This window comes from Loxodonta africana, chromosome 3 (assembly GCF_030014295.1).
Source record: "Loxodonta africana isolate mLoxAfr1 chromosome 3, mLoxAfr1.hap2, whole genome shotgun sequence".
NCBI lineage: Eukaryota > Metazoa > Chordata > Mammalia > Proboscidea > Elephantidae > Loxodonta > Loxodonta africana.
This window is the reverse complement of record NC_087344.1, coordinates 84683009-84788864: the sequence shown is the minus strand read 5'-3', so window position 1 is coordinate 84788864 and position 105856 is coordinate 84683009. Positions and strand designations below refer to the sequence as shown.

At 39.0% G+C, this 105856-nt stretch overlaps 1 protein-coding gene across 3 annotated transcripts; it reads left to right on the top strand.

Moving 5' to 3' along the window:
• The first annotated feature begins 11143 nt into the window (after window positions 1-11143).
• STIL (STIL centriolar assembly protein) lies at window positions 11144-84868 on the top strand. Of its 3 annotated transcripts, none has more exons than XM_010591304.3 (17): window positions 11144-11682; window positions 14371-14455; window positions 22862-22966; window positions 29580-29692; window positions 30002-30189; window positions 31546-31793; window positions 34245-34328; window positions 35765-35851; window positions 40469-40619; window positions 41992-42101; window positions 50534-50648; window positions 54209-55177; window positions 63216-63375; window positions 67328-67559; window positions 76510-76660; window positions 78111-78361; window positions 82332-84276. In XM_010591304.3, the coding sequence occupies exons 2-17, from the start codon at window positions 14412-14414 to the stop codon at window positions 83119-83121; spliced, it is 3798 nt and encodes a 1265-aa protein (XP_010589606.1). In that variant the 5' UTR covers window positions 11144-11682; window positions 14371-14411; the 3' UTR covers window positions 83122-84276. The 3 variants fall into 3 exon arrangements, with proteins under 3 accessions (XP_010589606.1, XP_003411143.1, XP_010589607.1); XM_003411095.4 differs by having other exon boundaries at window positions 76510-76720; window positions 82332-84274; XM_010591305.3 differs by lacking the exons at window positions 11144-11682; window positions 14371-14455; window positions 22862-22966; window positions 29580-29692 and having other exon boundaries at window positions 30047-30189; window positions 31626-31793; window positions 76510-76720; window positions 82332-84868.
• The last annotated feature ends 20988 nt before the right edge of the window (window positions 84869-105856 follow it).

The following is a 105856-nucleotide window of genomic DNA, read 5'->3' as shown; positions in this document are numbered from 1 at the left end:
AGTAAGTGCTTCAATCCTCTTCACTTTCAGAAAGCAAGGTTGTGTCATCTGCATAACGCAGGGTGTTAATGAGTCTTACTCCAACCTTGATGCCCCATTCTTCTACATATAGTCTGGTTTCTCAGATTATTTGCTCAGCATATGGACTGAATAGGTGTGGTGAAAGAATTTAACCCTGACACACACCTTTCCTGACTTTAAACCACCAATATCCCCTTGTTCTCTTCGAGGACTGCCTCTTGATCTCTGTACAGGCTCCTCGTGAGCACAATTAAGTGTTCTGGAATTCCCATTCTTCCCAATGTTATCCATAATTTGTTATGATCCATACAGTTGAATGCTTTTGCCTAGTCAATAAAACACAGGTAAACATCTTTCTGGTATTTTCTGCTTTCAGCCAGAATCATCTTACATCAGCAGTGATATCCCTCATTCCATGTCCTCTTCTGAATCTGACTTGAATTTCTGGCAGTTCCCTGTCGATATACTGCTGCAGCCATCTTTGATCTTCAGCAAAATTTTACTTGTGTGTGATATTAATGATTTTGTTTGATAATTTCTACTTTTGGTTGGATCACCTTTCTTGGGAATAGGCATAAATGTGGATCTCTAATACTATGAATTAGTACTATCATTTTATAGATGGAGAAAAAGAGCCAGAAAGTGGAAGTATTTTGTTCCAAGCCACAAAGGCAGAAAATTGCAAAATCAAATTCAAACTCAGTGCCTATCGTTTTGAAATTTGTGACCTTTCTATGTCACAAATGACTACCTATGAGATAAAATATTCCATACTCGCAGAATCCCTTACAAGTAAGTTATATTCCAGAGAGCAGACAGATCTCAGAGAGATGTATAACAAGAACTTGCCTCAAAAACCCACCCCTACCCACATGTGTTTATCATCAAGCGCCTTAGGACTTTTGGCATATATTGCATGCATAACTACTATTTTCAGGGTGTAGCTTTGTTCCTAGTGCACCCTCTAGGGACTTGAGAAATTGGGCCTTGTCACTATTCATCTGCCCTATTCACCTTAATTGGCCTTTAGAGATAGATCATCTGTTCCCATATTCCCGTTTTCCATTCTTGACAACTCCTGTTTGCTATCTATCTTCTATTCATTTTTTCAGGATTCAGCTCAGATTTTACCTCCTCCTGGAAGCCCTCTCTGAATTCCCAAGACTGGGTTAGGTGCACCTCTTTTGTGCTTCTACAGCACCCCCTCCCCCCATCCTGTTGTAGCACTAAGTATGTTGTATTATGGTCATTTATTTATCTCCACACTAGACTTTGAGCTCCTTGAAGGACGGGACTAACTATTGTCTGATTACTTTGTCTTTAAAAGAAAGTCATGACTATGTGTTATTGTTATAACATGGTTCACTCTCTTAAGAGTATTTCAAGTTTCTTAGAAGATTTAGGCTACATAACTTTGTTGCTGCCACTCAGGTTTTCTCTATAATGGTCGTTGGCAGTTACTCTCCTGTAATTTCAGAGACACCTTTCTTGAGTATACCTAGGAACTGGCTTTAAGATCAGCCTGGGTGATGAAGCAAAGACATGGCATGTGGATGGCATAGGTTGGTGGATGGCTGGCTGCATACATTACATTCAAGCTGTGATGCCCGTCTATTATATTGTGATTTATTTCCTGGAGGGATGCCTAGGCCATTGCCTAACTTGATACTTAGCGGAGTTTCTAAAATGAAGGTTCCTATCATTCAGATTTACATGGTTATTGTACTAACGTGTCATCAAAGGATATTTTATCAAAGAATCTGAGACAATTGGTTTAGAAAAATATAGTTTTTAACAAGCTGATGTGCCAAATCTGGCTGCAGACAATATGCCCACCTCACAGGAGTGACTGTGTCCACTGAGCTCAGTTCAGTCCATACTGCAGAATGGTAGGCAGTGAATCTCCCAGTGAAGGGAGATTCTTGTTGACCAGTAACTGAAATTTTTACGGCACCTTTGCTCATTAACTTCACCAGTTTATGGAGCTTGGCTCTACCTACATTTCCTTGTCTGCAAAATCAGGATGATGGCGTGATAACTCAGTTGAGCAGATATTTTCAGAAAATTTACCATTATGTGATTTTTGTTTAATTTAGTTTCTATTCTACATAATCCACGTTAAAAATAAATAAATAAAAAGTCTGAAAGAAATTTTTCATGAATTGACAGACTACTAATCCCTCTTAAAAATATGCTTTCTTAAAAAGGAAAATGTTGTTGTTAGGTGATTTTGAGTCAGCTCTGACCATTAGCGACACTATGAACCACAGAATGAAACACTGCCTGGTCCTGCACCATCCTCAAAATCGTTGTTACACTTGAGCCCATGGTTGCAGCCACTGTGTCAGTCCACCTCATTGAGGGTCTTCCTCTTTTTCACTGACCCTCTACTTTACTGAGCATGATGTCCTTCTCTAGGTACTGGTTCATCCTGATAACATGTCCAAAGTGTGTGAGACAAAGCCTCGCCATCCTTGCTTCTAAGGAGTATTCTGGCTGTACTTCTTCCGAAAAGGAAACCATAGTTGTTTTTTAAAAAGCAGTAGTTCAGCTTAGCTCAGAGGTGTAAATCGAGAGAGGGAAAGTTGGGTACTTGGAGAAACTTAGTAAAGTGGCAGAACCAGGAGGAGGAAAGTAGGTAACTGATCCCAACTTCTCTGTTCCTGGTGACAATAGCTCTGTAATCCCCACAGCCAGCCCATTAGTAGGCACAGTCAAGTTTTATAACAGTGAATATTTACCTGGTCTAATCAAAAAGATCGTATTATGTGAATAGGGACTGAAACAGAAGAGAGAAAATGAAAACAATTGATGTGTTAGGATGTAGAATTTTGGAAGAATTCTTCCATTTAAAATTTCCTTTTCTTGTTATAACATTATGCAATTCAGTCATACTTTTTTTTTAAGTATGACACACTGGAAACACTTCTGTCTGAAGCAAATTAAAACCCTTGGAAATCCTAAAAATAAGACCGGTAGCTTTCTTCTGTGGGGCCAACAGCCACAGCAATGTCACAGTGTTCTGAAATAACACGTAAATATGTATAAACAGAAATCAAAGAGTGAGCATAATATGTGCACAGCCCTTTTAATTAACTTTCATACACATTATGCATATTATCTTTTTTATGATAATGTATAATATAGAAATAAGAAAAATCAATCTCAGATTAAATTGGGGCCAGATTCCCAAAGCCAGTGCTTGTTGTATTACCCTATAATTCCAAAAGAATATTTTAAAATCTCTAGAGAAGCTCTTAGGCACCCCAACCTGTCCTAAATATAAAGCTGAGTCATTCTAATCTTGAAATGATAACCTCAATAATTACCTTTTTCTTGATTCAGTTTAAAAAGTATTGACTCTATGCATAACATTAAATATATATCCTATGAAAAAATAACTAGGCCAGTGGTAATAAAATGTTTGATTGAAGCCGTATTGGTATTTGAATTATTATTTACATTTCAACTCTCTCTCATTCCTTCCTTTTTTTTTTTCTTTTTAATAGGATTTTCTGGAATAGTTTTAGACCTACAGAAAAATTGAGATAGTAGAGTTCTATTATTAGCATCTTATATTAGTTTGATACATTGGTTACAATTAATGAACCAATATTGATACATTATCATTAACTAGCCCCCATGTGTCTGTCAGTTTGTCATACTGTGGGGGCTTGTGTGTTGCTGTGATGCTGGAAGCTATGCCACCGGTGTTCAGATAGCAGGGTTACCCATGGAGGACAGGTTTCAGCTGAGCTTCCAGACTAAGACAGACTAGGAAGAAGGACCCGGCAGTCTACTTCTGAAAGGCATTAGCCAGTGAAAACCTTATGAATAGCAGTGGAACATTGTCTGATATAGTGCTGGAAGATGAGCCCCTCAGGTTGGAAGGCACTCAAAAGATGACGGGACTAGCTGCCTCCTCGAAGTAGAGTCGACCTTAATGACGTGGATGGAGTAAAGCTTTCAGGACCTTCATTTGCTGATGTGGCACAACTCAAAATGAGAAGAAACAGCTGCAAACATCCATTAATAATTGGAACCTGGAATGTACCAAGTACAAATCTAGGAAAATTAGAAATCGTCAAAAATGAAATGGAACGCATAAACATCGATATCCTAGGCATTAGTGAGCTGAAATGGACTGGTATTGGCCATTTTGAATCGGACAATCATATAGCCTACTATGCTGGGAATGACAACTCGAAGAGGAATGGCGTTACATTCATCATCAAAAAGAACATTTCAAGATCTATCCTGAAGTACAGCGCTGTCAATGATAGGATAATATCCGTACGCCTACAAGGAAGACCAGTTAATACAACCGTTATTCAAATTTACGCACCAACCACTAGGGCCAAAGGGGAAGAAATAAAAGATTTTTATTAGCTGTTGCAGTCTGAAATTGATCAAACATGCAATCAAGATGCATTGGTAATTACTGGCGATTGGAATACAAAAGTTGGAAACAAAGAAGGACCAGTAGTTGGAAAATATGGCCTTGGTGACAAAAACAATGCCGGAGATCAAATGATAGAATTTTGCAAGACTAACGACTTCTTCATTGCAAATACCTTCTTTCACCAACATAAACGGCAACTATACACATGGACCTTGCCAGATGGAACACACAGAAATCAAATTGATTATATCTGTGGAAAAAAGAGGCGATGGAAAAGCTCAATATCATCAGTCAGAACAAGGCCAGGGGCCAACTGTGGAAAAGACCATCAATTGCTTATATGCAAGTTCAAGCTGAAACTGAAGAAAATCAGAGCAAGTCCATGAGAGCCAAAATATGACCTTGAGTATATCCCACCTGAATTTAGAGACCATCTCAAGAATAGATTTGACGCATTGAACACTAGTGACCGAAGACCAAACGAGTTCTGGAATGATATCAAGGACATCATCCGTGAAGAAAGCAAGAGGTCACTGAAAAGACAGGAGAGAAAGAAAAAAACCTAGATGGATGTCAGAGGAGACTCTGAAACTTGCTCTTGTGCATCGAGCAGCTAAAGCAAAAGGAAGAATTGATGAAGTATAAGAACTGAACAGAAGATTTCAAAGGGCATCTCGAGAAGACAAAGTAAAGTATTATAATGACATGTGCAAAGAGCTGGAAATGGAAAGCCAAAAGGGAAGAACACACTTGGCATTTCTCAAGCTGAAAGAACTGAAGAAAAAAATTTAAGCTTCAAGTTGCAATAGTGAAGGATTCCATGGGGAAAATAGTAAACAACACAGGAAGCAACAAAAGATGGAAGGAATATACACAGAGCCATTACACCAAAAAGAATTGGTCGATATTCAACCATTTCAAGAGGTGGCATATGATCAGGAACCGATGGTACTGAAGGAAGAAGTCCAAGCTACTCTGAAGGCATTGGCAAAAAACAAGGCTCCAGGAATTGATGGAATATCAATTGGGATGTTTCAACAAACAGATGCAGTGCTGGAGGTGCTCACTCGTCTATGCCAAGAAATATGGAAGAGAGTTTCCTGGCCAACTGACTGGAAGAGATCTGTATTTATGCCTATTTCCAAGAAAGGTGATCCAACTGAATGTGGAAATTATAGAACAATATCATTAATATCACATGCAAGCAAAATTTTGCTGAAGATCATTCAAAAACGGCTGCGACAGTGTTATCGACAGGGAACTGCCAGAAATTCAGGCCGGTTTCAGAAGAGGACGTGGAACCAGGGATATCACTGCTGATGTCAGATGGATCTTGGCTGAAAGCAGAGAATACCAGAAGGATGTTTCTCTGTGTTTTATTGACTATGCAAAGACATTCGACTGTGTGGATCATAACAAGCTATGGATAACACTGAGAAGAATGGGAATTCCAGAACACTTAATTGTGTTTATTAGGAACCCTTACATAGATCAAGAGGCAGTTGTTTGGACAGAACAAGGGGATACTGATTGGTTAAAGTCAGGAAAGGTGTGCGTCAGGGCTGTGTTCTTTCACCATACCTATTTAATCTGTATGCTGAACAAATAATCTGAGAAGTTGGACTATATTAGAAGAACGGTGCATTAGGATTGGAGGAAGAGTCATTAACAACCTGCATTATGCAGATGACACAACCTTGCTTGCTGAAAGTGAAGAGTACTTGAAGCACTTACTAATGAGGATCAAAGACCACAGCCTTCAGTATGGATTACACCTCAACATAAAGAAAACAAAAATCCTCACGACCGGACCAATGAGCAACATCATGATAGAAAAGATTGAAGTTGTCAAGGATTTCTTTTTACTTGGATCCACAATCAACAGCCATGGAAGCAGCAGTCAAGAAATCAAAAGATGCATTCCATTGGATAAATCTGCTGCAAAGGACCTCTTCAAAGTATTGAAGAGCAAAGACATCACCCTGAAGACTAAAGTGCGCCTGACCCAAGCCATGGTATTTCCAATCGTATCATATGCAAGTGAAAGCTGGACAATGAATAAGGAAGACCGAAGAAGAGTTTACACCACTGAATTGTGGTGTTGGCAAAGAATGTTGAATATACCATGGACTGCCAAAAGAACAAAGAAATCTGTCTTGGAAGAAGTGTGGCCAGAATGCTCCTTAGAGGCAATGATGGCGAGACTGTGTCTTACATCATTTGGACATGTTGTCAGGAGGGTTCAGTCCCTGGAGAAGGACAACATGCTAGGCAGAGTACAGGGTCGTCGGAAAAGAGGAAGACCCTCAACAAGGTGGACTGACACAGTGGCTGCAACAATGAGCTCAAGCATAACAGCAATTCTAAGGATGGCTCAGGACAGGGCAGTGTTTCGTTTTGTTGTGCGTAGGTTCGCTATGAGTTGGAACCGACTGGACGGCACCTAACAACAACAACAAATCATTAACTAGAGTCCATATTTTATTTAGATTTCCTTAGTTTTTACCTAATGTTCTTTTCCTGTTCCAGAATCCATCTAGGATACCACGTTGTATTTAGTTGTCATCTCTTTAGGCTCTTCTGGGCTGTGGCAATTTCTCAGACTTTCTTTTTGATGATTTCAACAATTTTGAGGAGCACTGGTCAGGTATTTTGTAGGATGCCTCAATACTGGAACTTTTCTGATGATTTTCTCATGGTAACACTGGGGCTATGGGTTATTGGGAGGAAGACTTCAGAGGTAAAGTAACATTTTCAGCATATCATATCAAGTGTATATACCATCAACAGCATTCATGAGTACAGCATTGCTGTCGGTCTCAATCAACTGGCTGAGGCAGTGTTTCACCACTATAATGTTATTGTTTTCCCCCCATTTTCCATACTGTGCCCTTCAGAAGGAAGTCACTCTGTGTAGCCCACACCTGAGTGGGGAGAGTTGTGTGTTACGCTCGCTCTTTCCTTTTTGTCTAACTCATATCGCTTTACATTTCTCTTTCAGATATCTTAGTTTTAAAGAAAATCATAAATCCTGAGGAACCCACAAAAGGTCCCTTTCTTCCACATTCTATACTCTGTCATCAAATCTTACTGATTCTACTTCAAAATATACCCAGAATCCAACATCTTTTGCCACCTCCGTGGCTATCGTTTTGGTCCAAGCCACCATTGATCTCTCCCCCAGGTTACTGAAGCAGCCTTCTAACTGGTCTCCTTGCTTCTGCCCTTGGCCCCTACAGTTTATTCTCAACAGAGCAACCATAGTGGTCCTTTTAAAGCCTAAAAGTCAGATCATGTCAGCCCTCTATTTAGAATCTTTCAATGGTTTCCTATCTAACTAAAAGGCCCTGCATGGTCTCCCAGCCTTCTATCCCCTACCTCAAATACTCTTCCCCTCACTCACTCTGCTCAAGATGTACTAGCCTCCTTGTTCTTCCTTGAAGATGCCAGAAGCTCCTACCCCAGGACCTTTGCACTTAATGTACCCTTGGCAATCATGGAGGTGTACCTCTTGGATTTCCCTCCAGAAAGAACTTGCTATTCAGCTGTAAGCAGTACAGTTAACTGACAGCCTCTCCCTGCGGCCTTCAAGATCTGTCTTAGCTTTGGTGCCTGCTCTTTCTGGGAATCTCCAAGCAATGACTGAGCACAGCAAGAGTTCTAGGACCTACCCATTTCCGCCTAATATAGAACTCCTCTAATAGGCAATCTTTGTTCCAGAGCTCCCCTGGGTTGGCCAACAGTTTGTCAGACATGCATCACTGTCTGAGGCTCTCCCTACACAGTTCTGTTTCCTTCCCCTTTTATCTTTCACAAATATTCCCTCCACCAAATCCCTCAATAAACCTCTTGTACTCCTAACTCTGAAAACTTTTACCCAGATATTCCCATGGCTCACTCCTTCATTTCCTTCAGGTATTTGCTCAAATGTCACTTCAGTAAGGCCTTCCCTGACTTCCCTGCTTAAGATGGTGAGCCACCTTTCTCCATCCACTCCCATTCATATCCTCCTCTGCCTTATTTATCTCCACGGTACTTAACCACCATCTGACTTACTATATATTTCACTTATTTGTCTCCACAAAAGTACCCCCTATAAACTCCACAAGAGCAGAGACTTGTTTTATTCACTTTCAGTGTGTGGCACTTAATAAGCACTCAATAAGTATTTGTGGAGAATTTTTTAATGAATCTTACAGATTTCAGTTTTGATTTTTTTGCCCAAATCCATAATATTCCAAAAATGTCTCTGTTCTGCAAAATTTTCCGCACCCTATTCACATCTGTTAATGTTATTTCAACCCAATTCAATTGCACAAACACATAAAAAGGCATATGTGTTACAGATACTGTTTGTCTTAGTCATCTAGTGCTGCTATGACAGAAATACCACAAGTGGATGGCTTTAACAAAGAGAAGTTTATTCTCTCACTGTCCAGTAGGCTTAAAGTCAGAATTCGGACGCCGGCTCCAGGGGAAGGCTTTCTCTTTGTGTCGGCTCTGAAGGTCCTTGTGATGCATCAGTCATCCCTTGGTCTGGGGACATCTCAGCACAGGAACCTCAGGTCCAAAGGACACGCTCTGCTCCTGGTGCTGCTTTTTTGGTGGTATGAGGTCCCCATGTCTTTGTGGTCGCTTCTCTTTTTTATATCTCAAAAGAGATTGGCTTAAGACACTGATCTTGTAGATCTCATCAATATAACTGCCACTAATCCATCTTATTACATCATAGTGATAGAATTTACAACATATAGAGAAATCACATCAGAAGATAAAATGGTAGCAATCTACAATCATACATGGGAATCATGACCCAGCCAAGTTGACAGATTTTTTGGGGGACACAGTTCAATCCACAACACTGTTCAATTAAAAGTTAATGCCACAAGGTTTTTGTTTATTTCTTCCTTCTACCAGCTCACTACTCCCTATTCTAGTCTTAATGTTTCTTTTTTTTATAGTAAAAACAAGACAGTGATTGGGATATAGAGAGACAAACCTAGGTTCAGTGATCACACAGATCTAAGTTTGAACTAGTTGCACAACCTTAGATAAACTATTTAATCTCTCTGATTCTCAGTTACTTCATCTATAATATGCCAATTGAAAAAACAAAAATGCTGTTGAGTTGAATCTGACTCATAGCAATCCTATAGGACAAAATAGAACTGCCCCATGGGGTTTCCAAGTGTGTAACTTTAAGGAAGCCGACTGCCACATCTTTCTCCCATGGAGGGGCTGGTGGGTTTGAACTGGGGAACTTTCGTTAGCACCTGAGAGCTAAAACACTGCACCACCAGGGCTCCCCACCTGTAATATAAAACCAAAAATTAAAACCCATTGCTGTCAAGTCAATTCTGACTCATAGCGACCACTAATTTCATCTTATTCAACTGCTGTAAGGGACTTAAAGAGAGAACATGTGTAAAGCACTTAGCACGGTATATGGGAAGTACCAAGCACTCAGTAAATGTTAGTTCCCTTAGCCCTTTACAAATGCAGAGACACTTTTGGAGAAGAGGTGTTTCATATCAACTAACCCACAAATACTTCTACAGAAAAAATATTGATTTATTCTTTTTTCACTTACTCAGCAAAAATTTCTCACATACTTTCTTAAATATAAATGCCATATTTGTCAGACATTCCTTAGGTATTTTCTTAATTCTCTCACTTGGATTGAATCTTGGCTCCTCTATTTAGCTGTGTGGCCTCTTCTCATTTAACAAATATTTACTGAGTGCCTACCATGTGCAAGGCACTCTTCTGGGGATAGACGGTGAACAAAACTTTATGCTTTTGAGTTTACAGATAGCACATATGACCTAAGGAAAGTTCTTTGTCCTCTCCAAGCCTCTCGATCCCAAGAAAAAGAATGTCAACATCCACGGCTCATGTAAAATACACAGCACAGTGCTTGGCACACAGCTGGCACTTGATAGCTGTTGCTCTTTATTATTATTATTATTAGAATTAGCTATACTTAGTGGCAACCCCATGTGTTACAGAGTAGAACTACTCCATAGGGTTTTCTTGGCTGTTGCCAGGTCTTTTCTTGGGCAGAGCCACTAGGCGGTTTCCAAACCACCAACCTTTAAGTTTGCGGTTGAGCGGAACAGTAACTAAAAACAACAAATACTACTTCAGAGTGAATTTGGGCCAGGTGGGACCCTAGGGGATTAGTTGGCGACACTTCGGACGCTCCTCCACACCACTTCCTATTAAGTTTTCCTATTCAAGCTCTCACACTAGCCATAATTTTCAAGATATGTGCCCTAGATTACAAGAATTTTTCCAGGACAGAGTATGACATTCCATGGAGCATATATATTTATTGACTGGTTTGATACACTTCTAAGGATAGTATTTGCACTCTCAAAAGGATAGATACTTATTCGGAACAGAACAGCCTACAAACGCAGCTCAGACTTTTTAAAACCTTTCATATTGCGCAGGAGACTAATAAAAGTGGAGTCTGTGTGATTTTTTCCTATTGTTCAATAGGGATAACAACGCGTGTCTACTCTGGTAGAATAAAATAAGATTACGGCGGAGAAAGCCCAATACCAACGTTAGTCGGCGGAGATAAGCATAATGGTTTATATTCTTTTCCACTTAACAGGATATCTTTTTTTTTTTTCCTTACTTTTATGTTACTGAGAGGAGCGGATGCTTCTAAGAAAAGACAGTGGACGAAAGCCGCTTTTCCTTGTCCACTCAGGCAGAGTTTCGGAACCGTTTCTAAGCCGCCCGCTTCCAGTCGTCTCAAACCGCCAATCCTAGACCGATGACCCCGGCTACGAGCACTTCCGGGTTCCTCCCCTACCCTCTTGTCAGCTCTCCAGCTGGCGTTTTCACTGCGGGTGCGCAAGACCCACCCCACTCCGGAACTCAAAACCGTTGGCCAAAATGCAGCATTTAAATTCTCCGGACCCGATCCTGGAGCGTCAGTGGCTCTCTCTGTTCTCCTTAGAGACTTAGGATTGGCCCAGCTCGAGACAGTGCGGGGCGTTGATTGGCTGGTCGGCCGGCTCGTTGCGGCGACAGTGCGTGTCGCCACCGCCTCCGCTCCTGATGGGTCGCATTTCTGGCCACTCAGCACGCGTGGCGCGAGCTACGCGTTTAGCGAGGTTGTGTTTGCCGCCTCTGTTCCCGCGACCCCAACGTCCCAGAGGAGGGGCGGGAGCGGTGGAGGCGCTCCTTGGCGCTGCCGTCTGTTCCGGCCTAACGAACAGACCTCGGCCTCGGCGGGGATTGCGGTGAGTGGGATTTCGTCCTCCTGGTTCTCCCTGAGGGGTGGCAGCAAGAATGGACGACGTTCTTTCCCGGGAGTCTCTCCGTAGGGCCTGGGGAAGGACGGTGGGTAACTAACATTCAGGGCCCTGTGGTGGGTTCCTAGTAACCCTGGTGGTGTAGTGGTTAAGAGTTAGTGTGCTAACCAAAAGGTCGGAAATTCGAATCCACCAGGTGCTCTTTGGAAACCCTATGAGTTGGAATCGACTCAACGGCAACGGGTTTTTGGTTTGGTGGTGGGGTCAGCCTGAGGCCGAGGACCAGAAGGGGAACTAACGGGGGGAGCTAAGTGGACCACAGATTCCTTGGGAATCATCCGAAATAAGGTGTATGAAAAGTTTACAGTCGATTACGTGCCACTTAAAGTTGTTTTTATTGAGGAAATTTCTTGAGGACTGAGATCCTGTATTGTTCGTCCTTGCATTTCTCTCAGTGGCTGCCTAGAATCTGCCACATAGTAAGGCGTCATTCAGTTTTCGACGTTCGTTATCTAGTGAAAGTAATAGGGAAACACAGAGATAGAAACTCCGCCATAGAGTTTAGGAGAAGGTTTCAGAGGACGTGACTCTCGAGTTGGATTGTGAAAGACGATGGTTTACCAGTGCATTTCAAGTAAAGAGAACAACCTGTGCAGACACTAAAATGGAGTGGGTGGGTAGTGTGAGGGAAGGGAGGTTGACTGCAAGTATTTCAGTTTGGGATGTAGGATGAGTGGATAAGGAGATATAAGGTTGGAATAATAGGATGGGGCCAGATTGTGAAGTTTCTTTATTCTGTATATGAAGAAAAGCCATCAGAACTTTTTAACTAGGTGGAATTACTAGATCAAATTAGTATAGAAATATCCTAGCAGCACTGGGAGGACTTTCAGGTAAACCTGGTGAGAATTGATGAGGTTAGAAACTAAGGCAGTGGGCACGGAAAGACAGAATTTACATGGCAGGAGAAAGGAGAGGTAAGGACGACTTCATGGTTTCCATTTGCTAGACAATAATGCCATTATCTGAGAATATGTTTTGCTAGGTATAGGTAGTGTTTGGTTTTAGTTTCCTTAGCTTTAATTGCTTGTGTGATATTGTCAAAGTAAAATGCTATACATGTATTGCTTTGAGGTGAAAAATGAATCAGTATTATCCTATTTTTTTTTTACCCTAATACAAAAAGAAAGAAGATACAAATATGGAGTTTAAGACTATTTTGTTTAATGAAGAAAAATGACATTTTATTACCTTGTAAAATTACAGTTATTAATATGTTTTTTTTTAATATGTATACTGTTATCCATAATAACCGTATGGCATAAAAGGGCTTTGGAAATTAAAGGCTACATTCCGTAGAAGCTACATTAAACCTGACCTTTGAAGTCCAGATGTCTCCAAAAGGGACTTTTTAGGCTACCTTACAGGGTACTTTCAGTAGGATTTTGTTCTTGTAAATATTTCCAGCCTCTGACTTTATGTAAAAACTGTCTGCTAAATGACTCCTATACTGGCATTAATAACCCTTTTTTCCCTTATCTTGCTTCAGACGATTCCTTTTTTTCTCGAATCGAAATAGCAAGCAGGGCCTAAAGAAATATAAGGCTTAATATAGGAAAAGTATAAAGAAAGAAAGGATTTATTAAGTCTATGTTTTGATAATATTTAGATGGTTATATCTAGTGAGCAATTAGAAATATGGATTTGAAACTCAGAAGAGAGGTGAGAGCTGAAGGTGCTTACATAGATAGATGTGGAAACAATGGGAGTAGATGAGTTTACTCAGAGAGGACATATGGAGAAAAAAAAAAGACCACTGATTTAACACTGATAAATATCAGTTTGTGGGAATGCAATAGTTTGTCTTTCATCTCTACAAGACTGAAGATTCCTTGGTAACTGCATTATAGGTCCGATAAATACCTAGCTATAATTGTTCCTGTCTGCTGTTTTGTGATTTCCCGAACAGTTTGAGGCTTTTGTTAAAAAATCTCTTATATTAATTTGACAATTTGGTATTACTGCATTTGATTAATAAAAGAAATGCTAACTGATTTCTTTAAATCTTTCATACGAGTTCTCTCAGGAGTAAAGGGGAATAGCTAGGTACAATACAGTTTTTAAAATAAATCATTGTTTGCGTATCAACATAAATAAAGATCTCTTGTGATTTTTTGTAAGGTTTGCCACATGCAAAGAAGGTCATGTTCTAGATCCTTTCCTTAGCCTATAAGGATCCTCTTAACTACAAAGTAGCAACACATAATGCGTAAAAATACTACAACAGTTCCCTACCTAGATGTGATGACAAGCATAGTGGGCTTGGGAGATCTGAAGACCTCCAATTCCAGTTATAAATCTCATCAAAAGGTGCATGACGTTGGCAAAGTCATGTAACATGCATCCTCTGTGTACAGGTGAACATGAGGGAGAGAAATGTGGTTAAAATATGGCCTGCCTTACTGCTCATTAAGTTGATCTTGGGGCAGAATTAATTTATAGGGAGAATGGCTGTAAACTACGAAAATGACTTACAGAATCCATAAGCATTTTATCTTATTAATCTATAACATAATTCAAATAAGTATCCTAGATATTTTTGCCTATACTTTTGTTAATAAGTGGTTAAATCTTTGTTTTTGTTACCCATTCGTAATATTCTCTTTTATTTTTTAGGTTACTAAGCATTTGAAATTGGATGAATCATTCACCAAATTATGGAGCCTGTATATCCTCTTGCAGGACCCCAGATGAATAGCAGGTATAGAAATATTGTTACAAAATATTTTTTTCATAGCTGCTCACATAACTTGGGAAAGTAGGATTGAAATAGAAGAAGGAACGTAAGCATTAGAATCAGGAAAACCTGGTTCCATATCCTAGCTCTGCTAATTAGCTGGGTGACCTTGGTTAAGTTAATTACCATCTCTAAGCCTCAGATTCCTCATCTATAAAATTAAGGTGGTAATTTCTCCCTGGGTGGTGAAGTTGGTTAACACATTTGGCTGCTAACCAGAAGGTTGGAGGTTCAAACTCATGCAGAGGCACCTCAGAAGAAAGACCTGGTGATGTACTTCTGAACTATTGGACGCTGGAGACCCTGTGGAGCACATTTCTACTCCGACACATGTGGTTGCCATGAGTCACAATCAACTCAATGGCAATTTTTTTTTTTTAATCTCTAACAGAAGATTATTATGAAGAGTTAAATAAAATTCCTAAAAGACCCTAGTACGTAGTAGACACTGAGTAAATATTAGTCCTAATTCCTTCTTCCCTTATTTTAGTTATACAGAGGATCTTTTTTATTGTGGGAACTCTTGAGGATAAAAACCCTATATCCTAGACAAGTGGGAAAGTGATTGGGTTCCTTCTCTATTTTAACAAATACTAATTTCTTTTTTTTTTTTTTTTTTTAATTCTATCAAGTTTTTGTTTTCATTTCTTTTTTTTTTTTATTGTACTTTAGATGAAGGTTTACAGAACAAACTAGTTTCTCATCACACAGTTAGTATACACATTGTCCTATGACATTGGGTTACCAACCCCACGACATGTCAACACTGTCCCTTTCCAAGCCTGGGTTCCCTAATACCAGCTTAGAAATATTAGTTTCTTGATGAGGAAAAATTCACATTGGGTTACTCACAAGTTCCCAAGCCTTTTCCCACTCATATGAAATAGGACCGAGGAGCTTGCCACCTGTCTCCTAATTTTCTCAGTCTGTCATTAATATGGGCACCAAGCAAATGGGCTTGTTTTATTTGGCTCCTTGGATCATTTATTGTTCTTTTCCCCCTAGGGAAGAGCAATTCGTGCTGATACGTGGATTTTTTTTTTTTTTTTTTTCCAAATTAGAAGTGAATCCTTAGGGTGCCTTTATTCTCTGTATTGATTTTCTTTGTGCCAGATGTTCTTGATAAAGACAATAGGAAACAAAACCCAAGGAGGCTATCATATTCCTTTTTGCTTTAACTTTGGCCGTTCTGTTCTACCCCACTGCAGGCCCTAGTAGTGTAGTGGTTAAGCATTTGGCTGCTAACCAAAAGGTGGGCAGCTCATATCTACCAGCTGCTCCTTGGAAGCCTTATGGAGCAGTTATACTCTGTCCTATAGGGTCTCTATGAGTCTGAATCGACTCAATGGCAACAGGGTTTTTACTTGGTTCTACCCCACTATCACCTCTTAGATTAAACCAACGGCCAACTGTAAATATTCACTGAGAATGTGTCAACTTCTTTTAAGTTCTTTTACAGGTCCAGTTACGTAACAAGTTAGATACATTCTTTCGTTTTTATTTCATTATCAGGTTGACTGTAGTATCAAATTCATTCCTTACATTTTAGGTACGATAATATACTCATAGGGGAGCCCTGGTGGTGCAGTGGGTAAAGAGATGGACTGCTAATTGAAAGGTGGACAGTTTGAAACCACCAGTGGCTTCACAAGAGAAATCTGCTTCTGTAAAAATTTACTGCCTGGGAAACCCTGCGGGGTCACTATGAGTCAAAATTGACCAGATGGCAGTAGGTTTGGGTTTTGGGTTTTTTTAGTAATATACTGATGCACTTTAAACTAATTATTTCTTATCTATCCAACTCTAGTTTCTTTTACTCATTTAGTGACCTCTTGGTTTTCAATAATTTCTGGGTTCTAAGGCACAGTTTGGAATTTTTTTAGGTTACAGATCCCTTTGAATCCCATTAACAGGGAAAAACACACATATACATGCAAAATTTTATAGCCGATTTCAGGGGATTTGTGTCTCCTATGATTCCAAAGGCTTTGTACCCCAGATTAAGAAAAAGGCCAAAAATAATAATAGGCTAATAATAACTTTTATTGACATTTTATGTGTCTAGTGCCATGCTAAACACTTTACGTGCATTATTTTTATTTAATCCCCACGACAGACCTATGAGGTGTAGGTACTGATATTATCCACTTTTTTTTTAAGTGAGGTAACTGTGGCATAGATTAACCATTCCAAGTATATATGGTTGGTAAGTGGGATAACCAGGATTTAAACCTGACGACTTCTACTCTATACAGCCTGGGAAGTAAATCTGAAGTAGTGCAGGTTGAGCTTTAAAGGCACTGTGAACTACTGAAAGTGAAAAAGAAATAACTAACATTGAGCACTTATCATGAGCCAGGAATTATTCTAAGCCCTTTATATATATTGCCTCATTTATTATTCACTGTAACACTTCAAGGAGGTACTAATATTCCACAGAAGTTAAGTAACTTGATCAAGGTCACAGCTAGCAAATTTGAAGCCAGTTTTTTTATCAGACTCAAGCAGTTGATTTCCATTTAGGCTCTTTGCTCTTAACTACTAAGTCATACTGCTTCTCATGGATAGGTAAATTTTAAATATATTAGACAGACAGGAAGGATATATTATTTACTAGCTTTGTGACCTTAAACCTGTTTTTAAATCTCAGACTGTGTCTTCACCTTTTAAAAAGGGGATTAGAAATCCTTCATATAGATATTACGAGCTCAAGTTAGGCAAGAGTTTGAAAGTACACAGCTAGGAGTGTGGGAAGCCAGTGTTTGAACCAAGAACATAGTATATGATCAGTAAACTGGGGCTTATATTTTAGATGCGATGTTTCATCAGATGATACATGAAAGTAAGATCTAGAAAAAGGTATTTTTTTTTTTTTTGATGCTTTAGGTGAAAGTTTATTGAGCAAGTTAGTTTCTCATTGAACAATTAATACGCAAATTGTTTTGTGACATTGGTTGCCAACTCTATTATGTATCAACACATTCTCTTTCCCCGCCTTTGATTCCCTGTTTCCATTTATCTAGTTTTCCTGTCCCTTCCTGCCTTCTCATCTTTGCTTTTGGGCTGCTGTGCCCATTTAGTCTTATATACGTGATTGAACTACGAAGCATGTTCCTCGAGTGTGTTATTGTTTGCCCTATAGATCTGTCTAATCTTTGGCTGAAGGGTGAGCCTTCAAAATGACTTCAGTAATGAGTTAGAAGGGTGTCTGGGGGCCATTCTCTTGGGGTTTCTTGTGAATTTGAATTTTGTTCTATATTCTTCTCCCGTTCTGCCCAGGACCCTGTATTATGATCCCTGTTAGAGCAGTCAGTGTTGGTAGCCAGGCACCATCTTGTTATTCTGGGCTCAGTTTGGTGGAGGTTGTGGTAGTTGGTGTCCATTAGTCCTTTGGACTAATCTTTTCCTTGTGTCTTTGGTTTTCTTCATTCTCCTTTGCTGCAGCTGGGCTAGGACCAGTAGATATAAGTGGCCACTGGCAGGCTTATACCCCGACAGTTTGTCAGTTTGTTGTACTGTGGGGTCTTGTGTGTTGCTGTGATACTGGAAGCTGTGCCACTGCTATTCAAATACCAGCAGGGTCACTCATGGTGGACAGATTTCAGCTGAGCTTCCAGACAAAGACAGACTAAGAAGAAGGACCCAGGGGTCTACTTCTGAAAAGAATTAGCCAGTGAAAACCTTATGAATAGCAGTAGAACATTGTCTGATATAATGCTGGAAGATGAACCCCTCAGGTTGGAAGGCACTTAGATATGACTGGGGAAGAGCTGCCTCCTCAAAGTAGAGTTGTTGACTTTAATGATGTGGATGGAGTCAAGCTTTGGGGACCTTCATTTGCTGATGTGGCACCATTCAAAATGAGAAGAAACAGCTGCAAACATCCATTAATAATTGGAACGTGAAATGTGCGCAGTATGAATCTAGGAAAATTAGAAATTGTCAAAAATGAAATGGAACTCATAAACATTGATAGCCTAGGTGTTAGTGAGCTGAAATGGATTGGTATTGACCATTTTGAATTGGACAACCATGTGGTCTACTATGCCAGGAATGACAACTTGAAAAGGAATAGTGTTGCATATATTGTCAAAAAGAACATTTCAAGATCTATCCTGAAGTACAACACTGTTGACAGTGATAGGATAATATCCATATGCCTACAAGAAGACCAGTTAGTACTATTATTCTAATTTACACACCAACCACTAAGGCCAAAAATGAAAAAATTGAAGATTTTTACCAGTTTCCTCAGTCTGAAGTTGATCAAACATGCAGTGTGGATGCATTGATAATTACTTGTGATTGGAATACAAAAGGTGGAAACAAGAAGGATCGGTAGTTGGAAAATATGGCCTTCGTGATAGAAATGATGCTGGAGATTGCATGGTAGAATTTTGCAAGACCAACGACTTCTTCACTGCAAATACCTTTTTTCACCAATGTAAGCGACAACTATACACATGGACCTCATGAGATGGAAACACAGGAATCAAATCGACTACATTTGTGAAAAGAGATGATGGAAAACCTCAGTGTCATCAGCCAGAACAAGGCCAGGGTTTGGTTGCGGAACAGACCATCAATTACTCATGCAAGTTCAAGTTGAAACTGAAGAAAATTAGAACAAGTCAATGAGAGCCAAAGTGCAACCTTGAGTATATCCCACCTGAATTTAGAGACCATCTCAGGAATAGATTTCATTCGCTGAACACTAATAACTGAAGACCAGACAAGTTGTAGAATGACATCAAGAACATACATGAAGAAAGTAAGAGGTCATAAAAAGAAAGAAAACACCTAAATGGACATCAGAAGAGACTCTGAAACTTGCTCTTGAACGTCGAGTAGCTAAAGCAAAAGGAAGAAATGATGAAGTAAAAGAGCTGAACAGAAGATTTCAAAGGGTAGCTCCAGAAGACAAAGTATTACAATGACATGTGAGAAGACCTGGAGATAGAAAACCAAACGGGAAGAACATGCTCAGTATTTCTCTAGCCGAGAGAATGGAAGAAAAAATTCAAGCCTCAAGTGCAATAGTGAAAAATTCTACAGGAAAAATATTAAACAACACAGAAAGTGTCAAAATAAGATAGAAGGAATACACAGAGTCACTATACCTAGAAGAATTGATTGACAGTACAGGGTGGCGAGACTGTGTCTTACATACTTTGGACATGTTGTCGGGAGGGATCAGTCCCTGGAGAAGGACATCTTGCTTGGCAGAGTACAGGGTCAGCAGAAAAAAGGAAGACCCTCAGTGAGGTGGATTGACACAGTGGCTGCAACAATGTGCTCAAGCATAACAACGATTGTAAGGATGGTGCAGGACCGGGCAGTGTTTCGTTCTGTTGTGCATAGGGTCACTATGAGTGAGAACTGACTCGACGGCACCTAACAACAACAACAACAGCCATTTCAGGAGGTAGCATATGATTAAGAACAGATGGTACTGAAGGAAGAAGTTCAAGCTGCATGGAAGGCACTGGCAAAAAACAAGGCTCCAGGAATTGACGGAATACTAATTGAGATGTTTCAGCAAATGGATGCAGCGCTGGCAGTGCTCGCTCGCCTATGCCAAGAAGTTTGGAAGACTGCTACCTAGCCAACAAACTGGAAGAGATCCATATTTATGCCTGTCCCCAAGAAAAGTAATCCAACCGAATGCAGAAATTATCAAGCAATATCAATATCACACGCAAGTAAAATTTTGCTGAGAATCTTTCAGAAGCGGCTGTAGCAGTATATTGACATGGAGCTACCAGAAGTTCAGGCCGGATTTAGAAGAGGATGTGGAACCAGGGATATCATCGGTGATGTCAGATAGATCCTGGCTGAAAGCAGAGAATACCAGAGAGATATTTACCTGTGTTCTGTTGACTATGCAGAGGCATTCGACTGTGTGGATCATAACAAATTATGGATAACATTGTGAAGAATGGGAATTCCAGAACACTTCATTGTGCTCATGAGGAGCCTGTACATACATCAAGAGTCAAACATTTGAAGAGAAAAAGGGAATACTGTGTGGTTTAAAGTCAGGAAAGGTGTGCGTCAGGGTTGTATCATTTCACCATATCTATTCAATCTACATGCTAAGCAAATAATCTGAGAAGCTGGCTTATATGAAGAAGAATGGGGCATCAGTATTGGAGGAAGACTCATTAACAACCTGCATTATGCAGATGAAACAACCTTATTTTCTGAAAGTGAAGAGGACTTCAAGCACTTATGAAGATCAAAGACCACAGCCTTCAGTATGGATTACACCTCAACATAAAGAAAAAAAAATTCCCACAACTGGACCAATAAGCAACATGATAAACAGAAAAGATTGAAGTCGTCAAGGATTTCATTTTACTTGGATGCATAATCCATACCCATGGAAACAGCAGTCAAGAAATCAAAGGACAGATTGCACTGGGCAATTCTGCTGCAGAAGTGTTGAAAAGCAAAAACATCGCCTTGAAGACTAAGGTAGTGTTTTAATCGTCACATACGCATGTGAAAGCTGGACTATGACTAAGGAAGACTGGAGAAGAATTGATGCCTTTAAATTATGGTGTTGGTGAAGAGTATTGAATGTACCATGGACTGGCAAAATAACTTCTTCTGTCTTGGAAGAAGTACAACCAGAATGCTCCTTAGAAGCAAGGATGGCAGAACTACTTCTTACATACTTTGGACGTGTTGTCAGGAGGGATCAGTCCCTGGAGAAGGTCATCATGCTTGGTAAAGTAGAGGGTCAGCGAAAAAGAGGAAGACCCTCAACAAGATGGATTGACACAGTGGCTGCAACAATGGGCTCAAGCATAACGATTGTGAGGATGGCGCAGGACCGGGCAGTGTTTCGTTTTCTTGTACATAGAGTTACTTTGAGACGGAACCGACTCAATGGCACCTAACAACAACAACAAAGGCTTTTAAGAACCCAGACACTACTCACCGCAGTCGGATATAGAATGTCTTCTTTATAAACTATGTTATGCCAGTTAAGCTAGATGTCCCTCGAGAGCATGGTCCCCAACCCTCAGCCCAGTAACTGGGTTCCTCAGTGAGTTTGGATATGTCTGTGAGCCTTCTATGACTTTGCCTTGGTCAAGTTGTGCTGACTTCCCCAGTATTAGAATAAGGTATTCTTAGTGCAGTATACGATGATCTTTCAGTTCAACTATTTAATGGCTTAGATAGATAGCTGCTGTTGAGTCAGCTCTGACTCTTGGCAACCCTGTGTACAACAGAATGAAATGTTACTCTGTCCTTCATCATCTTTATGATTGCTGACATGTTGGAGTCCATAGTTGGTGTTACTGTGTCAGTCCATCTCACTGAAGGTTTCTCTCACCTTCAGTGGCCCTCTACTTCACTGAACACAATGCCTTCCTCTAGTGATTGGTCCCTCCTGATGATGTCTCCAAAGCAAGCAAGTCAGACAGTGTTCAGTTGTGATCCATTAAGGTTTTCATTGGCTAATTTTTAAAAGATTGCTAGGCCTTTCTTCCTAGTCTTAGTCTGGAGACTCCGCTAAAACTTGTCTGCAATGGGTGACCCTGCTGATACTGAAATACCAGTGGGGTAGCATCCAGCATCGCAGCAAAACACAAGCTACCACAGAATGACAAAACTGACAGATGGGGAGTGGGCGGGGGCTATCACTGCAAATGTATTGTTGTGGGCAGCTCACTGCCAGAGCTTTCTTGCTTTAATTACATGTGACATTAGGCCGTTTTTCTCCCCGTTCCTTTTCCATTGACTTTTTTGTGTGATTTTTTTCATGTTATTCTTTTATGTAAAATAAAACTTAATAATGATACCCTCTAAGATTTAACACTGAAATCTTGTTTTACACTGCCCGTAGAATCTTTGTTGAGGAATTGTTTTAATGTCCTTTTGATGCTTTGATAATTAAACTTGTGTGATAGAACCTAAGATACCAAGTTTGGAAATAATTAAAAATCCAGGAAGTTTTTGTGCTTTTCATAATTTTATTAGGTATCATCTAGCCAGTCAAGGAATTAGGATAGAAAGACAAATTTTAAATTTAAATGTAAATTCATGGTTTATACTCATTTTTCATGGATTTTATGTGATTGATACAAGAAAAAAAATTTTTTTTATAAAAGCTTGTGTGTATATAGAAAAAGGCAGAAAAGGGTATAGCCAAATTTTGAGTGCTTTTTCTCCTGGTAGTAGAATTATGAGTATTCTTCTCTTTTTTTCTTTTACTTTATAAATATTTTTCAACTCTTCTAAAATTATAAATATAACCTGATAAAGTCCCATCATTTAAAGATTGTTCATTGGTTCTTAGAAAATTTCTGTGAAGTTTGATTTTCCTTGTGCTTTGATTTTTAATTTTTTTTTTTAAAGGCTTCCCTCAAGGATGGTACCTTTCTACTTTCCTCCATCAAAATGTGCACTTTGGAACCAAACACCAATTGGAGATTTCAGCTACTTACATCTTAATTACTACAGGTATGTTTCTCTTTTCACATCAAACCAGTATAAGCAGGAATAAAATGAATGTGTAACAGATAAAATTACATACTATGATCAATTATTCATTTTTCTTTACTTTTCTATTTAGAAGAGCCTCTCAGACAAAATCATACTTCTGCTTCCTCTTAAATCTGTTGCTAATTCTTTTGAGAAATAATATTAATTCACATTTAAAATATTCCACAAATCTAAAGTCTGAATATTGTAGGAATTCAGAAACAAAGAAATATGATAAAAACTGGATTTTTCAAAGATAGCATGATGTCTTTGTAGAACAATGAGAAGATTGAATTGATTTTGACTGGATACGCCATATTAGAAAGAATATAAAATATTGTGGCTAGGGCCAGGACCTTGAAAGAAAGACATAGAAGTTTAGACTTAAAGCAGCAGTAAGTAGAGCTCCATTGAGACTTTGTATATAAGAAAGTTACTTGTTAAAAGCAATTCTAAGGAGAGTGGATTATAGTGGGAAGAGCCTAGAGTCCACCTAGCTGTGAGATGGTTTTCCATAAGCAAAGCAACAAGGTTTTATGTCATAACGGCTTAAGGTGCTATCACTGGGGTCAGACTACCTAGAGGGTTAAATCTTGATTCTACCTCGTATTATTTATGTTACCTAGGTAAAGTGGCTAAGATTCAGTTTTCTTTTTTATAAAATGGGGATCAGAATACCTGTTTCATAACACTCTTGTAAGTATTAAATGAGACAGGCTCTGTGAAGCAGTTGGCATAGTGCCCAGAACTTAGAAAGCATTTGATAAGTGATATCGCTATGAGTCGGAATCGACTCGACGGCACTGGGTCTGGGTTACGTATTACAAGGATTTGGAGCCGGTGGTGCAATGGTTAAGAGCTCAGCTGCTAACCAAAGGGTCAGTAGTTCGAATCCACCAGCTGCTCCTTGGAAACCCTATGGGGCAGTTCTACTCTGTTCTATAGGGTCACTGTGAGTTGCAATTGACTCTACAGCAATAGGTTTGGTTTTGGTATTATAAGGATTTAGAGCAGTGTAACAGTATTGAGATGAAGAGGGAAGAATGAAACAAGGCATTTTGAAGAAACAGTTTAGAGGATTTGATAATTGACTGAAATAGACGAACTGATGGAAAGATACAGGTTAGAAAGTACTTGCGTTTAGATCATTAGGTCGAGAAGAGTGATGTCGTTGACAAAAACAGGGAGATTCTTATGGAAGTTCAATTATATGTGTGTTAGACCTGTTGATTCTTCATGTTATTTAACCTGTCTTTCATATTTTCTATTGCTGTCTTTCTGTGCTAAATCTTAAGTAATTTCTTTTGTTCTTTCACTGAATTTCTACTGTGTTTAATTGCTGTCTAACCTGTTTAGTTTTTTAAATGTAAAGTACAAAAAAAAAAGTATACTCTATATAAAATCATTTATTTTATATATATGTATGTGTATATATATATATATGTGTGTGTATGTGTGTGTGTGTGTGTGTTGTTAGATGCCGTTGAGTCAGTTCCGACTCATAGTGACCCTATGCACAGCAGAAGGAAACACTGCCCGGTCCTCTGCCATCCTCACAGTTGTTGCTGTGCTTGAGCCTATTGTTGCAGCCACAGTGTAAATCCATCTCGTTGAGGGTCTTCTTCTTTTCGCTGACCCTCTACCAAGCATGATGTCCTTCTCCAGGGACTGATCCCTTCTGATAACATGCCCAAAGTATGTGAGATGTAGTCTCTCCATCCTTGCTTCTAAGGAGCATTCTGGTTGTACTTCTTCCAAGACAGATTTGTTTGTTTTTTTGGCACTCTATTTTTTTTATGGTATATTCAGTATTCTTCACCGTCACCACAATTCAGAGGCGTCAGTTCTCCTTGGGTCTTCCTTATTCGTTGTCCACTTTTCGCATGCATATGAGGCAGTTGAAAACACTATGGGCACTGTAGTCCTCAAGGTGACATCTTTGCTTTTCAGCACTTGAAAGAGGTCTTTTGCGATAGATTTGCCCAATGCAATGTGTCTTTTGATTTTTTGACTGCAGCTTCGAAGGGTATTGATTGTGGATCCAAGTAAAATGAAATCCTTGACAACCTTAGTCTTTTCTTCGTTCGTCATGACATTGCTTATTGGTCCAGTTGTGAGGATTTTTGTTTTCTTTATGTTGAGGTGCAATCCATACTGAAGCCTGTGGTCTTTGATCTTCATCAGGAAGTGCTTCAAGTCCTCTTCACTTTCAACAAATGAGGTTGTGTCATCTGTATAACGCAGGTTGTTAATGAGTCTTCCTCCAATCCTGATGCCCCGTTCTTCTTCACATGGTCTTTTTCTCAGATTATTTGCTCAGCATACAGATTGAATAGGTATAGTGAAATGATACAACCCTGATGCACACCCTTCCTGATTTTAAACCACACAGTATCCTCTTGTTCTGTTCAAACGACTGCCTCTTGATCCATGTACGGATTCCTCCTGAGCACAATTGTTTCGGAATTCCCATTCTTTGCAATGTTATCCATGGTTTGTTATGATCCACACAGTCGAATGCCTTTCCATAGTCAATAAAACATAAGTAAACATCTATCTGGTATCCTCTGCTTTCAGCCAGGATCCATCTGACATCAGCAATGATATCCCTGGTTCTACATCCTCTTCTAAATCCAGCTTGAATTTCTGGCAGTTCTCTGTGGATATACTGCTGCAGCTGCTTTTGAATGATCTTCAAAATTTTGCTTGCTTAGGATATTAATGATATTGTTTAGTAATGTCCACATTCGGTTGGATCACCTTTCTTGGGAATAGGCATAAATACAGATCTCTTCTAGTTGGTTGGTTGGGTAGCTGTCTTCCAAATTTCTTGGTATAGATAAGTGGGCACTTCCAGTGCAGCATCTGTTGAAACATCTCGATTGCTATCCTGTCAATTCCTGGGGCCTTGTTTTTCACCAATGCTTTCCATGTGGCTTGGACTTCTTCCATCAGTACCATCAGTTCCTGATCGTATGTTACCTCCTGAAATGGTTGGACATTGATCAATTCTTCTAGGTATAGTGACTCTGTATATTCCTTCCATCTTCTTTTGATGCTTCTTGCGTCGTTTAGTATTTTCCCCATAGAATTCTTCAGTATTGGAACTTGAGTCTTTAATTTTTTCTTCCATTCTCTCAGCTTGAGAAATGCTGAGCGTGTTCTTTCCTTTTGGTTTTCTATCTCCAGGTCTTTGCACATGTCATCATAATACTTTACTTTGTCTTCTCCAGCCACCCTTTGAAATCTTCTGTTCAGCTCTTTTGCTTCATCATTTCTTACTTTTGCTTTAGATGCTTGATGTTCAAGAGCAAGTTTCAGAGTCTCTTCTGACATCCATTTAGGTCTTTTCTTTCTCTCTTGTCTTTTTAATGACCTCTTGCTTTCTTCATGTGTGGAGTCCTTGATGTCATTCCCAGACTTGTCTGGTCTTCGGTCATGCGTGTTCAGCACATCAAATCTGTTCTTCAGATGGTCTCTAAATTCAGGTGGGATATACTCAAGGTTGTACTTTGGCTCTCGTTGACTTGTTCTAATTTTCTTCACTTTCAACTTGAACTGGCATATGAGTAATTGATGGTCTGATCTGCAGTTGGCTCCTGGCCTTGTTCTGACTCATGATATTGAGCTTTTCCATTGTCTCTTTCCACAGACGTACTCTGTTTGATACCTGTGTTTCCATCTGCCATTTACTTTGGTGAAAAAAGGTATTTGCAACGAAGGAGTTGTTAGTTTTGTAAAATTCTATCATGTGATCTCTGGCAGCGTTTCTGTCACCAAGGTCGTATTTTCCAACTACCGATCTTTCCTTGTTACCGGTTTCCAAATTCCAATCACCAGTAATTAACAGTTCATCCTGATCGCATGTTCGATCAATTTTAGACCACAGAAGTTGGTAAAAATCTTCAATTTTTAAATCTTTGGCCTTAGTGGTTGTTGCGTAAGTTAGAATAATAGTCATATTAACTGGTCTTCCTTGTAGAGGTGTGGATATTATCCTATCACTGACAACAGTGTTGTACTTCAGGATAGATCTTGAAATGTTCTTTTTGACAATGAATGCAATACCATTCCTCTTCAGTTTGTCATTTCTGACATAGTAGACCTTAATGATTGTCCGATTCAAAATGACCAATGATTAGTCCGTTTCAGCTCACTAATGCCAAGGATATCAATCTTTATGCGTTCTGTTTCATCTTTGACGATTTCCCATTTTCCTCAGTTCATACTTTGTACATTTCAGGTTCTGATTGTTAATGGATGTTTGCATCTGTTTCTTCTCCTTCTGAATGGTGCCACATCAGCAAATGAAGGTCCCAAAAGTTTGACTCCATCTATGTCATTAAGGTTAACTCTGATATGAGGAGGAAGCTCTTCCCGAGTTGTATTTTGAGTGCTTTCCAACCTGAGGGGTTCATCTTCCAGCACTGTAGCAGACAGTGTTCCATCACTGTTCATAAGGTTTTCACTGAATGATTGTTTTCAGAAGTAGACTGTCAGGTCCTTCTTCCTAATGTCTCTTAGTCTGGAAGCTCAGCTGAAACCTGTCTGCCATGGGTGACCCTGCTGGTGTTTGAATACTGGTGGCATAGCTTCCAACATCACAGCAACACACAAGCCCCCAGAGTACGACAGAATGACAAATGTGTGGGGGATGTGTGTGTACATATTTACAGTTTATATAATAATAAACAGATCCCTTTTATCTTGACTCCAAATCTCTCATACCCTCTTGGGATGGGGGACAAGAATCCAAAGGTGAGCCCAGTTCTGTTTAGGAGGCCAAATGATGAGCTGAGTCTTTTGGACCTCAATCTAAAATCTGACAGGAATCGGGCAATGTTGTGTTCAGCCAAGTATCCTTCTGGTGTTCAGAACTCCAGTAAGTTCTATATGGTTCTTTTTCAAATTTGCCTGGTCTTTTTTTTTTTTTTAATGTACATTTATTATCTTATATACCTGAACATCAGAAGTTTGAAATGGGTCTCCTGGGGCTAATATCAAGGTGCTGAGAGAGCTACATTCCTTCTGGAAGCTCTAGGGGAGTCTCTTTTATTGTCTTTTCCAGCTTTAAGAGCTTAGCTGCCTGCGTTCCTTAGCTTGTGGCCCCTTCCTCCATCTTCAAAACCAGCAGTGTAGCATCTTCACACCTCTCTCTGAGCCTCTGCTTCTGTCATCATATCTCCTTTTTCTTACTCTGACCCTTCGACTTCCTCCTCCCTTTTTTTTAAGTATTATCGTGGTGAAAATATATATAACAAAGCATTTGCCCATTTTTTACATGTACAATTCAGTGACATTGGTTATATTCATCATGATATACAACCATCACCAGTATTTGTTTCTAAATTATTCCATTAACAGAAACGCAGTGCCACTTAAGCTAAACCCCCCCCCATTTTCCCATCCCGCCCTCCTCTGGTAACCACTAATAAACTTTAGTCGGTATACATTTGCCTTTTTTATGCACTTGTAATTATACAGCATTTGTCCTTTTGTGGTTGACTTATTTTACTCAGCATAATTTTTTTTTATGCTTTTTAAATTGTGAAATATTTCAAACACACGGAAAAATGTAGACAATAGTATAATAAACACTTGCATACCCCCCTTCTAGCTATGTTGTTCAGCAGTAACATCAGCATGTTTTCAAGATTCATCCATGTTGTTGCATGTATGGGAATTTCATCTCTCTCTATGGCAGAGTAATATTCCATTATTTGATTTTGTTTATCAGTTCATCTATTGATGAACATTTTGGTTGTTTCTACCTTTTGGCTATTGTGAAAAGTGCTACAGTGAATATTGGTGTACAGGTATCTGTTTGAACCCCTGCTTTCAAGTCTCTTGGATATATACTTAGGAGTGAGAGTGCTGGGTTCTATGGTAATTTTGTAGTTTTTGAGGAATTGCCAAACTGTTTTCCCCCTGGTCTTCTTCGATAGTATCTTGTTTCTTGCTCATATTTTAGATTCCTTCATTTATTTCTTTATATATTTTAATCATATTTTACCTTCTGCATTCAATAATGCTGTAGACAATATGTAAATATATGGATATGGCTGTGTTCTAACAAAACTTTATTTACAAAAACGGGAGGCTCGTTTCGTAATTTGCGAATCCCTGCTCTTGTTCATAAAGTTAAGCAAGTGTCTAGAGAAAAACTATAGCTTAAATGCCTGCTTAATGCCACTCCGATTTCTCGACACTTCTCCCTCTCCATCCGTGGGATTTCTCGATGGTAACCTTTCTGTAGATTTTTTAAGATATATTTTAAAAATATATATATTTTAGGCAGTGTTTCATGGCAGGAAGGTTTTTTAGGATATCTAAACCCAACCCAAACCCTTGCTATCAAGTCAATTTCGACTCTTAGTGACCCTGTAGGACAGAGTGGAACTGACCCATAGGATTTCCAAGGCTGTAAGTCTTTACAGAAGCAGACTGCCACATCTTTCTCCCACAGAGCAGCTGCTCCATTTGAACTGCTGTCTTTTGGGTTAGCAGCCAAATACTTAAACACTGTGCCAACCAGAGCTCCCTTAACATATCAGATCCAACATACTCATCAGTGACTTTTGTTCTCTTTCAGAAACCTAAAGCTTGTGGTGGCTGAAAAGACCATCCGACTTGCCTATCGTCATGCTAAGCAGAATAAAAAAAATTTGCAATGCCTTTTACTTGGTTCTCTCACTGTGGATGAAGGTAGTATACATAAAAAAATGGTTTGTATGATTATAATAGAATTTTTTCAGCAAACAATTATAATATACTTTGCTGGTTTTTTTTTTTTTTTTCCTGTATACCAAGGAAATGAAGTCGAGTAAAACTTGACACTCCCCGTCACAGACTTTGCAGTCTAGTCAGGTAGAAGAATATATATGCAAGTGATTTTTTAAAATAAGAGTTGGGTGTACTATTAGTGTGGCCAAAGTACTTTGCTACAATGTCGCTTTGCTTGATTGATCTCACATTTTCGATGAGCGTGCAATATAATATCTACTTATTCTTTAGATGAAGAAGGTGTGACGTTGACTATAGATCGCTTTGATCCTGGTCGAGAAGTACCTGAACATTTAGAAAGAACCCCAACAGCTTCTCTTCCTGGGGACTTTTTGATTCCATGTAAAGTTGATACTGAAGGACTTTGTTCAAGAGAAATGGTAGTTCACAAAGCAGATGACTTCAGTTCAGCTTTTAAGGTGAGATCTACTCAATAACGTCATTATTCTTAATGAAACATGTCGATCAAACTATGTATAAAGCCTGTTGTTTTCAAGTCGATTCTGACTCATAGTGACCCTATAGGACAGAGTAGAACTGCCCCATAGGGTTTCCAAGGAGCTCCTGGTGGATTCGAACTGCTGACCATAGCTGAGAAGTATTCATAGTAATATGATTTAATTATTATGGACCTAAAATTCAATTAATTGTTTCTGAGGGTAGACATGCTAGGTAGGTGATATAGGTAGCATTCCAGAAGAGGAAACAGTATGAGCAAGATAGGAAGGAGGCAAGATGTGCTCAGGGTGACAATAAGTGTATAGTGCTTTCCTGGATTTGTGGGTGTTGAGACTGGAGTAAAAGTTTGGCCAGATTATGGAGGACCTTGCATGGATGTATAGTGTCATTGGAAGTTTCTGAAAAGAAGAAATACTATCAAAGCATGAATGGTTTATCTGATAGGGCAGGCAGACTGAAGTCAGACCCCTCAGGCCACTGCAGTAGCCGGGTAGAACAAGCAATCACAGAGAAGGAACTAACTTGACAGTAGGGGTACAGAGAAGCGATCAGAGAAGAAAGGACTTTAGATTCTCTGATAGTGAACCTGTTGCTTTATGTGCATTTCCTCCCAGATAACAAATATTTATTATGTGTAACATTCTTCCATAAAAATTTGAAGTGCTGCTAGACATCCCGGCTGAAAATGTGTGATAATGCTTGAGGGAGTAAATTTTATTTGCTTTGAAATAATTATATATATAACCTTTTTGGTTACAGGGAAGAAATAAGGGGATTGAAATGTTACAAATCAGAATTCATTTAATTTTTGTGAGTTCAAGGTACACATTGTTGTTAGTTGCCATTGAGTTGGCACTGACTCATGACAAACTCATATACAAAAGAATGAATCATTGCCTGGTAGTGCACCATCTTCACAATCGCTGGTATGCTTGAGTCCATTGTTGGTGGCCGCTAAGTATTTTGAATGCCTTCCAACCTAGGGAGCTCATCTTCCAGGACTATACAGGACAATACTCTGTTGCGATCCATAGCGTTTTCATTGGCTAATTTTCAGAAGTAGATATCCAGTTTTCTTACTAGTCTGTCTTAGTGTGGAAGTGCTGCTGAAGCCTGTTCACCAGGGGTGATCCTGTTGGTATTTGAAATACCAGTGACATAGCTTCCAGTGTCATGGCACACTGGACCCTCTACAGTGTGACAAACTTAAAGCTGGGTGGTGGACATATACATACATACTGTATAAGACAAAAAACTGTAGAAGATATGGGCACGCTTCAGAGTTTTAAAATAATTGTACATTATCAATTCCTCAGGCACTGCAGTACCATGTATGTAGCAAAGATTCCTTGGACTGTGGTAAGCTGCTTTCCCTAAGAGCTCATATAACTTCCAGGGAGAGTTTGGACAACGTGGATTTTGGCTTTGACTGGGCAGCAGTGACTCTAGCAAATACCTTTAAATGCATACCTGTGAAGCCCATCCCCATAATTCCAACAGCCTTGGCAAGAAACCTGAGCAGTAATCTGAGTATTTCTCAAGTTCAAGGGACCTATAAACATGGGTAAGTGGAACATATATTAATCCAAAGCTTTAAATGTTGGTTGCCATAGTATATTTTCAGGATACCTATATAACATTTTTTTTTTTTTTTATATAACATGAAATAATTGTACAGTCACTTTACATGCTGGAGATCTGTGGTAGCATGGTAAATAACCAAGGAAAGTAAAAAGCGAAGTTAATTTTTGCTGAATATGGAATTTCTTTCTAAGACATGTACCTACTACCCCCAAAAAAATTGGTGGGAAAATTATATTAAAATTGCTTATATTTCATGACTTGAAAACATGAGGAGAAATTATCCATATCTTTTTACCCTTTATATGTTGCCTAGATTTGATCCCTTTTCTGTTTGCATTACTATAACCTAACTAACTATGAACCTAAGAGAGGCTGGAGAATTTATTTATATTATGGAGTTTTGTGAATAATGAGCATGGTAGATAGAGAAAGGAGATAATTAAATAAAAATTTGCAGAACTCTTGCTTACCCAATTGTTAGCTACTTGAGGGTGGAGTTTCCTCACGTAGCTAAAGCAGTGTCCTCTCCTGCTTCCTGTTAATACTCTTAGGTTTTTTAGGAAACACGAGCCAAAATGCATGCTTTCTAATCCTCAGATGGGCTGCTTCCCTGAAACCTCATCTGCTTTCTTTGCCTATTGTCTACTGAACTAGTTTAGAGGATATAGGCACTCTTCTGCCCTAAAATCTGACCAGAGGCAGCCCTAAGCAGTTCACTTCTGGCTTCCTTTACCATCGACTCCACCCTAGTTTCTGTTAGGTCTCTAGAGCAAAGATGCTTGTTACACTACATTCAACTCCAAATCTTATCCTCTAAAAATGCCTCTTTAAGAGAGGGTGAGAAAAAGAAAGGACTTTGTTTTCTTCAGAGGGTTCCTGGAATAGCAAGGAAGGTCCCATTTTGAGTCTCAGATGCTGACCAGAGCCTTTCTGTTTGGAGTGCTGCAAAGGAAAAAATGTTGGTATATTCCAAAATAATGGATATAGTTTGTGGCCAAAATATGTTAGAATTAAATGGGACATTTATTTCTCTTGGAATAGTAAAGTACTTCCCAACTGGGACATGAAAATTTTTGGTGTAATTAAGCAGAAAGTAATTTTTTCTTGGTACCAGTGCCTACCTGTAAGTGAAGCATGAATCTACCTTTCTGTTAATTATCTATCCTTGGCATACTGGCAGTAACCCAGACCATTCAGTATTCTATCCAGTCTTCTATGTGCCTTGCCCCTTCCTACCTAAATTTGTCTTTTGAGTTTGTGACATTTGCTCTTGCCCCTGACCACAGTCACTTACTCACTCTAACACTTATTATGCTCCATTGTGGGCTTGGTATTGTGTTAGGCACTAGAAATAAATAAATTTAAAAACAAACAAACATACTTAACTGTCTGTTAACTATACTAACGTGTGAACATGATGTGCTGTCATGGAGCTTATCTACAGTGCAGGAAACTCATGAAGGTATATCCAAGCTGCCTGGGTAAATCATGGAGAGCCTGAGCTGACTCTTTTTAAAGAGTAGGTATTTATCAGGTGGGCAAAGCACAGGGAGGGCTTTCAAAGCAGGTGTGTCATTGTTAATACATAAACCTCCTGCCAGCTCAGGCTTAATCTTATTACATGGCCTGATAAATTCATTATTGCTGTGTTTTAGGGTTATTATAGCAGTGAAATATATCCTCAGTGGTACTGTCAAGATGTTATATCACTAATGTGTTGTTTTTATTTTTGTGTTTTAAAGCCATAGCAATAAAATTGGCTCTCAACAATTCTACTGCAATTTTTCTTCATATATTTGAAATTTACTGTCAATAATAAATACAGTAACAAAGTATAAATGTGATATAATACATTTTAGGGAAGAGTGAGCTTTTGGGTTCTATCATGATGGTTCCAAATTTCTTTGATAGTTAGTGATTGAAGGGACATACTCTTTGAAAAGTTGAAGATTACCTGAAGTAAGTCAGCTTCCTTCAGTGAGAAGTCACATCTGTTGCAGCCTTCTCAAGTCACCTGGCAGTTTGAACACTTCTAGTAAAGGGGAGTTCATTTCTCCCAGGGAAACCTATTTGGTTCAGAAAATGTCTGCTTTGATTTTAATACTTTGCATTAAAGTTAGTTATGTTAGTACTTTCCGAGGAAAACTTTTTATTTTAAGTTGTTTAATTCTCAATGACCATTTTAGTAGATAGATAGATAGATGTTTCAGGATAGTAAACCACTTTAATCTCCTTCTCTCACCAGAGTCTTTCTAACTTTGAAGTGTTTTCTCTGTTCACGCACGTGTGCGTGTCTGAGTGCGACAGTGTCCATTTGAGCCCTCTCCCTTACCTAAAATTTGCTTCTTCAGCGCTTAGACAATCTCTTTTAGGTAAGAAGTACATAATGTGATACTTTCAATTATTTTTTACAAGAATGTCTTCTATTTAGATATCTTACCATGGATGAAACACGCAAATTGTTGCTTTTGCTGGAATCCGATCCCAAGGTTTATTCCTTACCATTAGTGGGAATGTAAGTTTTGCATTATTTATGGAAATCTTTTCAGTTAAATATGTATTAAAATATGTATAACAAGCATATAAATGAATTATACTATAAATATATAATTAATATTTAGATCACCTTAAGGCCAGTTCTTTAATGTTCTTATTTTAATAGTAGAATAATCTAAAAAACAAGATTTTGCTCAATTTTAAAAGAACTACAATATTTAAGAGATAAAAATTGAAGCCTTCTGGTTGACGTTGAAGCCTTAGAGCCCTGTTCCTTCAACCTTGTTTCTACCCCCTGCCCTTGAGGCACCTTGATAAACTCTAGGGCTCAGAATAAAATTCACTGCTAGGCTGTTTTGCAGAAATTCCATTTAGTGTTCGTGGCTTTTTCTTTATAAGTAATGGCTAATGACATTTAGACAAATTACTTAGAAATTTATATTCTTTCAGTATTTATTGAGTGCTTACAAAATGCACTGTGATGTTTGATATTATGTTAGGTTTTAAAACTTTTTCTCAAGGAGTTTGTAGTCAAAGCAAGCAGATTGTCAAGTCGATTCTGACTCAGCAAAGTATGTTATTAACTTAAAGGAGCAGTATAGACCTGAGCACTATTAGCATTTATGAGAGAGGAATATTAGTCATGCAGACTTGAGCTGGACCTTTAAGGGTTTGGATGGTAGAAAGGAGGGTTGATGGGAAAGGGTGTCTATGTGAGCAAATGGTATGTGCAGAGTTAAAAGATGAGAATGCACAAATGTTCTGTAGACCATGAAGTCCACTTACAGTCCATTTGTTTTGGTCCCCATATTGGCTATGGGTTATTGATGCCTGGGTGAATATTCATTAAGAGTCTGTGCTTCAGGCTACTTATATAAGTTAGGTAGCGCAATTGGTTAAGCTATTAGCTGCTGACCAAAAGGTTGGCGGTTCGACCCCACTAAGTGGCTCCATGGGAGAAAGACCTGGCAATCTGTTTCCTTAAAGATTATAGCCAAGAAAGCCCTGTGAAGCAGTTCTACTCTGTCACACGAGGCCGCTATGAGTCAGAGTCACTTTGACGGTACCTAACAACAACAGCACATAAATTGCAGCATTTAATTCTCTGAACTGTATAAAATAGTTTTATGCAGAAAAATTCATTACCCCTAACTCAGCCCATTCTCTTTAGTCCAGGTAAATTTATTCTAGCCTCCTGCTTTTATATTTGTTTCCTATTTTTCTCTCACACATTTCAAGTGAAGGAGAACAGAAAGAAGATAAATAGTATTTATTTTCTCCTTCTAATAATCATCATGATCTCATATTTATAGATTTCTTGTTTATGAAACCTTTTAATGTTTTGCTGGTGAATGCCAAGGATCTGCCATATTACTTTGAGAAGAACATAATCTAAAGCATATTAAGTATTAATTTGTGAATGGTTATAGTTTTGAATTTTTATTTTTCTTTTAGTTGGCTGTCTGGGATTATTCATATCTATAGTCCTCAGGTATGGGCTTGTTGCCTACGATATGTGTTCAGTTCTTCTATTCAAGAAAGGCAAGTGATATTTTATTCCATATATTTTATTTTGCTCTTTTCATCCATTTATATTTTACTGGTTTCATTTAAAATTAGTGCAGTGTCTTAACTTTCTGTAATACTTATGAGCCAGGAGAACAAACTCATTAAGAAAAATGAATCTTTTATTAAATGGGAATAAAACCAGACAGTAAAGATGAGGTTGCACCATACCTGCAAATATGAAGAAATTCACTTGTCTAACCACAGAATTATAACACAGAAGATACGCTTTTTAGAGGTGGAAAAAACCATGATCATCTATGCCAGTGTCGTAGTTACCTAATGCTGACGTAATATAAATACCACCTGTGGGCTGCTTTAAAGAACAGATATATTTTTTCACCATTCTGGAGGCTGAAAGTCCAAATCAGAGCTATGTTGACTCCTTCCTTGTCTGTAGCCAGGACCATCCTTGGTTCCATGGTGATTGATCCTCAAATGACATCTGTGTTTCCACATGTGTTAGTGCCTCTGTGTCTCATCTGCTCTTTTTAAACCTCAGAAGTGATTAGATTTAGAGTCCATCCTACTCTGGAATGGCCTAATTAACATAACAAAGGAAACCCTATTTCTAAACAGGATTACAGCACAGGTATAGAGGTTTGGATTCCAGCACATAGTTGGGGCGGGGGAAGGGCACTCAATTTAATCCACAATATTTAGCATTCTATTTTATAAATAAGGAGACTAATTTTCAGTGACATAACTGCAATTGAGTTTAAATTTGTTACCCTGCAAGTGCTTTATCAGGTTATACAACGCTGCTACTAGTACACTAAGAGACGTTTGAAAAGAGATGTTTAGTTTTCATCCTGAAACTAAAGCATAAGCATTGGAACTAGTAGTTAAACTATTACTAACCTCAACTTCACATTTAACTGATACTTTGTAAGTTGTTGGGTTACCACTGTTTGCCCCTTATTGTCTTCATCTATTAATTGAGAATTTCAAGGTACCTTTCTGCCCATCTTAGGTAGCTATAATAGACTTTTTAAAAAAATGCTTTTTATTGAAAGGCAATGCAAGTGCATGGTAGTAAATCAGACATACGTAAAGATAAAAAAATAAAACAATAAAAATAAGCCTCTCTTCCACTATACTCCCCAGACCCTATTCCTAGGGGCAATAACTTTTAAATACTATCTTGTGTTTCCTTCCTGGAATATTCAGTGCATAGACAAGTATCACCCTCCCTCAGCCTGTAAAAAAATATGGTCACAAATGGGAGCATACCATTCTTCCTTTTCTATATGTTGCTTTTTTTTCTCTATAGCAATATATTTTTGGAGATCATTGTACAGATTTATTACACATTTTTTACAACTGTATAGTATACAATATATGCTATATTTTTTATACAGGTACTTTTGCTCTTATAGTGCTGGATTGAACATTGTGTACATATAACTTTGTGTATTTCTGCTAGTATATTTGTAGGATAGATTCCTAAAACTGTTCGTTCAGGGTCAAAAGTTATGTAATTTACCTTTTTGGTAGATACTGTCAAGTTGCCCTCCAAAAAGACTGTATCCTATCCTATTGCTGTTGAGTTGATTCCAACCCCTAGTGACCCTATAGGGCAGAGTAGAACTGTCCCATAGGGTTTTCGAGACTGTGATGTTACGAAAACAGACTGCCATGTCCTCCCGCAGCCAGTGCTTAACCACTGCACCATCAGGGCTCCTTGCAAAAAGACTGTACAAATTTATAATTCTTCCCACAGTATATGAGATTACCTGTTTTCTCTATCCTCTCACTGACATTGTGTTTATTCATTCAGCAAATATTAATTGCACACTTACTATGTACCAAGCAGTGTTCACAATATTGGGGGTAAGCAGTATGCAAGATAAAGACCCTATAGAGACAGACAGTAAATAGAGCAAATAAGTAAAATAGTATTTTAGAAAGTGATGGCTGCTATAGAGAAAAATTAAGCAGGGCAGGTTGAAGTCATGTGTCTGGATGGTAGCTGCAGATGAAGAGCTGTAATTTTAAATAGGATGGTCAGAGAGGCAAAGACTTGAGATGAGGGAGTAAGCCATGTGTCTGGCTAGGGCAGTGTTCGAGTCAGAGGATACATTAAGTGCAAAGGCCCTGTGTGGAAGCTAACCTGGCATCTTTAGGGAACAGCAAAAACAACAGTGTAGCTGGAGAGGAGTGAGGAAAGGGGAGAAGTAGTAGGAGATGAACTCAGAGAGGTAATGGGATGGCCATTATTAAACTTTTAATCTCTGCAAATCTGATTGGTATGAATTGAATTGTGTCCCCCCAAATAGTGTGTCAAATGGGTAGGCCATGTTTCCCAGTATTGTGTGATGTCCCACCATTTTGTCACCTGATATGATTTTCCTATGTGTTGTAAATCCTGCCTCTGCCTCTGTGATGTTAATGACACAAAGTTAAAAGCAGTTATGTTAATGAGGCAAGACCCAATCTACAAGAACTGGTTGTGTCTTAAGTCAATTTCTTAAGATATAAAAGAGAGAAGCAAGCAGAGAAACACAGTACCTCCTACCACCAAGAATGTAAAACCAGGAGAGGAGCGCGTCCTTTGGACCTGAGGTTCCTGCTCTGAGAAGCTCTTAGAACACAGGAAGGTTGATGACAAGGACCTTCCTCCAGAACCGCCAGAGACAGAAAGCTTTTGCCTAGAGCTGGCACCATGAATTTGGACTTCTAGCCTCCAAAATAGGAGCCCTGATGGCAAAGTGTTGACGAGTTCAGGCTGCTAACCAAAAGGCTGGCAGTTTGAATCCACTAGCTGCTCCTTGGAAACCCACGGGGCAGTTCTACAATGTCCTGTAGGGTTGCTATGAGTCGGAATCCACTCCAGAGCATACAACAACCGTAGCCTTCCAGAAGTGTGAGAGAATGAACTTCAGTTTGTTAAAGCCACCCACTGGTGGCATTTCTGTTATAGCAGCACTAGATAACCAAGATAAGTAAAAAATGCCTTTTTCCATGTTTTATAACTCATCTTTTGGGAACTGCCTATTTGTTTTTTTTTGTTTTTTTTTTTTTTCCTGTTTTTCTCTTTGTTTGTGTTTTTTTTTTTTTTTTTACTGCTTTGTAAACGTGCTTCCTTTCGGTGTGTGTATTTTTTTTTTATATGATAAACTTTGGTTTTCATATGTGTTGCTAAGATTTTTTCCCCTAGATTGTCATTTCAGATAGCTTTGATTAATGATATTTTTCCCAAACAGACTTTTTTTTTCCTTTTTGGTTCCTTTTTTTATTCTATATCTTGCTTAGAATGAATTTTCCCATTCCAGGAACATTTATTGAAATAAAAATCTCTTGCTTTCTTCAAATGCTTTTATAGTTCTGCTTTTTACATTTTATTTCCACTTTGCAAGAAAATTAGTTTTATTTTCAGTAAAGCAAATGTTCATTTTTGATCTAGTATGATTGTGTAGTATTTTAGTACAGTTAAGTTTTATTTTCAATTACTGATCTTGCTTTAACTTCTTATGGACAGTAAATGTTCAGTATGATTAATTTTGAAGAATTCTCTGTTACCCTGGGTTCAGTCTGAAGCATTAGGCAATTTCTCTGATGCCAGAACTCTTAATTAGTAGTACTGCCAGTCCTTTCAAGGGAGGATTGAATGAGAGAGGAGTTAGCACTGCTTAGCACAGCTCAGGTTCGTGTTTTACAGCGTTCTGAGCAGTGGTCTTATCTGACCCCAGAGAAAGGAATTGAGAAAAGAAACTGCTGGACAACTTTGTACTTTCTTAGAGTTCTGACATTTTTCTTCCCAACCTCCACTGCTTGGTTTTGTTGGTGCTATAACATATCCCTGGGTTGTTTTTCATTCAGCCTTTTACAGTATAGAGACAATTACTGAAAATATTTTAAAGTAGTATTCTAAGGACTTTGATGACTTTGTAAGTATCTATTGAATTATTTAATGAATAATAAAATTAATGTTCATTTTATTAGTGTTTATAATAGTACAATATTATGTAGTTTAATCATTTTTAGAAGTTTAGGTGAATCAATTATGACACATCTATAAAATATTGGATAGTTGCTTAAAAGAATAAGGAGGCATAGTATAGAATAGTGACATGGAGAGGCAAGATATATTGTCAAATGAAAAATTGAAAGTGCAAAATTGTATATAGTATGACCCTGTTTTTGTTAAATTATATAAAATGTTTTTATATGCCTAGGGAAAATCTCTGAAAGTATGTATACTAAGTTGGAGTGTAGGCTGGGGTGGTTTTTTTTTTCTGTTTTATACATTCCTGTTTTGTCTGAAGATTTTACAAGGAGTATGCAGTCTGTGGGGCAGCGGTGGGGTAGTGGTTAACAGCTTGGCTGCTAACCAAAAGGTCAACAGTTTGAATCCACCAGCCGCTCGACAGCAACGGGTTTGGTTTTGGTTATGCATTCTATAGTAAAAATATATTTTAAAAATTAAAATGAATGACATTAAAAGGTAGCATAAATTTGGTTCTCAATTTCCTTTAAAAAATTGGACTGTTTAGTCAATCCATTAACTAGATTAGGAGACTCACATGAAATTCTTTGAGTATACTCTTATTATCTTCAGTAAATTTTAATTAAATGGAAATTTTTCTTCAGGGTGTTTTCAGAATCTGGAAGTTTCGTCATAGTTCTCTATTCTGTGACACATAAGGAGCCTGAGTTTTATGAATGCCTCCCTTGTGGTGGTGGAATTACCGACCTTCAATTTCAGTTATTAACCAGCAAGGAAACATTACATCTTTTCAAAGTAAGTCATTTGATTACCTAGTACATTAATAAGCATTTTGGGTTATACTTTCGCAGATTAAACGCAATGGTTTTTACCCTTTAATATACTAATTCAAACAGTTAGACTTTATTTATAGTCAGTCTTAATGAATACTAACTTTATTTATTTATTGTTAATTTTGTTCAGTAAATCTTAGACCATATTTCCAGAACCAAATTAGAGGATGAGAAGTTATCCACAGAATAACTTGCCTGTGTTTTTCTACAACCTTTGAAGAATGAATCAATAATTTATATATTGTATCATTTTATGATGTTGACAGTTAATTTTATGATATCTTACTGTTTTCTTTGCCCTGTTATTTTTAAAACATAGGTAGCAAATATTTTTTCATACTTAAAGGTCAATGTTTATATAAAATAATCCTAGGAATCAGAATAGAGTGTTGATATATCATATCTGGAGCCCTGGTGGCACAATGGTTAAGAGCTTGACTGCTAACCAAAAGGTCAGCAGTTCAAATCTACCAGCCTCTCCTTGGAAACCATATGGGGCAGTTCTACTCTGTCCTATAGGGTCACTATAAGTCAGAATCAACTCAAAGGGAATGGGTACGATGTGGGTATATTGTATCTAATCAAATACATAGAAACGCATCTAGGTGATATTATAGAGCCCTGGTGGTGCAGTGGTTAAGTGTTCGGCTGCTAAAAAGGTCAACAGTTCGAATCCACCATCCTCTCCTTGGAAACCCTATGAAGCAGTTTTTCCCTCTCCTGTAGGGTTATTATGAGCTGGAATCTACTGGACAGCAATGGTATGGGATATAATAGCAAAAGTACATTTTTGAGACTCTAGGTGCCATTATGTAAAAACATTCAGAGACCACTTTTCAGTGAAATTATTGATTGTCCTAGGTCTCAGGCGAATAATAAAAATACATTCTGTTTTTTATTACAAAAATATTTTATGCTTCTAAATAACCGTGTGTTTCCATCAAATCTGTTCTGTGCCTTCCTTGAGTTCATTTAATCTGTTCATGAATCAAATTGTTAGTATTTTAGTTACAAATGTAATCAACTTAAATAAAATCTAATAATTTAATTGTTTTAAGGATATATATCACTTATTCTTTAAATGGTATATTCCATTTATAACTATTGTAACTTAATCATTGATCATTGCATTAATTACTTCATTTAGGTGATTAAATTTTCATTTTCATTTATGTAGCAGAGTTGGACAGATTTTAAAAAAAGGAGTACAGTTACAGAAACCAGAAATCCTCTGTCCTCTCCTCTTCCCCCATGTTCAAGAACTACTCTTCATCTAAATAGAATTCTCTAGTGTTTTTAAGTGAGATTTCAAAGTATGAACTACTTCATTTCAGAATGTTGAATCTTCTGACAAAAATCCAATCTATTTTGAAATGACTACTGAAAGTCAAAATGCAGAAGCAGAGTTTTTCAACAAGGTTTCCAAGACTCTTTCAGTTAAGAGGTAAAAAATCTCTATTTTCATGTGTACTTTTTCATTACATTCATTATTTTTTGGTGAGTAATTAAAATAACTCCCAAATATTTCTGATAAAACTATTTGTAAATGTTATATACCAGAGATGTCTTTGCTTAAAATGTATTCCTTCATATTCAAGGAATTTCAATGATAATTTTAATGAAGTCACAACTCTAGTATGGTTCTCATTTCAGTTGATTTATTATATAGAGAAAGCAATAAAAGTATGTGAAGATATTACCTTGTTTAGAAAGAAGTATCCTCTCTTTAGTTTGTCTTCTATTTGCTATTCCCTTCCTTGTAGTTCTATAACCCCCACGTGTCTGTCAGTTTGTCCTACTGTGGGGGCTTGTGTGTTGCTGTGATGCTGGAAGCTATGCTACCGGTATTCAGATACCAGCAGGGTCACCCATGGAGGACAGGTTTCAGCTGAGCTTCCAGACTAAGACAGACTAGGAAGAAGGACCCGGCAGTCTACTTCTGAAAAGCATTAGCCAGTGAAAACTTTATGAATGGCAGCAGAACATTGTCTGATATAATGCTGGAAGATGAGCCCCCCAGGTTGGAAGGCACTCAAAGGATGACTACGGAAGAGCTACCTCCTCAAAGTAGACTCGACCTTAATGACGGGGATGGAGTAAAGCTTTCGGGACCCTCGTTTGCTGATGTGGTGTGACACAAAATGAGAAGAAACAGCTGCGAACATTCATTAATAATTGGAACTTGGAATGTACGAAATATAAATCTAGGAAAATTGGAAATGGGCAAAAATGAAATGGAACGCATAAACATCGATATCCTAGGCATTAGTGAGCTGAAATGGACTGGTATTGGCCGTTTTGAATCGGATAATCATATAGTCTACTATGCTGGGAATGACAACTCGAAGAGGAATGGTGTTGGATTCATCATCAAAAAGAACATTTCAAGGTCTATCCAGAAGTACACCTCTCTCAGTGATAGAATAATATCCATACGCCTACAAGGAAGACCAGTTAATACGACTGTTTATTCAAATTTATGCACCAACCGCTAGGGCCAAAGATGAAGAAATAGAAGATTTTTATCAGCTGCTGCAGCCTGAAATTAATCAAACATGCAATCAAGATGCATTGATAATTACTGGTGATTGGAATGCAAAAGTTGGAAACAAAGAAGAAGGATCGGTAGTTGGAAAATACAGCCTTGGTGATAGAAACAATGCCGGAGATCGAATGATAGAATTTTGCAAGACCAATGACTTTTCATTTCAAATACCTTCTTTCACCAACATAAACGGTGACTATGCACATGGACCTCGCCAGATGGAACACACAGAAATCAAATTGATTACATCTGTGGAAAGAGGCGATGGAAAAGCTCAATATCATCAGTCAGAACAAGGCCAGGGGCCGACTGTGGAACAGATCATCAATTGCTCATATCCAAGTTCAAGCTGAAACTGAAGAAAATCAGAGCAAGTCCATGAGAGCCAAAATATGACCTTGAATATATCCCACCTGAATTTAGAGACCACCTGAAGAATAGATTTGACACATTGAACACTAGTGACCGAAGACCAGACAAGTTGTGGAATGACATCAAGGGCATCATACATGAAGAAAGCAAGAGGTCACTGAAAAGACAGGAAAGAAAGAAAAGACCAAGATGGATGTCAGAGGAGACTCTGAAACTTTCTGTCGAACGTCGAGCAGCTAAAGCAAAAGGAAGAATTGATGAAGTGAAACAACTGAACAGAAGATTTCAAAGGGCCTCTCGAGAAGACAACGTATTATAATGACATGTGCAAAGAGCTCGACATGGAAAACCAAAAGGTAATAACATGCTCAGCGTTTCTCAAGCTGAAAGAACTGAAGAAAAAATTCAAGCTTCGAGTTGCAATAGTGAAGGATTCTATGGGGAAAATATTAAATGATGCAGGAAACATCAAAAGAAGATGGAAGGAATACACAGAGTCATTATAGCAAAAAGAATTAGTCAATGTTCAACCATTTCAAGAGGTGGCATATAATCAGGAACTGATGGTACTGAAGGAAGAAGTCCAAGCGGCTCTGAAGGCATTGGTGAAAAACAAGGCTTCAGGAATTGATGGAATATCAATTGAGATGTTTCAACAAACAGATGCAGCGCTGGAGGTGCTCACTCGCCTATGTCAAGAAATATGGAAGAGAGCTTCCTGGCCAAATGACTGGAAGAGATCCATATTTATGCCCATTCCCAAGAAAGGTGATCCAACCAAATGTGGAAATTATAGAACAATATCATTAATACCACACGCAAGCAAAATTTTGCTGAAGATCATTCAAAAACAGCTGCGACAGCATATCGACAGGGAACTGCCAGAAATTCAGGCTGGTTTCAGAAGAGGATGTGGAACCAGGGATATCATTGCTGATGTCAGATGGATCCTGGCTGCAAGCAGAGAATACCAGAAGGATGTTTCTCTGTGTTTTATTGACTATGCAAAGGCATTCGACTGTGTGGATCATAACAAACTATGGATAACACTGAGAAGAATGGGAATTGCCGAACACTTAATTGTGCTCATGAGGAACCTTTACATAGATCAAGAGGCAGTTGTTTGGACAGAACAAGGGGATACTGATTGATTTAAAGTCAGGAAAGGTGTGCGTCAGGGTTGTATTCTTTCACCATAACTATTTAATCTGTATGCTGAACAAATAATATGAGAAGCTTGCCTATATGAAGAACGGGGCATCAGGATTAGAGGAAGACTCATTAACAACCTGCATTATGCAGATGACCCACCTTGCTTGCTGAAAGTGAAGAGGACTTGAAGCACTTGCTAATGAAGATCAAAGAACACAGCCTTCGGTATGGATTGCACCTCAACATAAAGAAAACAAAAATCCTCACAACTGGACCAATGAGCAACATCATGATAAACAGAGAAAAGATTAAAGTTGTCAAGGATTTCATTTTACTTGGATCCACAATCAACAGCCATGGAAGCAGCAGTCAAGAAATCAAAAGACACATTGCATTGGGTAAACCTGCTGCAAAGGACCTCTTCAAAGTGTTGAAGAGCAAAGATGTCACCCTGAAGACTAAGGTGTGCTTGACCCAAGCCCCGGTATTTTCAATTGCATCATATGCATGTGAAAGCTGTACAATGAATACAGAAGACCAAAGAAGAATTGACGCCTTTGAATTGTGGTGTTGGTGAGGAACATTGAATATACTGTGGACTGCCAAAAGAACGAACAAATCTGCCTTAGAAGAAGTACAGCCAGAATGCTCCTTAGAGGCAAGGATGGCGAGACTGTGTCTTACATACTTTGGACATGTTGTCAGGAGGGATCAGTCCCTGGATAAGGACATCATGCTTGGCCGAGTACAGGGTCAGCGGAAAAGAGGAAGACCCTCAACGAGGTGGATTGACACAGTGGCTGCAACAGTGTGCCCAAGCATAACAACGATTGTAAGGATGGCTCAGGACAGGGCAGTGTTTCATTCTGTTGTGCATAGGATCGCTATGAGTCAACCGACTCGACGGCACCTAACAACAACAACAATAGTTCTGTACCTGGGCCTCAGGTAAACTACTCTAAAGAACGAAACCTCTGCCAATATCTCTCATGAATATAGATATAAAAATTCTCAACAAAATTCTAGCCAGTAGAATTCAGCATCATATCAAAAAAATAGTACACCATGACCAAGTGGAATTCATACTACGTATGCAAGAATAGTTCAGCATTAGAATAGCAATCAATGTAATCCACCACATAAACAGAACAAACAAAAAGAATCACATGATCATCTCAGTTGATGTAGAAAAGGCATTTGACAAATTCCAACACCCATTCCTGATTAAAAAAAAAAAAAACCCTCAATAAAATAGGAATAGCAGAGAAATTCTTCAGCATAATAAAGGACATCTATACAAAACTAAAAAAAAAAAAATTTTTTTTTTATACAAAACTAGGAAATCCTGGTGGCATAGTGGTTAAGTGCTACAGCTGCTATCCAAAGGGGCGGCAGTTCGAATCCACCAGGCTCCTTGGAAACTGTATGGGGCAGTTCTACTCTGTCCTGTAGGGTCGCTATGAGTCAGAATTGACTTGACAGCACTGGGTTTGGTTTTTTGGTTATACAAAACCAACAACCAACATCTTTCTCAATGGAGAGAGACTGAAGGCATTTCCCCTGAGAATGGTAACAAGACAATGGGAACAAGGGTGCCCTTTATCACCACTTCTATTTAACATTGTGCTGGAAGTCCTAGCTAGAGCAATATGACAAGAAAAAAATAAAGGGTATCGAAATTGAAAAGGAAGAAGTAAAACTGTCCCTATTTGCAGATGATATGATCTTATACATGGAGAACCCCAAAGATTCCACAAGAAAACCACTGGAACTAATAGATTCAGCAGAGTAGCAGGATACAAGATCAACATACAAAAGTCAATAGGATTCCTATACAACAACAAAGAGAACTTTGAAAAGGAAATCAAGAAAACAATACCAATTATAACTTAAAAAATCCCAAACTTATTGGCGTTGTGTTGCTTCTGACTCAGCAACGCTTTAGGACAGAGTAGAATTGCCCCTTAGGGTTTCCAAGGCTATAAGTCTTTATGAAAGCAGACTGCTACATTTTTCTCTCGTGGAGCAGCTGGTGAGTTTGAACCGCTAACCTTTCAGTTAGCATCCGAGTGCTTAACACTGCACCACCAGGGCTCCTTTACCATTTATAATAGCCTCTAAAAAGATAAAATACTTAGGAATAAATCTAACCAGGGACATAAAAGACCTATACAAAGAAAACTACAAAACACCACTGCAAGAAACCAAAAGAGACCTACATAAATGGAAGAACATACCATGTTCATGGATGGGGGGCTCAACAAATATCAATTTTATCCACAACAAACTACAGATAACATGAATCCTGATCCAAATACCAACAACACCCTGAGGGACCAAATTACTAGGCTGAGGGTTTGGACCATGGCTTCTGGGGACATCTAGCTCAATTGGCATGACATAATTTATAAAGAAAATGTTCTGCATTTTACTTTGGTGAGTAGCGTCTGGGATCTTAAAACCTTGTGAGTGGCCACCTAAGATACTCCACAGGCCCCACCGCATCTAGAGCAAAGGAGAATGAAGAAAACCAAAGGAACGAGGGAAAAATTAGTCCAAAGGACTAATGAACTACAACTGCCATAGCTTCCACCAAACTGAGTCTAGCACAACTAGACTACCACTGGCTACCACTACTGACTGCTCTGACAGAGATCACAATAGAGAGTCCCAGACAGAGCTGGAGAAAAATGTAGAACAAAATTCTAATTAAAAAAAAAAAAAGACCAGACTTACTGGTCTAACAGAGACTGGAGAAACCCTGAAAGTATGGCCCTTGGAGACCCTTTAACTCTGTACTGAAATCATTCCCGGGGTTCACCCTTTAGCCAAAGATTAGACAGGCCGATAAAACAAAACAAGACTAAGTGGGCACCCCAGCCCAGGGGCAAGGACAAGAAGATAGGAGAAGGCAGGAAATCTGGTAATGGGGAACCCAAGGTCGAGAAGGGGAGAGTTTTGACATGTGGAGTTGACAGCCAATGTCACAAAATAATATGTGTGTTAATTGTTAAATGAGAAGTATTTTGGTCTGTAAACCTTCAGGTAAAGTACAATTTAAAAAAACGAAAACCAAATACCAAAAGCATTCTTTAATGAGATGGAAAAACTAATCACCAACCTTACATGGAAAGGAAAGAGCCCCCAGATAAACAAAGCATTACTGAAGAAAAAGAACAAAGTAGGAGGCTTCTCAGAACTTATTATATAGCCACAAGTCAAAACAGCCTGGTACTGGTACGACGACAGACACATAGACCAGTGGAACAGGATCGAGAACCCAGATGTACATCTGTCCACCTATGGTCAGCTGGGAGCCCTGGTGGCACACTGGTTAAAAGCTCAGCTGCTAACTGGAAGGTTGGCAGTTTGAATTCAACAGTCACTCCTTGGAAACCCTATGGGGCGTTTCTACTCTTTTTCCTATAGGGTCATTATGAGTCGACATCAAGCCAGCAGTAACGGGCTTGCTTTTGGTTATGGTCAGCTCATCTTTGACAAAGGACCAAACTCCATTAAATGAGGAAAAAATCTTTTTAACTAATGGCAAAACTGGATGGCCGCCTGTAAAAAGATGAAACTGGACCCATGCCTCACATCATACACAAAAACTAACCCCAAATGGATCAAAGACATAAATATAAAACCTGAAAGAATAAAAGACCATGGAAGAAAAAACAGGGACAACACTAGGGGCCTCATGAACCAACCTTTGCTAGCTTCAGAGTTTTCTTCTGTAGCTTCCTCACCTCTCTCAGCCTTCACAGAATTGAAGAGAGTTGGGATCTTATACTGTATTGGGCTTTGGCTTAAGGGAATGTTGTGGCTGGTTTGATCTTTTGTCCGGATCACTAAAGCTTTCTCCATATCAGCAACAACGCTGTTTGGCTTTCTTATCAGTCATGTGTTCACTGGAGTAGCACTTTTAATTTCCTCCAAGAACTTTTCATTTGCATTCACAACTTGTCCAACTGTTCAGCACAGGAGGCCTAGCTTTCGGCCTTCCTTGGCTTTCTACATGCCTTCCTCACTAAGCTTAATCATTTCCGGCTTTCCATTTAAAGTGAGAGACATGTGACTCTTCCTTTCGCTTGAACACTTACAGGCCATTGAAGGGTTATTAATTGGCCTAATATTAATATTATCATGCCTCATGGAATAGGCCTGAGGAGAGGGAGAGAGATGGGGAACAGCCTGTTGATGGAGCAGTCAGGACACACACAACATTTGTCGATTAAGTTTGCCATCTTATGTGGTTGGGGTTTGTGGCGCCCCAAAACAATTACAATAATAACATCAAAGATCACTGATTATAGATCACTAACAGATATAATAATAATGAAAAAGTTTGAAATATTATGAGTATATCCAAAATGTGACACAGAGACACAAAGTGAGCAAATGCTGTTAGAAAAATGGCACTAATAGACTTGCTTAATGCAAGGTTGCCACGAACCTTCAATTTGTAAAAAATGAAATATCTGCGAAGCGCAATAAAGCGAAGCACAATACAATGAGGTATCCCCCACGTAGCATATATTAATCCCATGGTATAAACTCAAGTGTACAAGAAATGTAGCATTTTTTTTAAAGTAAATGAGCTAAATTTCTATTTTGAGTCCCTGTTCATCCTGCTAGATTGTAGAAACCAAATTTCAGTCATTTCAAGATTCCTTTTCCTTTGGGGTTATATGTAACTTGAAGATTGTTGGGGTGCCAGTACTGGTGTTGTGGTGTGATGTGATTATCATCCATCATGTTGCCATCTGATGAGGTGTTTCATTTGCATCTGTTCTTTGACAAAAATTCTGTCCATGTTCCTGCTCTGACTGCCTTTCCTTTACCCTGTTTAGGTCACTGGCTCTCCAAGTCATGTCCATATGCACTGATACCATGTCATTCTTGGGTGTAGGGAGGGAGGGAAGCTTTGTGGGACGAATACAGACCCATCTGCTTAAACACACCATACATTGTGATTTCTTCACTGCAGCACATTGGCACAGAAGGAATTCTGTGAGTCTTTTCTGCTTCTCTAGAACTCCAGGGTTTGGAACAGATCTATGTGGGGCTTTCTGTTGCTTTCTCTGCTAGAGAGAGTTCAACCTGCAGGAAACAGGATGCAGGACCTTTTCAGGGATTCTACTTATGTCTAAGCTCTCTTAGCTTCCTTCTGACTTATCTTTCCCCTTTCCTAACCTGTCCTACCGAGAATTTATTTAGTTTAGGGTGCAAAAAACAACTGACAAACATAGTCTTCCAAATCTTTAGTCTCAAACTCTAACTTCAACTTTCAGTACTCAGTACTGACACTCAAAATTTTCCTGTGTTCTGCTGGGACATGCTACCCATTATGCAATGACTACAACTGACTAAATGAGAAAAGGTACCTTAATGTCTCAGTGTATGTTCCCAATACAGATATAAGTATATAATTCTTTATTTCATTTTCCTTAATACAATATTTATGTCTCTAACATCAGATTATAAATTCTTTGACATTGAGTGTTGTCTTTTATATTTCTAATTCCTCAAAGTGGTTAGCCAGAAGATGCTCAGTAACTATTGATTTATTATGATATGAAGAATACTAGGTTAAACTCATCATGATCAGGTAAAAAGATTTGTTAAGCATAAGTCTGACTGGCCAGCTCTCTTGGTCAGCTAACATTGACCTGAACAATAATTTGTAGTGTCAGATACTAAATTAAATGATCCAGACACTACTGTGGCTTATTAAAGGACTTTATTCAATTAAAAAACCAGAAATACTGGGTTGCTGAAGGTTTTTCTTGCCTCCCCTTCTTTAGGTCTTCTCAGAAGTTACCTCCAGGGAAAATGCCAGTAAATGATCATGACTCTGGTGTTGAAGATGAAGATTTTTCTCCAAGACCAGTTCCTAGTCCTCATCCAGTGAGTCAGAAGGTATCACTGATCTTACAATGAACTTATCTTTGAGGTTAGGAGCCAAAAAGCTTCTTTATGTTAAAGCACTAAATACTACTACCTAAAACTTATTCAACTATTGTTTTAAGATGTTGTTGTATGCCATCAAGTCAATTCCAACTCATAGCAACCCTATGGGGCGAAGTAGAGCTGCCCCTTAGGGTTTCCAAGGTTGCAATCTTTACAGAAGCAGACTACCACATCTTTCTCTCTGGAGTAGCTTGTTGGTCAAACCACCGCCCTTTTGGTTAGCATCTGAGTGGTTAACCACTACACCACTAGGACTCCTTGTTTTAAGATACATTCGGCTATATATCTCTATCTGTATTTCTGTATATATGGGTATATCTCTATGTATGGATATCATTAATCAGAACAAGGCCAGGGGCCAGCTGCAGAGCAGACCATCAATTATTCATTTGCAAGTTCAAGTTGAAGCTGAAGAAAATTAGAACAAGTCCACAAGAGCCGAAATATGATCTTGAATATATCCCACCTGAATATAGAGACAACCTCAAGAATAGGTTTGATGCATTGAGCACTAATGACTGAAGACCAGATGAGTTATGGATTGACATCAAGGATATCATAGAAGAAGAAAGCAAGAGGTCATTAAAAAGACAGGAAAGAAAGAGAAGACCAAAATGGATGTGAGAAGAGACTTTGAAACTTACACTCGAATGTAGAGTAGCTAAAACAAACAGAAGAAATGATGAAGTAAGTAAAAGAGCTCAACAGAAGATTTCAGAGGGTGACTTGAGAAGACGAAGTATTAAAACGACATGTGTAAAGACCTGGAGTTAGAAAATCAAAATGCTTAGCATTTTTCAGGCTGAAAGAATTGAAGAAGAAATTCAAGCCTCAAGGTGCACTACTGAAGGATTCTACAGGGAAAATATTACACGATGCAGGAAGCATCAAAAGAAGATGAAAGGAATACGGAGTCACTGTACGAAAAAGAATTGGTTGACATTCAGCCATTTCAGGAGGTAGCATATGATCAAGAACTGATGGTCCTAAAAGAAGAAGTCCAGGCTGTACTGAAGGCATTGGTGAAAAACAAGGCTCCAGGAATTGACTGAATACCAAACAAGATCTTTCAAAAAAACTAATGCGGTGCTGGAAGTGCTCACTCATCTATGCCAAGAAATTTGGAAGACAGCAACCTGACTCATCAGCTGGAAGGGATCCATATTTGTGTCTATTCCAAAGAAAGGTGATCCAACAGAATGTGGAAATTATTGAACAATATCATTAATATCACACACAAGTAAAATTTTGCTGGAGATCATTCAGAAGTGGTTGCAGCAGTGCATCAACAGGGAACTGCTAGAAATTCGAGCCAGATTCAGAAGTGGGCGTGGAATGGGGGGTACCATTGCTTATATCAGATGGATCTTGGCTGAAAGCAGAAAATACCAGAAAGATGTTTACCTGTGTTTTATTGACTATGCAAAGGCATTTGCTATGTGGATCATAACAAATTGCAGATAACATTGTGAAGAATGGGAATTCCAGAACACTTAATTGTGCTCATGAGGAACCTGTACATAGATCAAGAGGCAGCCTTTGAACAGAACAAGGGGATACTGCGTGGTTTAAAGTTAGGAAAGGTGTGCGTCAGGGTTGTATCATTTCATCATACTTATTCAATGTGTGTGCAGAGCAGATAATCCAAGAATCTGGACTATATGTAGAAGAACACAGTATCAGGACTGGGGGAAGACTCATTAACAACCTGGGATATGCAGATGACTCAACCTTGCTTGCTGAAAGTGAAGAGGACTTGAAGCACTCACTAATGAAGATCAAAAGCTACAGCCTTCATTATGAATTGTACCTCAACATAAAGAATACAGAAATCTTCACAACTGGCCCAATAAATGACATCATGATAAACAGAGAGAAGATTGAAGTTGTCAAGGATTTCATTTTACTTGGACCCACAATCAACATCCAGGGAAGCAGCGATTAAAAAATCAAACAACATATTGCGTTGGGCAAATCTGTACAAAAGACCTCTTTAAAGTGTTGAAAAGCAACGATGTCACTTTAAGGACTAAGGTGGGCCTGACCTAAGCCATGATGTTTTCAGGCACCTCATATCCATTGCAAAAGCTGCACAATGAATAAAGAAGACCAGAGAAGAATGAATGCATTTGAATTACGGCGTTGGCAGGGAGTATTGAATATACTATGGATTGGAAGAAGTATAGCCAGAAAAAAAGTCCTCCTTAAATGCAAGGATGGAGAGACTTTTTCTCACATATTTTGGACATGTTGTCAGGAGGGACCAGTCCCTAGAGAAGGGCATCATGCTTGGTAAATTAGAGGGTCAGTGAAAAAGAGGAAGACCCTCAGTGAGATGGATTGACACAGTGGCTCTAACAATGCGCTCAAGCATAATAATGATTATGAGAGTGGCACAGGACTAAGCGGTGTTTCGTTCTGTTGTACGTAAAGTCACTGTGAATTGGAACCAACTCAGTGGCACCTAACAACAACAAAAACTTGAATATGAATATATATGTACATACATGTGTTTTATGCACATACGTGTATATATATATATTCCTTACAAGCCTAAGAAATACATATAATTAGTATTTCAGAGAAAAGTGAGGCACAGATTGGTTAAGTTACCTGCCCAGGATCACACAGCTTGTAAGTAGTAGAGCTAGGATTCTAATTCAAGAGATTTGTTTTCAGAATCTGGTGCTTTTAACCTCTGTACTATACTGATTCAGCATTCTATACTGTTTTCAGAGCATGACATTAGTTTTTATTACCGTATCGTGAGAAAACATTCTGCTTGCTTTGGGAAGTTAATTGATGATAACCTTTGCCAAAATTTTTTGATTGCTACCAACCAATAGGTTATTTTAGAGTTGTTTATTTTAGTCACAGTACTGGTAATTGATTATTTTAGGAGAAAAAGAATGGGAAGGATATAAAGAAAGTAATACCAATTGCAACCAAATTTACCACAGCAAGTATCCTATTTTTTCTTTTCTACTTTCTTCCAACTCTTTAGTTGATGCCAGTAGAAGGAATGACAGCAAGTAACTTCACTTAAAATTTTTTGTGAAGATCCTGTGTTATTTAGAGTGCAGAAATATTTTCTGCTACTAGATCAGTTGAAGCACTCTGCCTGTGATTGTGTCTTTGCAGAGACAGGGTAAAAAATTCTGTTGTATAAAGCAGAGTTCGCTGTATTTTGTGATCTGAGTAGTGTTAATCAGTGTTCCCATAAAAGGAGTTCCATCATTAAATAAGTTTGAGAAATGCTTAGTTATGTTCTTTGAGGCCAAGGATCTTGTGTAATTTGCTCACTTGCTCAGAATTGTAATCCTAGTGGCTGGAACATAGAAATGCCCAGAAAATATTTTGTTCGCTATCTAAATAAAGATAAGAATGAACACCTTTTTAATAAATAGTTGGATATAACTTGGGAAATGTCGGTCTGAGGAAAGTGAGACATATATCTCTCTCCTAAAAAAAATTTTTTTTTTCCTCTTTAATTTCTTTCCCATTTTTAGGTGTCTAAGATCCAGCCATCCGTTCCTGAACTTTCACTTGTGTTGGATGCCAATTTCGTAGAATCAAACCCTCTCCCTAATACACTGGAAATGTTGAATAATGAAAATCCTCCTTCGTTGATTAACCATTCTGAACACTTGGAGCCAATGCGACCCCAACTTTATGATAAGAAACACAGCCCAGATGCTGAAGTTAAAGAGCCTTCCGTAAGAGGGCTACCAAATCAATTAAACCAAGGCACTGCTCCTTTGAGACACTGCAGAGTTAGACAGCCATCTAGATGTAAGAAAGGGAACACCCATATCAGGAACAGTGTTATATCATCTTCTCTTGATGGGCTGTCTCCTGAATCATCTGAAAAGCTTCAAACAGTTTCTGCTGAAAGTGCACAAAGAGAAGAGTATCCTGTAAGATCCTCCACATTTAATTCCAGGCAGTCTTCTTTTGCCCCACAGTCTCACCCACACAATTTTGTTTTTTCATCCCATAATTCAGGACGACCGATGGAACTTCAGATACCTACTCCCCCACCACCATCTTACTGTTCCACAAATATTTGCAGTTGTTGTCAGCATCAATGTCATTTTCAATATAGCCCAATACATTCTTGGCAAGGAGTGAATACAGCAGGATCCGTTCAGGACCTCCAATGTGAAGCCCTTCAAAAGCATTCATTATTTCATCCAAATGGATGTCCCGCTGTGTACCATAATGCATTCTATTCTTCAAGTAGCCCTATAGCTGTGAGGCCCCAAGGAAGCATGGGTGGTTGTTCTCCCCACAGCAGTGTAGAGCCATCACCTGTGGCAAGACTGTCTTCACATGTGGACTCATGTAACCCACAACCTTGTGCGGTGTGCATGCACACTCCCAACACTGGATCAGATAACGGAATGATGGGACTATCTCCAGATGCTTATAGATTCCTCACGGAACAAGACAGACAGCTGAGACTACTTCAGGCACAGGTTTGCTTGGAGCTTTCTTAGTTATGTTGCTAAATTCTTGGTGTAACATGGTTTCTTAAAAATAACTGGCAACTCTCTTCAGTAATTACATTTTATAGAATGGAATGGTGGAAAGTCAGAACTGGAAGGGGCCTAGTAACGTAGGTCTAGTTTCCTTGTTTTACAGATGAGTAAAATGAGAATTAGACAAAATAATTTATTCAGTGCTGCAAAAACAAGTCTTCTTCCTCTCTCTCTTGTGCTGTCATAACTGCAATTTTCTTTTATTTTTCACCCCTAATGAAAAGTCTATATAATTTATTAAACCTTTATATATAACTAAGTATAAAGGTTATATGGTATATTTTGATACAACTCTGGTTTGTAAACTCTGTGTTATTGTAAATCTTAGTCAGTGTAACTTAAGGGTATAGTTCTAGAAGCTCTCCTTTGTATCTATACTGGACTTGTTCCACTCGTTTTCTTCTGGCATGTTTTCATTCTTCAGGGCCTTTACTGCAGTGTTTTTAGGATTTTTTTTTTTCTCTCACTTAGTCCTTGCACAGAATTTCAGCCTTTAAGTATTGTATCTTTTTCTTTCTTTCCTTACTCTGCTTACCTACTCAAATCAACTGCTTTTCCCTTTCCCCCAATACCAGTGTAAAAAACTGGAATATATTCTTTCAGTTTTTTCCCATGATCCTCTAACTATGCAGATATACATGTGATGTGCATATATACATATTTGTGATTTTAAAAAGTCTTCCATAAAATTAGAATTACATTCTTTGCACTTTGCAAATAAAAAAAGGCAATGACATTTTTAAAATTCTGCTTAAGAACACTTTAGATATGAATACCTGAGACAAATTTAGCTTAGCTGTGTTTTAAATCTAGCTAAATTCTTTGAAATTGTAAAATACAAGTTGAATCTTAGCAAATCATTATAAACATTTAGGAAACATTTTAATGTACCTGAATTTTTTCACAATGAAAATAATTCTTTCTATTATTCCCCATCTTATTCCAAAAAAAACTAATAAAGGTTAAAAAGATCCTTTAAGCTATTTAGAAATCTTAGTTACTTGGGATTTGAATACTTAAAATCTAATATTATAGACCATTGACTAGCTAAATTGCTCAAAGTAACTATGTTGTACAAAATGCTTGTATGATAAATATACAGAGTATTTTTCTCACGTGTACTTTTTTTTAGGTAAAAATTTTTTACTACCACTGAATATAAAGTAAAAGGAACAGTCTCTTCCCTCTCCAGAGATAAACACCGTCAGCAGTTTTCGGTCTGTTCTCTGTGCACATAACAAATATGCTCGTGATCATCACCACCCTGCCATATACATAACACCTTTAAAAATAAAAGTACAAGTGGAATCATAACATTCATACTGTTCTATTACTTTTACTTTTGTAAAAAAAATTTTTAAGACATCTTTCTATATAGGTACATATAGAATTTACCTTACTCTACATAAAACCATTTGCCATCAAGTCTATTTGACTCGTAGTGATCATATAGGAGAAATTACAACTGCCCCACAGGGTTTCCAGGGAGCAGCTGGTGGATTCCAACTGCCAGCCTTTTGGTTAGCAGCTGAACTCTTAACCACTGCGCCACCAGGGCTCCTATTCTGCGTGGTATTCCATTATAATGATGTGCAGCAATTTTTCTAATTGGTTTTCTATTGATTATTACGACTGTTAGAAGTTTCTCCTATTGCAAACAATACAGCAGTGAATGCCCTCACACTTGCATCTACCTGCATTTTTGCAAGTATCTCTGTAACATAGACTCCTAGAAATAAAATGGTGAAGTCCAAGGGTACATACATTTTAAATGTTGAAAAATACTGAAATGTGTTCCTCTTCTAATATTCCAAGTCTCATTTTGCTATAGTAGTTAAAGGAGTGAGCTCTGGTATCCTATTCCTTGGGTTCTGTTCCAGTTTCTAGGTAATATAATAAGTTTTGTGATCTTGGGTAAAATACCTTACCTCTCTGATTTTAATTTTCTGAATTTAATTTACAAAATGGGGATATATAGAGATAAAGACACTTATTGACATCTACAAAGAGCCCTCGTAATACAGTGGTTAAGCCACCAGCCACTCTGTGAGATAAAAGACCCTATAGGACATTAAAACTGCCCCGTAGAGTTTCCCAGGAGCAGCTGGTGGATTTGAACTGCTGACCTTTTGGTTAGCAGCTGAACGCTTAACCACTGTACCACCAGGGCTCCTGGTATATAGGTAGTGCTCAGTAAGTATTGTTTTCATTATTATTATTTCCATTAGTGGCATCACATCTTATATAGTCACTCTGGCCAAAAACCCAGGCCGTACTTTCTGGATGAATCCTGAACCCAGCCATTCTTCACCATCTCTTCTTCTACCACCCTATTTCAATTCATCGTCTTCTCTTACCCACTCACGCTGCTTCCAGTACTGTCCCCTCATGTTTCCTACAGTTAGAAGCACAACTGTCTTTATAAAGCTCAAGACAGATAGTAGCATTTCTGCTTAAAACCCTGCAGTGGCTTTCTATTGCAATTAGAATAAAACAAGATTGCTTACTTTAGTCCTCAAAGCCCTTTGTGATCTGGCATCTGTCTCCCTGTTCCAAATCATCTCTTAACTACTGTCTTCCATGTTCACTGCAGCTATACAGTGGTGTGCTTTTTCTTCTTCAAATATGCCAGGTGTTTCCACTTTACGATTTTATGCTTGCAGTTCACTTTGCCTGAAACTTCTTCCTGTAGTTCTCCTAATAGCTAGCCCTCATCATTTAAGCCTTAATTACGTGTGTGTTTGTTTGTTGTCTACCTGCAATAGAAAGTAAGTTGTAGGGAGGGAGCTTACATTCTTTACTGTATTCTTAGCACCTAGAATAGTACTTGACATGTAATAGTTGCTTAATACTTATTTTGTTACTTGAATGAGTGAAAATGGCCACCAGAAAGGTTATTCAAATTTAATACTACAAAACCATTCTTCTACATCTTTTCTGACATTGGGCATGTTGTTGTTTTATGCCATTGAGTTGATTCTGACTCACAGAATTTCTTAGACTATAACCTGTGGGAGCAGATTGCCAGGTCTTTTCTCCCAAGGAGCAGCTGGTGGGTATGAACCACCAACCTTTGGGTTAGCAGCCAAGTGCTTAACCAGTGCCCTGCCAGGGCTTGTAACAACGGGCGTATCAACCTTAAATTATCGTCAGTCCTACAATATTTTTATGCAAGTAATGTGCGCCTTCTATGTTTGCTTGCCAACTGTGCCCTCTTCCCACAAGGTATTTTCCTAAGTGCTATACTAATTTTTTTTTGTACAGCAACATGTAAAAAATGGAAACTGGTATCTTGTTTTAACTTGCATTATATTATTATGAGTAAAATCGATCAGTTTATTATTTATCAGCCATTTGTATTTTCTATTTGAAATGTCTGTGTGTCATTTACCTGCTCATAAATCATATGCTATCAGTTGGAAGCGTAAACAAAGCGCAGCCTGCTTTGGCATAAATGGCATCAAGTACGTATCAGTAGGAATCTCGATTCAGCCTGCATTGACATAATTATCACCGTTGTCTTCCTACTCTGACTTTTAATTGGAGGAATAAACAAAGCAAAACTGATACATTCTGGTTCTTGGCTAAGCAGTTGAATGCAAAAACCTTATCAAATCATCTTAAGTGAAACCATTAAGCTATGTTGTTAAGTGCCCTCGAGTTGGTTTTGACTCCTAGGGACCGTATAGGACAGAGTAGAACTGCCGCATAGGGTTCACCTATTTCAGAGTCTTATTATGTCTTATTAGCACCAATGTCTTCGACCAGTGATCATAAGTCACCTTAAAAAAAAAAAAAAAATCATATGCTTAAAAGCATATAAAAAGACCCTTGCTTCTTGTACACCTCACATTTGAATTTTGTGATCTTGTTACTAGAACCAGCCAATTATTGATTATATTATGTACATTTTTCAGTTTATAAATCTAAATCTTAGAACCTTTTAAGATCATGGCAGGAATTAAAAGTCCTATACCACTGACTTCAGACTGGAAGTCATTGCAAGGGTGGAAGAAACAAGCAACAGAGTGGCAGTGAGAGAGTTTGAGGTTGGAGAGTCATCCGTTTGCGAGTGGAGAAGGGAGAAAAAGGAGCTGGACAAAACGAATCCATGGAAACAAGTACATCATGGTCACAAAGCGAAATAACCTGAGTTAGAGAAGGACTTCAAAGAGTAGATTATTTTTTCAAGGGAAGAAAATCAAACTCTCTTTACTGTCCCAATTCAGATCAAAGCAAAGCTTCAGGTAAATGAAAAAGGAATCTCAGGTTTCAAGGCAAGTTTCACCTGAATTTCTAAATTCATGAAAAGGAATGGTCTTTCTGTGAGAATGAGAACCACTGTAGACCAGCAAATTCTGGATGTTTGGGAGCAAAAGATAGTCAACTTCTGGGAAGTTTTTGTCACCAAAGAAATCTCTGAACTCGGTATCTTTCCAGTGGACTTAATTAACATGGACAAGCTTCCCATGTCTTTTGACATTCTAACCACCAGGACTGTAGCTGCTTCAGGTATGAAAACTGTAGCCATTACAACCACTGGGCACTAGAGGGCTTCCTTCACTGTAGTCCTTGGTTGCAGTGCGAGGGGGGTGAAATTAAAGCAAATTGTGATTTTTGAGAGTTACCATGCCCTGCAAAAAACTGCCAACCAGTGTGGTTGTTCATTGTAATAAGGGATGGATGGACTGTGATGTTAAGAAAGTATGGGCAGATAAATATTATAGGGCCAGGCGGGGGGAGTTCTTTTCGGAGAAGTCTTTATTAATTTTCGACACCGTGGCTGCTCACAAAGAAAAAAAGTTCAAAATTATATTAAGTGGTGCCCATATAGCAGTCATAGCGGGTGTACTTGCCTGCAAACTGCAGCAGCTAAATATAACAGTCAGCCATCAGTTAAAGACTTCGTGAGAAGAGAGTGGTATGGGTGGATAGATGCATTCTGGGATTCCTGAGTTCACACCATCAGGGCTACTGAAGCCAGCGGCGTTAACAGAAGTCTGCAAGAGGGTGGCTTCTGCTTCGAGGGTTAGTAACCCGAGAAACCATCCACAATAGATTCAGAAAATAACCCCAGAAGCCGTCTGCATCCGCTTGGGAAAGGCTGGGATTATTGTGTACCAGCAGAATACTGATGACAAAGATGATGCTGAAGGCAGTGATGATGATGACCTCAGTTCAGAGGTCACTGAAGAGCATCTACAGACAGCTCTGAGATATCCCAATGATGTTAGTCACAAGGGATCAGACTTTGAAGGGTTCTGGGAGTTGAGTGGTAATGATGTTGATAAACTAAAATGGCCGATTTTAAGATGAAAACAGTTTCTTCTGGTGACATATTTATTGATTTCAAAGGTGTTGATTATCAAAAATTGTGTTTCAGTTTAAGATTTATGAAAGTAATATAAACAACATTCTTGTTATTACAGTTACAGGCCTAGGATATTTCTTACTTACTAATTTATAGCTGTTTGTACATTCATACTCTTTGGTTTCAACATGGTATCCTATTTCCATCATGACCCCGTTCAGTTCACCATTGATTGCAGTTGGTTTAGGAAAATAGCTATGTTAAATGAAGCTTCCATGAGATCAGTTTTATCCTGGTAACATTAAATCCATTGGATAGGAAAAAAAAAATGAAATTGAAGTCAGCAACATGCAAAAAAAATATTGGTATAGCGCACTATGAAAATAGCATCCGGGGGGGCTAGAGGGGTTTGCAAAAACATATAAAGCATGTGTTATTTGTGTAAAAATGTATTTTTTGTTAATAACTTATAAATTTATTTTTAATTGTATAATGAAGGTATCATGTGTTTGCATCTATTTCTGGGCTATATTCTGCTCCATTGATCTACCTGCCTATTCCAGCACCATTCAATTTAATCATGATAGCTTTATAGTATATTTTTAACATTCCAGTTTAGTCCCTTCCCCTTTTTTAATGGAGAAGACAGAACTTTAGGAGTGGAACATGAAAGAATAACACTGAAGCCTTTTTGCCAGAAGAGCTTAGAAAATTCTGAAAAAGAACTGTAATGAGAAGAGGATATTAAGTGTGTCAGATATTAAAATGCATCATAGGACTGTGGCGTTAAAAACTAGAAATAAAGGTAGTAGATGAACATACTTTTTTTAACATAGTGACTAGTATTAGGCACTTTATGTGTATGCTAAGCCTTTTACTGAGTGCTTTTCTGTGTGATTTCTTTAAACCTCAGTTTTCTCATCTGTAAAATAGGAGTGATGATAGTTATTATATGTATCCAGAAAAACCAAACCCATTGCCATCAAGTAGATTCCAACTCATGGTGACCCCGTGTGTGTCCAAATAGAACTGCACACCACAGGGTTTCAATGGCTATAATTTGATGGACATAGATCACCAGGCCTTTCTTCCGAAGTGCTGCTGGGTGGATTCGAACCGCCAATCTTTCAGTTAGCACAAACCATTTGTGCCACCCAGGGACTTCATTATATGTATAGCTGAAGAGTAAGAGAGTTACTGAAGTGCTTAGTGTAGGGCCTGGCTTATATAGTAACCACTTAATAAACTGCAAGTATTGTATTTATCTCTTTTAATCCTTAAAACAATCTTACTTTTAGATAGCAGAGTAAGATTTACACTATGTCTGCCTGACCCCAAAATCTGTGCTCCTAACCACCATAAATACACAGCTATTTTGTATTAATGCAGGTTATATACTGATGTAAGTAATTTGTTGGTAATACTTATGTTCCCATATTTTAATAAAGTTAATCTACTAAATGAGATGAACTGAACACAGTATCATTTACAGGGAGATAGAAAATTACAGTGTTTAAAAAGGGATGTTTTTTCACACCTAGGTATATACCCCAATGAATTGAAAACATAGCCACACAAAAACATGTATAGGAATGCTCGTAGCAGCATTATTCAAAATAGTGAAAAAGTAGAAAGAACCCAGCTGTCTATCAACTGACGAATAAAAATGGAATATCACAGCCATAGAAAGGAATGAGGTATTGATAATGCTGTAACACAGGTGGACCCATGGTGCTAAGTGAAAGAAGCCAGGACAAGGGTACATATAAATGGTTCTGTATATATGAAGTGTCCAGAATAGAGACAGAAAGTAGATTAGTGGGTGCCTGGGGTCAGGAGGAAGGAGAATGGGAAATTGCTAATGGGTATGGGTGTTTATGGGGGAGTGATGAAAATATTCTGGAATTAGTGGTAATGGTTACACAGCTTTGTGAATATGCTAAAAAACCACTGAATTGTAGATTTTAACAGGGTGACTTACTGTATGTGAATTATATCTCAATTTAAAAGAGGGGGAGAAGCTTTCTGTGTTTGAACCTCAGTTTTGCTGCTTATTTGTTACATGACCTAGGCAGTTAATCAAGTTTTCTTATCTGTAAAATGCGTTTAATAATAGTACCTTCTTCCCAGAGTTACGGAAATCACATATAAAAGTTCTTAGCGTAGTGTCTCACGAACAGGAAGCATTCAGTAAGTTGGCTTTTGGCATGCATATTATTGCCGGTTTCAGCACGGCTGAACACGGGCAGTTCTGATCAACCGTTATGAGTGCTGTGTGAAATGTTCCATAGTTAGTACATGGAGTCGGAGTGTATCTCCAGTCATGCTTTTGATTTGTAACTGAAATAGGAATAAGATGTTGATTTTAAAGTGTTAACTGTTCAGGTTTTCTATGTGAGTGGCAATTTAAAATACCTTTGTTTTTATTTTTAAATTTAAAAAAACCATCAATGGCACTGGGTGGTTTTTTTTTGTTTTTACTTTTAAATTTATACTTAGCACAAAGTGCTTCTTAATGACTGATGATAAGATGTGCTGCATTGAAATGTGAGACTATATAGTTAAAAGTCAGTTATTTATAATTGGGAAACAATTAATAATTAAACTCTGCTGCCAGTTTTGTTGATTACTTTACTGTCAGCTTAAAATATGTTTTTAATACAGATTCAGCGTTTATTGGAAGCACAGTCTCTGCAGCCCTGTTCCCCTAAGACAACCACTGCTGAAAACAGCGCAAGGCAAATGGAGTTGGTTTCCGTGGAGGAAGCACGGTCTTCTCCTGGCTTGCATATGAGAAAAAGTGTAAGCATTGCTGTGAGCACAGGTAATTTCATTTCTTTTTTAATTTATAAGGAATTGTTTTTAGAATGTTTTTTCATATCTACTTTAAAATTTTACATTGAAATTGGTGTACAGTACAAAAACAGACCCAAAACCAAGGTGATTAGAGTGTAACTTGTTTAAGTCTTTGTGTAATTTTGTTCTTTATGAAATAATACTATACCTAAAGACAGGAAACCACATAACGTGATACATTGGTTGTTTTTATACTATCCCCAGGCTGTACCCAACTCTAATAAATGAGCTCATCTGTAGTTTGACGGATCAGGGAAGGTTTTATGTGTATCAGGTCCTCGAAGTTATGTAGGATTTCAGTAGGTGGAGTTGAAGAATGGGGAAACAGATTGGGTAGCGAAAAGGGTATGAGCTCAGTGGGGAAACACAAGGCTCTGTGAGTTGTCCAGTTTGACTGGGAACATGAAGCATACAAAAGGGAAAATGATGATAGTAAAAACAGCTAACATTTACTGAGCATTCACCATGTGCCTGGCACTATTCTAAGTACTTAGTGTATGACCAATTTATTTAATCCATGGAGCAATCTTTAGAGGTAGGTTCAATTGTTATACTATACTTTTATAAATGAGGAAACTGAGACAGAGAGGTCAAGTTGTTTGCTCAAGGTTACACAGCTAATAAGTCTCGGATTCTGGATTGGAATTCAGACAGTCTGGCATTGTAACATAAACTCCTACTTACTTCGTTATGGGAGCCTTTATTACATTTTTCACAAAGGAATATCTACTTCATCTGATAAACAACATTAAAGGCCCTTTTTTAAGCATTCAATTAATGATGTAAATGACATGCGTTTGTTTATATGTTTGATTACCACCAGACTATGAGATCTTCAAGAACACCTTTATATCCCTAGCATTGAGCAAGTTACCTAGAACATACCAAAATCAAAAACAAACCCATTGCCACAGAGTCAATTCTGAATTATAGTGATCCTATAGGACAGAGTAGAACTACCTTATAGAGTTTCCAAGTGCATAAATCTTTATGGAAGCGGACTGCCACATCTTTCTCCCCTGGAGCAGTTGGTGGGTTTGAACCACCAACCTTTTGGTTAGCAGCCAGGTGCTTAACCTGCACCACCAGGGCTCCCATGCCTAGAAAATAGGTTGGGAATAACAAGAATGAAGAGGAAGAGTCATGTAAGATGTCGGTAAGATTTAATAACTAATTGGATTTGCTAGTTGAGGAGGAGGGAGGATTTAAAAGTTACTCCAGCTAAATGCCATGTGCCATGTGGTATCCTGGATTAGATCCTGGAGCAGAAAAAGGACATAAGTAGAAAAACCGGTGAAATCTGAATAAAGTCTGGAGTTTAGTTGGTAGTAATGTACCAATATTGGTTTCTTGATTTTTGGCAATGCAAAATTATGTACAGTGAATTTTATTAAAGATGGTAAAAAGTTACTCCAGGATTTTGAACCTGAATGACAGGTGATGTAGTAGTAGCGTTAAACAGAAGGAGGCAAGTTAGAGAAGCAAAAGAGAGAAGATAAGTTCAGTCTGAATTCTTGTTGAGACTGAGAGTTCCTTTTGGAAATGTGAATGGAGATAACTCAAATGTCAGAAGTATAGGAGTGGAGTGGAATTGAAGACATAGACTTAATGGAGATAACGTGAAGATTTGGGGCTGAAGAATAAAAATTTAAGAGGAAGAATAGAAAAGAAAGGCAGATTTCTATATTCTTTTTCTGAACTCATACATTATCTAAATCGTCTGGGTAGAGGGGAATAAGGAGTGAGGGTAGCAACAGCCACGTGTACGTTTGTACATCAAATTCAGGTACTACTCAATACGATTAAGATTCTTAGGCTGAACTAACTTAAGGAAGAGGAATTTACTAGAAGTATATGGGGATATTTCACCAAAGTCAAGGCCAAACATGGAGCTGGACATCAGAAAAGACTAGAACTGGAAACTGGAACAGCACAAGGACTCTCCTGCTATTCTGCATGACTCTTACTCAATGCTGTCGGCAGTCCTGCTTTCACTGCTTCCCATGACCCAGAACACTAAAGTTTATATATCACAGCTCTAGCCATATGTACAAACTAGCTTACTGTCCCTCAGCCTCAGTTTCAAATTCCAGAGAACCTGAATAGCCTAGTTTGAATTAGGCTTTAATTCCTGGTTCAGTGATAAAGGGGGGCCTAGAATCAACCCTGGTGGTGTGGTAGTTGAGAGCTATGGCTGCTAACCAAAAGGTCAGCAGTTCGAATCTACTAGGCGCTCCTTGGAAACCCTGTGGGGCAGTTCTACTCTGTTCTATAGGGTCAGTATGAGTCAGAATCGACGGCAACAGGTTTGGGTGTTTTTTTTTTTTTTGGTGGAGCGTAGTTTAGAATCACATAATAGGGACATAGCTGCTGGATTGCAGGGGGTGGCGATTCCCCAGAAAAAGTTGTGTGGTCTGGGTGGGTGGGTCATGGAGGGATGCTAGTAAGGGAGATGTAGGTATTGTAAGCTAAGTAAATATACCCAGGAGGGTCAGTTTCCTCCTTATGTCCTTGTAAAATTCTGTTTTTACTATATTGTGATTGTTTATTATCTGTGACTGCCACTAGACTAAGCTTTTGGAGATCTGGGACACTGACTTATTCACCAGTGTATCTCAGTGCTAGCATAATGCCTGATACATACGTAATAAAAAAAATAATAATAATAATACGTAATAGGTGCCGAATAAATAATAATTGAATGAAGTCATTCATGTGTTTGAACGGATTTTTGGAAAATTATTGGAAACAAGTTTTCAAACATTTTTAGACTTCAAAGATTCATATTCAGAGTTATACGTATGCAGAAAAATGGATTATTAATAGTCTTTTGAACTAAGTGGCTTTTAGAAGCACATTTATTCTACAAGGTACTTAATTTTCTAGAGGTGTGTATTGATATGTGTCCAGGAAGTGTAGCAGTATTTAGGAAGGGCTTTCAAAATTGTCCCTGTTTTTGCTTAAGTTTTAAAAAATGTTTAATGCATGCACAATTAAAAAATGCTTTATTCATTTATTGTTTATTTTCATAAAATCACCTAAGTGGACCGTCAAATACTTGGCTTCACTTTTTGGTTTTAACCATTTCCTTAAACCACTATATACAAAACAATGTTTTCCTGAATTGTGGCATTCATATCACTCATGGTAGAAAGGTGATTTGGGGCAGTACACAGATGAATATTTTATAGATACATTATTCTTTGTACTGGAAAAATATTACTAGCGCTAACGCATCGAGTCTATGCTTTTACAGGTATTATTGCTTTGAGGATAAGGCTAAGTAAAAATTAAGTGAACTGATGTAAAGAAAAATAGTAAGCAAATAATAATATATATACATAGCTCTGCAGATGTTATGAAAGTGGTCCATAAAGTTTGGAAAACATTTGATAAATGATATAATGTCAGAGAGTTCAGATATTCAGTGTTCTTAACTCTTTATTATTACCAAAAGCACCAGGTACTTTAAATACTTGCTGATATTACACAAGTCTGATGCATCTTAATAGTCCCATAAATATTGTATTTAGGGATCAAATCAGAGAGCCAGGGGATTTGTCCTTATATATTTTCTTCCAGTATCCAGAACAGCAGTTTTCAACACCCCGTCTCCCACCCCAAATTGTATTCAGAACTTTAATATGTAAAACAGGTCATTTGAAAGCCCCTCCTCTTGAAGAGGCTGGGGTGGTTGGGCAAAAGCCCAGAAAGACCACTTTCCCTTCACTCCCTCAGCTTTCTATCTTTCCACCCTTCACCTACCTCTTGGTGGCACTTCTGAGGAAATAAAATCGGTAAACAGTTCTAGGTAACTGCATTAAAACAATGTAGCTAGTCTTAACTTAAAGGTTTGTCAGAGAATTATTTTTAATAGTGGAATGTTTATTTCAGAATCTGTTAAATCATTTAACCGGCAGGTGCAAGCTTGTTCTGGAATGCAGCAGGTGATGATCAAGAGCCCGAATCTCAGCTGAAGCAAAGTGATACCAAAATTTCCAGTGAGGACATGAATTTTTCTGTTGATATTAGTAATGAAGTCACAAGTCTTCCAGGTAGTGCGTCTTCATTAAAAGCAGTTGATATTCCCAGTTTTGAAGAGAGCAACATTGCTGTGGAAGGAGAATTTAATCAGCGACTTTCTGTATCCAAGTAAGGACTCTGATTCAATATTTCACCTAGTCCTTTTTTCTTTTTAAATTCTAAAAACCCTTCTGGTCTTTTAACTCAGAAACTATGTCTTTTAAATGGTATTTTCATTGGCACCTTTGCCCGATGTGATTCCTCTGTAACTGAGAGTTCTGAGCCTTTTAGAATCAGCCCTAAATGTCAGTCATTGGATGTGTAATAGTCTGGCTGAATCAGAAACATCTGAGCATACTTCAGAAATATGTGCCTCACCCTGGAGATTCTGACACATTAAGTCCCAGAGAGGTCTGGGACCCCGAATTTTGAAATTTTTAAAGATACCTCATACTGCAATTATATATAAAAGATCTTTATTTTTGAGAGATACTACTTGAATATTTATATATGAAATGATAGTTATCTGGGATTTGCTTCAAATGAGAGATGAGATGACATAACTAGCGACTAGTTTTTTTTGTTTGTTTTTTTTTTTTTATAGTTGAAACAAGATTGGCTGTCGGTTGGCAGTGTTGGAACTGATTGGATATATGGTGATTTATTAAACTATTTACTCTTGTGTTTGAAAATTTTCATTAAAAAATTTCCCCTTAAAAAAAAAAAATAAGATTCCCAAATAATTCAGATCATCAGCATATTTAGAAACAAATTCAACAAATATTCTTTGAGCTTCTGGTATGTGTTGCTATAGAACTGGGTGCTAGAGATCATGTAGTAAGTTAGACAAAGCTGCTAACTTACATGGGTTGAAGAGACAAACAGTAACCATATAAGCTATGTATATATATATTTTTTTCTTATAATGATAACTGCTCTAAGAAAATAGACCATAATAATCGAGTACAGTGTAACTGGGATGGTACCACAGGAAGCAGATGCATGTGTATATTAAGTAGGATGGTGAAGGAAGCCTGCTTTAAGGTGGTGATATTTTAGCAGTGACCTGTGTGATGGAGAAAGAGTCAGCTATGAGAAGATCTGGGGCAGGAGTGTTCAAGGTGGTGGTAATGGCAAGTGTAAAGGCCACAAGATATGTGTGAGCTTAACAGTTCCAGGAACAAGCGAAAAAGCCAGTGTAGCTTGGACATAATGAACTGAGCAGGAGAGCATAGGGAAAGGAGGTCAGAGATATAAGCAGGAGACAAATTATATAGGGCTTTGTAGGACATGGAAAAGAGTTTTTACTTTATACTGTGTTCATTAAGAGGAGCCGTAGTGGCAGTGGTTAAGCACTCAGCTGCTAACTGAAAGGCCAGTAGTTCAAAACCACCAGCCACTCCCCAGGAGAAAGATGTGGCAGTCTGCTTCCATAAAGACTACAGCCTTAGAAACCTGTGGGGCAGTTCTACTCTGTCCTATGGTGTTGCCATGGGTCAGAATCAACTTGACAGCAACAGGTTTGGTTTTTTTTTTGTTTGATGTTCATTAAAGCCAGTAGAGGATTTTAGACAATGGGCTGTTATGATCTGATTTTCACTGTTTAAAGAGTATTCTAATTTTTTCTAAGGAACCCTGTGGCACAATGATTAAGCGCTTGAATGCTAACTGGAAGGTTGGCAGTTTGAACCTACCCAGTGGCTCCCTGGGAGAAAGACTGGTGATCTCCTCCCATAAAGATAACAGCCTACTCTCTCACATGCACCCAACAACAACACAACAACAGTGTTTTTTAAGAAGGAACTGAAGGAAGCTGAGAGTGGAAGTAGGGAAACTGGTTAGTAGATTAACAAGTAAGTGAGATGAAAGTGTCTTGGACTTGTGGTGAAGTGGTGGAAGGGTTCAGATGTAGAATAAATTTTGAAGGTAGAGGAATAATGTAGGTATAAAACACCACAGGTAATACATGAAACAGTTAAAATAAGTGAGCTTGGTGGTAGGGTGGCATTGGGTAGGCAGTGGATTACTATTTGTGTTATAAGCCCTGTAATAATATTTTACATTTAAAATTACTCTGATTACAGTACAGATTAGAGCAATAAACATGCCCCTCTAAGAAACATCCTCTTGTTTCGATATAGTGTGACATTAATCCTGTAATTCAATTAAGTACCCATAGCGTATACTACAGTGTACTGAAAAGATCTTTTGTGTACATGTCTCTTGCACTAGATTGAGTTTCTTAGAGGATAGGGATGATATTTCTGCATTTTTAGAACTTGACTTTGGTGTCTGGTTTCCCATGTTAAATACTTCATAAATGTTCACTGGTATGCGGGGCAGTTTGGGGCAAACACCAAGGTCCATATTTTATTTGAAATAATTACGGAAAATGAGGACAAAGAGGGATGATCCATGTTTATACTTATTTATCCTCCTTAATTCTGTTAACTGCGGATTACTTTCTTGAATTATAAATTTTCTACCCTTAAGTAGTTTTTCAGTCAGAACTTTAAAGATCTCAGATCTGTAGTAATTTTTAACCTCAGAAAGCATGTTTGAGTTAATTGATAGAATGTAGTTAATTGCTTTTTCAGAGCAATTAATCAACTCTGTTGATTCCAGTACATGACTAGATGCACATCTAACCTTCGTTCAGCGTAACGTATTGACTCGAATTAAATAATACTGCAGCATCACCCATGGTACTTCTGGTGTATCTCTTGTTCCTTCCCAAACATCTGATCTGATTGGTGATGTGGTTCCCTTTGTTAAGTATTCATGGACGGCACCTTGCTCCATGGGTTCCCAGTTCCTGGATGTTTTGCAGCCTGTATCAGTCTTTCTGATGTTAAAGCAGTCTGTGACGGATGAATTTATTTGCCTTGCGGTTTAATTGGTTATTGATTGCTTTTTCCCAGTGGACAGTAGTGGTAAGTGGTATTTATAGAGAATTTTTAAATGATCCTTATTTTTCTTTAGAAGCCATGCTTTGGACATATCTCCTAATACTTGCAATTGTAGAATCATCTTTTAAAGTTGTTTTTCTTTTTTAATCTTTAATTTTTTGAGATTGGAGACCTTTAACGTTTTGGTTCTGTATTTTTCAGTTTTTATTTTTGCTTGCTAAGTTAGACACCAAGACAGATATTTTTAAATCCTTGAAGATGCAATATAGCAGAGTGATTAAAAGCATGGACTAGAGTTCTAGACTGTCTGAATTTGAGTCATAGCAGTGTGACCACAGGCAGGTCTCATAACCTCTTGGTGACTCGGTTTTCTCATCTATAAAATGGGGATGATAAAAGTACCTCCCTCATAGGATTGTTGTGAGGATTTAATGAGTTCATATATGTAAAGTACTTAAAATAGTGCCTGGCACATTGTATTTATAAGTGACAAGGCAAAAAAGAAACTACTTACACCATAGTACCTAAGTAGTGTTATCATTTAGCTAGAGACAGAATAAAGCGAACTCACTGTCATGGACCTTCCTAAAAAACAAAGTGCTTTGCACATGTTTGGATTATTTAAAATTCTGTTCAGTATAAGTAATTTTCTAGCCTGTCTTAGTCTGGAAGCTCAGCTGAAACTTGTCCACCACGGGTGACCCTGAGGTATTTCAAATACCGGTGGCACAGCTGCCAGCATCAGAGCAACACGCAAGCCCCCAGAGTACACAAACTGACAGACGCGAGACGGATTTTCCCTTAGTAGCTAATAAATTCCTTGAGAGAGATGCTTGGACACTCTATAAATATCATCTCCTAAAGCTCCTAAGGCTATGGATCTTGCCTGCAGCACTTATATTAATAGGTATTTGCCTAATGGTAATTTTATATTTTCCTTATTCCTTTCACATTTATAAATTGGGATTCTTCCTTCTCTCTGATTATTTTTTTAATTCATTCATCTTTAAATTTATATCAATATGGACTCCTGGATATGTATTTTATCCTATGATTTATAATTCCGTACCAATTTGTTGCTCAAATTGTTTTCGTTTTGGCCATTGGGAACTCTTTCAGATTGGCTTCTGTTTCCTTTAAGGAGCCCTGGTGGTGCAGTGGTTAAGTGCTTGGCTGCTAACTGAAATGTCAGTGGTTTGAAACCACCAGCCGCCCCGAGATGTGGCCGTCTGCTTCCTTAAATGCAGCCTTGGAACCCTGTGGGACGGTTCTACTCTGTCCTACAGGGTCACTACAAGTCGGAATCAACTCGATGGTAGCGGGTTTGGGTTTTTTGTCTGTTCCTTTTGGACATGCTGCATGCTTTTTTGAGCACATTCTGATAATAATTTTCTGCCACCACGGGATATTCCAGGCTCATCTTGTATTTTCCCAGCTCCAGCCCTGGAATCAACAATAGAAATTAGGTGCGCTGCTCCCCTTTATTGAGAATTGATATTTAGAAATCACAGTCTGGGCACTAGGTATGCCCTAAGTGTATCTGTGTTTCTAGACCTTCTCAGCAAGCAGCGAGGAAATATGTGTGTGTGTGCATGCGCACACACTAAACCATACATATGCACACATCTGAATTTATTTCTATATGCATGTATCTGTATATATATTAAAATACTTGAATTCATAAAAAGACATACATTCAGAGATGTATCCCTCCCTTCTCATCCCTGCTGCCCCATTCTCTATTGCCCGTTCTATCCACCCCTTTCCCACCCACCCTCTTTAGATAACCAGTCTCCTTAGTTCTGACTTACCCTTCCTGTATTTTCTTATACTCCTTTCTTTCTTACGTGCAGGGTAGCATACTATAGATACACTTCTAAATTGGCTCTTTTCATTTCGTAGTATATCTTGGAAGCCACTCCAAACCAGCTCCTGAAGATAGTCTTTATTTTCTTTAAGCTGCATAGTACTCCATTGTGAAACTGTACCGTAGTTTACTCAACCACTCTCCTGTTTATGAGCATTTAGTCTGTTTCCTAAATCTTGAGATGGTCTCTAAATTCAGGTGGGATATACTCAAGATCATATTTTGGCTCTCGTGGACTTGCTGTGATTTTCTTCAGTTTCAGCTTGAACTTGCATATGAGCAATTGATGGTCTGTTCCACAGTCAGCCCCTGGCCTTGATCTGACTGATGATATTGAGCTTTTCCATCGTCTCTTCCCACAGATGTAGTCTATTTGATTTCTGTGTGTTCCCTCTGGCGAGGTCCATGTGTATAGTTGCCAATTATATTGGTGAAAGAAGGTATTTGCAGTGAAGGAGTCGTTGGTCTTGCAAAATTCTATCATTCGATCTCCGGCATTGTTTCTCTCACCAAGGCCATATCCTCCAACTACTGATCCTTCTTTGTTTCCAACTTTCTGCATTCCAATCACCAGTAATTTAGAGACCATCTCAAGAATAGATTTGACGCATTGAACACTGGTGACCAAAGATTGGATGAGTTGTGGAATGACATCAACGACATCACCCATGAAGAAAGCAAGAGGTCACTGAAAAGACAGGAAAGAAAGAAAAGACCAAGATGGATGTCAGAGGAGACTCTGAAACTTGCTCTTGAGCATCGAGCAGCTAAAGCAAAAGGAAGAATTGATGAAGTAAAAGAACTGAACAGAAGATTTCAAAGGGTCTCTCGAGAAGACAAAGTATTATAATGACATGTGCAAAGAGCTGGAGATGGAAAACCAAAAGGGGAGAACACGCTCAGCGTTTCTCAAGCTGAAAGAGCTGAAGAAAAAATTCAAGCCTTGAGTTGCAATAGTGAAGGATTCCATGGGGAAAATATTAAATGATGCAGGAAACATCAAAAGAAGATGGAAGGAATACACAGAGTCATTATACCAAAAAGAATTAGTCGATATTCAACGATTTCAAGAGGTGGCATATGATCAGGAACCGATGGTACTAAAGGAAGAAGTCCAAGCTGCTCTGAAGGCATTGGCGAAAAACAAGGCTCCAGGAATTGATGGTATATCAATTGAGATGTTTCAACAAACAGATGCAGCGCTGGAGGTGCTCACTCGTCTATGCCAAGAAATATGGAAGAGAGCTTCCTGGCCAAATGACTGGAAGAGATCCATATTTATGCCTATTCCCAAGAGAGGTGATCCAACCAAATGTGGAAATTATAGAACAATATCATTAATATCACACGCAAGCAAAATTTTGCTGAAGATCATTCAAAAACGGCTGCGACAGTATATCGACAGGGAACTGCCAGAAATTCAGGCTGGTTTCAGAAGAGGATGTGGAACCAGGGATATCATTGCTGATGTCAGATGGATCCTGGCTGCAAGCAGAGAATACCAGAAGGATGTTTCTCTGTGTTTTATTGACTATGCAAAGGCATTCGACTGTGTGGATCATAACAAACTATGGATAACATTGCGAAGAATGGGAGTTCCAGAACACTTAATTGTGCTCATGAGGAGCCTTTACATAGATCAAGAGGCAGTTGTTTGGACAGAACAAGGAGATACTGATTGATTTAAAGTCAGGAAAGGTGTGTGTCAGGGTTGTATTCTTTCACCATAACTATTTAATCTGTATGCTGAACAAATAATATAAGAAGCTGGACTATATGAAGAAGAACAGGGCATCAGGATTGGAGGAAGACTCATTAACAACCTGCATTTATGCAGATGACCCACCTTGCTTGCTGAAAGTGAAGAGGACTTGAAGCACTTACTAATGAAGATCAAAGACCACAGGCTTCAGTATGGATTGCACCTCAACATAAAGAAAACAAAAATCCTCACAGCTGGATCAGTGAGCAACATCATGATAAACAGAGAAAAGATTAAAGTTGTCAAGGATTTCATTTTTCTTGGATGCACAATCAACAGCCATGGAAGCGGCAGTCAAGAAATCAAAAGATGCATTGCATTGGGTAAACCTGCTGCAAAGGACCTCTTCAAAGTGTTGAAGAGCAAAGATGTCACCCTGAAGACTAAGGTGCGCCTGACCCAAGCCATGGTATTTCAACTGCATCATATGCATGTGAAAGGTGGACAATGAATAAGGAAGACGGAAGAAGAGTTGACCCCTTTGAATTGTGGTGCTGGCGAAGAATACTGAACATACCATGGACTGCCAAAAGAACAAACAAATCCCTCTTGGAAGAAGTGGGGCCAGAATATTCCTTAGAGGCAAGGATAGCGAGACTGCGTCTTACGTACTTTGGACATGTTGTCAGGAGGGATCAGTCCCTGCAGAAGGACATCATGCTTGGCAGAGTACCGGGTCAGCGGAAAAGAGGAAGACCCTCAATGAGGTGGATTGACACAGTGGCTGCAACAATGAGCTTAAGCATAACGACGATTATAAGGATGGCTCAGGACTGGGCAGTGTTTCGTTCTGTTGTGCACAGGGTCGCTATGAGTCGGAACCGACTCGACGGCACCTAACAACAACAACAACAGGTTGTTTCCAGTATTCTGCCATTAGCAGCGGTGCTACGGTGAACTACCTTGTGCATATGTATTTTTTAATTATTTTAGAAGTGGGATTGCTGAGCCCAAAGTTAAGTGCTGTGTAATTTTGTTAGGTATTGCCAAATTTCCTTCTGGAAGGGTTGTATCGATTTACAGTCTCACCAGCAATGTATGAGATTACTTGTTTCCAACAGAATACATTATCATATTTTTTGTTATTTTTTTACCTGTCTGATAGGTGATAAATGATCTCAGTGTTTTAATTTTCCTTTTAAAAATTATGAATAAGTTTGAACACTTTTATGTCAAGGGCCATTTTTATATTTTTGTGAATTATCTGTTTATATCTTTTACCATTTTTCTGTAGGTTTAAGTTCTTTGAGCCTTAATTTTTAAGTTCTTTATAAGAGGTGTTAACTCTTTGTCTGCGGTGTATGTTGTGAATATTTTCTCCCAGTTTGTCAGTTCTCTTTTGACTTGGTTTATGATTTTTTTGGTCATGTAAAAAATTTTACTTCTTATATAGTAAAATTTCTTAATCTTTTCTGAGAATTCTGTCTTGACTACTGTTTTATAAAGATTCATTTCAGCTAATATTTTGAGCTTATCATATACCAGCACTCTGCTTGGCATTGCATATCAAGTTAAAATTAAACAATGGAAAAAATAAGAAATAACCTAAATTTTAAACAAGAGGTATTGTCAGAAAAATCATATTATACCCATAAAATGAAGTATTATATAACCATTAATATTTGTTTTTAAGAATATTTAATGAAATGTGAAGATGCCCTTGATATATTAGGTTTTAAAAAGCAGCTTCCAAAACTACAAGTAGTGTAGTATAGCTTTGCAGATAAAATATACATATATCTACAGAAAAAAAATATAGATGGAAATACTCTAAAATGTTAACAGTGGTTATCTTTGAGTGTTAAATTAACTTTGACTTTTATTTTCTTCCTACTTGGTATAACTTTGAACAGTTTTCTCACCTCTCTGTGCCTCTTTCCTCATCTCTTAAACGGGGATAATATATAATATCTTATCTCCTAGTTTTTTCTGGTAAGGCTTATGTGAGATGGTGTAGCTACAGCAGTGCCTAGCCCATGATAAACATTTCACTAATATTTATCATTTTCTCTTTTCTGCAATAGCCACAGATAGCTATTCTAGCAAGAAAAATATTTTTAATACTGCTTTCTGTAGTTATTTTAAAAATATTATTTATTCTCTAAATTTGGAAAATACATAAAAGCATAAAGAAGAAAATAAATATCACCAAGTATTCGTAATTACAAATGGCAGTTTATGAACTTTTATTTGACTGGAATCTTGACCATGTCTTAAAATTTGAAGTGAACAATATTTTAAAATTTTGAGTAAAAATTTTTATTGTATCAAGTTCAGAGGGAAATAGGTTAGGAGATATGTTTTCCAGCCTTTAAATAAAGCTGTCTAAATATAAATAACATAACTTAAAATAGTATCACTGTCTAGTTTATATGCAGCTTATCAAGATGGGATGCTTATATAGCATCATTAAGAGCTGAAAATACAACCCAGAATGCTGCTTGAGTCTTATCCCCCTTTTTCTATTGTTACTGCACTTCAAATATATGTTAAAGGTACCTTGATAACTAACATTTGCATTATATGTCTTTTTTCAAACAGCTCTTCTCCGGTTGAGAGAAAAGAACCAGATGTGCCTGTGTTCTTTCCGAGTTCCCTCTTGGCAGAGAGTGTAAGCATGTGCTTACAGACCGGACCAACAGAGGGTGCTAGTAACAACTCTCTGACATCAGGGGAACCCAAAATTGAGCAAGTAATGCAACCCTTGCCTCATCAAGCATCAGACAACCAGAAAATTTACCAGGATTTGTTGGTAAAAAAAAAAAAAAATGTAGAGCATTTCATCTTCTTAAGATGTTTATTTAGTGTAGGGCACTTTCCTAGATTTACATGGATTAGGATCTTGAGATAAAAAGACTTTTGCCTAATTAACAATATATAATTTATTTATTTTAACTATTCATAAATTATGATAAACTAAATTTAATAATTTTTTATTGTAAATTTTTATAGTAAGTGTGCCAGTTATTGCGTACTTAGCCAAAAAATAAAAACTTTATTTTTAAAATGTAAGGGGTGACATTATGTCAAATTCAAACTAAATTTGGTATCAGAAAAAAACAAGCAAGATTTTGTAGTAAGTTTGAAAAGTGAAGAATAGTGGGATGATTTTGTAATAAGTTTGAAAATTGAAAAATAATGGGATATTTATGGTAATACGTAGTTATTCGAATTCAGGTAAGCAGATGTTTATTGAATATTTAGCTTAATCTAAGAAAGTAGACTAAGTAAAGTAGGTTATACAGAAATGAATATGGCAGTCTCTGTCTTCAAAAACCTATGAGAGATAACAACACATGGACACCAGTAATAAACAATTATAAGGCAGGCCAAGAGGTGCTTTTAAAAGCAAAGGGAACACAGAATAGAATGGGATCATTCTGGTTGAGGGAAATAGTCTTCTTGGAAAAGTTAGAATGTAAACTGAGATTTAAAGGTTGGATGATCCTGGCTTTCACTCCTATCGAATTTGTAGACGTTGGAACATTTGATTTCTCCGTTTGTAAGTGAAGGCTAATTAAACATACTTCATAGGGATCTGTGTGTTCATATTTATTTACCTGCTGGGTCCTAGACTGGTACAAGCAGCTGTGTGAGACATAATAGAAATAGGACATAATCCATGCCTGCAAAGAGATCATTATTATCATTGCTCAGGGAATGAAATTTGCTTTAATGTTAGAAAGGCAGAGCTAGTATCACAGGTCACTCTTGGTTTTAGAAGGTGAGAAAAGAAAGGAGCCCCATTCTGAAAGTACTATGAAGGTCTAATTCATAACTCTGAAACATTATCAATTTTTACAATGAAAGCATGCTTCAAAATTTTTGTTTAGAAAGAATTTAACATAAATCCTTGAAAATACATAGAGTATTACTCAAATGCTTTTTAAATCTGTTTGTTTTTAAATGAATGCATTCCGAACAAACACGTTGAATTTCCTCTGAAGTCTGATGAAAACATTCATTAGTGTGGGCTTCTTTTACAAAAACCTTGTAATACTTTCAAATATGCTTGATTCTTTGTGCAGTTCGGTAAGTTGATATTATCTTTTCCCTAGCCTTTCTTCTGTTAAACTGTTTATATTTTTATTTTCTAAGATTGTTAATAATGATTCTTCACGTGTCCTTTTTATTTTCATTAGGGTCAAGTTAACCACCTTTTAAATAGCTCTTCTAAAGAAACCGAAAAGCCATCTACCAAGGCAGTAATTATCAGCCATGAATGCACCAGGACTCAAAATGTTTACCATACAAAGAAAAAAAAACAGGATTCAGGGTTGGTAGACAAAGATTGTGTTCTTAATGCAACTCTTAAGCAACTAAGAAGCCTCGGAGTAAAAATGGATTCTCCCACTAAAGTGAAGAAACACGCACATAAAGTGGATCATGCCAGGTAACATTTTAAAAGATGAATAAATTCTAGATGTATTACAGCAATCTCATAAGAAAAGATTCGTTTGCCTTCAATTCACTTGGTTCATCACTTATTCAGGGCCTGCTATATGCCTGATGAATAAGAAATCATCAGTATCCTTTAGATTCTTCATTTTGGAAGGAGAGAGGGATACATGCGTAAGTAATTCGAGAGATATTGGGGAATGTCTCCTGGGTAGAGATGCCAACAAAATGCTTTGGGAGTTTTGAGGAAAGAGAAATGAATTTTTACTGGCAATATCTAAAAAGTCCTCTTGGAAGTAAAGGGTTTATGTCAGCTCCTAGATGTACAATTATATAGTTTTGCCATCTAAGAACATCCCTTTTTCTGGGAATGTATTTTGAAGACTATAGTTACATGAACTTATTACCAGTTTCAACTGGCTTCAGATCTTTCTTCATCAAAGATGACCTCAGCACATACTTGTTTAAAAAAGGATAGAATCAGGGCTTCAAACCAGTTCTTCCCAGTTAGTCATGGCTGAGGAGGTGACACCCGCAACAGACCTGAGTTTTTAAAATTTGGGTGACCTGGGACCATAACTGGGAACGGGAAGAATTACAGGTTGAAGCTCTGCTAGAAACTTAATCTGCTTCTTAGAAAACAAGGGCAGCGTGTGCTTTGCAGAGCAGTCACATCCCTTGCATGTTGAAATCTGCGCAGAGCTGGAACCAGCGGCCCCCAACTCAAAGGTGGCAGCCCCGACTGCACTGCTTTGAACGTGTGTGACTCTCCTTAGTCCTGGCAATAATCTAGTCTCACACATCAGGCTCCTGAGACGGTTCACCATGCTTCTGAGTCTCCCGTTCCAGGGCTTCGATGCGTAATTTTTTTCATTCTGGTTATGGTTCCGGACCACCCAAATTTAGAAAATTCGGATATGTACCAGTTTCACTTCGTTGGCTATGACTGAACCGGTTTGAGCCAGTTCGAAGCCCTGGGTAGAATCTGGAAATTATAAAAGCTAGTGTGTTTTCTGTTAATTATATGTTGTTGTTGTTTTCAAATTACAAAAATAATACAACCCTCCCACCAGAAGAATGGCTGAGGCAGGGGAGAAGAACTTCCGTTCTACTTTCCTGTGCCAGACACTGCAGAAATTAAGAGAGTCTATTCTAGCAATGGAAACCCTGGTAGCATAGTGGTTAAGTGCTACGGCTGCTAACCAAAAAAGTCAGCAGTTCAAATCCACCAGGCGCTCCTTGGAAACCCTATGGGGCAGTTCTACCCTGTTCTATAGAGTCATTATGAGTCAGAATCTACTCAAAGGCAATGGGCTTTGGATTCTAGCGACAGGAAGGCAGGGAAAGAGGGTCCCAGAAATACCCAGAAATGGTAGGGGAGATAGAAATTGTGGATTTGAGGTCTGGAAGCAGCCTCTAGAGGCAGGCTCCCAACTGGAGTGACATTTGAATTCAAGGCATATGTTAAACAATCTCTCTAGTTGTTTTTTTGCCTTGCTTTCTGGTTCTCTACTTATTAGTTGAAAAATGCTATGTAGGAGATCACTAACCTGGGCTCAAAGGGGACAGTGGGTCAAGGTTAGTTTTCATCTTTAAGTTAAGTTAGAATAATTTTTGAGCTCAATTGTTGGCATGTGACACTCTTATTCATGTTCTTGCGTCATCCTGTTCTCCTATGGTGACTGCATATCTAATGAGATTCTAACATAGTGTATTTGTGCTCGAGGGTTTTAGGATTTGATTAGTGGAATGGCATCCTTTTGCTTTTCATCTTAATTGCCCTGGTGTTCCTATGCTTTGGCTGTCAGTATTATTGATTTGTTTCACCTTCAAAATAATGGTCACACCCCCTCAAGTTGAAAATAGCTGTGTTGGACAGTGGAATGTGAAGAATCTTATAAACAAATATTAACTGCATATAGATCCTTTAACCATTCAATAAAAGAAGATATAATTAAAATCAAACCTACTTTTTAAAAACATTTAACATTTTGAATTAAAAGTTTTTATTTGCTTTTAATTTTTATATTAATATTATTTATAGTTATACTTGTAATTATTTCAGTATGGACAAGTGTTCTGATTTGATGTGCATATGATTTATGATTTGAGGAAATAAGCAAATGATAAGTAGAAAAAGACTACGTATTTAGAAGGTATCACTATGAATAGATCATAAAAGAATAGTGTCTAGATAAACTGGTAGTATCTCTTCCATCTTATTAAAATAGTCTTCAAAGCATTGAGTATCCAAAAGGTTAAGGGAGAATTCCAAGATAGTTATAAAGATCAGCGTTATTAAGCGCACTGCTCATCGTTTAGTGATATCACTGGTTTCAGGGAGCATTAATGGTTGGGAATCCTGTCTTTAAAATTTCTTATGAGAATGGAAATATCTGGTAATTGTTTGGGTTTTGTGGAGTAGGAATGCGGGCAGTGAATGGGCATTATGAAACAGCTGAATTTTTTCAAGGGATGATACGGAAAGGCATCGCATATTCTGTTTTGACTAGAATATACAATGTTTACCACAACAGGTAGTGCACAAAGGATGCTAATTTCTTAAGGAACAGAAAAACTGATCACAAAATAGAAGTTTCTGAATACAGTATTGTGAAGCAATGATTTATAGAGCTCTAGGCAACGTGAGTTTGAGTCTCAGCTTGCCTAGCTGTTCAACTTTGGAGAAGTTAGTTAAAATCTCTATTCCCCAGTTTTCTCAAAAACTTTATCTGTAAAATGAAGATAACAGAAGTATCTCCTTCTTTTATCCATTCAGTAAATATTTATTGAGTGCCTAGTATGTGTCAGGCACTGTTCCAGGCACCAAGAATAGTGCAGCGGGGAGTGAGCAGAGCAGACAATCCTGGCCTTTGTACGTTCACGAGGGAGCCAGACAATAAGTCATTGTGAATTACATACAGAGTAAGTTAGATAGTGATAAGTGCTAAAGCGCTAAGGAGAAAACAAAAGTAGGGGAAGGGCAGCGTGCAGTGTTGGAGCAGAGAATAAGGCTGAAATATTAGATACGGAAGATTGAATGAAGAAGGGTTATGATGAGAATTACATAAGATGATGCATGTAAAGCACTTAGAGTGCCTGGCACATAGGAAGGCCTCAATAAGAATTAAACAGCTATTGCGCCTGGAGTCCCCGGGTGGCACAAATGGTTAAGTGTGTGTCTACTAACTGAAAGGTTGGTGGTTCACATCCATCAAGAGGTCCCTAAGAAGAAAGACCGCATCCATTGAAAACCCTTTGGAGTGCAGTTATACTCAGAAACACATGGGGTTGCCATGAGTTGGAATCAATAGTAACTGGTTTGGATTTCTGTTTGTTTTATTATCATATACATAAATATAAAGGAAAAAGGCAAGCCAGTTGAGTTAATACTAGCCAAAGTGAGTTGAAGATTATATCTAATGAAAGCAAAGTTAGTCTGTATACATAGTAGCCATATCCAGAGACCGCTTGATGTTTTTTATTCACTGCAAATCAAAATTCTTCCACTATGAACAATTTAATTTTCTGAGCTACTCACCAAAGTTTGTACTCCTAAATCATCAAATGTGTTTTCTGCTTTTATGTTTTAGTTTACATTGAATGTTAGCTGATTTCATATGCTGTTTTGGGCTAGTAGTTGTACGTTAAATGACTCAACAATATAGAATATCTCTTACATTTGGGACTTTGTGTTTGGTCTTAAAACTATGACTAGTGTATAAATTTAGGAAAATTAACTTGTGTTCCACATTGAATCTGTGAATCAGCGATTACCATCTAGGTTATATTTATCTCTTGAAGATGTATCTGGATCATCATTCGAGCACTCAGATAAAAGGCATCATGAAGCTTAAAACTGAAAACCTTTTATTATTCCATAGAATGGAACACAATTAGATTAATACTGTTTAGTACTCAAAATGAGGTAAATAAATGATGGTTTTCTGCTTTGTGTTTTTCAGTGTGCTGGCCTGCATCAGTCCTGAAGCTGTGATCTCTGGATTAAACTACATGTCATTTGCTAATGTTGGCATGAGTGGTTTAAGCCCCAGCGGTGTGGATCTGAGCATGGAGGCAAATGCCATAGCTCTGAAATATTTAAATGAAAATCAGCTGTCACAACTGTCTCTCACTCGATCAACCCAAAATAAATGCGACTCATCCTTTAGCCTTTTACATATTAATACAGACAAAAGCACATTGGGGCTGAGTTTAATTTCACCAAACAACATGTCATTTGCAACCAAAAAATACATGAAGAGATACGGACTCATACAAAGCAGCGACAATAGTGAAGATGAAGAGGAGCCTCCGAACGACACAGATAGCAAGAGTGAAAATTTACTGACTCAAAACCTTACGTCCTTACCTGAACAACCTGTTTGTCTGAAAGAGCCTCCTAGGAATGCCTGTGAAATAATCAATTGTTGTAACTCTGAATTTGTGGGCACTCACCCAGATCTGCCAGTATTGAGAAATATTACAAATGAAGTTGTTCAACCAAAGGCAACACAGCAGTTGCACAAGAACTCAGCTTTCTTATTAAAGAACCTTAAACCAAGTGCTGCGGTGAACCTTCGAACTGGTAAAGCAGAGTTTACCCAACATCCTGAGAAAGAAAATAAAAAGGACATTCCAATTTTTTCTGAAAGTTTGCAACCTTCTGAAACTTTAAAGCAGATGAATAGTATGAATTCAGTAGGCACATTCTTAGATGTAAAACGTCTCAGGCAGTTGCCAAAATTATTTTAAACCTTAACTCAGTGCCCTCCTGCTGTGGGGGCAGGAGGGGCAGGGCGTCACCTCAAATAACTCAGGGAAGCCAGAGGCTTTTGGAAATTTTAATCATTCCGGAGGTCAGTCTGTTCCTTCATAGCAGCTGACTGCAAAGAGCTGAACAAGTGACCTGATTGTCTATGAGATACCTGACTAGTGGCAGGGCTGAGTTCTCCTTGTTCAATAGAGCTGTTCAGTCACTAAAATCTTAAAAAAAAAAAAAAAAAACCCTGAGATCAGTTATTAAAACAATTTTGGTAAACAGACACTGTCCACGTCAGACTCTAAATAGCCATTTTATACTGTACATTTTAAAAAGTAAGTTTGTTTCCCAGCATGTTGCACCTCTGTGTATACCCAGTATCGCCTAAAAGAACATAAAGTTATCATGACCCTGACTAAATTAGCAAAATCAACCCTTACTGAGTTTAAGTGGAAAGTTTTTTTGTTTTTTTTTTAGTAAAATCTTTTATATAAGGAGCGTATTTCCTCTGAATTAAGATACATGTTTGTTAAACTCTGGAAGTAAAACTTCTGCCGTCTTGTGGGCGAATGTTAATGTAACATCCTCGACACACAGCAGTAGTTACTACCATAAAATTCTTGGGTATGAATGTGGTTTACAAGCTTTGTGAGTATTTCAGATGTTTGGGTATTTTTTAATAGAACTTAATAAAAATGTCAAGACTGTTTTCCTTTATCCTCTGCTATAGCATGTCCTTTCCCACTTTTGTAAAAAAAACTGTTTTAGACTCACAGGAAGTTATAAAGTACAGAGAGTTCAGGTGTACCCCTTACCCCACATACTGACGACATCTTACATAGGCAGATAAATTCTCAAAATCAAGAAATTGACACTGCTACAATACTAGAAGCTAAGTTACAGATCTTTGGGATTTTACCACTTTTTACATGCACTCATTCATTTACTTTTTGGTACATAGTTCTGTGAAATTTTATCACTTATTGTAGATGGATGGAACTAACTACCACAATCAGGATACAGAACTGTTCGATCACCACAAAAAAAACCTAGTGCTGTCCCTTTAAAATCATACCTTTCCTTCAACCCTAAACCCTGACAACCTGTTCTTTGTTATTTTGAGAATGTCACATCCTATATTGATATAGTATATAATACTTGGAGCCCCAGTGGCAGAGTCATTAAGAACTTGGCTGCTAACCAATAGGTTGGCGGTTCAAATCCACCAGCTGCTCCTTGGAAACCCTATGAGGCAGTTCTACTCTGTCCTATAGGGTTGCTATGAGTCAGAATCAATGGCAACAGGTTTGGTTTTGTTTTTATATGGAATTGTGTAATTTTTGTGTGTGTGTGTGCTTTAAGTGAAAGTTTACAAACCAAGTCAGTCTCTCATACAAAAACGTAAATACACTTTGCTATATACTCCTAGTTGCCCCTCCTCTAATGAGACAGCATACTCCTTCCCTCCACTCAGCTTTCGTGTCCATTAGGCCAGCTTCTCACCCCCTCTGCCCTCTCTCCTTTCCAGACAGGAGCTGCCCACATAGTCTCATGTGTCTGCTTGATCCAAGAAGCTCACTCCTTACCAGTATCATTTTCTATCCCATAGACCAGTCCAATCCCTGTCTGAAGAGTTGGATTTGTGAAAGGTTCTTGTCTTGAGCTAACAGAAGGTCTGGGGACCATGACCCCTGGGGTCCTAGTCTCAGTCAGACCATTAAGTCTGGTCTTTTTATGAGAATTTGAGGTCTGCATCCCACTGCTCTCCTGCTCCCTCAGGGGTTCTCTGTTGTGTTTCCTGTCAGGACAGTCATCAGTTCTAGCCAGGCAACATCTTGTTCTGGTCTCGGGCTGATGTGGTCTCTGGTTTATGTGGCCCTTCCTGTCTCTTGGGCTCATAATTACCTTGTGTGTTTGGCGTTCTTCATTCTCCTTTGCTCCAGGTGGGTTGAGACCAATTGATGCATCTTAGATGGCCACTTACTAGCATTTAAGACCCCAGATGCCACTCTCCAAAATGGGATGCAGAATGCTTTCTTAATAGATTTTATTATGTCAATTGACTTAGATGTCCCCTGTAACCATGGTCCCCAAACCCCTGCCCCTGCTACTCTGGCCCTTGAAGCATTGAGTTTACTCAGGAACTAGTTTTGGTTTAGCCCAGTTCTGCTGACCTCTCTTGTATTGTGTGTTGCCTTTCCCTTCACCTAAAATAGTTCTTACCTACTATTTAATTAGTGAAAACCCCTCCCCCCTCTTGGAACCATCAAGGAATATTTTCTTCTCAGTTTAAACTATTTCTCCAGTTCTTATAATAGTGGTCTCATGCAATATTTGTCCTTTTGCAACTAATTTCACTCGGCGTAATGCCTTCCAGATTCCTCCATGTTATGAAATGTTTCACGGATTCATCATTTTTTATTGATGTGTAGTATTCATTGTGTGAATATACTGTAATTTATCCATTCATCCGTTGATGGCCACCTTGGTGGCTTCCATCTTTTTGCTGTTGTAAACAATGCTGCACTGAACATGGGTGTGCACATAAGTTTGTGTAAAGGCTCTTATTTCTCTAGGATATGTTCCAAGGAGTGGGATTTCTAGATCATATGGTGGTCCTATTTCTAGCTTTTTAGGAAAGCACCAAATCGATTTCCAAAGAGGTTGTACCATTTTACATTTCCACCAGCAGTGTATAAGCGTTCCAGTCTCTCCACAATTCCTCCAACATTTATTATTTTGTGTTTTTTGGATTAATGCCAGGCTTGGAGTGAGATGGAATCTCATTGTAGTTTTGATTTGCATTTCTCTAATGGCTAGTGATCCTGAGCATTTCCTCATGTATCTGTTAGCTACCTGAATGTCTTCTTTAGTGAAGTGCCTGTTCATATCCTTTGCCTGTTTTTTAATTGGGTTATTTGTCTTTTTGTGGTTCAGTTTTTGCAGTATCATGTAGATTTTAGTGATCAGACGCTGATTGGAAATGTCATAGCCAAAAGCTTTTTCCCAGTCTGTAGGTAATCTTTTTACTCTCTTGGTGAAGTCTTTGGATGAGCATAGGTGTTTGATTTTTAGGAGCTCCCAGTTATCTAGTTTTTCGTCTACATTCTTTACAGTGTTTTGTATACTGTTTATGCTATGTATTAGGGCTCCTAACATTGTCCCTATTTTTTCTTCCATGATCTTTATCATTTTAGATTTTATATTTTGGTCTTTGATCCATTTTGAGCTCTTTTTTGTGCATGGAGTGAGGTATGGGTCTTGTTTTATTTTTTTTGCAGATGGATATCCAGTTATGCTAGCACCATTTGTTAAAAAGACTATCTTTTCCCCATTTAACTGATTTGGGGCCTTTGTCAAGTATTAACTGCTCATATGTGGATGGATTTATGTCTGAATTCTCAATTCTTGTCCATTGGTCTATGTATCTGTTGTACCAGCAGCAGACTCTTTTGACTACTGTGGCGGTATAATAGGTTCTAAAATCAGGTCGAATGCGTCCTCCCCCTTTGTTCTTCTTTTTCAGTAATGCTTTCCTTATCCAGGGCCTCTTTCCCTTCCATATGAAGTTGGTGATTTGTTTCTCCATCTCATTAGAAAATGTCATTGGAATTTGGATCGGAATTGCATTAAATCTATAGATCGCTTTTGGTAGAATAGACATTTTTACAATGTCAAGTCTTCCTATCCACGAGCAAGGTATGTCTTTCCACTTAATGTAGGTCTCTTTTGGTTTCTTGCAGAAGTGTACTGTAGTTTTCTTTGTATTAAGTGTTTTACATCTCTGGTAAGATTCCTAAGTTATATTATCTTCTTGGGGCTACTGTAAATGGCATTGATTTGGTGATTTCCTCTTTGATGTTCTTTTTGTTGGTGTAGAGGAATCCAACTGATTTTGGTATGTTTATCTTGTATCCCAATACTCTGCTGAACTCTTCTATTAGTTTCAGCAGTTTTCTGGAGGATTTCTTAAGGCTTTCTGTGTATAAGATCACGTCATCTGCAAATAGAGATACTTCTTCCTTACCAATCTGGATGCCCTTTATTTCTTTATCTAGCCGAATTGCTCTGACTAGGGCTTCCAGCACAATGTTGAATAAGAGCGGTGATAAAGAGCATCCTTGACTGGTTCTGGATCTCAAGGGGAATGTTTTCATGCTCTCTCCATTTAGGAGGATGTTGGCTATTGGCTTTGTATAACTGTCCTTTATTATGTTGAGGAATTTTCCTTCTATTCCTATTTTGCTGAGAGTTTTTGTCATGAACGGGTGTTGAACTTTGTCAAATGCCTTTTCTGCATCAATTGATAAAATCATGTGATTCTTGTCTTTTGTTTTATTTATGTGGTGGATTACATGAATTGTTTTTCTAATGTTGAACCACCCCTGCATACCTGGTATGAATCCCACTTGGTCATGGTGAATTATTTTTTTGATATGTTGTTGAATTCTATTGGCTAGAATTTTGTTGAGGATTTTTGCATCTAAGTTCATGAGGGATATAGGTCTGTAATTTTCTCTTTTTGTGTTGTCTTTACCTGGTTTTGGTATTAAGGATATGGTGGCTTCATAGAATGAGTTTGGGAGTATTCTGTCTTTCTCTATGCTCTGAAATACCTTTAGTAGTAGTGGTGTTAACTCTTCTCTGAAAGTTTGGTACAACTCAGCTGTGAAGCCATCTAGGCCAAGGCTTTTATTTTTTGTTGGGAGTTTTTTGATTACCTTTTCAATCTCTTGTTATGGGTTTATTTAGTTGTTCTACCTCTGTTTCTGTTAGTTTGGTAGGTAGTGTGTTTCTAGAAATTCATCATTTCTTCTAGGTTTTCAAATTTGTTAGAGTACGATTTTTTGTAGTAATCTGATATGATTCTTTTAATTTTAGTTGGGTCTGTTGTATCGACCATCTCATTTCTTATTCAGGTTACTTGCTTCCTCTCCCATTGGTTTTTTTTTTTTTTTTTTTTTTTGTCAATTTGGCCAATGGTTTATCAATTTTGTTGATTTTTTTTTTTTTAAGGAACCAGCTTTTGGTCTTGTTAATTCTTTCAATTGTTTTTCTGTTCTCTATTTCATTTAATTCTGCTTTAATTCTTATTATTTGCTTTCTTGTGGTGCCTGAGGGTTTCTTTTGTTGCTCCCTTTCTATTTGTTCTAAGTTGCAGGGAAAATTCTTTGATTTTGGCCCTTTCTTCTTTTTGTATCTCTGCATTTATTGCTATAAATTGACCTCTGAGCACTGCTTTTGCTGTGTCCCAAAGGTTCTGATAGGAAGTGTTTTCATTCTCATTGTATTCTATGAATTTCTTTATTCTACCCTTGTCTTTTATAGCCCAGTCGTTTTTGAGCAGGGTATTGTTCAGTTTCCAAGTGTTTAATTTTTTTTCCCTGCTTTTTCTGTTATTGATTTCTACTTTTATGGCTTTAGTCAGAGAAGATGCTTTGTAATATTTCAGTGTTTTGGATTCTTCTAAGGCTTGCTTTATGACCTAATATGTGGTCGTTCCTACAGAATGTTCCATGTGTGTTGGAAAGAAAATATATTTGTCTGCTGTTAGGTGGAGTGTTCTGTATATGTCTATGAGGTCAAGTTGGTTGATTGTGGTATTTAGATCTTCTGTGTCTTTATTGAGCTTCTTTCTGAATGTCCTGTCCTTCACCAAACGTGGTGTGTTGAAGTCTCCTACTATAATTGTGACAGTGTCTATCTCACTTTTCAATGCTGAGTTCGTTTTATGTATCTTGCAGCCCTGTCATTGGGTGCATAAATATTTAATATGCTTATATACTCCTGATATATTGTCCTTTTAATCATTATATAGTGTCCTTCCTTATCCTTTGTGGTGGATTTAACTTTAAAGCCTATTTTGTCAGAAATTAATATTGGCACCCCTGCTCTTTTTTTATTGATGTTTGCTTGATATATTTTTTTTCCATCCTTTGAGTTTTAGTTTGTTTTTGTCTCTAAGTCTAAGGTGTGTCTCTTGTAGGCAGCATATAGATGGGTCATGTTTTTTATTCATTCCACCACTTCCTGTCTCTTTATTGGTGTCTTGTCTATTTACGTTCAGCGTAATTATGGATAGGTATGAGTTTAGTGGTGTCATTTTGATGTCTTTTTTTGTGTTGTTGACAGTTTCTTTTTCCCACTTAATCCTTTGTGCTGAGTAGTTTATATATTGTCATTTCCTCTTTTTCATTGTTGTTGATTTTATTTCTGCTGAGTCTCTATTTTTTTCTTGTATTTTATTTTGATGAGTAGGATTGTGGAATCCCTGGTGCTGTAGTGGTTAAGTGCTATGGCCGCGAACCAAAAGGTCAGCAGTTCGAATCTGCCAGGCACTCCTTGGAAACTCTATCAGGCAGTTCTACTCTGTCCTATAGGGTTGGTATGAGTCAGAATCAACTCCATGGCACTGGGTTTGGTTTTTTGGTTGGAGTAGGATTGTTAGTCTCCTTTAGGGTTACCTTAATATTTACCCCTATTTTTCTAAGTTTAAACCTAACTTTTATTTCTTTATATCACTTTGTCTTCCTCTCCATATGAAAGATTTATGACTACATTTCTTAGTCCCTCTTTATTGTTTTAATGTTGTCTTCTTTTACATAATAACTTCGCTGTTTGCCTGTTTTGAGATTTTTTTTTATCTGGGTTGACATCTGATTGCACTGTCCTTTGTTCTAGTCTTGGGTTGATATCTGATAGTATTGACTTTCTAACCAGAGAACTCCCTTTTGTATTTCTTGTATTTTGGGTTTGGTTTTTATGAATTCCATAAACTTCTGCTTATCTGGAAACATCCTAATTTTGCCTTCATATTTGAGAGACAGTTTTGCTGGATATATGATTCTTGGCTGGCAATTTTTTTCCTTAAGTGCTTTATATAAGTCATCCCACTGCCTTCATGCCTGCGTGGTTCCTGCCTAGTAATCTGAGCTTATTCTTATTGAGTCTCCTTTGTAGGTGACTTTTCGTTTATCCCTAGCTGCTCTTAAAATTCTCTCTTTAGCTTTGGTTTTGGCAAGTTTGATTATAATATGTCTTGGTGACTTTTAAGATCTATCTTATGTGGAGTTCGATGAGCATCTTGGCTAGATATCGTCTCATCTTTCACGGTATCAGGGAAGTTTTATGCCAACAAATTTTCAACAATTCTCTCTATTTTCTGTTATCCCTCCCTGTTTTGGTGCTTCAATCACTCCTAGGTTATTTCTCTTGATAGAGTCCCACATGATTCTTAGGGTTTCTTCACTTTTTAAAATTCTTTTATCTGATTTTTCTTCAAATATATTGGTGTCAAGTGCTTTATCTTCAGTCTCACCAATTCTGCCTTCTACTTGTTCAGCCCTGCTCCTCTGACTTTCTGTTAAGTTGTCTAATTCTGCAATTTTATTGTTAATCTTCTGAATTTCTGATTGCTGTCCCTCTGTGGATTCTGGCAGCTCGTTAAATTTTTCACTGTATTCTTGAATCACCTTTTTAATTTCTTCAGCTGTTTTATCTAAGTGTTCCTTTATCTGTGTGTTCTGCTCATTGCCTGATCTCCTTCCTGATGTTTTTGAAGAGTTCTGTATATTAATCCTTAGTATTCTGCATCCGGTAATTCCAGGAGGGTGCCTTCTTCCAGAAGATCTCTTGATTCTTTTTTTTTTTTTGAGTGCTTGTTGAAGCAATCAGGGTCTGCTTCTTTATATGATTTTCTATTGACTGTTTTCTCTGAGCCATCTGTAAGGTATTAGTTTATTTTATGTTTGCTTAGTGTATCCTAGCTTCTTGCTTTGTTTAGTTTTGATATGTCCAAATAGGTTGCTTGAGTGAGATAGCTTGATTATTTTTACCTTTGAAGCTCTAACGTCCTGTCACCAGATGGCTAGAGTTGTTATCAGGTGTATAAGCCTAGGAGTCCATTTACTTTTCTAGTTTGAATTCAGCTTAGTGTCCAGGTAGTTGGTCATCAAATGCATGGTACAGGCTCTGTCCTACAGTCTTAGAGGGGCAGGGTTGATTGGTACTGGTACTGGTATCTGGTTGCAGCAGTGGGTGAGGCTCTGAACAAGTCAGGGGGCTGACAACCATCCACCAAGTGTCTGTGAGGAAAGCATGTCCCTATTCCCCAGGGTGCACAGGTGGGTGGGTTCTGCAGACAAACCATGGGCACTCAGAGCTTTTAGTTATATGGACTGGGAGGTACCAGTTATTTTTGGACCCCTGTCATGGGTGGCTGGGTGACCTGAGTGGAGCCACTAGTCTTTAGGCCCCTGATGTGGGCAGGTGAGCACTCTGTTTAATACGCAAAGTGGTGTCAAACATCAAACCCCCAACTCTCCACTGCACAGCTGAAACAGTTGCAGTCTGCCAACAAGGGCCTGTTTCTCCTGAAACAGGCACACACAGGTCCATGCAGGAGGAAAGGGTATTCAAAGTCCATGGACTGTTTGTGCCTGGACAGGAGCTGCATCTGTCCTGAGCTCCCCAGGTTAGTGGAGCTGGCAGGTTATCTTTTCCCCAATTGTGAATTTATTCCTTCTCCAAGGCTGGGAGAATGGCTCAGGACATGCAGCAGGACCTCTCAGGCCCAGGGAAATGGACAGCCACTAAAGCTGGCTTGGGGGCTGGGGGCGTGGTGAAATACACGCAAGTACTTAGGTTTTGCTGAGAGCGCCTTTCTTCTCTGGTTTGGAAGGTGTGAGTAGGCTGTGTGGCTGGCTGTTTCTCCCTGAGGAAACTGCGGTCTGCAGGTTCCCAGCAATTCAATTCTGGCAACCCATCTCTGCTTTTGAACCTTCCCTCCCTCTCCCTGCCACTCAGTCTGTTTTTTAACCTGGCCTTTGATGTTCAGGGCTCCTAGCTTGTCATAATTGTTTCACTTGTTTTTCGGGTCTTTGTTGTAAGAGGTTTCACCGGAAGCATTTGACTACTCCACCATCTTGGCCCCGCCTCCCCATATGTAAATTTTTTAATTGTCTTTTCACTCAGCATAATGCCCTTGAGTCTCATCGAAGTTGTTACATGTAGCAATAGTTCTTTTATCCCCACTTTTTAAAAATTAAGTTTTAAATTGTTATTTCCGAACGTAAGTGAAAAATCTCCATTCACTTGAGAGATAAAGGTTTTCTGCTAAAATTAAATTAGAATGTCATTGCTTTATATCAAAGTTTGATAAGTAAACTGGAAAATGGACTTTGGTTTTCCGTCTTAGTCATCCAGTGCTGCTATAAAAGAAATACCACCAGTGGATGGCTTTAACAAACAGGAATTTATTCTCTCACAGTCTGGGAGGCTAGAAGTCTGAATTTAGGGGGCCAGCCCCATGGGAAGGCTTTCTCTGATGACTCTGGGGAAGGGTCCTTGTCATCAATCTTCCCCTTATCTAGGAGCTTCTCAGGCACAGGGACCCACGTTCTGCTCCCTGCACTGCTTTCTTGGTGGTATGAGATCTTTTCTTTATATCTTAAAAGGGATTGGCTGGAGCCACAACCTAACCTTGTAGATTGAGTCCTGCCTCATTAACAGAGGAAAATCACATCAGATGACAAAATTCCCAATATGGGAATCATGGACTAGCCAAGTTGACACACATTTTAGGGGACACAGTTCAATCCATGACACTCTCTAAATACTTTTCCTACCAAGCTATGGCTTTTTGAAGCAATAATCTGATAAAAGCAGCATTTATAGGTAGCAAGCTGAAGTGGCTTTCTACTATTGCCACCACTGGAGCCAGGGTCCAATTATTGCATCCTCCCCTATGTTGTTTTCAGATTAAAATTAAGACATGTAAATGGCAGTGGTGATGGTTCTTTGTCTTTCCCTGTATTTCTATGGTCATCATTTGGGGGTTTCAGTTATTTTAATAAATAGCTTAAACATCTACTTACAGGCTTTAAGCAGAGATGAATTTTTTTCCCCTTCTTTTTAAATAGACTTTTTTAGAACAGTTTTAGGATTACAGAAAAATGGTGCAGAAAGTACAGAATTCTCATTTCAAGGGAGTAAAATTTTAAGTAACAGAATTGTCAAAGCCACTTCTAGTGTGCTATTTAACCCTCAGTGTTTCACCCTAGAAGCGAATGTAGGTACAATTTGTATTGCACATTATTAAAAAAAAAAAAAAACAGAATGTTAGTGAATTAACTGACAGCTTCATTAATTATGTCTTTACCATTGGGAACCCTGCAATTTTCACACCAAACAAGAAGCTCTCTCTCTGAACAATACAAACTGAATCTGAGGCTTTTTAGGAAAAAGCTAATCGTATCACGTCTGTTAACACTTCTATTTTAAGGCTCCTGGTAAGAGGTTGGAAACCCTGGTGGCTTAGTGGTTAAGTGCTACAGCTTCTAACCAAAGGGTCGGCAGTTTGAATCGGCCAGGCGCTCCTTGGAAACTCGGGCAGTTCTACTCTGTCCTATAGGGTCACTATGAGTCAGAATCGACTCGATGGCACTGGGTTTGGTTCAGTTTTGGTTTGGTAAGAGGTTTAAAAAGTTTTAGGGACTGAATTTAGACTGCAGGTTAATTAAAAAAAAACATGTCTCTTTCTACTAAATATCCAGAAAGAAGAGCCCACCACTGAAGCCTACTCTAGAAAGTTGCATAAGAAGACTGTTTTACTCTAGGAAGTTAATTGGCAAATTAGTGGGTATGATAGCTTTTAGACATCTTCAGAAAAAACAGTAGTCCTGGAAATTTGGATTAAAAGATTTTGGAGATATTGGCGTCCCAGCTGACATTTCGCTTAAACTTTTTTCTTTCATCCGGTTCCACAGCATACTGTTTGTAAGATATATGGGTGCTACTTCAAATAGAACAGGGAGATGGTGCTTCTATTACCAGTTTCTGGGAAACAAACCCCCTTAAGCTGGGTCCTGGCCGGTTGACAACATCCCCCCCTTCGCCCATTAACCGCCTTTATCAAACTTCCCATCACTCAACTTTTAAACCCGTTGCTGGTTAATTGAAATCAATGATTACTCCAGTCTCACTTGTCCTCTGCCTTACCCTGCTTCCCTATGCTAAGCCCCACAGAAGCAGGATGTAGACATGTTAGACATGAGCCTTGCCTTTTGCTAGCTGGAAATAGTAGAAATAGTCATACAACAACAAGAGACAGTATATGATGAAAAGACAAAATTAGTGATCCAGGCTGCAAAGAGGCAGAACAGTGTAATAGTGGTAACTTCCATCTTGGATTTACTATGTACTCACAGGGCATTGTGCTAAGCTCTTCATATGCATTTCACCTGGGCCTCCTGGCTCACCATTTGGTGATTGTTATCCTCTTAGATGAGGGAGCAGCCTTAGGGAAGTAATTTACACAAGTAAGATTAAAACTCAAGTATAACTCCAGAGCTCAAGCTCTTATTAAACCACTGAGAAATACAGTTTCTCTGAGGCCTGAGGAATTTGGGAAAAGCTTCCTGCAAGAAATAGACTTTGAGCTGAATGAATGATTTCAAATACAGGTAGTCCCTGACTTACGAGGGGGTTCTGGTCAGATGACTCTGTTGTAATTCACTTCTGATGTAATTTGAATACCTCATTTTTTTTTTTTTTTTTTAGTTTTCATTATTATTTACTTTTATTATCAGTGTCTATAAATCTGATCTTTATTTGTCTTTGGGGGCTGGAAACATTATATATAAACTTACTGATATATTTTAATAAATACATACATAAAAAATACACAAACCATAAAAATTTACCTCAATGATGAAGAAGAGGTGGACAATACTTTGTCAGTTGCAGTAATAACTTCACTTATGGAAGGTTCTGGATCATCTGGACTATGCTTGGGAATGGGAATGGCATTTCCAGTCAGAAAATTAGTGAGAGTTATCTGTATGGTCCTTTTCTTTTTTCTTCATACATTTTGCTGTAACATCTCACTGCTTCCTGAATCTGCCTATTGACTTTAGCAAAGCCATCGGTGTTTGGGTCCATGTTTTCAAGCAACTGAAGCCTCTGACTTAGTTTAGGAAACTAAACCTATATGACAGTATTTTAAAAATCGAACATCTGTGAGTGAACATTTGAGGATAACACTAGCGAATTACATGCTGCAACATTGTATGTAGTACATATTACTAACAAGATCTATAAAAACCAAAAACAAGGACAATCATAAGTTCAGTTCGTCATAACTCCAATATGTTGTAAGTTGGAAGCCAAAGTTGTCTTCAAATACTACATCATGTGTCCTTCGAACTGCCCCCACCTTCTCTTCAGTCCAGATAGGAGTGCTCTTGCCCTTTAGCCAAGACCAGAAGCTACTATTTATTTTACCGAAATAAGTCATGAAGTACGCCTACCCAGCTACGTTCATGTTAAAGGGTTCACGTCAATGATTTTATATCATGATAAGCTAGTACTGATTCTGCAGTGTCAGGGCTTCAGGAACCTGTAGAAACAAAAGTTCGCTCTCTGCCCTTGTTTTTCTAGGTATCACTCATGACGGTAGAAGATTTCCTAGCCTCCTAGATGAACTCAGAGGCCTTTCTGCCTGCTAAATAAATTGAATAATAATGTCTTAGGTTTACAGACAGTCACACTCTTCAAAGCACTGTCTCACATATTTTCTTTCATAATCCTCACAACAAAAACCCTACTAAAGTAGGTATGACAGGTATAATTAACCCCTTTTTACAGATGATGAGATGGACACAAATAGGGTATAACTGGGTCAAGGTCATACATTATAGTTAATGACCAGGTTACCAGTCCAGGGTACCTCCATAGCATCTAGCCCAGTAGCACCCACTCCTCCCACTCTTTCTTCCCGTGCGAGGACCTTTTACTCATGGTCATTCAGCAGGTATATACTGTAGTGTTGATTCTGCTAGGTACTGAGATAGATACTGAGCAAGAGGTGATGTACAAGACAGACCCAGCCTGTAGAAACTCAATCTAATGAGAGAGAGTGAGACATACAGACATTGGCGATACATTCAGAATAAGCACTTATAATAAAACTATATAACATACTGTGAGACTATAAAAGAAACTGGTAGGAGGGTTATTCTCAGAACATTCCAGAGGGATGATGACATTTTTCATAAATCAATAGGGAAGAAAAGGGGAGACGAGGCATTTCTGATAGAGGAAACAGCATATTTGAAAGCATGGAAATATGAATAGGTATAGCATTGGAGGAGGGGAGTTGGGACAGAGAACAAAAGATAGGAAAGAGAAAACACACAAGTAGAATACCTAATTAGGAGTCAGCAAGAACTGGGTTCTTATTGCCGCTATGCTCTAAACTCTGTGACATTGGACAAGTCACCTCATATCACTAGGCTTCAATTTTCCAATTTTTAAGGTGAGGGGGTTAGCCCCTTGCATCTCTGACGTACTGTGATTTTATGAGGTAATGATGCAGAAAGAGGGTGTAAGCAGTGGTTTCAAGTCCAGAGGGGGGAAAGGCTTCCTGGAGGAGATAGCACTGGAGTTGGGCCTTGAAGAATTTTGAAAAATTTCCACAAGCATAGGTGGAGAAAAGATTTCCCTACTTTTTATAATGTTTAAAATAATTCATAATTTAAAAAAGAAAAGGGGAATTGAGTTTTCCCCACTAAAATGTTGAGTAATAACATTTGTTCGAAGGGGTGCCAACGTGTCTTTCTCCAGCCTTGAATTGCATATTCCGTTTCTAAGGAGCTCAATGTCTAGCACGGGTGAAAAACAAAACCCACAAAAAGACGCTTTAGGATTTAGAAGCCTGAGTGATGCTCCATATCTCTTCCTCTCCCCTCCCCAAACTGAGACTGTCTGGGTCACAGAGAACATCCTCAGAGGAAATCCTGTTTTCCCACTTCCTGGTTGGAGTCTAAACACCAGGAAAAGGATGGATTTGGAGAGAGCCCTGTGTCCTGCCTCTTCACAGGAGGTCTGAGGCCAGGAGAGCTATAGGGCCTAATTAAAAACAATGGAAAAGATGACGTCAGGAATCCAAGGATGTCAGAGCTGCAGGGCCCTCAGAAATCACTTAGTCTTCATGTTACAAGTGAAGACACTGGGATCCAAAGAAGGGAAGGGACTTTCCCAAGTTTACGCAGCTTAATAAACACAGACCTGGAATTGAGACTCAAGACTGCAGCCTGCCAGACCATACTATCATGCGTCATTTGAATCAGTAAGTTAGGTATCAAGCAATCAAACCCAGGCCCTCTCTATTACCCTGGACTTACCACAAAGAAAGGAAAAGGCAGTCCAAGCCCTTGGGAAACTGTGTGCTCACACACAAATTTTCTAGCCTTCTCTCTTGCCTTTGCTCACATTGTTCCCTTTGCCTCCCAACCCTCCTTGTCCTTGGAAGCCCTGTATACCCTTCAAAACCCAGCTTGAAAGCTAACCCTCCGTATCCCCTTCTGATCCCACAGTCCCACAGGAAACGTTCCCAGAATCCTCACATGGAAGTGATGTCTCCCTCCTTTGAGCTTCCACAGCCCTTTCTCTGGTCCTCTTCTTGTCCTCTTTTATAGAATTTTTTTTACAGCCAGCTTGTGTGTCAGTAATATGTGCCCATGGCTGGGAGCTCTGCAACAGCAGGGTCCTTGATGCCTTTGTCCAGAGAAGAGTGATATGGAAAAGGTCTGTGGGATGGATGATATCCATGTTTTGTCTGAGGCCTTATGCTAAACTCTGGGGAGCAGAACGATGAGTGAGTAGGCACTGTTAGACGCTGCCATGGTAGAAATTCATTTATGCACTCACGGATGTCTAGGTATGGAATCTATTTACCTAACACTTATCAAAGTCCTGCTTGATATCTCACTTAGACCTCACAGTAACCCTGCGAGGTAAAGAGCAGCAAACACATGGCTTCACAAGCAGACTCTCATAGAAGTACACACAGTCACAGAGAATTGGGACCAAAGCAGAAGAAAAGACCCCCAAGGAATGGCAAAGTCCTGGTTCAGGACAGTGGAATGAGGGGAAGACTGAGGGAAGGATGCGATTATTCCCAGAGGTCTTTTTGAAGACTGGAAACTGCCTGTTATCGAGCCAGCACTGTCTGCTTGCTGCATCATGGACCATTAGGCTCACAGGTGAAAGCACCATTTATTGCATATACTTTCTCATCTAATCATCACAACAACTCGGTGAAGAACAACAGCGAATATTTACTGAGCACATCTGCTATGTTCCGCACTTTGGTCTAAGACTTTATATCTGTTAACTCACTTATTCTTCAAAACAACTCTATGAGGTAGATACTAATATTATCTCCCATTTTACAGGAACAGAGAGGTTAAGTAACTCGCCCAAGGTCACATAGCCAATACAAGGAGCCAGAATTCAAACCTTGGCAGTCTGGTTCCAGACTGCATGGTCTTAACCTGTAGGTTAAAAAAAAATTTGGGATTATTCCTGTGAGAAAATGGAAACTCAGAGAGAAAGTGATATGCTAAGGTCACACAGGTGAAGTAAGTAGTTAAATCAGGATTTGAACTTAGGCTTGTCTGACTTTGGAGGCAATCTTCGCTTCTCCTTCTCCTTTTTCTCCTCCTATTTCTCCCTCAGGAGCAGAGAGCTGAGGTCATCATGGGCTTCAGTTCCCTAAAGTCCGTGTTCGTACCTTGATGAGATGATACCAGATCTTAGATGCTGGTTAGAAGAGGCAGGGGTACATGAACCACAGCTGAGTCACTTGATAAATGACTTGCTCCAAACCCCCCAAATTACCTGTGCTGTGACTCTCCAAGCCTCCTGCTTGCCTTCCCTCCCCACCCAGCACAGACAGTGTCTGTGGAGATAGGGGAAATTCAGCACCCCACCCCCACCAAGGTCTGCATTTCCTGGGCCCCCTCAGGAAGGGGCTGCGACTCATAGCCTGTGTAATCTGGAATCATTTATCTCTCCTCACAAGGGTCAGACGGGATGCACTTTCACGTTTCTCTGTGGCTGGCTTCTAGGACCAGGAGAGCTAGCCAGTTCCGCTTCCTCTAAGTTCATGGCCCAGATTCCTGCTGGGTGGTTTCTCTCTACCTCAATTTCTTTCTCTGGGTTCTTTCTGCCTCTGTCGGTCTTATTTGTCCAACTTACATTTGTGGTGCTCCTACCTATTTCTGTTATATACCCATTGTCGTCAAGTGGATTCCGACTCATAGCAACCCTATAGGACAGAGTAGAACTGCCCCATAGGGTTGCCAAGGAGCAGCTGGTGAATTTAAACTGCTGACCTTTTGGTTAGCAGCCAAACAGTTAACCACTGTACCGCCAGGGCTTCAGACATGATGCCTGTCTTCCAGGGCCTCAGGGGGGTACACAGACACCCAGATAGTATGGCCGGTGCCATATTGGAGGGATACTTAAAGGATACTTGAAGAACCCAAACAGACCTTGTCTGATTCTCTTGCCCAGAGAAGAGTGATACGGAAAAAGGTCTGTGGAATGGATGATCCCCCTGCTTTGTCTGGGGCCTTATGCTAGACTCTGGGGAGCGTAACTAAGAATGAGAAGGCACCATTAGACTCTGTCATAGCAGAAATGCATTTATGCACACAACAACACCTAGGTACAGAATTATATTCATCTAACACTTTTTTTTTTTTTTACCAAAGTCCTGCCTGATAACCCACTTAAACCTGCTCTGCTGAACATCCCCATTGCTGTCAAGTCAATTCTGACTCATAGTGACCCTATAGGACAGAGCAGAACTGCCACACAGGGTTTCCAAGGAGCAGCTGGCAGATTCGAATTGCTGACCATTTGGTTAGCAGCTGAGTTCTTAACCACTACACCACCAGAGCTCTGCTGGGAGTCTCAGGGCAACCAAAATTCTTGGCTCCCTCTGTCTGCCTCGAGGAGATTTACTTGATGTTGACCCTCCTCCCCCCTGGGAAACAAGAGAATGTTTGGAATAACTCAGGAGAAGCAAAGAGCCACACAGCATGCTGCCAAAGACCTGAGCTCAGATGTGTGATTCCATTCGGTTTTCCCAACTAGGTTCTCAGTAGACATGAAACTCGCTTCCCTGAGGTAACCCCAGCCCAGACCAGTTCTTAGTCCTCTCATACCTCCAGACGCCAGTACCGGGCTCACCCTGACTGCTCAACAAACACCTGTTTTAGTGAATAAGTCAGGTCACACACACAGCTTTAGTAATAGAGTTAGGAAAGAACCCAGTTTTCCTAACCTATGCCTTTGAATTTTGGTGTTGGTGAAGAGTATACCACGGACAGCCAGCAGAATGAACAAATCTGCCTTGGAAGAAGTACAGCTAGCATGTTCCTTAGAAGCAGGGATGGCGAGACTACGTCTCATGTACTTTGGATACGTTATCAGGAGGCACCAGTCCCTGGAGAATGACATCATGCTTGGTTACATAGATGGTCAGCCAAAAAAGAGTAAGACCCTCAATGAGATGGATTGACACAGTGGCTGCAACAATGGGATGTATCTTCCATCTTAGTATCCCCAGGCCTGAATGCAGGGCCTGGAGTGGAGTAGAGGTTCATAATTACAAAAAAAAAAAAAAATTTTTTTGTTTATTAAATGACACTAGGCACTGTCCTGGAGCCCTGCTGGTGCAGTGGTTAAGCATTCGGATGCTAACCAAAAGGTCGGCAGCTTGAATCCGCCATCTGCTCCTTGGAAACCCCGTGGGGCAGCTCTACTCTGTTTTACAGGGTCTCCATGAGTTGAAATCAACTCGATGGCAATGGGGAGGCACTGTGCTAAACTATTTACATATGTCTCATAATTTTTCCAACAATCCTGGGAGTCATGTATTATTTTTACCACTATTCTTGCAGATGAGGAAACTGAGGCACAGAGAAATGATGTAACTTGTTTAAGGCCATCAGCTACTGAATTCTTACTCAGGGCTGGGCACACAGGACCTGGGGCTTGTGGACGAGAGGGTCTCCTGCCACAGTGACTCGGGACCGTCTGACAGAGTCTACTGAGATAGTTTCCCTGTCTCCGTTTCGTTAAGCCTGTGTATCTCCTTTAACCGTGACCTTCGGAAACTCTCCCCTTCCCTTTCCAGCCTCCTTTTCATTGACCCACTTCCCACCCCCCCAAACAGCAGACAGACTAGCTTGTGACTTTCTACAGGTTCAACTTGTTAGAAATATGCCAAAAAAAAAAAATCAAGATGCCTGTGGGGAACTGAGAGACAGCGGAATTGACTGAGCTTTTGACTGAGCAGAGACCAAAAATGAGGAAGGAGGCAAAGATGAAAGACAGATTAAAGACAGAGACAAAGAGGCAGGGCCAGAGGCAGGAAAGAGGAGCAGGCTCAGAGGAAGAGAGAGAAAGAGAGAGGCTGAGATAGAGATGAGAGGCAGAGTGAAGAAGATGATAAGAGATAAAAGGAAGAGAGAGATCCTGTGGCTCCCCCCGCCCCATCCCTATTACAAATGGGGAAACTGAGGGTCAGAGGAGGAAGTGACCCTACTTTCTCGCAGATGTCTCTGTCACTCTTCCAAACACTATCAATGCAGTTGCTTTCCTGTCCCCTGGTCTTTATTGATGGATATCCTGCATGCCTGGCCTTGAGCAGTACGAGCTAGACTGTAATCTAGGACTTTGGGGTGTGCTAATCGGGACAGTTACGGGTGACAGGAGGAGATACCAATGCAGGTTGGGGAAAGCATGGTCAGAGAAAGCTTCCTGGACAGGGTAATCAACTCTACTCACATATTACAAAATGTGCCCATTTTAAGTTTACCATTTATTGAGTTTTAAAAATGCAAAACTCATGTAACCACTACCACAGTCAAGATATAAACTCTTCCCGTTACCCAGAAAGTTCTCTTGTGCTTCTTTGCAGTCGTCTCCCCACTACCACTGCCTCTCATTTGATTTCCGCCATTACAGATTAGCTTTGCTTTTTCTAGAGTCCCTGGCTGGTGCAAACGGCTAGTGAATGCAGCTTCAGCTGTTAACTGAAAGGTTGGAGGCTCCAATCCACCTGGAGGTACCTCAGAAGTAAGTCTTGGCGATCTACTTCTGGAAAGTCACCCACTGAAAACCCTATGAAGCACACAGTTCTACTCTGACACACAGCAGGTCACCATGAGTTGGAATCGACTCAATGGCAACTGGTTTGAGTTGGCTGGTTTTTCTAGAGTTTCATGTAAATGGAATCATGCAGTGTATAATCTTTGGTGTCTGGCTTTTTTCACAGAACATTGTGTTTTTGAGATTATTCCATATTGGTGCATGTATCTTTAGTTTGTTTCTTTTTCACTTCTGAGTAGTATCCTGTGACATGGATGTACCACAGTTTATCCTTATGAATAAAGTGGCTTTGAATATTTGTGTTCAAGTCTTTTTGTGGATATGTATTTTTCTCTTAGGTAGCTGTTTATAAAGCATATGCTTATAGGAAGCTGCTGAACAGTTCTGCAAAGTGGTCAAATCATTTTTACATTCCTTTCAACAATGTACTTGAATTCCAGTTGTCCCACAACCTCACAAACACCTGGTATTTTCAGTCTTTTTAATTTTGGCCATTTTGTTGGGTGCGTTGAGGTATCTCGTTGTGGTTTTAATGTGTATCTCCCTGATGCAAATTGGAGCATCTTTTTATTAGATTTGGGGCTATTTGTTTATCTTCTGTAGGGTTAGAAAAGAATTTTAGCCAGAACATATCACAATACTATTTAAAGTTCTTGAAATTTTGAAGTAGTTCTCCCAATATAACAAATATATCATTACACCAGCAGAAGTGGTACCAAGCAGGCTTGGGTCATACCAGCTGGGTGACTTTCGGTGAGCTGAGCCTGATTCCATGTCTCTAATAGCATCCCAGCAGGGGTACTGTGGAGGATCAAATGACAACAGATGCCAAAGCATGGAGTGATGTAGGCACAAACACCAGGTGCTCAGTACCTAGAGTCTCCTTCAGGGGTCAAGGAGTCCCACCCACATGTATTTACCTGTACACATGGCCAGGACCCTGTATGAGTGACCATCAGTAGCTCTTTGTTAGCCAGAGGGCTGGTGGCTGGGCACATGTTCTCGCCTTTTTTAACAGTGCTGGGAGCAAAATCATTGATGCTGGAGCTGTCTGGGGTTCTCTGCTCTTGAGGACAGATGAGGTTAGGCACTATCCATTCCCTAAGTTTGGGAAGCAGCTTTAGTCTTCCGTATGCTTCTATAGGGAGTCCCTGTATGATGCAAGCAGTTAACATGATCAGCTGTTAACCAAAAGGCTGGAGTTTTCAGTCCACCCAGAGGCACCTGGGAAAAAAGGCCTGGCAATCTACTTCTGAAAAATCTGACACATATGGGGCTGCCATGAGTCAGAATCGACTTGACGGCAACTGGTTTTTGATGCTTCTCTAAGAAACATGGCTTACGGAAAGGGAACTGACTTTGAAACGTTAGAAGGCCCAGTGCTTTCTTAATAAGTTCCATTATTTCACATTGGCCTTTGCTGCAGATGGGGGTATTGAATGAGAGCAAAATTTGGTTCTCAAATATTTGTGTGCATTTTAAATCACCTGGTAGTTATTAAAACACAGATTGCTGGGCCTTATCCTTAGAGTTTCTGATTTAGTAGGCCTGGGATAAGATCTGAGAATTTGCTTTTCTAACAAGTTCCCAGGTGATGCTGGTGGTTCAGGGACCACACTTGGAGATCCACTGAATGAGAGTGAAGTCCCTGAGGATTCAGATGGCAGTGCTGGGGCTGGAGGAATGGGGATCACTCTCTCTGCTTTTCAAGCTTGGAATTCTGGGCTCAGGTCTGCTTACTTATAGGGCAGGGGTTTTTCCGGGGCAAGAGAGGGGGACAGAAATGCAGACAATGATTATATGGGGCAGTATGGGGAAACAACGACAGCTCCCCAAATCAGAGACCTTACCATTAAAAATAATCTTTCTAAGAGCTCTGTGATGTATGGACTGCTATTATCCCCCTTGGGGTGGCTCGAATGGTTTGTGCTTGACTACTAAAGATTGGTGGTTTGAACCCACCCAGTGGCACCACGGAAGAAAGGGCCTGGCAATCTGCTTCTATTAAAAGTACAGCCAAGAAAACCCTATGGAACAGTTCTACTCTGTAACACATGGGGTCACCATGAGTCAGAACTGACTCCACAGCAACGGGTTGGTTTTTTGGTCTACGGAAGAGAAAAGGGAAACTCAGAGGTAAAGTTACTTACCAGAATCATACAACTGGCAAATGAGGGAGCAGGGATCAAAACTCACGGCTGCCTGACTCTTCCTACTTGTTCTATTGCCTTGGAAATATCCTAGTCTGAAGCCAGACTGCCCCAGGTGGGAATCCTGGCTCCTCCACTTAGCAACTGGGTTTTCTTCACAAGTTGCTCAACCTGTCTGTGCCTCAGTTGGGTACCTACAAAACGCAGATAATAATAGTCCCTGCCTTATTGGGCTGTTGTAAGGATTAACTGAATCTATATTTATAAAGTACTTAGGACAGTACCTGGCACATACCTGTTGCCATGGAGTCAATTCAGATTCATGCTAACACCGTATGTTATAAGGTAGAACTACTCCACAGGGTTTTCTTAGCTGTAATCTCTGGAAGCATGGACCACGAGAGACTTCATCTCACATACTTTGGACATGTTATCAGGAGGGACCAGTCCCTGGAGAAGGACATCATGCTTAGTAGAGGGTCATTGGAAAAGAGGAAGACCCTCAATGAAATGGATTGATACAGTGGCTGCAACAATGGGGTCAAGCATAATAACGATTGTGAGGATGGCTGCAGGACCAGGCAGTGTTTCATTTTGTTGTACATAGGGTCACAATGAGTCAGAACTGACTGGATGGCCCCTAACAACACCAACCAACTTTATGGAAGCCAATCACCAGGTCTGCAGATCTCCAGGTCTTTCATCCAAGGTGTTGCTGGGTGGGATCCACCCATCAACCTTCAGGTTATTAGTCCAGTGCAAACCGTTTGTGCCCTCCAGGGACCTAGTAACTGCCCTATACATTTACTGAGGATAAACCTTGCTGCCCATCAGAGTGAACACACATCACATCCCCCCAGAGGACAAGTTCAGGGCAAAAGATCAGAAAAAACCCAAAAACCCACTGCTGTCGAGTCGATTCCGACTCATAGTGACCCTATAGGAAGGACAGACCGGAACTGCCCCATAGAGTTTCCAAGGAGGGCCTGGCGGATTCGAACTGCCCATCTCTTGGTTAGCAGCTGTAGCACTTAACCACTATGCCACCAGCAGTCCTGAGATGGTCTAATACCTAGAGGCAGGGTAGGCAAAAATACTTGAAACATGTCAAAAGCCTTGGATTGGAAGTTTAGGAGAACCCAGTCTTGCTGGAGCAGGAGAGGGCGCTGGGCAGGCTGGAGAATGGCGACCACGGCCTCAGGCCCAAAGCCTAGCTGGGCTGTTCTCTTGGCCTTCCTGGTTCTGGCCGCTCCAGGACCAGACTCCAGACTTACCAGTCTGGGTCCCAGCCTCCCCTCCCCCCTTGCCACTCCCGCCCCAGGCGCTCCGGGTTTCCTGCCCGACTAAGGCCCAGTTGGGGGCGGGTGGAGGAGGGGTGGCATTTCCTGGCGGGGCCCCGGACCACGTCACTCGCTCAGGGATATTCGGACAACGCGCTGACCGACAGGCACCAGATGCTATTTCGGGCGGCGCCCCGCTTGGTGCGCAGTTTCCGTTTTTTCTGCCGACTGTCGGAAATGAGGGAGGGGGGAGAGTGTAGACGTCAGAGCCCCCCGCACCAGGGGAGGGTTTGGGGGACGAAGTCAGGGGCCGCTGCCAGGCGGTGTTAGGA

Coding starts and splice junctions, on each gene's coding strand:
- STIL (XM_003411095.4), top strand. CDS start 14,412: ATGGAGCCTGTATATCCTCTTGCAGGACCCCAGATGAATAGCAG. Junction 34,329..35,764: donor TCCTTACCATTAGTGGGAAT/GTAAGTTTTGCA, acceptor TTTTTCTTTTAG/TTGGCTGTCTGGGATTATTC. Junction 63,376..67,327: donor AAGCATTGCTGTGAGCACAG/GTAATTTCATTT, acceptor TTTAACCGGCAG/GTGCAAGCTTGTTCTGGAAT.